Source organism: Crinia signifera, chromosome 4, assembly GCF_055691185.1.
Source record: "Crinia signifera chromosome 4, ASM5569118v1, whole genome shotgun sequence".
In the NCBI taxonomy this organism is placed as follows: Eukaryota; Metazoa; Chordata; class Amphibia; order Anura; family Myobatrachidae; genus Crinia; species Crinia signifera.
This window is the reverse complement of record NC_139220.1, coordinates 86,550,175-86,694,353: the sequence shown is the minus strand read 5'-3', so window position 1 is coordinate 86,694,353 and position 144,179 is coordinate 86,550,175. Positions and strand designations below refer to the sequence as shown.

The 144,179-nt window shown below is 43.1% G+C and overlaps 2 protein-coding genes across 2 annotated transcripts; both read left to right on the top strand.

Moving 5' to 3' along the window:
• Positions 1–8,409: 8,409 nt before the first annotated feature.
• On the top strand, positions 8,410–48,099 carry GNPDA1 (glucosamine-6-phosphate deaminase 1). The gene is made up of 7 exons (XM_083181934.1): positions 8,410–8,538; positions 13,682–13,811; positions 25,872–25,973; positions 30,011–30,193; positions 37,423–37,607; positions 38,667–38,841; positions 47,709–48,099. Exons 2-7 carry the CDS (start codon positions 13,688–13,690, stop codon positions 47,807–47,809), a joined length of 870 nt encoding a protein of 289 aa, XP_083038060.1. The 5' UTR covers positions 8,410–8,538; positions 13,682–13,687; the 3' UTR covers positions 47,810–48,099.
• Positions 48,100–65,476: 17,377 nt separating this feature from the next.
• Positions 65,477–125,385, top strand: NDFIP1 (Nedd4 family interacting protein 1). Its single transcript, XM_083181932.1, has 8 exons — positions 65,477–65,655; positions 99,353–99,440; positions 106,052–106,182; positions 109,589–109,676; positions 112,707–112,831; positions 116,683–116,749; positions 119,615–119,720; positions 122,876–125,385. The coding sequence occupies exons 1-7, from the start codon at positions 65,623–65,625 to the stop codon at positions 119,716–119,718; spliced, it is 636 nt and encodes a 211-aa protein (XP_083038058.1). The 5' UTR covers positions 65,477–65,622; the 3' UTR covers positions 119,719–119,720; positions 122,876–125,385.
• The last annotated feature ends 18,794 nt before the right edge of the window (positions 125,386–144,179 follow it).

Here is a 144,179-nt window from a genome sequence, read left to right as displayed (position 1 = left end):
ACAAAACATTATCTGAAGAAGAAGCCTCTTTGATGTCGGCACTAGTTAGTGAATCAGGAATTGAATTGTTAATAATAAAGTTCACATATTCCTCCACTGGAGTAGATTGCAATGTGTCAAAAGGCAAGGGATGCCTGGACATGTAGTCTGAGGGATTGTCAGCACCAGCTCTATGAATGATGGAGAAATTATATGCCTGCAAACGTAAGCCCCATCGCTGTATCCTAGCTGGTTGTTTGGCATTTGGATTTCCAAAAAGTGTCACTAGAGCTTGATGATCAGTCTGGATGGTAAACTCAATGCCGTATAAATAGAGATGAAAACGTTCACAACCCCAGACTACTGCAAGAGCTTCCCTTTCTGGCTGAGAGTAACGCTTTTCCACCTCTGTTAAACTGCGACTTGCATATGCCACAATATGATGATCCCCATGTGTATTTACTTGAGTCAAGATAGCTCCAAGCCCAACAGGACTGGCATCCACAATAAGTTCTGTTTTCCAGTCAGTGTTGTAATATGACATTGTGACACTATCCTGCAGACATCGTTTTATGTCATCAAATGCTTGTGATTGAGAAGAAGTCCATAGGAACTTAGCATTTTTCTTTGTGAGTTCCCTAAGTGGGGCAGTCAGAGTAGCGTAATTTGGAATGAATTGGGAGCAATAATTAGTCATCCCAAGAAATGACTTGACTTCACCAGCATTGACAGGTTTGGACATGTTTGTGATAGCCTGGACTTTTTGTGGATCAGGACTCACTCCATCTTGAGAAAAGATGTGACCAAAAAACTTGAGTTTCTGTTGAAGAAAAACGCATTTATCTCTGTTCAGCGTTAAATTTTTAGCTTGAAGACACTGCAACACTTGACGCAGAGCTTCATCATGTTCCTGGCGTGTTGTTCCAAAAACCAGGATATCATCACTGTAATTTATGGCATTTGGAACCGTCTGTATGACCTGACGGATAGCGTTTTGAAACAGCTCAGCTGCGGATATGATTCCAAATGACAGTCGTTTGTATCGTCGTAACCCAACATGAGTTGAGAATGTTGTTATTTGACGTGATTCTTCATCAAGTTCTAGTTGATGATAACCTTTATTTAAGTCCAATTTAGAAAAGAAACTTGCACCTGTGAGTCGATGTATGATATCATTCATAGTAGGAGTAATATGACGCTCTCTTTTGATGGCAACATTAGGACGACGCATATCAACACATATTCTCACTGCGTTTGGTTGACCTGGTTTGGGCACTACCACAATAGGGGATACCCATGGTGTTGGGCCAGATACCTTTTCAATTATATCTAAGTCTTCAAGAGTCTGTATTTCTTCTTCCACTTGTTTCCTTATATTTATAGGAATGCGCCGATGTTCTTGTGCAATTGGGATGACTGAGTGGTCAATGTGAAGATGAACTTGATAATCTTTAAGTTTTCCAATGCCATGAAAAAGATGATCATACTCCTGTAGTAAAGCATCCACATCACTCTGTAGTGGTTTTGGGTCATGTATGACAGGAGTGATATTGGGAGTGTCATTTAAGATAGAAGGAGAATCATGAGTATGTGCCACAATTTGTATAAGACCCAACTCTGAAGCAGTATCCAATCCCAAAAGATTACCTCTTGCATACTTGGTGACATAAAATACAGCTTTTGTCTTTTTGTCATTTTTGCGTGCAATGATGTCAAAAGAACCCTTTAGTGGAAGAGGTCGTTTATTACCATACGTGAATATTTTCACAGATGTTGGATTCAAAATTATATTGCCATGCAGCTTCTTGAAACTGGTAGCATCCATTATATTTACAGAAGCACCGGAATCTATTAGAAAGTCAACAGAAGTGTGTTCCAAAGTGATTGTAGTTTTTGGACTGACCTTGTTGTTTCCAACCTGATGAATCATGTAGATAAATCCTTCTGACTTGTCATCACTGTCAGATGATTCTGCAGCGAGATCCATTGTAGAATGCTGATCCACACAACGCACTGTTTTTCGCTTGGCTTTAAATTGCTGTGAAGATTGTCTGTGTGTAGACTTGATTTCTTTAGATTTGCAGACTGAGGAAAAGTGATTCATTTTTCCACATGCAGTGCAAGTTTTTCCAGTTGCAGGACAGTCTCCTGAATGTGGATAGGGGCGCCCACACCTGTAACATGCTTTAGCTTTCCCTGTCTCTAGAATGGAGCTTGTGTCAGTATGTAATTTATTGCACTCTTGCAGCTGGTTCATACCCCTCTCCATGTCTTTAGCATGTGTCTCTGAAAGTTCTAGACTTCTAGCATATTGCTGCAGTTCAGTCAGCGTCATTTCAGATTTAAGAGCACGTCTGCGTAACTTTCCACATTTACCAAATGCAATTAACTGCTGCTTAATTTCATCTTCTACATCATGGAACTGACAAGGTTTGGCAAGAATCCTTAACCTAGTAATATATGCATCAACAGATTCAGTTTGTAGTTGCATAGCTGTCCTGAACAAGTATTTTGAATGTGACAGGCTGCATTTTGGAGCAAAGTAGGCATTCAGAGAGCCCCTGCATTTGTTATAATCCCTGGTGTCTTCCTCTGGCAAAGTATCATACAGTTCATATATCTTGGGGCCAGCACTGATAAGAAGCATGCTTTTCTTTTTGCTGTCAGAAGTTATCCCCATGGCTTCAATAAAGTGTTCAAACTGGGCAAGCCATTTTCTCCATAGTTCTGCTGCATTAGGGGCATCAGTATGCAGAAACTGAGGAATTAATGCTAGCATGTCAGCCATGATTACTAAGAGGAATATATACTGTAGTTGCTGAATGTAAGTAATCAAAAGTTTATCCTCGTCGCCAGTTGTTGTATCTTGACATACCTTTGTTGCTTTCAATTAATCTTGCACACTGAAGATTAGATGTTTTATTTCTTGTGTATAAATCATACTTGCAGGAGTACAGTTAGACATCCCCACATGCTTGCTATCCTTCTCCTTCTTCCATATCCCCTTACTTCCTGGTCACATGTTCTATCCCACTGCAAGATTCTTAAAGAGATACTAACTTATCTAGCTAATGCACATAAACTATCTTTATATATACTACACCAGTTTCACCTGCCAATTTCCTCGGTCAAAGACTTATTGTGCACTGGTAATTAATTTGTTAATATATAGGTTTACTTTATTACTCTGTCTTGGAAATGGAAAGCGATGAATTGACATTATGTGGTACTGTGTTCCAGGCCTTATAAGCATAACCATGGCTCACAAGTATTGGGAAAGAGATGCAGCCTGACATGACAAACCATAATAATAGCCATACTTATTAGCATAAAGCTATATGGTCATTGGGTCACCAGCAAGTTGTTAGACAGTCATTAGGTCGACATGCAAGAAGGTCAACATGGGTTAGGTCGACAGGGTCATTAGGTCGACATGGGGTTATCACTGTTTTTTGAGCCGTCGGGTGGTATTTCCTGCCTTACCATCCACTAGGGTGCAGTGGGAGAATAATATACTGTGCCGAGCATATCAAGGCACCAAGCCTGAAGCATGGCGAGAGCAGCGGTTCACTTTAACCTGTGTCCATGTGGACTGCATCGACATTCTGGTAAAAAAACTGTGAAAAACCCCACGTTGACCTTTTGACTGTCATCCTAACCCATGAAGACCTAATAACCCTGTCGACCTTATGACCCTGTTAACCTAAATGCATGTCAACCTAATGACTATCTAGCAACTTGCTGGTGACCAACTGATCCACACTCCCTGGGCTTTTGGAGAGGAGAATTGAAAAGTAAGTATGTAAAACCAACTCTTTTAAATGATTTGACTACCAATAGAGATTTATTGAAATGTATATTCACCTAATTTTACAGATTGAATAGGTTTTGTAGTTCTATACCATTAGTACCTATGGATTAATGTAATCAAGTTCTTAAGTGTTTATTTTCTAAGCAGATATTACTTTACTACCTCATTGAGGTTTTGCTAAATCATGAGCAGCCTGTTCTAGACTCATCCTCATCACCCTGACTGCCCCAAAGAGGAATGACAAATATTTTTACTGGAGTGCAATTTCCTGCATATGGTGGAAGTGCTGAATTGCAAACTTCACATTTTGTCTTGGGAAGCTGTGCTGTTGACTTCCTGTTCACTGCACATATGTGTATAATGGCTTTATTCTTAATAAACTGTGGGCAATATTATTGTAGTCTGAATTACCTCTTCTATAAAATATAATATAGGGAACATACTTGCCACATATACCTGTAATATTACATTTGTTCCCTCTAAAACAATGAATAGTAAAAAGGTACACTAAAAAAATTGGTAGTCTCCATTATGGCTTTGTATAATTTGTCAGAAATATCTTATTTACTGATGCTTCCCACCATCGCCATAGATGACTATTGAGGATGGCAGAATCGGACGAATTATCAATCCTGAGACGACATATACCCAACAAAGTAGACCAGAGAATGTGGAAAGACGTAGTCATGTATGCGAATTTCACTTTAACCATAACAACAGCACGAGCCTGCTATGCAGGGAAATTCAGGGATACAGGTGGGATCTGAATGTGTGTGGCTTTTCTCACAATAATACATAAATGGTCCAAATCAGCTTCAGTTACTCTTTTGCAACTTCTTTAGTTCGCATGCCAGGGCAATGCCACCCAGCATGAAAAGGTCTGCCATGTACTGCAACTGCAATTAGATTGTGATCACATCTTAGAAATCACTGCAATCACAGCAATTATGGTAGACCCCCTGAGTTTGTTTAGAAGGCAGGCGCAGTGCTGCCATTTTTTCACATCTCAGAAATCAGAGGTGACATCACCCCTTCATTGTCTGGACCGTGGTACATAAACGCCAGTTCGTCACTTTCTCAAGTGAAATATGAATAAAGAAATGAAATGAAGAATGTGACAGCAATAAAGGAAATTATGTAAATAAAGTTTGATTAAAACCAAGTCTGTGTGTTGTCTTAAATGTTGTTTGTGTAAAGGTGGGCATATATCGAGCTGATTTGGACCGATTGCGATCAAACGGCCCGATAAATCGGAACAAATTGGTTCTTCATGACATGGCGTCGGGTCCCATGCGTGGTCCCATGCGTATCGGACCCGGCCCCAGGGGTCGGACCGGCGGGTAATCAGATCAGTGCGGGGGCGGGCGGCGGTGACCATCAGTCTCCACTGTCCAGCGCCGTAGCGGACGGGCACTGCAGCTGCGGCAATTAAAACTTTAAAATAACATGTCAAATGACTGCCCGGCTAATGATTGGCTGAGATAGAGCACTCTCAGCCAATCAGTGACCTCCCTCCTCAGCCGCTGATTGGCTGAGAGTGCTCTATCTCAGCTAATAAAAAGCCGGAGAGTCATTTGACACATTATTTTAAAGATGTAATAGCCGCCGCTGCCCGCCCGCTACGGCGCTGGACAGTGGAGACTGATGGTCACCGCCGCCCGCCCCAGCACTGATCTGATTACGGCTGCTGCCCCACTGCTTCCTCCCAAGCCGGCCACTGATTTGAGAGCCGCCGCCCGCCCCCACTGCTCCTCACCGCCCTGCAGCTCCCTGTTGTAATTTTTTTTACATGTGATAAATCGCATGCGATTTATCACATGTAAAAAATGGCACATCAAGTCCTAAATCGTATGTGAGCCTCCCGGGGAGCTGCCGGGCGGCTCGGAGGAGAATTGGGTCTGACTTGTCCTTGGGGGCCATAAGTCTTCAGCCTGCTAGATGCCATCTGTAGATGGGAGTTGCAGACTATATCATACCTCCCAACTGTCCCGCTTACTGCGGGAATGTCCTGGTGTTTGGGGACATTCCCGTGGCCCACCTATGACCAGCAGGGGGGAGGGGGAGAGTTGGGAGCTCCCCTGCCACCTGCTTGTCAGTGGGGAGAAGATGCTGCCTCCCCGCAGGCAGAAGGGCAGCAGCTGCAAAACATGGGTGTGGCCTCGCCCGAGTGACGCAATTTGAGGGCCATGCCCCCTCATTGCGAGGCCACACCCCCAAAATGTTAAACTTGCTCAAAATACAATCCATTATTTGTGAACAAATGCCTTTGGAGTGCCATTACTTGCTGGACATATATATATATATATATATATATATATATATATATATATATATATATATACAGTATATTGCAAAAGAGGGTGACCCTTAAATGCACTTCGTAGCAGAAGTTCTATAGGTTCCCCTGTTAGTGGAGGACAGTAAAGAGGTGTGGAAATAGAAGTAATAGAGCACGCTATACCAATTCCACCACCTTTAAAGATAATACCTCATATAAATAGAGGGAAAGGATTTTGCTAATTTATTGCACAAAAATAACAATATTTGTAAAAACAATCTTTTATAAAACAATGTAAAATATTATTTTCAATAAAGTTGATGCTTGAAATCCCCCTACACGTTTCGTCTTGATGACTTCATCAGGGAAAGTCTCTAGGTCCTTGATGGCTAACCTTGACACTCCAGCTGTTGTTGAACTACATATCCCAGCATGCTCTGCATCAGATTTAGCATGGGCAAATAGCAAAACTGAAGCAGAGAATGCAGTGTAGTTCAACAACAGCTGGAGTGTCAAGGTTAGCAATCAAGGCTCTAGGTGGTGAAAAATGCAATTTAGTACTGATTTAATCCCTATTATTTTGATATAACTCTAATGCTGTGTACACACGGTGGCGATTTTGTGTAATATCGTGGGAAATATGGTCGCTGAGTGACCATATTGCCCGCGAAGGGAGTATGCACCGGCGATATATTGCCGGGTGCGCTCTCCCGTTTTCTCCCCCGTAGTGATCGCTGGTCGCAGGAACATGCTCCTGCGACCAGCTGATTTCCACTGCCGGGTTCCCCCGGCAGTTTATTTTTCAACAGCGACCATCTCTGGTCGCTGATGCAAACGGGACACTGAGCGATATATCGCTCATCGCGAGCAACATATCGCTCAGCGACATATCCCCCCGTGTGTACGGGGCTTTAGGAATGTATACATACCAAAGCAAATAACTCATTTGGGTACTCTTTACTTAGAACGGCGCCCACGATTTTGATCGTGGGCATCGTTAGTAAAAAATCTCGGGCATTGAATGCACTAAAAAATCGGGTGCGATGCGACCGACGAGATGCCCGCGATTTCCCATAGGGAACAATGTTAAATGTCTCAATTGACCCAATTTTCCTGTTCAATGCCTCAATTGACCCGATTTTTCCATAGGAAACAATGTTAAATGGGCCACAGAGGCCAAATAGGCACCCTGAAGTGTATAATGGCCACCCGAATTGTTAACGCCACCCCACGATCAACGTCAACCCGAAGCGTGGCGAGCGGCGGCGGTACGCGTCCTACGACCTTTTCATACCCCCACTATCCACGTCGGCATGGAGTTGAGAATAGAAAGCGTGGCGAGCGCAGCGAGCCCGAAGCGTGTCGAGCGCAGCGGACAGCTGTGAAGCCCGCGAGGGGACGCGGATATCTGTGAATACCTGTGAATGGGATACCGGTGGCTCGCTGCGCTCGCCACACTTTCTATTCTCAACTCCACGCCGACGTGGATAGTGGGGGTATGAAAAGGTCGTAGGACGCGTACCGCTGCGCTCGCCACGCTTCAGGTTGACGTTGATCGTGGGGTGGCGTTAACAATTCGGGTGGCCATTATACACTTCAGGGTGCCTATTTGGCCTCTGTGGCCCATTTAACATTGTTTCCTATGGAAAAATTGGGTCAATTGAGGCATTGAACAGGAAAATCGGGTCAATTGAGACATTTAACATTGTTCCCTATGGGAAATCTCGGGCATCTCGTCGGTCGCATCGCACCCGATTTTTTAGTGCATTCAATGCCCGAGATGGCCATGATGGGCGCCCTTCTAAGTAAAGAGTACCCTCATTTGACTTAATGAGTCCATTCAAACGGGTTCCTCATTAATATAAAAATCTGTAAAACTCTGAAAATATAATTATATGTACAAAAATAAATGATGTGAAAAGCAACAAAAATGATGATGAGAAGCATTGTCCTTAGCTGGTATAGGTGGACAATAAAGAACAAATTATACATACCCAAAAAATAAGTGAAAAAACTACGAAAAACTCCAGACAGGTTTTTTGTACGCAGGAGATAGCAAGCAACCTTCAAACAGGATGGTACCTAAAAAGTGCATATCACATCAAGGTCAGTAAAAAAAAATGTAACTTCTACTACGAACTGGACAAATTTCTTAACAAGGTAACAAATATCCTATAGTGGAGGTGGGCCATCCATTACACTGTTATGGCCAACATTCCACGTTTTCTGAAGTTCCAGTTTAGTATAAAGTACTGGAGTAAAGTTTAGATGGCCTGAATTCATACAGTATATAATATATATATATATATATATATGTTGTTTTTCACCCTGGAAGGCTGCTGCTGCTGCGTCAGCTGCCTATCCCCGAGGATCACGTGAGCAGTAGTCATATGACTGAGCAGCAGCAGTAGAGGAAGAATAGCAGCAGCGCATATACAGAGGCACTTGTTCCTGCAGACAGAGAGACCGGGTGAGTGTTGCATGCAGACTGCTTTCACTCATGCACTATGTAAGAAGCGTTCTGTATGTAACCTTCCTTGAAAGGCATGCATGACCTATTACGCCATGGCATAATTGTAGAACGCTGTGTATGTACTTGTGCAGTTCATCCTACATGTGTACATGGCACGTTCAGCCCAAGGGGTCAGCTGGGGTTGCTTCGTTTTCATATAGCTCAAGACTTCCAAAACAACTTGTAATAGTGTGTTCCTGGAGACATTTTTAATATTAAGTAGCACATTATACACAGTGTGGGTGATCTGCTGGCAGCTAGTAACATGTCTATGGCTATATCATTAGATGGGGTGTGGGTTGTTAGGTCGACAGGCAGCAAGGTCGACAGGACATTAGGTCGACACAAGCATTAGGTCGACATGGTCAAGGTCAAAAGTCAAAAGGTCACCTGGGGGGTTTTCAATGTTATTTTGACCCGAATGTCGGCACAGTCGACACGGATACAGTTTGAAGTGCACCGCATACCTTCGCATCACTCGCTTCACTAGCAATGCTTCAGGCACGGACGGTGGCTCGCTACGCTCAGCACACTATTTTATTCTCCCACAACGCACTAGCGGATGGTAGGGCATGTAATACCTCCTGTCGGCTAAAAAAACAGTGAAAACCCCCATGTTGACCTAATGCTTGTATCGACCTAGACCCATGTCGACTTTGTGGTGTGTTGACCTAGTTGCTGTAGACCTAATGACCATATCCCCATTAGATGAGCTACTGTGCAGCAGAGTGTGTGCTAGACCGTGGGCAAATCACAAGTGCTCAGCCTCAGAAGTTATTTGAGGTCATATTTTTGTAGGATGCTAAAGCGGTCCTGCTGGTTTAGCCTCTTATGAAAGGTAGATGTAACTGTCCTCACTGTATTAAAATGTTCCTATGATTGGGCAACACAATGTTTGCATAGAGCAGCATATGAGGGGCACTTATTTCCTGTATCTCTGTGTTCTCCAATCACTCATACTCATTGGTCGACCAAATAAAAATGCCGACATGGTTTAAATGTTGAATTGAATGTCAAATGGTCAACATTTTTTCATGAATTCAACTTGTTCATAACTTCATAGACCGGTCTGAACTCCGCAGTAGCTCGCCATCTGATTTGGCACTTAGAGTAAAATATTTACATGCCATAAATCGCAATCGATTTATCGCATGTAATTTAACTCCGGGGGGGACTCAAGAGAAATTGGATGCAGTGCAGCACCTATGATGTGCCACTGATGATCCGATTCTGATAGATCATATGTGCTGCCCATATGATCTACAGCTGGGGTAGCCAACCCTAGTCCTCAAGAGCTACCAACAGTGCATGTTTTCCAGGTCTCCTCACAGAATCACAAGTGAGCTAATTAGCTCCATCTGTGTATCTTTTAAAATGTGTCAGTGATTAATGAGTGCAGCTGTGCAGCAGCTAGGTTGTCTGGAAAATGTGAACTGTTGGTAGCTCTCGAGGGATAGGGTTGGCTACCACTGATCTACAGGATCCGATGTGATGCGCACAAAAATGCGCCTCAGATTGGACATAGGGATGCCAATCCTGGGGCATTTTTTCAATTCTGGGATTTGCACCCCTAGTTAGCAGGCATGCCCCTGTACTCACCCCGGCCGACCCACACATTTACTTACATTGGTGGGCGGGAGTGGAGGAAATATCAGTGAGTTCGGAGGTGCACGGTGCCCGTGGGTGCAAGCACCTCCTCAGCAGCAGGAGAAGAGGTGGGCGGTTGCAGGAGAAGGGGCGGGTGGTGGGCTAAGGGAGAAGTGGTGGGTGAAAGAGCGGGGGGCGGGGGCGAAGGAGAAGGTGTGGGGGGGGGGGGCTGAGACGCTGCCCGGCATGCGCAGTCTAATCTATTGTCTCCATCCATCGCAATCGGATTAAATCGGACCTGTGTATGGGGCCTTTACTTCATGATCCACATGGGCATAGAGTAATAGTCTTCTGAGTGCAGCAAGCCATGCGAGAGGACTCGGTACACTTATACGGTGTCCATGTGAACCTATCGTATATTGACATAGACGCACAAAAAAGTCATGGTGACTTGTTGACATTTTGATTGGGTTTGTATCTCAATATAATGCATGTCGCCATTTTGATGTCGGCCAGCAGTGGTTGGTATTTTGACTGTCGGGAAATCATACTGAACCCCCTCACAGTCACTACTCACTTTCAGGAGGAATTTAATAGTGTGACTTACAGTATGTTTATTTTTGTTTTTATGGAAAATAGAAGCACATGTTGGCTTTCCAGTGGGTTTTTATGTATGCGTGTCATATGGCAAATATACAAACAATAAAAAAACATAAATCTGAGCAGTCTCTTCCACTTGCAGTGTGTGTCTGTCACTGACTGTGCTAGTAGTAGCTTACTGTGAGAGTGCCACTTTTGTAACTGGAAAATCGTAGCACTCAAAGCACCCGTCTAATGGCATCCTAAGGCTGGTTACATACTGATTTTCGGAAAATGCAAGGGATGTCCAGTAAGATGGTTTGTTACTTTGGTTTGCTAAACCGAGGGTTTTTTTTTTATTTATTGTTTTGTAGCATGTGCTTAAAAAAGTATATTACTACCTGTTATACCTTTCTGGATTCAAGACCTTCTGTAATATAATCTAATAAAAGGACAGCTGACTCCTGATTGGAAACTGCTGAGGCTGCCCTATAAGAGTACAGCTTTTAATGAGAGAAAAGGGCACCTAGATGCTCTCCTCTCGCCTAGCCATTTCAGTTCCATTCATGATGGGTAATATAATGATAATAATTTTATTTACATAGCACTCTTTCTCCAATAGGACTCAAGGTGCTTAACAACAGAATATGAATGTAATACAGTACAGGAACACTGAAGTACAGAAAAAGCTTTTCATAAACAATGCTTAAGGGAATTAAGCAGATGCTTGAGTAAACCGGAAAGTCTTGAGTCTGTTTTTGAAGGATTCTCGAGTGGGGGTCTCTCGAACTGTGCGGGGAAGTGAGTTCAATAGAGTCGGAGCCGCATGGCTAAAAACTCGACCACCCCCCCCCCCCCCCCCCCCCAAATGAATTACGGGAGATCTTAGGTGCTGCTAAAAGTCTTTCATCTATAGATTGCAGTAATCGTATGGAAGAGTATGGAATCAGAAGCTGCTTCAGGTACCTTGGGCCTTGGTCATGTAGGGTTTTGAAACTCTGGCAGCTGTGTTTTGTACCAGCTGTAATCAGGGCAGTTCTTTTGTGGGGAGACCAAGGTAGAGGGCATTAGTGTTCATTCTAGCACCCCCTATCTTTGAAAACCCCTGCAGTTCCTGTTCCCTGTCTGGGGTGTCGCTGTCTGCTGTGGTGCTTGTAGCGCAGGTCTGGTTTGCATATCAATGCTGATATACAGACCACACTGTGCTACAAGCACTTCAGCAGACAGCGACACCCCAGGCAGGGAAGGGGAACTGCATGGGTTTTCAAAGATAGGGGGTGCTAGAATGAACACTAGGGCATTGCAGTAATCCAATCGAGATGATCTTCTTAGGGAATTAAGTGTTTGATTCTGGGTATGTTCCTCAAATGAAAAAAATGAGGATTTGATTGTGGCTGATATCTGATGTTTAAGTGTCAAGCCACTATCCAGTACTTGTATATTACAGCTGGCAACATTTAAATAGTAAAATTATGGATTTGTGATCTTCAAGAATGTCCAACTTTTATTTTTTTTCCTGAGTATGTGTGATTTTTTTTTTTTTTTAATTGACTCCAAAATCGCTCCCTGTAATAACAACAAATACAGCCGCTAATCAGACTTACTTCCAGACAGTTTTGACACCCAAATGCAATCACTCCCTAAGGGGTAAATTTACTAAGATGGAAGTTCTATTGAAGATGGAATGTTGCCCGTAGCAACCAGTCAGATTCAACTTTTTTATTTATTATTTAGCACCTTTTAGAAGATAATATAACTTAATTGGTTGTGATGGGCAACATCCCATCTTCAATATAACTCCCATCTTAAGGTACACTACTCCAATTTGGGACAATTTCACCCGATCTCAACAGATTGGGCTGAGAAATCGGCCCAAATTGTAGGTGTTTGATGGCCCCCCTTGGTTCCGATGCATGGTCCCGTGCACATCAGACCTAAGCTGGAGGTTGGACCTCCTGCTCGGCTCCTCTCCCAGTGGTGGGGAGCAGGGTCACATGCAATACATCCCATGTGAATGTAACGCATGCTCAGGGGGCGTTGGATTGGCCATACACCGCTGCAATACATTGCAGTAGTGTATGGCCACCTTAAGACTGTAACACTTAGGGGTAAAATTACGACAGGTTGAGTATCTCTTATCCAAAATGCTCGGGACCACGAGCATTCCAGATAAGGAATTTTTGTCCGGGTTTTGGAGTACATTTTTTTTAAACATACTTACCTGTTCCCTGGTGGTGCCCCGATGGTCCCTCGGCGTCCAAGGTGTCCCCCTGCATCCACGGCATGCCTTCAGCATCGTCTACGGCGTCTATAGCTGTCCCAGGAGTGCATTGCGCAAGTTCCCAGGAGTGCCGGTGACGCCACCACGTAATGCACTCCTGGGACCGCTGGGGATGCCGGAGAGGATGCTGAAATCCTGTTGTGGATGCCAGGGGGACTTGGTAAGTATAAAAAAAAAAAGGGTCGGGCGGACAAATTCAATAAAAAAAAAAATGTAATTATTCAAAAAAAAAAACACGTTTTTTGGAATAATTTGTTATGTTTGTTTTGGAATAATAGTGTATTTGTTCTAGAGCAATTCAAATGCAACTTCGAGCTACGCAGTGTTGTATGCATGATGCATCCTCACTGGCAACTGAATAGACAGACGTAACTTGGCTGTAGTGATACATTATGATGTATGTGGTGCTCAGGGAAGATGTGTCGCGAAAATTGTGGGTAATGCAGAGCTGTGCATAAGCAGAAACGCCAGTTTCCCAACAGCTTTTGCACCACGGATCTGGCTGGTACAGTCACCTGCTGATAATGATCCCCAAACCTGCGGATAGCAGATGCCAGCATTTGATGCATGCACTTATACATATTGGTGGATAAAACAGTTTAGATTTTTCTGATGCTATGTCCAATATATTCATGAAAATTCTTGTTATTGTAGTTAAAAATGAAACTTATCATACTGGATGATTATGACCAGGCTAGTGAGTGGGCTGCAAAATACATCCGAAATCGCATCATCCATTTCAAACCATGTGCTGAAAAATACTTTACCCTGGGACTTCCCACAGGTAAGCTCTATGCAGCCCTTTTGCTATTGTTTTGTTAATAATTGTGGTCTCCTGTACCGTAACAGTGGAAGCATGTCATCAGCAGAGATCCCCATCTGTTACTCACTGTCATTGTGTAGGAGAGAAGCTAAAGGTGGCCCACGCAGAGGGGAGGGAGATGACACGAGGCATGGGACAGGCTGATAAAACTACTCAGACAATAGGGAGAAACCTCCAAGCAGTTTGGTCCTTTTAGTAGATTTTAAACAAAAATTAGGCATAATCTGGATCTAATTTTGAAGTCTGATTATGTTGTCCTTGTATAAAACCAGGTATACACACAACACAATAGGTCTCCGGGTTCTGGTAAAGGTGTCACTAGACTGGCTGATCATATTAAGGTAGGGTTGCCTCAAAGATGAGTTTTGTGGTCACACCTCTGATAATGCTGATAGGTGTGGCCACTTATAGCGAATACACCAAGCTCTGAAACACGATACTTTCTGGAGCTTATACTTTGCAACGCCATCTAAAGTTTACCCAATTGAAGCCTATGGGCTTATTTTGTATTGCCGCTGAAAGGGATCCAGTGAACGTACAATGAATGCGCAGACAGACTCCCAGGTTCTAAATCCGGAAGTCCAGTGATCACAAAGGACAACTCTTTCGGGAGAGCTCTACTCTGCTGAGATATTCATGCATTCAGCAGTGATAACCTCTTGATGCGTCTTGTCCTAAAACTGGTCATAATGATCGTTACTCTAGTAGTTTTGAATTGCATTGTTCCCCCCATACATAGGGGGAAATTTACTAAGATGGGAGTAGTATTTCACATGAGATGTTGCTATGGGCAACCAATCAGATTCTGTCTGTTATCTTCTAGAAGGTGCTAAATAAATAAGTAGTAGATTCTGGGTCTTCAGTATTTATAACCAATAAAGGCTAAATACAACTCCCAAGTAAGGGCAATAAGACTACGGGTAGTGGCAAATGCCGGATTTTTTAGAGGGGCGTTTCCAAATGTAATCCAAAATCTCCCACTCTGCAGCACATTGGCGTAAGTACAGGAGTCTGAGGGAGTGGTAACAGCCCTGAAAATTAACATGCACTAACATTCGCCACATATCGCCAGCTATCGCATCTATAATAATCGCATATGCACTAAGATATGCGATTATCACCACAAAGGGCAGCTCTTGCGTTAAGAGCTGCCCTTTGCGAAGCAGCTGGGTACATGACATCTGGTCCCCCCCTCCTGCTGTGCCCGGCTACTTGCTGGGCTCTCCTCCTCCCTGCACTCGGAAGGGGAAGTATGGTGCTCATGAGAAGGAGGAGGAGGTCACTGGTCCGGGCAGCACAGCAGGAGACTGCCCGGACACAGGTGAGGGGGGAGCGGCCAGTGGGGGGTCGGTGCAGGGCAGCAACAGTTGCATAGAGAAGCCCATAGGTTTCTATGAGGTATCGCCAGCTTTTGATGGCGATACCCCATAGCATAGAACCATTACTGCACTTTTCTCCCACTTCATGGTAAGGCTCCTGTCTTTTCCTCCCGGCAGCTACTCTCAGAATCAGAATCTGCTTTATTGGTCAGGTATACTAGGAATTGGATTTGGATTGCTGTGCAACAGCCGGTTAGGTGACAATTAAACAGTGACCGTACAGAAATACATAACCCATACATGTATACGCTAGATGTACCCTGGGGATTATAGACGCAGGGAACATATATTTGTGCCTAGGCAGCCATCAGCGGCGCCACTGGTCGTTGTAGCAGCTGGGCAGGTAATAATACAAGCAGAGATGGTACAGTTATCTCACAGGGAATATGTACCCGCCAAGCAGCCCAGTGCCTAGGCAGCCATCAGCGGCGCCACTGGTCACTGCTACAGCCAGGCAAGTAACAGTCTATCGGCCATTGAGATGTTTGAGGGCTCAGATCCCCACACATACAGTAAACGTGGTAGAAGAAGCTGGTACACTGGGTATGTGCAGCAGCTCTGCTCTGTCCCTTAAATTGCATGATGTGGTGGCAGCTCTATTGATCATATTATATATCCATGCTATTGTTGTCATAATTTAGGCACTTGCCAATAGGAGGGGGTTCTGGGCAAACAGAAACCCCCTCTTTATGACAAGGGCTGTTCAATGTTCACCAATGCCCCCCCCCCCCCCCCCCCCCCCCCTGTACTTCTATCCAATTAAAATCCCCTTTTTTTGACCGAAATAGCCTTGTTTGTGGACATGAACACTTAGGAACTGGGAAAACTTCTCGGACCAAAGCCTGAGGCATAATCCACAGTAAGTGCTAGGTAAAAGGTCTAATTGAATAGCTCTGAATGAATCCATGAGCTGCAGGTATTTACCACAGCCAACTCTGTATCACCGCATGTGAACTGAGAGGGGAAAAAAAAAAAATATATATATATATATATATATATATATATATATATATATATATATATATATATATATATATATATATATATATATATATATATATATATATATATGAAATAACTGTAGTGCAGGTGGCGCTGATGTTAATTTCAAATCTCAAATGAGTCCAGCAGTGTTAGCCCTTTTTGTAAAGAGGCACATGTGTTCACCAAAGTCCAATAATATAGACTGCAGCTCCCTCAATGGATAATGACCATACATCCAGGGTCAGGACATGTGTTCCTGTGGGTCGGATGCAGAGCCGGCCTTAGGCATAGGCAGACTAGGCAATTGCCTAGGGCATTTGGAATGCCTAGGGGCATCTGCAACTTCTGCTGATTAAAATGATATGCAGCATGCCTATATTCTGTGTGTGAGTGAGGCTGTATCTGCATATGAAATAGTGTATTCATGGAAATCATTGTAACATATGCAGGTACAGCCACATTCGCACACAGAATATGGGCATGCCACATATCATTTTAATCATCAGAAGCTCCTTGTGTGAGCTGGTCATAACAATGCAAATAAGACGAATTTTCAGCATAAAATGCACCCAACTTTAGCAGAACTGGCCAGGAGCTGCATGGCCTATTGAGGCAAGATGTATGAGGAAACATCTGTATCCAAGCAGAGGCAGAGGTCACAGTGTTAGCGGCTGTGCGAGTGCTGTCTGCGGGTGGGTTGGTTGTGCAATAGTGATCGGCATATGTGTAAGGGACATTATGTGTGTCATGTATAAATGCATTAATTATGTGCGACATATGTGTAACAGGCATTATGTGTGTCGTGTATAAGGGTATCAATAATGTGCAACAGGCATTATGTGTGTCATGTGTATAAGGGCATTAATAATGTGCAACATATGTGTAATGGGCATTATGTGTTTCATGTGTATAAGGGCATTAATAATGTGCAACATATGTGTAAGGGGCATTATGTGCGTCATTATGTGTATGAAGGGCATTAATAAAGGTTGGCATTATGTGTAAGGGGCATTATGTTTATAAGGACATTAATAATATGTGTCATGTGTAAGGGGCATTACTGTGTGGTATTATCAGGGGTGCCGAGAGAAAGGGGTAGGGGGTACAAATTACCCAGGCCAAAGTCTGATGGAAGGGCCCAGTGGGGGCCCCGGGCCCCCTCCCCTTAAGTGACAGCAGCAGCTCTTCTCCTCTGCCCAGCACACACTGCTTTGTGCTGGGTTGCAGTGTGGCCATGGAGGTGCTTAAAATACAATATTTTGTCAGGATTTTTTTCTAAGGGTATAATGTGAATAATGTGAGGAGTAATGTACATAAGGTAAAGTGGCACCCCTGATAATACTACACAGTAATGCCCCTTACACATGACACACATTATTAATGTCCTTATAACCATAATGTCCCTTACACATTATGCCAACCTTTATTAATGCCCTTCATACACATAATGACACACACAATGCCCCTTACACATATGTTGCACATTATTAATGCCCTTATACACGACACACATAATGCCCATTACACATATGTTGCACATTATTAACCCCTTCCTGACAGAGCCAGTTTTTGCGTTCCTGACAGAGCCCTTTTTTTCAAATCTGACATGTCTCACTTAAGTGGGGATAACTTTTTTTTGCTTTTACTTATCCCAGTGATTTTGAGATTGTTTTTTCGTGACACATTGTACTTCAAATTAGTGGTAAATTTGGGTCGATACAGTCTGTGTTTTTTTGTGAAAAATACCAAAATGTCGTGAAAAAATGGAAAATTTTGCAATTTGCAAAATGTTACATTTTCTGCTTGTGAGACAAATAATCATACCACTCAAAATAGTTAATAACTAACATAGACCATATGTCTACTTTATGTTTCCATCATTATTTCAACTTCCTTTTAATTTTTTTGGACACTAGGAGGCTTACAATATGAATAGCAAATTCTCAAATTTTCAAGAAAATTTCAAACACTGATTTTTTTAGGGACCAGTTCAGTTCTGATGTGACTTTGAGGGACTTGTATGTGAGACACCCCCATAAATGATACCATTTCAAAAACTGCACCCCTCACAGTATTCAAAACAGCATTTTGGAAGTTTGTTAACCCTTTAGGTGTTTCACAGGAATTAAAACAAAGTGTAGGTGAAATTTCAAAATTTCATTTTTTTTGCAGATTTGCAATTTTAATACATTTTTCTAAGGAACACAGTACATTTTACTAGAGAAATTTGACTAAAAATTGATTCCCCCAATTCTTTTGTTTTCATAAATATCCTATATGTGGCCCTAGTGTGCACGTTGACCAAACCACAGGCTTCATAATAGAAGGAGCACCTACTTGATTTTGGAGCCTCCTTTTTATGAGATTATTTTTTAGGCACCATGTAGGTTTCTAGGCACCATAAGATGCTAAAAGTTAGGAACCCCCCCACAAGTGACCCCATTTTGCAAACTACACCCCTCAGGGAATTCATCTAGGGGTATAGTGTACATTTCAAACCCCCAGGGGTTTCACCAATTGTGGTACAACTGGGCAGTGAAAATGAAAAATTATTTTTTTTACACAAAAATGCAGTTCTGGCTCCAAATTTGTCATTTTCAGAAGGTATGAAGGAGACAAAGCACCCCAAAATCTGTGCCCCAATTTCTCCCGAGTACGGCAATGCCTCACATGTGACCAAAAAATACCATTTGGGTGCATGGCAGGACTCAGAAGGGAAGGAGTGATTTTTGGATTTTGCAGCTCAGATTCTGGTGGAATTTTGGTGGGTGCTATGTCGCATTAGCAAGACCCCCCAAGCACCAATACAGTGGAACCCCCCCACAAGTGACCCCATTTTGCAAACTACACCCCTCAGGGAATTCATCTAGGGGTATAGTGTACATTTCAAACCCCCAGGGGTTTCACCAATTTTGATACAAGTGGGCAGTGAAAATGAAAAATTACATTTTTTTACACAAAAATGCAGTTCTGTCTCAAAATTTTTCATTTTCAGAAGGTATGAAGGAGAAAAAGCACCCCAAAATCTGTGCCCCAATTTCTACCGAGTACGGCAATGCCTCACATGTGACCAAAAAATACCAGTTGGGTGCATGGCAGGACTCAGAAGGGAAGGAGTGATTTTTGGATTTTGCAGCTCAGATTCTGGTGGAATTTTGGTGGGTGCTATGTCGCATTAGCAAGACCCCCCAAGCACCAATACAGTGGAACCCCCCCACAAGTGACCCCATTTTGCAAACTACACCCCTCAGGGAATTCATCTAGGGGTATAGTGTACATTTCAAACCCCCAGGGGTTTCACCAATTTTGATACAAGTGGGCAGTGAAAATGAAAAATTACATTTTTTTACACAAAAATGCAGTTCTGGCTCAAAATTTTTCATTTTCAGAAGGTATGAAGGAGAAAAAGCACCCCAAAATCTGTGCCCCAATTTCTCCCGAGTACGGCAATGCCTCACATGTGACCAAAAAATACCAGTTGGGTGCATGGCAGGACTCAGAAGGGAAGGAGTGATTTTTGGATTTTGCAGCACAGATTTTGGTGGAATGAATGGTGGGTGCTATGTTGCACCAATACAGTGGAACCCCCCCACAAGTCACCCCATTTTGCAAAGTACACCCCTCAGGGAATTCATCTAGGGGTATAGTGTACATTTCAAACCCCCAGGGGTTTCACCAATTTTGATACAAGTGGGCAGTGAAAATGAAAAATTACATTTTTTTACACAAAAATGCAGTTCTGGCTCAAAATTTTTCATTTTCAGAAGGTATGAAGGAGAAAAAGCACCCCAAAATATGTGCCCCAATTTCTCCCGAGTACGGCAATGCCTCACATGTGACCAAAAAATACCAGTTGGGTGCATGGCAGGACTCAGAAGGGAAGGAGTGATTTTTGGATTTTGCAGCTCAGATTCTGGTGGAATTTTGGTGGGTGCTATATCGCATTAGCAAGACCCCCCAAGCACCAATACAGTGGAACCCCCCCACAAGTGACCCCATTTTGCAAACTACACCCCTCAGGGAATTCATCTAGGGGTATAGTGTACATTTCAAACCCCCAGGGGTTTCACCAATTTTGATACAAGTGGGCAGTGAAAATGAAAAATTACATTTTTTACACAAAAATGCAGTTCTGGCTCAAAATTTTTTCATTTTCAGAAGGTATGAAGGAGAAAAAGCACCCCAAAATCTGTGCCCCAATTTCTCCCGAGTACGGCAATGCCTCACATGTGACCAAAAAATACCAGTTGGGTGCATGGCAGGACTCAGAAGGGAAGGAGTGATTTTTGGATTTTGCAGCACAGATTTTGGTGGAATGAATGGTGGGTGCTATGTTGCACCAATACAGTGGAACCCCCCCACAAGTCACCCCATTTTGCAAAGTACACCCCTCAGGGAATTCATCTAGGGGTATAGTGTACATTTCAAACCCCCAGGGGTTTCACCAATTTTGATACAAGTGGGCAGTGAAAATGAAAAATTACATTTTTTTACACAAAAATGCAGTTCTGGCTCAAAATTTTTCATTTTCAGAAGGAATGAAGGAGACAAAGCACCCCAAAATCTGTGCCCCAATTTCTCCCGAGTACGGCAATGCCTCATGTGTGACCAAAAAGTGGCAGGACTCAGAAGGGAAGGAGTGATATTTGGATTTTGCAGCACAAATTCTGGTGGAATGATGGTGGGTGCTATGTCGCATTAGCAAGACCCCCAAAGCACCAATACAGTGGAACCCCCCCACAAGTGACCCCATTTTGCAAACTACACCCCTCAGGGAATTCATCTAGGAGTATAGTGTACATTTCAAACCCCCAGGGGTTTCACCAATTTTGATACAAGTGGGCAGTGAAAATGAAAAATTACATTTTTTTACACAAAAATGCAGTTCTGGCTCAAAATTTTTCATTTTCAGAAGGTATGAAGGAGAAAAAGCACCCCAAAATCTGTGCCCCAATTTCTCCCGAGTACGGCAATGCCTCACATGTGACCAAAAAATACCAGTTGGGTACATGGCAGGACTCAGAAGGGAAGGAGTGATTTTTGGATTTTGCGGCTCAGATTCTGGTGGAATGAATGGTGGGTGCTATGTGGCATTAGCAAGACCCCCGAAGCACGGTGAAATTATGAACCTAATAATCCATAGATGTGTGGTATATTTTAAAACACTCCTTTATACATAGGCCGGGTTTGTCGGGGCAAGTGTCACACTGGAAAATAGTTTGCTTTCTTATTCCCTTTTTATAGCAAACTTTGCACCTTTTTTGTGTCCTGCCCTTTTTTCCAGTGGAGGGGATTTCATCAGGAAAATGCTGCCCTGGTACAATACGGGGGCCAGTACTAGAAGTACTGGGGCCCTCTGCCTGCTGGTTCCCAAATATTAGGCCCTTTATGACTTCCTCTTGAAAGTGCATAAATGTCCCCCTCTGGCCGGTAGAACGGAATAGCACGTAAGCGTTATACAGTGCCATCTGGATGATATACACGGCCAGCTTCTTGTACCAGATTTTTGTTTTCCGCAGGGCACTGTACGGCTTCAGTACCTGATCTGAAAGATCCACTCCGCCCATGTACCTATTGTAATCCAGGATACAATTAGGTTTTGAGGTGTGGGTACTGGTACCTCGTACAGGGACGGAGGTGGTACTGTCTCCGTGAATTGTTGTCAGTATAAGGACATCCCTCTTGTCCTTATATTTGACCAACAACATATTTTCGGTGCATATTCCCCTGCTTTCACCCCTTCTCATTACTTGGGCAATGTGCATTTTTGGGAGGCCTCTTTGGTTCTTGCGCACAGTACCGCAAGCTGCTGTACCTCTTGAACCAAGGGCCTTAAACAGGGGGATGCTGGTGTAAAAGTTATCCACATAGAGGTGATAACCTTTATCCAGGAAGGGGTGCACTAAATCCCAGACAATTTTTCCACTAACACCTACGAGGGAGGGGGGGCATTCTGGCGGTTCAATTCTTGAATCCTTCCCTTCATATACCCTAAACCTGTGGGTGTACCCTGAGGTGCTTTCACACAGCTTATACATTTTTATGCCATACCTTGCCCTCTTACTGGGAAGGTACTGGCGGAATTTAACCCTTCCTTTAAAATGTATAAGGGACTCGTCTATGCAAATGAATTTATCTGGGATGTACATGTCTTCAAATTTGGCACTGAAATGATCAATGACCGGCCTGACTTTGAATAGCCGGTCAAAGGTGGGATCATCTCTGGGTGGGCACTGTGCATTATCGTTGTAATGCAAAAATTTAAGGATCGTCTCAAATCGAGCCCGGGGCATGGCCATACGGTAAAATGGGGTGCTGTACAGAACATCTGTACTCCAATATTGCCTAATTTCTGGCTTTTTTACTATGCCCATATGAAACACCAGACCCCAAAACGTCATCATCTCTACTGCATCTACAGGGGTCCACCTAGCAAATGATGACGTGGGGTTTTGAGCAATAAACTGCTGGGCATATAAATTAGTTTGGTCCACCATTAAATTTATAAAATCATCAGAGAAAAATAATTTGAAAAAGTCAATTTCTCTGAGACCTGTGGAATCAAATTGGATTCCTGGCATGGCCAAAAACTCAGGAACCTGGGGCTCAAAATTGTCTGGTGGTGGGGTCCATACGAGATCAATTATTGGGGGGGGGTCTCAGCTGCTCTACGGGGGCGTCTTTGAGGGGGTCCCTCATCACCAGAGGAGGAAGAGGAGCTTAAGGCGAATCCTTCAAATTCCCCGCTTGCATCACTGGCTGTGTCAGAGTCAGAGGCAAGCATGGCATATGCCTCCTCCGCTGAATACATTCTTCTGGATGACTGGGATGACATTTGGGATGACATTTGGGATGCCATTTTTATTTTTGTGTTACTGGTAGTGAAATGTTTCAACACGTGTATAGTGTAGGGGGGGGTACAAACTTTATTTCAACCCGGGGGGTATGTAGTGTGTAGTGTGTATGTAGTGCAGAAAAAAAAAATACTTTATACAAAAAAAAAAAAATTGAAGGGGTTAAAAAAAAAAAAAAATTGAAGGGGTTAAAAAAAAAAAAAAAAAGGTCCTGCGCCAAAAATTGAGCACAGATGTTGGTCAGTAACGTCCGTCACTGAACAGCGCTCAAAGGCAACAGGAATTTGATCAAAAAAAAAAATAGATCAACCCTGTGCCGAAAAAGATGATCAGTGATGTACGTCACTGATCAGCGCACAGCGGCCACAGGACACCCACAAAATCACAGTGTGTGTAAAAAAAAAATTAAAAAAAGACCCCACAGCACACACAAAAAAAAAAAAGGTGATCAGTGATGCGACACTGATTACCAGTGAGGGGCAGCAGGTGCACAACCTTTGGTGCAACTGACAGTGCAACTGGCAGGTATATATAAAAAAAAAAAAACCTCTGCACCCCCAAAAAGTTGCTGATCACCTCAGATATAGTGATCAGCACAAAAGGCGGGGGCAGCAGACACAAAATTTAGCACTCTCTATCACTCTCTGTCACTATCTCTCTCTTTCTCTCTATCTCTCACTATCTAACACTCTATGACACTGCAGCAGCAGCAGTGACAGGTATATATATATATAAAAAAAACCTGCGCCCCCAAAAAGTTGCTGATCAGTTAATTTATACTGATCAGCACAAAAGGGGGGGCAGCAGTCAGTTATATAAAAAATATATAGCACAATCTGTCACTATCTCTATCTCTCTCTCTCTATCTCTCTCTATCTCTCTATCTATAACTATCACACTGCAGCAGCACAAAATATAGCACTCTCTGTCACTAGGCCTCTCTATCTCTCTCTATCTCTCTCTCTCTATCTCTCTCTATCTCTCTCTCTCTCTATCTCTCTCTATCTCTCTCTATCTCTCTCTCTCTATGTCTCTATCTATAACTATATCACACTGCAGCAGCACAAAATATAGCACTCTCTGACACTATCTCTCTCTATCTCTCTCTATCTAACTAACGCTATTACACTGCAGCAGCACAAGTTCACAACACAGGAAGTCACAAGTAACAGGATCCAGGAAGCATCCAGCACACTACAAGCAGTGATGAAGCAGGCAAGATATTTGCAAGGATCAGGTAAGTATTTGGCAAGGTTCAGGTCAGTATACTGCGGCAGCTAGGCACGGTGACCGCACTGCGCGCAATTCCAGACCGGAATGGCGTCTGCAGTGCAGTCACTGTTAGTTTAAACCCCCCTCCATGGCTGTGATTGGTCCGTCGGTCCGACGGACCAATCACGGCCTTTGGGGGCGGGCGGGGTGAGGTGGGGTGACACCAGTGTCACCCTTACACCCCGCGGTGATTGGTGCTGTACTTTACAGCACCAATCACCTCCGATCGCGTGTCACCGGCGGCATCGCAGCCCCCCCTGGGCATGCACGGACATGTCTGCTGTCAGGGACAGCAGACATGTTGAAACTGTCACCGCGTCTATAGACGCGGTGACAGTTACAAGCCATGACGTACATTTACGCCATGTGTCGGGAAGTACTTCCCGACCATGACGTAAATGTACGTCAATTGTCGGGAAGGGGTTAATGCCCTTATACACATGACACACGTAATGCCCATTACACATATGTTGCACATTATTAATGCCCTTATACACATGACACACATAATGCCCCTTACACATATGTTGCACATTATTAATGCCCTTATACACATGACACACATAATGCCCCTTACACATATGCTGAACACTATTGCACAACCCACCTGCAGACAGCACTTGCACAGCCGCTAACACTGTGACCTCTGCCTCTGCTTGGATACAGATGTTTCCTCATACATCTTGACTCAATAAGCCATGCAGCTCCTGGCCAGTTCTGCTAACTTTGGGTGCCTTTTTTGCTGAAAATTTGTCTTATTTGCATTGTTATGTGACCATGACACAAAAGGAGCTTCCGATGATTAAAATGATATATGGCATGCCTATATTCTGTGTGCGACTGTGGCTGTACCTGCATACAGAACGCTATGTTACAGTGATTTCCATGAATACACTATTTAATATGCAGATACAGCCTCACTCACACACAGAATATAGGCATGCTGCATATCATTTTAATCAGCAGAAGCTGCCGATGCCCCATGACATTTCAAATGCCCTAGGCAATTGCCTAGTTTGCCTATGCCTAAGGCCGGCTCTGGTTGATAGTGTTGATAGTGTTGGGAAAGGGGAGCAGGGTCAGAGGTGGAACTAGTGGCGGTGCTAGGGGGCATCAGTCAAAATCTTGCCTAGGGCATCATTTAGGCTAGGGCCAGCTCTGATCGGATGCCAGTGGAGATGCGGTTGGAGCAGCTTTGCCGTGGTATTGTGACATTTATCATGTGGTAACCAGCCCACACTGTTTTTATCTTGGTACGAGCATTTGCTTTTATCTTTCTTGAAGGAGTGTTTGTTTCTCCGAAATAAATATATCATTTACATGCACCATAGAGCGCCCCTATGTTCTTTTTTTCTTCTAGAGATATATATATATATTATATATATATATATATATATATATATATATATACAACAATCTATTAAATTATGTAATCTATTTTCTCTCCCTCTCCCCCTCTGTCCTGATCTGATATTCACAAAGCTTACCCTTTTGTAATTATAATACTTGTTTATTTTGTTCATACCTTACAGGAAGCACACCACTAGGATGCTACAAAAAGCTCATAGAATATCATAGAAATGGAGACCTTTCCTTTAAGTATGTGAAAACCTTCAATATGGATGAGTATGTGGGTGAGTTCCTAAGAGCAACTGTGTATGAGATTGTATGAGATTGTGTGGCCTATACAGGCTGTAAGCTCTGGGTAGATTTAAAGGTTTATTATTTTTAACATATAAATTCTTGCTTAGTTAAAGAAGAAAATTCCTGTGTGCGATACTGTTTCCGCACAAGTTAATTCTATATACAATTAAACAATCTGCTATTACTTTAATATTTAAATGAGGTGCTGTTCTATTTTTATCTGACGTTGATATTTCATCAACAACTTAGGCATTGAATGGCATCTCTTCAAGGTGATCAGTCTACAAAGGCCAATCAATCTTGTTCTCTGTATACATTACCACACATTTTGTATAATAAAAGTTTGTAAAAATAATGCCAAATGTAGGCCCATCATGAGCAACAAGAACCTAGTCAACTTTCTGTGACAAATATGGTTTTATTTATGTTAACTTGGTACCTGCCACTTTCCAAATGCACTGCTGTCAGTATATGAGGACGCATAGGGTAATTCTCATGAAATACTGCTGTCTTTAGGTTGCTGCATCTTTTGTCCTACCATCGGGATATTCCGAATTGGGGCCTTCACCTCTCGAGGGTCAGATTTTAGCTCTCCATTCATTTTCATGATACAGCATTTGATTCTGGCTGTTGTGGCCATCCCCTCCATTCTAAACTGCTGTGTGCTGCACGGCTTCCTGGCCGTACGGGTTTTCGCCACCCGGCAGGAGCCAGAGTGTGTGAAATAGCCCTAACTGTAGTGCTTGATCTTAATGGCTTTGTGTGTGATCTTAATTAATCTTGAATACTATTTCCTGTATTTTAAAAATTTATAATTTTACGCATGATAAATCTGGTTTAGAAATATCACATTTTATATTTGTACCTATATCCCATTCATAATAAATATATATATATATATATATATATATATATATATATATATATATATATATATATATAATTAGCAACCTAATGATTAAACCCATTACACACCCAGTGGAAGTGACCCTGACCAGATATGCTGGTTAGATCTACCTATGTATTGGTTATATCTAACCAAGGGATAGGACTTTGGATGCAATATACAGTAGGAGTGCCACTGTGATTGTTTTTTGGTGGGGTTTTGTATTTCCAAATTATTAATATAAACAACAATGTTTTGGTGCTGTTAGAAGGTCAGTTTGTTACCCCTTAAAGTCAAATTAAGGGAAAGCTGTATCTGACCAGTTACTTAAGAAATTGTGTGTTTTAATACAATCGTTGGCGGAACCATGTTCTTTAAAAGAATTGCACAAGATTAAGATGAGATTTTATGTATTTTATACAAAAAAGTAGGATTTCAAACCAACGTATCATGCGCTGGAAAGCAGCTGAAGGACAATTCCACAGATTATTGAAGAACCACTTCAATCATGAAAGTATACATACCAAAGGGGGTTCTGGGAAATCCCAAAGCGCTATCGCCGATGATTTTCACTTTCTCTTTAGATATGGTATTACCCAAAAACAAAGAGGGGAAAAAAAAATATATAGTGTGATACCGTTAACACATTTATATTGCACAATAAATTTCCAAGGTATAATGATTTTTCAGACTCGTACCAAGAAATATTGTCTACTGATAATTGTAGACTCAAGCGTTTGATTGAGGGCAATATTGCTCCACCCATCGATTGCTCTCCTTGCTTTCCCTTGCGTTTCCCCAGTGTGGTAGGCCAATTGGCTCCTAACAAATCAACCCTAGTATGTCTGTTTGTGCGTGTACATGTGGTAGGGAACATAGATTGTAGCTCCACTGGGGCAGGGACTGATGTGAATGTTCAGCTATACTCTGTAAAGCGCTGCGTAATATGTATGAGCTATATAAGGAACTGTTAATAAATAAATAATAAATCTACCAGTTAGTTGTACTTAATTCTGGGAGAAGCAATTATGTTGGTCAATATATACAGTTGGTCTTCTGTGTGAATCCTGTGCAGATTCCACCAAACCCTTTGCTTGACATAAAGGTGTCTGTATCATGTCATTGTATCATTGGCACCAAGATTTACGAGAGTGTCCTCATCATAACAGGTGTCAAACTAAGAGTAAGTATAGAGGGAGGGGGCTCTGCACTGTGGATATGAGACAAGATACACATTTATGTCCATGCATGCAATGCTTGAGCCTCTATGGATGACTTGAGGAGGTACTTTGCAGCAGGCCTGAGGTCATACTTGCCTACTTTTGAAAACTAGTTTGAGGGAGATTATAGTTGGTAGGAGAATTTTGCGCAGCGCCTCATTGAGGGGTCGTGTCATGCTCCACCCAAAGGGTGTGTCTAGTTCCAAATATGGAGAGATTGTGAAAAGAGATTGTCAAAGTGGCATCTAGAAGCGTGGGTGTGTACTGCTACATCTGAGAGGAATCTTCTAAAATTACTTCTATCCAAATGTAGATGAGCCCCAGAGCAGTTAGTAAGAGCTGCTGTACTTGGTAAAGTGCTGGGAAATGGTACTGATTATTCAATGTAAATGTATCTGTCTCTCATTCCTTTTCCTCAAAAAAAATGTAACCATGTAATGTGGGCTAGGTGAAATGAGGGAGATTGGTAGACTAATGAGGGAGAGAGGGAGATTGGTGTTATTTCAGGGAATCTCCTGCAGAATGCAGGAGGGTAGGCAACTATGGCCGAGGTGTGACGCAGGACTTGGGTCATTTCTGCATAATTGTGTAAGATATCTGTGTTGCACATATTGTCTAGTGTTAACCATAGCGTACTGCCAAATCATCTGCCATTAATAGCTGTAAATCAAATATTACACCTGAAGCCATAGTTCAAAGCAATAATACTTCATTAAATGGTATTAAAGTTCAACACCAGTTGTGTGCTCTCATTCTATTTAAATCGATCAGATATGAGCTGTCACAGTCTGCTGCAAAACATTGTATTTATTTTGGAGACAATCCGACATCTATCACTGCACATTACAGTAGTAGGCACACCTAAAAGTAGTCATTAAATTCTACAGCATTTCCCCTTATGCACATAAGTTCTGTAAGGTGTGTGTGTGTGTGTGTGTGTGTGTGTGTGTGTGTGTGTGTAAAAGGATAAGGGGCTCATTTATTAATTAATATTTGCGGCTAATTCCCCCAAAACACTTGTTTTTGGTGGCAAGTTGTAAAGGTGCCCATACACTAGTAAGATTTATCTTCAGATCTGGCTGGTTGGAACAAAAACATGGTTATGGATGAGTGACAGTTTGTCAGTTTTCCAGCATTTCCAAGCAAATAGTCAACTGTCATTTGCTCTCATCCATAACCAGGTTTTTGTTCCAACCAGATAGATCTGCAGATAAATCTGCGTGTGTATGGCCACCTTAAATATTAAGTACCTCCCGCATCTAGAGGGACTGCAGCAGGAATCGGTTTTTCATTTCTAAGCAATCTGATCAGATCGCTTAGAAATGGGGATTAAATCTCGCTGTGTGTATGCCCCTTTAGCAAAGCAAAAAACCACACCATGTAAAGCTGTGGACACGGTGCGGTTTGCACTATGGATTTTGTCTATATACTGTAGACCTAATCATATAACACATAGTGCAAATTAGCTATGCAGCACTAGATCTCTATTCCATCCCCATGCACAGCCCCATGGCATCAGAATCGAATGTAAAATAGATTGTGTAGGCTCCCACTCCACTCGCTGTGCCTCCCTCCCTGCCAGCCAATGCCAGGTCCTGGTGGCTGCTGACCTAGATTCGATATTGGTGGCTGGCCAATCGTCGACCGCTTTACTTGTGGAGAGAGATTTAGATTTGGGTGGGGTGGGTTCGAACTGAAATCTAAATTCCAGTGACTACATACAAAAGTAGCTAGTATTTACCTTGCACACAAAAAATCTAATCCACTGAAATCTGAATCTTTCTGCACATGTTAAATCTTCCCTACTGGCAGTGCAGCATAGCTTTGTTCGTTTGCTTGCTTTATTGCTTTCCTTACAAACATGAATAAGGCCCAGGGTGTAGGAACGAGGAACTAATCTATGTAATTTCCTGGATTGCAGGACTCCCAAGAGATCACCCAGAGAGCTATCACTCATTTATGTGGAATAACTTTTTCAAGCACATTGATATCTGTGCAGAGAATGTGCACATACTGGATGGGAACGCTGCAGACCTACAAGCTGAATGTGACTTATTTGAAGAAAAAATTAAGGCTGCTGGTGGGATTGAACTGTTTGTTGGAGGTGAGAACCTGTTTATCATATATTTTTTTTACCACAGTACGCAATTTGTGAATTCTTTGGTGTTCAATGAAAGTAGATAGCCTAAGCCAGGCAAATGCATTCCTCCCCATAATAGTCGCTAGAACAGGCCTGGCCAACCTGTGACTCTCTGGCTGTTGTGAAACTACAAGTTCCAGTATGCCTTGCCACCGTGTTAGCATTTCTTAATAGCATAATTGTTGCAAGGCATGTTGGGAGGGGTAGTTTCACAACAGCTGGAGACAGAGGTTGGCCAGGACTGCAGTAGAGTATGAGGGATGCAGTCACATATATAACTACAAATGTTATATTTTGTTTGTTGATAACAGGGTTCATGAAGGTAACTCATCAGTAAGATGGATTCCCACTGCTAAGTACACTAACAGCACACGTGAAAGTGCATTACATTTCATTATGAGGCTTATGACCTGTAGTCTGAGCTTCTTCACTCCCTCTCATACACACCCACACACACACCCACTATGCACTTGCTGATACTGCCTGATCGTGTGCAGTCACCTATGTTAGGTTAAGTTTTGACCCTTTGGCCAGAGTTACCCTGGTTTATGGTGTTATAATCACCTACTTTGCGAAATCGCTATAGGTTACATTGTATTTGTTACTATAGTGCTTGGCTCCTGCAATCTCTTCCTCCAGACATGATATTCAAAGAACTGGGCACCATTATGGAGCAGATACAATTGTGTGCAGGTAATTTTGGCATATGATTAGGAGACTGAATATGCATAGCAAGTCCAATTTTTTTTTTTTTTTTTTTTACGAGTCCGTTTGGCATCCCCCTGAGGACTATTTAAGCAATTGGAAGTCTCAGATTAGCTTAAATAGTTCGTATTTACTCCCCTTCTGAAGCAGAGTTTTCTCCAGCATCGGAAGCAGCAGCGGTGACTATATGTGAGGTGTGTGTATGAGAGCCAGGAGTTTGTAAGCATGTGTGAACCCTTCCGCAAGCTGGCCACTGGGAGAACTACTTCTCCCAGCAGCCCTAGAACCTGCCCTATGAGGCTTGTGATGTAGTGGGTGGAGGAGGGCACTGGGGATCCAGAGATTACTTAACACAGGGAACCTATATATCTTTATCTGTTGCACTAAAGCTGCAGAGTTTTGGCCTCCCCTCAGAGAAGTCACATCCAATCCCCCTTAAGCCGCCTGGGACCTTCCCGGGCAGCAGGATTGCATCCTATACATCACATGCGTTACTTCTGTTTGTGATGTATCGCATGCGATCCCCATTCCCTGCCACCAGGAGATCTTCCGACCCGGAGATCTTATGTGCAGCACATATGATCTCCAGATGCGATGTGCATCAGATCGGATGTCACACGCTATTTGGGCCGATTTCTCAGCCCGATTTGCCAGAATCGGTTGAAATTGTGCCCAAATCGCATAGTTTATGGGGTGCCTTAACATATACAGTGCTAAAATAATCTGTTCCTCTGTGACTGCAGAGCTGGAACTCTCCAAATTAGGGCTTTCTAGATCCACTACAGCTGGAAAACTGATTGCTTAATTAGGAGTGTACAGATGCATTATGGGTGTATCTATAGTGGGTGCAAGAGGTGTTACTGCTATGGGGCCCAGAGGCCTAAGCAGGGCTGTCTTAAGGGCATTGAATGCCCTGGGCAAAGCAATGCAATGGGGCCCCTACACACCCATTCACAGGGAAATGTATTTATAAAATGTCATAACTTACCACTCCTGTTGTCCTACATCATCTCTCTGATGCTTCCAAAGAGTGAATGGTTGTCAGCAATCTGATTGGTGGATAGCTTCAGTCATCCACCAATCAGCATGCTGACAGCCATTCAGTGTCTCACTGCAGGCTCACTGTGTCTCACTGTAGGCTGGGAGTGCAGATTCCTACAGCCCATCTTGACTCTTCTCAAAGGCCCCTAAAATTAGGGGGCCTTTGGGCAATTGCCCATTATGCCCATGCGTTAAAATGGCCCTTTGCCTAGAGAAGCCTGGACTCAGGTTATACATTTGTATAGCTATTTCCCAGATTTGCTTGCTAAGCATTTTGGGTCTGATACATTGCCCAGCCTGAATTGTGTAATTTGAGAGGGGGTGTGTGTAATCTGTTTTATAATGGTAATGGGGCTCTGTAATGTGACCTATGAATTTGAAGAACTGGGGCATTTTTTTTTTTTTTACTGTGGCACAATATGAACTGGAGCACTATATAACATGACATAATTTGACTTGGATGACGTTAATGTGGCACAGTATGAACAGTCGGCAGTCATGTGGGCACTGTATGTCACAATGTGAATTGGGGTTGCTGGGCGGCATAAAATGTGCTGGAAGCCCTACAATGTGACATCATGTAAACTAGGGAACTGTGATGGTTCATAAAATAAATGATGGCACTACGATGCAGCACATCTTTAACTATGGTTCAGAAAATTAACTAGGGCACTATTGTAGGCCATAACATTTCTAACTGCTGTGGAGAGGTGGTTCTCAAGTAACATTGGGACAGGGGCCCCTTCAATATGTTGCTACAGGCCCACAAATTTCTGGTTACATTACATTATCATGTCCTGTACCACCCCAGGTATTGCTAGCAATATTAGATATTTATTAATTCCTATGTATATATTATTTTCTTTAAAAAGGCAGTGCATTAACCTAACCTATGAAAAGGGAGCACCATTTATATTCCTAAACATACAGATATTCAATTTTTATTTTGATACCTAATAATTGGTGTTTTTCTTAACCCCTTCCCGACATTTGACGTATATATACGTCATGGCCGGGATGTACTTCCCGACACATGACGTATATATACGTCATGACTTTAAACTGTCCCCGCGTCTATAGACGCGGTGACAGTTTAAACATGTCTGCTGTCCCTGACAGCAGACATGTCCCAGCATGTCCAGGGGGGGCGGCGATGCCTCCCCCCCGTCGGCGATCGCTGTGATTGGCTGTTCAATGTGAACAGCCAATCGCAGCGTTTTCCTGTGTTACCGGCGAATATGACGCTCGGTAACACAGGTGTCAATCACCGCCGGGCGTGAGGGGGTCACCGGTGATGACCACACCTCACCCCACCTGCCCCCAAGGCTGTGATTGGTCCGTCGGACCGACGGACCAATCACAGCTATAGCGCGTTATTTAAACTAACGGTGACTGCGCTGCAGACGCCATTCCGGTCTGGAATTGCGTGCAGAGCGGTCACCGGACAATCTGTCGTGATATACATACCTGATCCTTGCCTGATACTTACCTGATCACCGCTGGTAGCGTGCTGCCAGCAGCTGGATGCTTCCTGGATCTTGTCACTTCCTGTGTGCTGCTGTTGCAGTGTCATAGAGTGTCATAGAGTGTCATAGAGTGTCATAGAGTGTCATAGAGTGACAGATAGTGACATATTTTGTGTCTGCTGCACCCCCTTTTGTGCTGATCAGTATATCTGTGCTGATCAGCAACTTTTTGGGGGTGCAGGGGTTATTTTTTTTATATATATATACCTGTCAGTTGCACCAAAGCTTGTGCTGCCTGTGCAACTGACTGCTGCCCCCCCCTTTTGTGCTGATCAGTATAAATTAACTGATCAGCAACTTTTTGGGGGTCCAGGTTTTTTTTTTATATATATACCCTGTCAGGTTGCACCCACAGTTGTGTGCCTGCTGCCCCTCACTGCTAATCAGTGTTGCATCACTGATCTGATCTGCAGTTTTTTTGGAGAGTGCAGTGGGGTTTTGTTTTTACACCCACGTTGCTTTTGTGGGTGTCCTGTGGCCGCTGAGCGCTGATCAGTGACGTACATCACTGAACAGCATTTTTGGCACAGGGTTGATATAATTTTTTTTTTTTTTTTTGGATCAAATTCCTGTTGCCTTTGAGCGCTGTTCAGTGACGGACGTTACTGACCAACATCTGTGCTCAATTTTTGGCGCAGGACCCTTTTTTTTTTTTTTTAATGGGATCAAATTCCTGTATAAAGTATTTTTTTTTCTGCACTACATACACACTACACACTACATACCCCCCGTGTTGAAATAAAGTTTGTACCCCCCCCTACACTATACACGTGTTGAAACATTACACTTACAGAAACACAAAAATAAAAATGGCATCCCAAATGTCATCCCAAATGTCATCCCAGTCATCCAGAAGAATGTATTCAGCGGAGGAGGCATATGCCATGCTTGCCTCTGACTCTGACACAGCCAGTGATGCAAGCGGGGAATTTGAAGGATTCGTCTTAAGCTCCTCTTCCTCCTCTAGTGATGAGGGACCCCCTCAAAGACGCCCCCGTAGAGCAGCTGAGACCCCCCCCCCCAATGATTGATCTCGTATGGACCCCACCACCAGACAATTTTGAGCCCCAGGTTCCTGAGTTTTTGGCCATCCCAGGAATCCAATTTGATTCAACAGGTCTCAGAGAAATTGACTTTTTTTCAAATTATTTTTCTCTGATGATTTTATAAATTTAATGGTGGACCAAAGTAATTTATATGCCCAGCAGTTTATTGCTCAAAACCCCACGTCATCATTTGCTAGGTGGACCCCTGTAGATGCATTTTGGGGTCTGGTGTTACATATGGGCATAGTAAAAAAGCCAGAAATTAGGCAATATTGGAGTACAGATGTTCTGTACAGCACCCCACTTTACCGTATGGCCATGACTCGGACTCGTTTTGAGATAATCCTTAAATTTTTACATTACACCGATAATGCACAGTGCCCACCCAGAGATGATCCCACCTTTGACCAGCTATTCAAAGTCAGGCCGGTCATTGATCATTTCAGTGCCAAATTTGCAGAGATGTACATCCCTGAAAAATGTATTTGTATCGACGAGTCCCCTATACATTTTAAAGGAAGGGTTAAATTCCGCCAGTACCTTCCCAGTAAGAGGGCAAGGTATGGCATAAAAATGTATAAGCTGTGTGAAAGCACCTCAGGGTACACCCACAGGTTTAGGGTATATGAAGGGAAGGACTCAAGAATTGAACCGCCAGAATGCCCCCCCTCCCTCGTAGGTGTTAGTGGAAAAATTGTCTGGGATTTAGTGCACCCCTTCCTGGATAAAGGTTATCACCTCTATGTGGATAACTTTTACACTAGCATCCCCCTGTTTAAGGCCCTTGGTTCAAGAGGTACAGCAGCTTGCGGTACTGTGCGTAAGAACCAAAGAGGCCTCCCAAAAACGCACATTGCCCAAGTACTGAGAAGGGGCGAAAGCAGGGCACAATCCACCGAAAATATGTTGTTGGTCAAATATAAGGACAAGAGGGATGTCCTTATACTGACAACAATTCATGGAGACAGTACCACCTCCGTCCCTGTACGAGGTACCAGTACCCACACCTCAAAACCTAATTGTATCCTAGATTACAATAAGTACATGGGCGGAGTGGATCTTTCAGATCAGGTACTGAAGCCGTACAGTCCCCTGCGGAAAACAAAAATCTGGTACAAGAAGAAGCTGGCCGTGTATATCATCCAGATGGCACTGTATAACGCTTACGTGCTATTCCGTTCTACCAGCCAGAGGGGGAAATTTATGCACTTTCAAGAGGAAGTCATAAAGGGCCTAATATTTGGGAACCAGCAGGCAGAGGGCCCCAGTACTTCTAGTACTGGCCCCTGTATTGTACCAGGGCAGCATTTTCCTAACGAAATCCCCTCCACTGCAAAAAAGGGCAGGACACAAAAAAGGTGCAAAGTTTGCTATAAAAAGGGAATAAGAAAGGATACTATTTTCCACTGTGAAACTTGCCCCGACAAACCCGGCCTATGTATAAAGGAGTGTTTTAAAATATACCACACATCTATGGATTATTAGGTTCATCATTTCACCGTGCTTCGGGGGTCTTGCTAATGCCACATAGCACCCACCATTCATTCCACCAGAATCTGAGCTGCAAAATCCAAAAATCACTCCTTCCCTTCTGAGTCCTGCCATGCACCCAACTGGTATTTTTTGGTCACATATAAGGCATTGCCATACTCGGGAGAAATTGGGGCACAGATTTTGGGGTGCTTTTTCTCCTTCATACCTTTATGAAAATGAAAAATTTTGAGCCAGAACTGCATTTTTGTGTAAAAAAATTTAATTTTTCATTTGCACAGCCCAGTTGTATCAAAATTGGTGAAACCCCTGGGGGTTTGAAATGTACACTATACCCCTAGATGAATTCCCTGAGGGGTGTAGTTTGCAAAATGGGGTCACTTGTGGGGGGGTTCCTAACTTTTAGCATCTTATGGTGCCTAGAAACCTACATGGTGCCTAAAAAATAATCTCATAAAAAGGAGGCTCCAAAATCAAGTAGGTGCTCCTTCTATTATGAAGCCTGTGGTTTGGTCAACGTGCACACTAGGGCCACATATAGGATATTTATGAAAACAAAAGAATTGGGGGAATCAATTTTTAGTCACATTTCTCTAGTAAAATCTACTGTGTTCCTTAGAAAAATGTATTAAAATTGAAAATCTGCAAAAAAAATGAAATTTTGAAATTTCACCTACACTTTGTTTTAATTCCTGTGAAACACCTAAAGGGTTAACAAACTTCCAAAATGCTGTTTTGAATACTGTGAGGGGTGCAGTTTTTGAAATGGCATCATTTATGGGGGTGTCTCACATACAAGTCCCTCAAAGTCACATCAGAACTGAACTGGTCCCTAAAAAAATCAGTGTTTGAAATTTTCTTGAAAATTTGAGAATTTGCTATTCATATTTTAAGCCTCCTAGTGTCCAAAAAAATTAAAAGGAGGTTGAAATAATGATGGAAACATAAAGTAGACATATGGTCTATGTTAGTTATTAACTATTTTGAGTGGTATGATTATTTGTCTCACAAGCAGAAAATTTAACATTTTGAAAATTGCTAAATTTTCCATTTTTTTACGACATTTTGGTATTTTTCACAAAAAAACACAGACTGTATCGACCCAAATTTACCACTAATTTGAAGTACAATGTGTCACGAGAAAACAATCTCAAAATCACTGGGATAAGTAAAAGCAAAAAAAAGTTATCCCCACTTAAGTGATACATGTCAGATTTGAAAAAAAGGGCTCTGTCAGGAAGGCAAAAACAGGCTGCGGCGGGAAGGGGTTAATTGTATGTCTAAAGTAAAATGTGTAGTACTGTAATTCCATTTCACCTGCCCTTTTCACATACATATGTTAAGCTATTTGTACAGACTATGTTCTGGTTTCTTTTCATGATAGGGATTGGGCCTGATGGTCACATAGCCTTTAATGAGCCGGGGTCCAGTCTGGTATCGAGAACCAGAGTGAAGACTCTGGCTATGGACACTATTTTGGCAAATGCCCGCTTCTTTGATGGAAATCTCTCCAAAGTACCCACCATGGCTCTAACTGTGGGTGTGGGAACTGTGATGGACTCAAAAGAGGTAATAATCAGTTGGAACCATTGTGATGGATGCAGAATGCCAGTAGAGGGTGCCACATACAACTGTGACTTACTTGCACGCCACACATTTCTACTGTGTTATTTATAGTACTGTACTGGAAGAGGTTTTATAACATAAATTATTATTATTATTATTTGTAGTTGTTTTAAATCACTGTCTCTGATTTTGTATATTATGTTTTCCTACATACGTATTGTTTTACTTTTAGCTATCCACTTAACTGGCTAATATTTTTATTTAAAAAAAGTCCAAAATTATCAGTTTTTGTTATTTTTATCAGACCATGCAAAGAATAGCTACTGATTACGGATTATTAGGGTTACATAGTGGATATTAAAAAATGTCTTCATAAATTTTTTTTTTTTTATACAAAAGAACTTTATGGAGATCCTTATGACATTTAGGACTACTCCCTTCTGAATCCCGGCTAGTGGGAGGGTTCTGAGGATTAGTTGCTGTGGCAACCTGCAGATCCTAGTAGCTTTTACTGGATGATTAGCTTTCAAAAGCAGTGGTAGGGTGGTGGTCAGGTCAGCCTCCAGAGGCATTGCTACTCATTAGCAATGCTAGTCCAACCATTGACCATGCCTTTGCAAGTAATTTAAAAGAACATATCATACCCTGCAACATGGCCCATTACATTAGGTACAAAATGCTCTGTTTTTGGACTTCCTTACCAGTGGCAGTTGCAGAGTTGGACTCCAGCACAGTCCAATATTCACAAAGGGGAGCCACACCTACTGCCACTCTAAACATCACTGTCCTGGACTCACTGGCAGTTGATGTGGCCCCCCTCTATGAATTTTGAACTGTGCTGGAGTCCAACTGGCAACTGCCACTGGCAGGGAAGTCCAGGAACAGAGCATTTTGTACCTAATGGAACGGGTCATGTTGGAGGGTATGACCTATTTCAGTAAAAACTATTTACATATTAGTAAATTAATGTGTGTGTGTGTGTGTGTGTGTGTGTGTGTATATACAGAATATTATATTGTCCGTGTACTTTTCTGCATTCACCTGTTGTACTGCCTTCTCTAGGTAATGATACTCATTACTGGGGCCCACAAGGCGTTTGCCCTGTACAAGGCCATAGAGGAGGGTGTAAACCACATGTGGACTGTGTCTGCCTTCCAGCAACACCCGAGTACTGTGTTTGTCTGTGATGAGGATGCAACGCTAGAACTCCGTGTGAAGACTGTCAAATATTTTAAAGGTATATCTTTGTCATGTCATCACATTACTGATTTTAACCCCAGATCATGCCGACTGGTAGACAAGCAGCATTACAAAATGTATAGATACCAATATTGGAAACATTTAAGGTGAGGTGTGTGTGTGACCTGTGAACAGAGCAAGGTCTGCTCAGTTGCCTGCCTGCTGGTAGGAAGCATTTGGGTTATCTGCAGCAACTCTGCAGAGCACTTAGAGGAGGAAGCATCCAGTGGAGCAGGCCTGGCCAACCTGTGGCTCTCCAGCTGTTGTAAAGCTACAAGTCCCAGCATACCCTTTCACTGTTTTGATATAATAGAATGCTAAAACTGTGGCAATTCATGCTCGAATTAGGGATGCCAATCCCGGGGCATTTTTTCAATCCCGGATCTCTGGATTTAAAAATGCTAAATCCCGGGACACTGGGAATCTGCGGTTGCTGGAGTGGCATCTGATCAGTGCGGCAGACTGATGGTGTTCATCGGTGCAGATGCGCAGTCTAAGCCCGGCATTGGATCTCCAATCCCACGGTTGAAATCCTGGCTATTTTGGGGCCAGATCCTGGGATCCCGCTGATTCCGATCCTGGGATTGGCCACCCTAGCTGAAATGTGTTATTTTACAACAGCTGGAGAGCCACAGGTTGGCCAGGCTTGCCAAGATGGGTAATGGCTGTTCTGTGCCACACTTAACACCGCAGATCCCCAGATCTAAGCAAAAGCGTAGTGATCTATCTTATTTATAGAATAAAACAAAGTATAATTTCCCTACACTAATCTTACTGTAAATGTGTTTAAAGTATATTTAGTTGACATGCACTAGTTCTGTAGTCTCAATATTATTGGGTGGAGCTGCGTTAACATTAGTGAAGCAGAAGTCCCGATATAGAGAACTTCCATATTTTTCTGCTGTAAAATAACACATTTCACCAATCTATATATAGCTGCATCCGTTATACTTGCTCTTGCAAATTCTTTAAAATGATGAATGTAGCCGGCTGTCTCTTTCACCGAGTGCCGGTGGCGTCTTTTCTTCTAAATGTCAATATATGTATGGGAAGAATCGAAGGAGGGGTAGCAATGTATGTAAAGAAAAGCATAAATGCTACTTTAATACAAAACATTGAAGAAAAAACTGAGGCCCTTTGGGTGACCATAGAAATGGGGGAGAAGGACATTATTCGTATTGGGTTCATCTATAGGCCAGGCGCAGGATTTGGACAGGAGCCTATTGCTTGATGTCACTAAAATGGCTTTAAAGGGAGAAGTCATAATCATGGGAGACTTTAATCTACCTGATGTGAATTGGGAGGAGTCTTTTGCAAGAACATCTACAAGTGGCAAATTTCTAAATCCCCTACAGGGAGCATCTCTCAAGCAATTGGTGGGGGAGCCTACTCGCAAAAACTCAATATTAGATTTAATTCTCACAAATGGTGACAGGATATCAGACATATATGTGAGTGAGAACCTGGGATCCAGTGATCATCAAGCAGTATGGTTTAGTATCAAGGCCGGGTCCAACTCCAGTCACACAAAAACTAAGGTGTTGGATGTTAGGAAGGCTGACTGCAAATATGGGGAGATGTTTAAGCGACTCATTAGCGGATTGGAGGAACTTGAAAGGAGTGCAGGAGAGGTGGAAAAAATTAAAGTGCAATACTAAAGGCAACGGACCTTTTGTATCAAAAGAGTTCAGAAAAGTACCAGGAAAAGGAAGCCAGTGTGGTTTACTAAAGAGGTATCCACTAGTGTAACAGCAAAAAAGATGGCCTTTAGGACATACAAGCAGACTCAAAATAATAATGACAAAGAACTGTATCTTGCCAGACGCAAAGAGGCTAAGAAAGTGATCAGGCGTGCCAAAGCACAAGCAGAGGAGAAAAAGGCTCAGTCAGTAGATAAAGGAAACAAAGCTTTTTTTAAGTATATAAGTGAAAGGAGAAAATCAAATGGAGGAATAATAAGACTGCGGACAGACACTGAGAATTTGGTGGAGGGATTCAAGGCAATTGCAGATCATCTAAATAATTACTTTTGCTCCATATTCACTATAGAAGGAGAAGGGAAGGGACCACCGTTAAGTTGCAAGGACATTCATAAAAATAAGGTAGATGGAAGTACATTTACTAGGGAGGAAGTCCTAACAGAACTTTCAAGACTGAAAGTGGATAAATCAATGGGGCCAGATGGAGTGCATCCAAGGATACTAAAAGATGTGTTGGTAGCGCCATTAACAGATTTATTCAACCAGTCACTAGATACAGGTGCAATTCCAGAGGACTGGTGAAGAGCAAATGTAGCTCCACTACACAAAAATGGAAGCACAGAAGAAGCAAGTAACTACAGACCAGTGAGCCTTACATCAGTAGTAGGGAAATTAATGGAAACACTATTAAAAGAAAGAATAGTGGAATATCTTAAATTAAACAACTTACAGGATCCAAAACAATATAGTTTTACTGCAGGGAGATCATGCCAAACAAGTCTCATTGAATTTTTTCTTTAGTAAGGCATTTGACACTGTCCCACATCGCAGGCTGCTAAATAAACTTGAAAGTGTGGGATTGGATTATAAAACCATTAAATGAATAAGAACCTGGTTGCAGGATAGGAAACAGACAGTTGTAGTAAATGGAGTGCATTCTATGGAGTCACATGTTACCAGTGGAGTACCTCAGGGATCTGTACTTGGACCAGTGCTCTTTAATATCTTTGTTAGTGACATTGCAAATGGTATTGAAGGAAAAGTATGCCTTTTTGCAGATGACCCAAAGATATGCAACAGAGTAGACACACCAGGAGGGGTAAATCAAATGACTGATGATCTAAGTAAACTTGAGAATTGGTCAAGAGCATGGCAATTACAGTTTAATGCTAAAAAATGCAAAATTATGCACTTGCGACTCAAAAACCCAAAGGCTCTATATAGTATCAAGGGTACTTTCTCTTTCAATGGTCCTGGTGACGCAGCTCAACACTGGGATGTAGGAGGGTCCGCAGGAGCCAGGCACCTATCCTAAAGCTTTTGGAGGGTAGGCTCCTCCCTTCTGCATCCCAGACTCCTCAGTTCGTGTTAGGTGCCCACTGGAGTGGGTGCTATTCTAAAGGGCGGTTCGACATGGGGCCACAGCTGAGCAGGTTTGCAGGGCCGCCACTTGGTAATCTGTTCACACTTTTGCCAAATTCTATAGGTTCCATGAGTTCGCGTCGGAGGACGCATCATTCGGGCGAGCAGTGATGAGAGTTGCAGACCTGAGCGTACCCACCCAAAGGACCGGCTCTGGAACGTCCCAGAGTTGAGCGGTGTCACCAGGACCATTGAAAGAGAAAAAGGGATTTTTGTAAGAACTTACCGTTCGAATCCCTTTCTCTGATATGGTCCTGGTGACACAGCGATCCCTCCCTTACGCTCAGTAAGTATGCCAGTGTTCATGATGTTTTCATGTTATATATGGTTGAAAAGTTAATTTTTTAAATTGTGCATATAATATGTGCAGGCGTTTGTACTGAGTTAATGTATTCCAGTGGCTTTGAAAGATTGAACTGAGGAGTCTGGGATGCAGAAGGGAGGAGCCTACCCTCCAAAAGCTTTAGGATAGGTGCCTGGCTCCTGCAGACCCTCCTACATCCCAGTGTTGAGCTGTGTCACCAGGACCATATCAGAGAAAGGGATTCGAACGGTAAGTTCTTACAAAAATCCCTTTATAATAGAAACTACTGAGGAGGAAAGAGATCTAGGAGTCACTATTTCAAGTGACTTAAAGGCAGGAAAGCAATGTACCAAAGCAATGAGGAAGGCTAGTCAGATGCTTGGTTGCATAGGGAGAGGAATCGGTAGCAGGAAAAAAGATGTAATAATGCCACTTTATAGGTCATTGGTACGGCCTCATCTGGAATACTGTGTCCAGTTCTGGAGACCATATCTTCAGAAGGATATAAATACATTGGAGAGTGTACAAAGAAGGTCAACTAAAATGGTTCATGGCCTACATCACAAAACTTACCTGGATAGACTAAAAGATCTTAACATGTATAGTTTGGAGCAGAGAAGGGAAAGGGGGGACATGATAGAAATCTTCAAATATATCAAGGGTTTTAACATAGTACAGGAGGGAAATTTTCTTCAAAGGAAAAGAAGTAATAGAACACGAGGACATGCACTGTGACTGGAGGGAGGTAGGTTAAGGGGAAATGTTAGAAAGAATTACTTCACAGAAAGGGTAGTGGATAAGTGGAATAGCCTCCCATGAGAGGTGGTAGAGGTTAAGACAGTAGAACAATTTAAACCTGCTTGGGATAGGCATATGAATATCCTTACAAAGAAATAAGGATTAAAAAGGGTTGAGATTACCTGAAGGGTAAAAAAAGGGGCAGACTAGATGGACCAAATGGTTCTTATCTGCCGTCAAATTCTATGTTTCTATGTATGGACAGCATGCATCGCCTATCCATCAATGGCCATATTCCTCAGCCTAGAAACTGAGTATTAGTCTAAGTGGCTGCCAGTTTCCCATCCATATTTGACACCCTGGCCTACTTTTGCCAGCTGAGTGCTGCACAGATACCATCCCCACCCCCACTAAATCCCATTCATAGGCGGCACAGTTGACAATATGATAATCAATGCAACCACACACTACCAGTTTGTCTCCTGGTGCACCTGCATACGTAAGTGAAAGTTTTGCTATTGGGGTCATGCATGGTTTGTGTATTGCTCAGCATTGCTGCCGCAGACCACTGAGGTAATAGGTACAGTTGCTAGTCATGGCCATTCTGTCCTTTTTATGTTTGTTTTTCTGTGTACTCCAGTTTCCACCTAGTATCCAAAAACAGATGGTAAGGTAAGTAGCTGCTGGCAAAAAAAGATGACTCTACTTTGTCTGTTTCCATTTGCTAGGGAATATAGGCACGCATCCACTTGAGACCATCGACACAAAGTACCAATTTTTGGTGTACTTTGCACGGGACCCATGCTGCTCATGCCTGATTGGGTGCTGTGGCATAGTACACACTCCGGCATCACACGGTCATTGACAGTCTGATGCCATTTCTGGGGAAGGGGAGGGGCGATGATGGGCTCCATTTCAAAAATGGAGGAGTGTCATCGTTGTTTAGTGGGTGGGAAGAAGTCACTGATGTATGTTGTAGGATGGAGATTTACTGGTCTCTGTGGTCCCATGGCTTTCTTGGCCCCATGCCAGAAGCCATCCATTGGTGGGTGCTTTAATCACTAGAGCAGCAGGAGGTGTCTGCTTGTGACAGACTCCTCCTGCTGCATTACCCTACCACGATATCACTGCTGCTTCCAAGGATGCAGCAGTGAAAGCAACTCCACATCCAAAATAACCCACATACTGTAGATTGTAAGCTCCACTGACACAAGGACTGACGTGAATGACTGACTGACTGACTGACTGACATATTCTCTTTAAAGCACTGCATGTACATTTTAAACCATATACACTGGAAACCTGTGATAATTGGGATATTTATCACAGCTTTAAGGGAAATGAAGTACCGACCAATCGGATCTTGTTCTTTTTCAAACACAGCCTGTAATACAGCAGAAAATGGTTAGTTGATACTTTATCTTTCCCTAAGCTTTGATTAACCTACCCAACAATTTGGCTTGTTCCAATTCATACAGCTGACCATTACGTGTAAACATATACTGTATCCTTAGCTGGCTTGAGTTCCAGCCCACCCACAGTATTACTGCTACATGTGCTAAGAATGCTCCATCTGGTGCTACGATCAGGTTACTCTGCAGCTTGGGGTGAGTGGATGGAGCGCTGCAACATGTCCATATATTCTTGTTGCAGCTTGCTGATTGTTAGTTCTGTGGAAGGATTGTGAATGTGTAGCACGGTCACTTGTAGTATGCACTATGGGGTCCATTTTTCATACTGTAAATCACATATTCAATCAATAGCCATATTCCCCAGCCCAGAAACTGAGTATCATTCTAAGTATCTGCTGGTTTACCATTGAGCTGATGTATTAATTAGTGCCCACAGGGACATGGAACCGGTCTCTGCAATGTGCTGTGAGGGCTGCTGGGGGTGATGCTCATGCGTAGTCAGCCTCGCAACAGAGTCACAGTGGCCACTCCAGAGGACGGTTCCAGGGTACCCTCTGATGGCTAAAAATACCATCCTGGTCTACCACCATTTTCAGATGACCAATATCGGGAACACTCTATTGGTAAATCTGGCAGCATCGCATTCTCGATAGATCCCTATGGTGGATGCGGCGGCCGACGGGAATGGAGAGTTCTCCTGCGGCCCCTCTTATATACATTCAGGTGATAACAATATTTTTGGTTAACCCCTAAAAACACATGTTAAATAAAAAGATACGGTACTTGTTTCCTAGCACGGCCACACCGATTTACATCGGGGTGGTCGTGTCGGAAAAATCGGGTCGATCGCATCGCATGCGATGCGACCGACCGATTTTCGACCCGATTTTTTTTTTGAATGAAATGTAAATCGGGTCCCTGGGACCCGATTTTACATTGGATTCAATGTAAAATATTCCCAACCCCCCCCAAATTTAACGGCGTACACCCCACCCCACGATAGACGCCAACCCGAAGCGTGGCGAGCGGCGGCGGTGCGCGTCCTCCGACCTTTTCATTCCCCTACTATCCACGTCGGCGTGGAGTTGAGAATAGAATAGTGTGGCGAGCGCAGCGAGCCACCGAGCCCGAAGCGTGGCGAGCGGACGCATATACCTGTGATGTTATACGCGTCCCCTTGCGGGGCTTGCTGCGCTCGCCATGCTTCGGGCTCGCTGCGCTCGCCACACTATTCTATTCTCAACTCCACGCCGACGTGGATAGTAGGGGAATGAAAAGGTCGGAGGACGCGCACCGCCGCCCCTCGCAGCCTCGCTGCGCTCGCCACGCTTCGGGTTGGCGTCTATTGTGGGGTGACGACGGGGACATCTATAATGTGAAATGGGTCATATTGGCCCATTTCACATTTTTCACATATTTTTTCACTATTTCAATGTTAAAAAATATTTTAACATTGAAGCCTATGGAAAAATCGGGGGCATCGCGTCGGGACCATTGTTAATGGTCCCGACCGACGCGATGCCCCCGATATTTTACCTTTCCCGACACGATTTCAATGTTAAAATATTTTTTAACATTGAAGCCTATGGGGAAATCGGGGGCATCGCGTCGGTCGCGTCGGGACCATTGTTAATGGTCCCGACCGACGCGATGCCCCCGATATTTTGTCCTAGCCGGCCAAATGGACCTGATTTCTTTTTTTTTTTGTAAAACGATTTTTATTTTGCATAATAAAATAAACAGTATACAGTATTGATGAGCATATGTTACATGTATTGTACTTTTCTTAAACATTGGCGTTGTCTTCATAGGGTACGAGAGATCGATCACTATCTGTGTCTCTATTTCCTCTTTAACAAATATCCAATTAGTATGTCTCTAATTTCTAATCACTATAATATAAACAATTACCAACAAACTATATTTGTATTATAAGGTTAACATGAATTGAAAGATAAAGAGCCTGGTATTATATTCATTACTAGTCTGAGATTCTGTGTTGACTCATCTATTCCTATAAGTCTCGACAGTCTGTATTTGTAGTATACAGGGTGGGGCTCAAAGTTCCACTTTAAAGAGAGTATTCTTCCAGACTTAGGTGTCTCAGTTATTGAGCTCAAACGGCTATACTATTGATATCAGCAACAGCCAACAAATTAACTATTACATTTATACCTACACTCATCTCACTTAGACAACAAAGAGGGGAAAAAAGGGGGGTGGGAAGATATAAGGAGGGGGGGGGCAAATATTCAATATTTGGGTTTCGTTACTCTGTGTCTCATGTCTCTTCACCCACTCCCTTGCAGAGACTCTTCAGTTTTCCCCATCACCCGGCAATTTGCCGTAAGAGGTACCAGGAGGTGGATTCAAAGAGCTTTTGTATGCGCTCTTGTGTAGTCTGGTCAAGACTTTTGATATATAGTTCCCACTTCTTGTAAAATCGTGGGGCTCCCTTTTCCAGATCGGGTATCATGCTCTGTCTTTCATAAAAGAGTATATTGAGAATGGCTTTTTTTAGTTCTAATATGGATGGGGCTCTCCTGTGTATCCAATGTAGAAGTATTAACTTCTTCGCTAGCGTTAAAATGATTGTAAGGATTGGTATTATTTGCGTCTTTTTGGGGCCGAGCTCCCACGTGTGGAATTGTAGGAATAGGCAAGCCAATGGGTTTTTCTGAAGTTTCAGGGTATATGTATGGTTGATATATCCCATCAGCTTGTCCCAGAAACCCCTGACCTTACCGCACTCCCAGAAGTTGTGATAGTATGTAGCTTTTGATTTTTGACATTTATAGCAGGCCCCTGTGTCGTCAGGAACAAAGTGGGCTCTTTGTACTGGGGCAATGTATGCCCTGTTGATAAATTTTATATGTGTTTCCTGTAAGGATATGGATTGGAGATGTTTCATCGTGAATGAGAGTTTGTTAAATAATCTGGGAGGAGCCGGAAGGTCAGGAATGTCTGTCAGCCACTTCTCATGTAATTGACCATGGTATCGTTTCACGTCAGTTGTTATCAGCGAGGAGTATAGATAATGTATCCTATATCCCATTACGCATTCAAATGGACCTGATTTCAAAGGAAATCGGGTCCATCGTATGGATCGTGTACCTTAACTTAAAGGTACACGATCCATACGATTGTGGCCGTGCTAGGAAACAAGTACCAAAGATACAAATATGCAATGATAACTGGACTACTTAAACTTCATTCTCCATTTACTTCTTGTTAGTAACATCAATATAACTTCTATGCTGGAGTAACCATTGTGTCTTACTGTTCACAGGTTTATTGCATGTTCACAACAAACTGGTCGATCCCCTGTACAGCATGAAGGAAAAGGGAACTGCTGCAGGACAGACCCCGAAGAAGCCATACAGTGACTGAGTTACAATCTTTCCCACAATCCAAGACTTAATGCAGGAGAAGGCTTAACAGCACTGTTGCTAACTGGATCTGATCATTCTGGTTCCCCCAAGGTCAGACACACAGGTGGAGGAGGGACGCCTCTCTGTGCTATGTGGGCTAGCTGAAAACACCATACTGTTAACTCAAGGAATGTTTCCTGGTTCTTAATTCCAGCCTTATTACTATTTTCATAGTTGTATTTTTACATGCAAATAATGTTTTTCAACTACTGATTTTGTATTCGCAATAAAAGTACATTTTGTATTTCACCGCAATGGTTTTTGCAATATTTTAATATATAGAAGAATGCTGTAATTTATGCATTAATGGGGTTGTTCATTTTGGACAACAAACCTGCTCTAGTTTTAATGTACAGTACAGGGTGGAGGGACAACGAGATTACATGTATGCACATTGCTTTGTCACACCAACATTTAGCTCTGGCACAGAACACTGGGGTCAGTTTGTCTGATTCCCTTCTACATAAATTGATGGAACCCCACCTCCACAGTTCTCTAGATACATGGCAAGACGAAATGCTAACATTTTAGATATGCTGGTGTTAACTTATTTCGCATCAGCTTCTCTGCTCAAACATGCATTGATTTACTCCCATTTTGAAAAAAAAACAATTCTGACCCTAACTCTCTCTAACTATCGTCCTATCTTTCAGCTCCCATGCCTCTCCAAGCTACTCGAGAGACTGGTCTACTCTTGCCACACACACTTTCTCAACTCTCATGCCCTATTAGACTCACTTCAGTCAGGCTTTCGTTCCCAGCACTCCACCGAGACAGCAATGATCTGGTCACTGCTAAGTCTAAAGGCCATTACTCACTACTTATTCTTCTATCACTTCTGCTGTGTTTGACACTATTGATCACTCTTCTCATACAAACACTGCATGTTTGCATCTCCTGGTTCTCATCTTACTTATCTGATCGCTCTTTCAGTGTTCGCTTCTCTGACTCTACCTCTGTCTGTCAGAGTTCTGTAAGGCTCAGTTTTAGGTCCTCTGCTTTTCTCAATCTATACCTCATCTCTTGGCAAACTAATCAGATTTCGGTATCACTTGTATGCGGATGATACTCAAATCTATCTTATCAACCCCAGAGTTGTCACCAGTGGTTTTGGGCCATGTCTCTGAATGTCTCTCTGCCATCTCATCTTGGATGTCTTCTCGCCACCTCAAACTCAATATTTCCAAAACCGAATTACTTCTATTCCCAACAGCCAAGAACATTTACCATCCTGATATCTCCATAACTGTTGACAACTCTATTTGGTCTCTAATTGGTCATCTCGACAAGTGTGCAAAACGAAACCACAAATCAGACGAGCTCACCTCCAAAAATTGAGAAAGTCAGATTGACTAGACGAGCTCTGAAAAACGGAATTTCCAGTCAAACAAACTAAAAAGCTCGAAAAATTTACATGCTCGACTGGGATTGAGTACCCCCCTAAATGTCATTTTATAGAAAATAATTCTATGCATGAAACAAAGTTTGTGTACATAAACAAAATTAATTTTATATTTTGTGTACATCTTCTAACAGAGCCTTGAGGTAATTTTATACAATATTTGTAATTTTGTTTATGAACCATCAGAGAGTAAAGGTGTGAATCTCAGTTGCTCTAAAAAAATCTGTATTTTCAGAATGTTAGATATGGGGGTCAACCTATATTTATAACTTATTGAATTTCAAACTGAACGTTACTGTGTGCAAGTTTTCCGTTCCCATGGAAACCTGTAAAAATGCTACAGATGGGGCAGGCCTCTTCCTTGCTGGCGAATCGCCAGAACGTCAGTGCTGGCGATACGCCAGCGGCCTGCCTAACCATCGGACTGAGACGCGCATGTGTCTCACGCGCACGTGCATCTCAATCTCCGTCGGCGGGGCAACGGGAACCCTGTCCGTCTCCGCCTCAGGGAGACGGACAGGGTTAGGGGGGGGTGCGGGCAGGCGGCGGGGACCCCGGGTTACCGCCGACACGCCGGCGGTGACCCGGGGGAGCGGCTGGAAGTGCCGTCGGAAGAGGACGCGCGCGCCCCCTTCTCGCTATGCAGATGGTGCTGGCGGGGGATGGCGGCTGGCGTCGCCATCGTCATCCCCTGCCAAGATGGGACCTGCCCCATCTGTATATAAAATAGGCACTTATCCAGAAACATGTTCAAAATCTGTCTGACATAGTTATCCAGAAACATGTTCAAAATCTGTCTGACATAGATAAAACTTTATCATCACACAGCTGAAATTCTGCAGTCTATTTAAAGTTTAGATGAACGCAAACATTTTTGAACTATATAGCAGCCTGGCTCAAAAACCATTGTGAATCCAATGACCTCTACTTCCAGTGAGAAGTTTGGGCCTCCAACAAGGAATTAACAGACCAGAAGCTCTCACATGGTCCATATGATTACAGAGTGCAATACTTAAATTTATACAGCAGCTTATTGTTTCCTAAAATATTTGAGAAGTTTTGTATTGGAGAGTAAGGAGATTGGGGAGAGATGTGCCAGTCGCACAGAAATCACGAACTTATGCGGGTGGACCCTCTTTGTGCACTATTAGTATTCAATATTTCGATATGCGAGGGTGTGCTACCATAGACACAGAATGAATATATTGGGGAGGACTGAGAAAGGGTGTCTTTGGTTGGTGCACCAAAAGAGAATTTAATAATAAAACATGACTTTTATTGGTTTCATTAAAATAGTTGCGAAGATATAAAAAAAACATGAAAAACACATAGGACAACATTGAGTGATTTTAAAAAGGATATAATATATCCTCACCTAGTGGGACCACACTTCACACTGTCCCTGAATAATTTTATAATTATCAGATACAATGTATATATTCCTGGGGCAAGGAATATATGCATTGTATCTGATAATTGTTACATCCTGGATAAGCATACACACTATAAAACTGTCAATACCAGACATTACTTTTCCACTCTTAAATTTCAACCACCGTGCTTTATAAAATTATTCAGGGACAGTGTGAAGTGGGGTCCCACTAGGTGAGGATATATTATATCCTTTTTAAATCACTCAATGTTGTCCTATGTGTTTTTCGTGTTTTTTTATTTCTTCGTAACTATTTTAATGAAACCAATAAAAGTCATGTTTTATTATTAAATTCTCTTTTGGTGCACCAACCAAAGACACCCTTTCTCTGTCCTCCCCAATGTATTGGAGAGTAAGCAACAATTATATTGGAGAGTAGGGACCCTACTAAGGGCCTTATTGAGATCTGCGTGCATTCGCACGCAGATCCGATGTTGGCCATCTGCGCATGCGCAGACGGGTATCTGCGCATGTGCAGGCATATGGTGCGTGCACCCACGGCGACCTTTCGGGTCGCCGGGTGCACGCACCCATGGCAGCAAGGGGGGGCGGAGATGGGGGGGGGACGCCGGGCTCCCCCATTACCATATGGGAACGCCCAGCGTTCCATGGGCGTTTCCAAGAGAACGCTGGGCGTTCTCATGGTAATGAGGCAGTGACGCGGGTGTGTGGGCCGGGTAGCTGACATCACCAGATGTCAGCTGCCCGCCCATATCATGCCAGCGTGCACGCAAATGTAAGTGACTGAAAAGTCACTTATATATGCGTGCACGCTAAACATCATTCGATGGTCGGTGACCATCGAATGATGTGGGCGGACACCCCAGCAAAGCGAATGGATGTTTATGCAAAACATCCATTCGCTGCTGTGCGGCCGAAGCTGCACATTGCTGGGGTGGCGTGCGTTCGCCGGGCGGGGTTTGGTGGACTAGCAAGGCTGCGAATTCGCAGCCTTGCGAATCAACCTGAATAAACCCCTAAATCTCATATTACTTAAATTGATGCAGAACAAAAAAGAATCTTCATGTACAGCTGATCCTATTCCTGGCCAGGTGCATTGCAAGCTATTTTTTCCTTTGCAGTAGGCCAGTGGTTTCCAACCTTGGTCCTCAAGTACCCCCCAACAGTTTCCAGGTCTCACATAATCAGAAGTGAGATAATTAGCTCCACCTGTGGATCTTTTGAAATGTCTGTGACCTGGAGAACATAAACTGTTGGGGGTACTTGAGGACCACTGTTGTAGGCAAAGCTACAGCCTTGCACCCCTTTTAGCCCCATGCCTGCTTGATATATTTTGTCTTTGATAAAATTTCTGTTTTAAAACTAACTGCTGGCTAAAGTATCGAAACTTGCAGAATTTGATAATTTGCTATTTTAGAAGTAGAGTTCTTCAAAGCAAATTTGTATGTCTAACAGAGGCTCCTTCCTGTACATTATTGGGAAACTGCAGATATTGTAAGACCTTTTATTAAGGCTACTTACTATAAATTAAGAGTGTAGCCACTAACAATGGATACAGACTTCACTTCCTTCGTTAGATATGGCGACCTCGCGTTTACTTTTCTTATTCACTATGGACTGGTTGGAGACCTCGCTTCATGAAGAACTCCTAACCCCTAAGTTATTTACTTCCGGGAAAAAATTTATTCAGACCCTTCCCTCTCGTACTAAACAGGCAATCCAATGCTGTTTTCAAAATACGTCATGTACTCCCTTCAACTTCTACAAAATATTTCTCCTATTACCATATGATTGGGCTCCCAAATACCATTCGATCTATACCTCATCCTTCACTTTCTTCCCCTACTCCTCCCCTCATTCCATACTTTCTGTCTTCCTTTTCCTCAATTTCCACATATTGACTGGATCTCTCCGTGGATGGGTTGGAGGTCCAGGTAAACTGTCGGGCAGGTATTTTGGTTCACTACTTGGCCATCTGCTATGCTAATGTAGGGCCAAGCTATTTTATTTTCTTCAAATTTTTTTCTCTTGTTGCTCCTATTCATATATATATCCGTTTATTTTATTATTGTAATCTTTGTTTCTTTATTTTGATCTCTATAATGATTATATGCTCAGGTCAAGTTTAATACCTAGAGAGAGACTCTCATATCTTTTCATCAAACCGAATAGACAGTGATATTTGTATCTTCTCTACTATATTGGGAGATAGCTCTCCATTTTATTCATTTAGTGAATATGTTAAGGAAAATGTTGAAAATTGGTTCTTGAACCTCATAACTACTGCTTGTATGTCATTGTCCATTGTTGGACATGCTGTATTATTATTTTATTTATTGAGGCTCAATAAAAAATATTTTTGAAAAAAAAAAAAGAGTTCCACTACAGCCATCCTGCACATTAATCCTGTAACTGCTCACCTGCTCCTAGCCGCCTGCGCTGGTGGGGGAAGACTCTTGAATCATCCCTGTAGCCCGTGACCTATACTGCGACCACTCGCTGCGGAGATATTAGGCTCACCGCTGGACGGCTCCTACTCAGAGATCTGCACTGGTACTCTACATATAAAGTACCTTACAAGTGCCCTTGCTTCCATATTAACGAGGACATATTTGTACAAGCAGTCTGCACGGGTTCACTGTGCCACCATTCGCCCCGTCGTCGTCGTGTGTAAGCTCCACATCTATAAGCAGCAGCATATACCATCAGAACCACTGCTGCTTTTGACAGTTTACCACATTTAAAATCCATATCTATGTCACCTCTGACACGCTACCCAGCTACGTATTGTTTATTCATACATCCATCAGTGTCCGCTAAGACTCTGCTGTCTTTCTGCTTGCTGCAACATTATGGGGAAGAATCACCGCACTCCAGCTGCTGCCCAGCTGGAAACATTTGCCAGACATCCTCACTCCAATACCGGAGCTTCAGACTCTGATTCTACCTCTCTGCCCCTTCACCTCAAAGTCCCCCTCTCCTCTATCAGGAAGTTACCAATGAGGAGTTACAGAAGGTACTAGATGCAATAACATCTAGCGAAAACAGATTTGCCGAAAAAATAGGGCAGGTTCAGGCTGACCTATCTATTATTCCCCACGATTTACAAAGGGTCCGTGAATGTGTGGGTGAAGTTGAAACTCCATGCTGGAAGACAAAATCTCACCGTTGGGCAATAACAGGGCTGGGAAACACTGTCCCTCCAAAGGTAATGAACTACACATCCCAGGATGCTTTGCATTAGTTTTGCTATGCGGCCATGCTGAAACTGATGCAAGGCATGCTGGGATGTGTAGTTCATCAACATCTGGAGGGCCGGTGTTGCCCAGCCCTGGGCAATAAGGTAACAAACCTAACCTCTCAGGTCTCTGCTATCTAAAGCTGCTAGATATGGAGGGTTCTAGAAAAAAGTAGGATATATATCTGTCTGCGCTAGATTATGCAGCCTGAATGTCAAAAAGAGATTAAGAGGTACCACCACACCTCCAAAAAAAGATACAAATTCACACAAAAAAATCTCAATATCACTGACAATGGCGCTTATAAATAAGGAATCATTTTTGTACTCCCCTGTAAGTGTCTTTGGAGTCCCTTCTCCTCTCGTATAATTTCTCTGCAGTATATATGAAAAATATAAGGGAACAATACGAACATATCCTCGTGCAATACTGAATGATATTTTTTCAAAGCACATAAAATTTCTAAGCATAGAACTCAGATATGCAATCCACCGTTCTGGTGATTTTTTAATACGGAGGGTGCCCTCCTACACAAAATATCAATGTAAAATCAGCATATCTGGGGGATCTTTTCTCCTCTCCACTCCTTTAATCGAGGTCAGCTCTAGACAGGGCTTTTTTTGTGCAGGCTCCAGCAGGAACTGTGGCCCTTATTCTAGTTCACTCTTTCTGACAAAATATATCTTCGATGGACAAAACCATGTGCACTGCAGGTGAGGCAGGTGTTACTTGTGCAGAGATAATTAGATTTGGGTGGGGTTTTACACCTGCCTCACCTGCAGTGCACATGGTTTTGTCCATCTAAGAAATATTTTGTCAGAAAGAGTGAACTAGAATAAGGGCCACAGTTCCTGCTGGAGCCTGCACAAAAATAGCCCTGGCTCTAGAGTATAATACCCATAGAAAGCGGATGCTGTAGTAAGTTTTAAATTGTTCCTTTAATCATGATAAAAATGGTACACATAAGTAAAAGGGTGATAGGAAGAAGAGTTGAAAAAGATCTATAATAGATCGAAACGCGTTGGTGGGGACTCTTCTGTTGCTATTGCAGTGGTGAGAACTGGCTCTCATTGGGACGGGAAGGACTTTGGGGCCCCCAATTTTTCCTTATTTCAACATCTTGGAATTTACCTGACCAACCCTTTGAAGCTAAGTACACCTATCACCCTTTTACTTATGTGTACCATTTTTATCATGATTAACCCCTTCCCGACATTTGACGTACATTTACGTCATGGTCGGGATGTACTTCCCGACGCATGGCATAAATGTACGTCATGCATTTAAAGTGTCACCGCGTCTATAGACGCGGTGACAGAGGGGAGATGGCTGCTGTCTCTGACAGCAGACATCTTCCCTCATTGCCCAGGGGGGGCAGCGATGCCCCCCCCCCCATCGGCGATCGCTGCGATTGGCTGTTCAAATGCGAACAGCCAATTGCAGCGTTTTCTGTGTACCGGCGAATAACGGCGCTCGGTAACACAGGGATCGGTGGTGATTGGTGCTGTTAAGTACAGCACCAATCACCACCGGGTGTAAAGGGGTCACTGGTGGTCACCTCACCCCACCTGCTCCCAAGGCTGTGATTGGTCCGTCGGACCAATCACAGCCATTACACCTCAGAGAAAATAACAGAGACAGCCCTGCAGCCGCCATTCCGGTCAGGAACAGCGTGCAGAGCGGTCTCCGTGCCCATCTGTCCTCTTATACTGACCTGATCAGCGTTGGTGGTGTGGTGGCATCCGTGCTGCCTGCTGCTGGTGCTTCCTGGTTGCTGTGCTGCTGCTGCAGCGTCATTGTGTAATATAATTTTGTGCTGCTGCTGCTGCAGCGTCATTGTGTAATATAATTTTGTCTCTGCTGCCCCCCTTTTGTGCTGATCAGTATAAATTAACTGATCAGCAACTTTTTTGGGGTGCAGGTTTGTTTTAAATAAAGCTCGTGATTCAATAATGTTCACCTTTGAGTTCCTATGTGTGCTGCATGCGCAGTGCCAGTGAACAGCCACGTGTGTACGTGTGTTTTGTTAAACCTGTTCACAGGCCGCCGATGAATCGGCTACCCACGTGTTCTATAGTGTATTTGCAAGGTTGCGCTCGGGTTTCGCTATACGCAGTAATTGCGCATAAATATGGAATAAATCCCTTAACTTCGTCCGCAAGTTACGTATCAAGATGCGAAATGAATCCCGCACTTAATCCGTAAATCACATACACAGATGCGAAAATTTTCCCGATGTGAGCATGTGCGCGCGCACCTTGCGTAATACACAATAGACACTTTACGTTACTGAAAAAGGCCCGGAACTTATCGCCACGTGGCGGAGTCCCTGGCCCTGCAGTAACTAACACTAAAGTTATAGTTTTGCACAGAGGGGATCCTCTATGTACTATAATAAAACACAGGCCTTTGTCTCCACGTGTGCGAACTTTATCGCACGTGGCACATATACTGTAATAAACAAGCAACTCGACACTATACCCCGTTAAACTACTTGTGGCAGGCAGAAGTACAGTTTACTAAACACTTAGATATGCTTTAAAACACGTGGCTTAATGTTTCCTTGGATTTCACTTATTGTACTTCGGGTTCAAACGCTAGCACTTCTCGAACCCCGCACCGCCGCGGACCTGGCCTATCCAGCAATGGATAATAAATACTTCCACCCTTTTGCTGGTATAGGTCAAGCCGCGCGCCTAGTACTGAGCTCTAGAATGTGAAACGGACGGACGAGCCCTCAATTGTTAATGGCGATTAAATATGACCAAAGAAACAATAAGTGAAAAGCGCAGGTTACGTATTATGTCCGTAACCAGCGTACCCTTTATACCTAGCTACGTGCGAACAAAGCGTAGCGCAGAATAGCGTACCTTTATTGTGTATTGTACACCAAAGAACCAATACCTTAATATGAGATCCTTTCGCAGTACTCTGACTCTAATCTGCGAATATACCTTTAAAGACAGTGTCCGTAATATACCTTATCGCTATATGCGAATGAACAGACACAACCACAGTATAGAAGTAAGGAGATAGGAACTCCATAAAAAGATGTATTTAAGTCCCTAACGGACAAAAGGGGGTTACAGGAATACAGGTATAACAAGTTATACAATAGTCTAACAATGAGTATACTAAACAGGCTCTACTAGGGGAAGAAAATACAGATACAGGATACAATCATAATCAGCCACATTACATAAAAGGGGAATACGAATGTTTACCTTCAGGGGAAATAGCGAAGCGCAGTCCGGTCGGAGCTCACTATGTTCAGGTTTGAACATAGTCCGGTCAATGGTCAGGGAAAGGAAGATGTGCCGAAGTGACCAAGGCCGCCCTGGGTCACCTATCTTATAGGGTCAGAAGGGGGAGGTCAAAGGCCATTCCTATTGGTCGGGGGTCGTATGTCAGGTTCTCTGTGATTGGGGGTAAAATGATGCACCTGGTTTGAATGGGTGCAGGGGAGTGGACTTTTGGAGTTCTTTGTTTGTTGGTTTCGTCGTCAGGGGTTGTAAATAGCAGTAGAAACCAGTTACATCTGGATTCCTTTGTTATACCTTTTTCAACAGAAACTGTCCTGGGAATATGGAATATGTCCATAACTATCGGGCCGTGTATATTGCGAAATATTCGCAATGACCGGAATACTGCGCATAAGAAATGGAACGGAACGGTACTAAACACTATACAGACAGATGTATGCAATGCTAACTAAGCTATGTGTGGCGTTCTAAACCTTTAACTATATTTTATTTAGTGTCAGTATGTTCTTATGAATTTATGTGTAATAGTATGGCTACGCTTCTGGTCTACTTTGTCGCACAGACTCGGGTATGGAAACTTTATTTGCGCAACTCTGCGAACCAAAATGGCGGCCATACTATCGTAAAATGACGTGTATGCAACTCGACTTTAACAATATATACCCCACCAAAAGTTTTGCGCCTGCTGCCCCTCACTGCTAATCAGTGTTGCATCACTGATCAGCAGTTTTTTTTTAAAAAAATTTTTGGAGGGTGCTTTGGGGTCTTTTTTTAAAAAAATTTTTACACCCACGGTGATTTTGTGGGTGTCCTGTGGCCACTGAGCGCTGATCAGTGATGTACATCACTGATCAGCATTTTTGGCACAGGGTTGATCTAATTTTTTTTTTGGGATCAAATTCCTGTTGCCTTTGACTGATCAGCAGTTTTTTTTATTTTTTATTTTTTTGAGGGTGCTGTGGGGTCTTTTTTTAATTTTTTTTTACACCCACGGTGATTTTGTGGGTGTCCTGTGGCCGCTGAGCGCTGATCAGTGACGGACGTTACTGACCAACATCTGTGCTCAATTTTTGGCGCAGGAGCTTTTTTTTTTTTTCTTTTAACCCCTTCAAGGTTGTACCAAAAGCTGCCTTGAAGCTGCTGCCCCTTAAGTGCACTTACACGTGTTAAAGCACTACATACACACTACATACCCCCCCCGTGTTGAAATAAAGTTTGTACCCCCCCTACACTATACACGTGTTGAAACACTACACTAACACAAACACAAAAATAATAAAAATGTCCCAATCATCCCAAAGACTGTTTTCAGCGGAGGAGGCATATGCCCTTATTGCCTCTGACACTGACACAGCCAGTGAAGTAAGCAATGAATTTGCATTCGTCTTAAGCTCCTCTTCCTCCTCTAGTGATGAGGGACCCCCTCAAAGACGCCCCCGTAGAGCAGCTGAGACCCCCCCCCCCCCAAATGATTGATCCTGTATGGACCCCACCACCAGACAATTTTGAGCCCCAGGTTCCTGAGTTTTTGGCCAACCCAGGAATCCAATTTGATACTACAGGCCTCAAAGAAATTGACTTTTTCAAAGTCTTTTTCTCTGATGATTTTATAAATTTAATGGTGGACCAAAGTAATTTATATGCCCAGCAGTTTATTGCTCAAAACCCCACGTCATCATTTGCTAGGTGGACCCCTGTAGATGCAGTAGAGATGATGACGTTTTGGGGTCTGGTGTTACATATGGGCATAGTTAAAAAGCCAGAAATTAGACAATATTGGAGTACAGATGTTCTGTACAGCACCCCACTTCATCGTATGGCCATGACCCGGACTCGTTTTGAGACGATCCTTAAATTTTAGCATTACAACGATAATGCACAGTGCCCACCCAGAGATGATCCCACCTTTGACCGGCTATTCAAAGTCAGGCCGGTCATTGATCATTTCAGCGCCAAATTTGCTGAGATGTACATCCCCGAAAAATTCATTTGTGTAGACGAGTCACTTATACATTTTAAAGGAAGGGTTAAATTCCGCCAGTACCTTCCCAATAAGAGGGCAAAGTATGGCATAAAAATGTATAAGCTGTGCGAAAGTACCTCAGGGTACACCCACAGGTTTAGGGTATATGAAGGGAAGGATACAAGAATTGAACCGCCAGAATGCCCCCCCTCCCTCGTAGGTGTTAGTGGAAAGATTATCTGGGATTTAGTGCACCCCTTCCTGGATAAGGGTTATCACCTCTATGTGGATAACTTTTACACCAGCATCCCCCTGTTTAAGGCCCTTGGTTCAAGAGGTACAGCTTGCGGTACTGTGCGCAAGAACCAAAGAGGCCTCCCAAAAACGCACGTTGCCCAATTACTGAGAAAGGGTGAAAGCAGGGCACAATCCACCGAAAATATGTTGTTGGTCAAATATAAGGACAAGAGGGATGTCCTTATACTGACAACAATTCACGGAGACAGTACCACCTCCGTCCCTGTACGAGGTACCAGTACCCACACCTCAAAACCTATTTGTATCCTAGATTACAATAAGTACATGGGCGGAGTGGATCTTTCAGATCAGGTACTGAAGCCGTACAGTGCCCTGCGGAAAACAAAAATATGGTATAAGAAGCTGGCCGTGTATATCATCCAGATGGCACTGTATAACGCTTACGTACTATTCCGTTCTACCAGCCAGATGGGGACATTTATGCACTTTCAAGAGGAAGTCATAAAGGGCCTAATATTTGGGAACCAGCAGGCAGAGGGCCCCAGTACTTCTAGTACTGGCCCCAGTACTTCTAGTACTGGCCCCCGTATTGTATCAGGGCAGCATTTTCCTAACGAAATCCCCTCCACTGGAAAAAAGGGCAGGACACAAAAAAGGTGCAAAGTTTGCTATAAAAAGGGAATAAGAAAGCAAATTATTTTCCACTGTGAAACTTGCCCCGACAAACCCGGCCTATGTATAAAGGAGTGTTTTAAAATATACCACACATCTATGGATTATTAGGTTCATCATTTCACCGTGCTTCGGGGGTCTTGCTAATGTGACATAGCACCCACCATTCATTCCACCAGAATCTGTGCTGCAAAATCCAAATATCACTCCTTCCCTTCTGAGTCCTGCCATGCACCCAAATGGTATTTTTTGGTCACATATGAGGCATTGCCGTACTCGGGAGAAATTGCGGCACAGATTTTGGGGTGCTTTGTCTCCTTCATTCCTTGTGAAAATGAAAAATTTTGAGCCAGAACTGCATTTTTGTGTAAAAAAATGTAATTTTTCATTTTCACAGCCCAGTTGTACCAAAATTGGTGAAACCCCTGGGGGTTTGAAATGTACACTATACCCCTAGATGAATTCCCTGAGGGGTGTAGTTTGCAAAATGGGGTCACTTGTGGGGGGGTTCCTAACTTTTAGCATCTTATGGTGCCTAGAAACCTACATGGTGCCTAAAAAATAATCTCATAAAAAGGAGGCTCCAAAATCAAGTAGGTGCTCCTTCTATTATGAAGCCTGTGGTTTGGTCAACGTGCACACTAGGGCCACATATAGGATATTTATGAAAACAAAAGAATTGAGGGAATCAATTTTTAGTCACATTTCTCTAGTAAAATCTACTGTGTTCCTTAGAAAAATTTATTAAAATTGAAAATCTGCAAAAAAAATGAAATTTTGAAATTTCACCTACACTTTGTTTTAATTCCTGTGAAACACCTAAAGGGTTAACAAACTTCCAAAATGCTGTTTTGAATACTGTGAGGGGTGCAGTTTTTGAAATGGCATCATTTATGGGGGTGTCTCACATACAAGTCCCTCAAAGTCACATCAGAACTGAACTGGTCCCTAAAAAAATCAGTGTTTGAAATTTTCTTGAAAATTTGAGAATTTGCTATTCATATTTTAAGCCTCCTAGTGTCCAAAAAAATTAAAAGGAGGTTGAAATAATGATGGCAACATAAAGTAGACATATGGTCTTTGTTAGTTATTAACTATTTTGAGTGGTATGATTATTTGTCTCACAAGCAGAAAATTTAACATTTTGCAAATTGCAAAATTTTCAATTTTTTTACGACATTTTGGTATTTTTCACAAAAAAACACAGACTGTATCGACCAAAATTTACCACTAACTTAAAGTACAATGTGTCACGAGAAAACAATCTCAAAATCACTGGGATAAGTAAAAGCAATAAAAAGTTATCTCCACATAAAGTGATACATGTCAGATTTGAAAAAAAGGGCTCTGTCAGGAAGGCAAAAACAGGCTGCGGCGGTAAGGGGTTAAAGGAACCATTCAAAACTTACTACAGCATCCGCTTTCTATGGGTATTATACTCTAGAGCTGACCTTGATGAGTGGAGTGGAGTGGTTCCCCCAGATATGCTGATTTTACATTGATATTTTGTGACTAACCTGTGTAGGAGGGCACCCTCCATATTAAAAAAATCACCAGAACGGTGGATTGCATATCTGAGTTCTATGCTTAGAAATTTTATCTGCTTTGAAAAAATATCATTCAGTATTGCACGAGGATATGTGCGTATTGTTCCCTTATATTTTTCATATATACTGCTGAGAAATTAAACGAGAGGAGAAGGGTCTCCAAAGACACTTACAGGGGAGTACAAAAATGATTCCTTATTTATAAGCGCCATTGTCAGTGATATTTAGATATGGAGGGTTGTTTGAGGAGATGTAATATTCGCTTTGTGGGGTTACCAGAGGATCAAATCCTGAAATCTTCTTGAAAATGGCTTCGCAACACTTATGGCGTAGAGGCTTTCGCAATAGCACATTCTGAAAGTGTGATTTTTAGTTGCACCGGAACTCGCATCCAGATGGTTTCCCATTGAAAAGTATACAATTCGCATATTTAATGAGATGCGAATTCTGGAAAATGTGTCTAAAAATCGCCAAACATGTAGACCAGGTTCTGATGTGCAAATTGGTCAGAACCCTGCACAGATCATTGAGATCTGTCATACCATATATATGCTGTAAGGGTTCAGAGCATACTCTATATATGTTATGCGGCAACAGGGGCATACCATATACATGCTGGGAAGGGTAGAGCATATATATATATATATATATTTATTGTGCTGTAACCGGAGCATTCCATATATATATATGCTGTGTGGCAACAGGGGCATAACATATAAATATACTGTACTGTAACAGGGGCATAACATATATATGCTGTACGGCAACAGGGGCATACCATATATATGCTGTACGGCAACAGGGGCATACCATATACATACTGGGAAGGGTAGAGCATACCATATATATGCTGTGCTGTAACAGGAGCATTCCATATATATGCTGTGTTCCAACAGGGGCATAACATATAAATATACTGTACTGTAACAGGGGCATACCATATATACACTGTACAGCAACAGGAGCATACCATATATATGCTGTATGGCAACAGGGGCATACCATATATATGCAGTACGGCAACAGGGGCATACCATATACATGCTGGAAAGGGTATAACATACCATATATATGCTGTGTGGCAACTGGGGCATAACATATATACTGTACGGCACAGCAACAGGGGCATACCATATACATGCTGTGAAGGGTAGAGCATACCATATATATGCTGTGCTGTAACAGGTGCATACCATATATATGCTGTGTGGCAACAGGGGCATAACATTTATATATATATATAATGATCCACGTGAAGCAGCACACCTCAGCAGGTAACGATAGGTGCTCACCATTAGCTTCTTGTCCAGGAGCAGTACATAGGGCCTTATTCTGGTCTGTGCGGACGGAGCCGAATATGCGGGCAGGACCGTGCGTCCTAAACCCCGCCTTTCATACGGATCGCTCACTCCGTCCGAATGCGGTAAGCTGTCCGAACGGACCGCAAGTGTATTTCTCATGAATACACCTCCTCCATCTCAGGGAACCTCCCCCATCATTCGATGGTCGCAGACCATCGAATGCAGGACCGAGTGGTCAGGCAGCTCCCGCAACCTCAGACCACACGGGCATTTCTCCGTGCAAAAGCAGGGATCTGGGCGGGCAGCTGACATCCGGCAATGTCATATGTCCGCCCCCTACACGTGTTTCACGACCGCATTACCATACGTACGCCCAGCGTTTTCATGGGAACGCCCATGAAACGCGGGGTGTAAACATATGGTAATGAGCCCAAACAGCCCTTCACGCCCCTCTCCACCCCCTGTTCGTAGTGTACACATTTCATGCGGAATTTGGACGTGCGTCCCGTTCGCACATGCGCAGAGACGCCTCTGCACATGTGCAGACACTAAACATCGGCGGACCGACCGCACGCGGACATTACCGCACCAACCAGAATAAGGGCCATAGTCGGTGTGTGTGGCAGCACTCAATTAAATAATTTAGTCAGACACATGTCTCATCTGCGTCAACGTTTCGAGGTATATTTATTGCACCTCACAATACATGAAAGTACAAACGGGGTTTAAATACATACCATTACCAACCAGAACGTCACGGCAGCACAGCACATTCCCGCCACTCTGACATCATCACCTCCCGACTAGCACTCACGTCAGCGCAAACTGCTGCCCTGACGCTCCGTGCATATCATGTGATCGACAGTCAGAGATGCTGGTGTGCCGTGGTCGCCATGGCGACAAGTACAACAATAATGAGAGCAAGCATCAGTGATTAGACAACAGTACACATATTACATACAAAATACCAAAAAGCAGTAATCGGTGACATTATACACACGATCAGCACAACATGACATACATTTGTGACAGAGAATATCCTTAAATACCGTACAATTGTTACGTAAAAAAGGACCATAAAAATACAAAAAGAAAGACACAAGGGTAATATTTTCAAATGCAAAAATAGAAACAATATAACTGCGACTCGTCAATCAATAGGAGAGTAATACCACTTCGCAATTACTTAAACAGGTAAGAGTACCATAAATATCTAGAAGGTCACGAGCAGGAGTTGAAAACGGAGAGACCCACACAGGCAAAAGCCAAGACAAGTGACTGGATTATATATACAACTTTTATATAAAGCAGAGCAAACCAGCCGTTCCATTCAAACCCCTCGGCGATAGTGTCTGCAGGCGATGAATCCACTGTGTCTCACAGCGCAGCAGCTTCAGAGCCCTATTCCCATGTCTAATGCTCGCTGGAATGTGATCGAAAATGATGTATTTGAGCATAGGGAGGGTGTGATTAGCCTGTAAGAACTGGCGAGCGACCGGCTGGTCGCTATGCCCTTTCTCAAGTGCCTGCTTGATAGAGGACCGTTTTGCCGACATAGTGTAACCCGCACGGACAAGAAATCATATAAACTATGAACCTTGTCGTGCAGGTTACACTATGTTGGATGGAATAACGTTTACCTGTAAAGGGGTGGAAAAACTAATCACCCTTGGTGAGTGATCTGCAAGTCGTACACCCTAGGCAGCGGTAGCAACCAGGGCGACGAGAAAGAAATTGTTCACTGCTTGAACATTGTAATGTAGCTACATCAGACTTAACTAACAGGTCACGGAGATTCCTCCCTCTTGTGTAGCACGGCATAAGGGCAGTCTCAGTTAGATTTAAAGCAGTATTAGTCTGCACCAATGGCCAATTACGTTTTACCACTTTTTTAATGCCCCTACTGGCCACACTGAAATGGTTGACCCACGGGAGCCTATTCGAAAGAATCTTCTATTCTTTGTACACAAGCAGATCATCACGTGATAGCAACATCGCCTTCTCTTCTCCAAAGAAACTTGAAAAAAGTTTTGTATTGTGGTCACCAAACATGCATTTCCTTGGGCTAACACTGCTCCTCACCTCTTTGGGGGGAATACAAGTGTTTTGCACGCTGCTGGAATCTAGATGGTGCTTGACGGCGTATGACAAGTGTTGCTCGGTTTGGACGCCCACAGCTGTTGGCGCTGACATTACAATTATGTTGTTCCGTCATTCTGCCCAGCTGACAACTAGTTTATAATAATCGTGACAACCTTGGGTGAAGATATTTGAGATTCTGAGGCAATGGGGTAGATTTACAAAGATGGGAGTTCTTTTTCACATGGTATGTTGCTATGGGCAACCATTTATTTAGCACCTTCTGGAAGATAATAGATAGTATCTAATTGGTCTCCCATAGCAACATCCTATGTGAAATAGAACTCCCATTTTAATAAATTCCCCCCAGTATTGTGATGGCTGCTATACAGAGCCCTGTGCTCCTGTGCACACACACATATTAATGTACCCACAGTGCTCAGCAGCCAGTGCATTATTGCTGTGTGCACAGTATCATTTCCTCTTCCAGTCTCCTCCTCGCTGCGCTGCCTCCTCCTCCTCCTACTCCCCCTTCCATAGGGCAGTATTAGCCATCTCTCTGTATCATCATCAGTCCCCGGATTTGAGCCGCCGCCACCTCGCTCTCTCTGTCCCCGGAACCACCGCTCTCCGCTCCGGGCCACCTACTGCAGATATGTCTGAGCAGAGCGGCAGCAGATATCAGCAGGTACGGAGGGGAGCAGGGGGCGGCGGGGCGTTACGCGAGCCTCGGGGATGCGCCGTGCGCACTAGGCCTTAAGTGTTGTGATCCGACCCCTGTGCATCAGTGAGGGGGGGACGACACACGTAGCACCCGGGCCCCCTGGCCTTATATTGTATGGCAGCGGGTGTGTATGCAAGGTTAGCATATGCTCTATAATAAAGGCCGTACATAAGGATCATATGTTAACTTATTTTTGTCATATTCTTGGAATTAGCACCTAAGAAGCTCTGCACACTTCTATCCGAAGTATGTACTAATGCATGCAGCTCACTGTAACAGCCATGTACAAACATGTCATACCATGTAGGGTGTCCCCCCAGGTATCACACACACAGGAGGTGGGGTTATCACATGTAAAGAGAAGCTGGCCTTGGGGCAGTTACATTACCCCTTGTGTGTTTTATAGTTTGCACTGTAACACTTGGGGCCTGATTCTAGTTCACTTGCAAAAGCAAATTCTCTCTCAAACGGACAAAACCATGTGTTGATATCTATTTCCCTATAGATTGTAAGCTTGCGAGCAGGGCCCTCCTACATTTTGACTGTCTGTAAATACCCTGTTTTGTTGTATCACTGTCTCCTATGTAAAGCGCAGCGGAATATGCTGCGCTATATAAGAAACTGTTAATAAATAAATAAATAAATATTGCAGTGTAAAAATAAAACAGCCAGTATTTATTGCACAGAAACAAATAACTCCCAAATCTAAAGATCCATACACACTGAGCAATTATGCCCAAAGCCGCTCAGTGAATATACACACTGGGCGGCTTTCATGCTGAAAGCCACTCAAATGACAAAACTGAGCGTCTTTCATGTGAAAGTCGCCAGTGTGTGTGGGCCTTAACTCTCTGTGCTTGTTAAATCTGCACCCCCCCCCTGCAGTGTACATGGTTTTGTTAGAGTGAATTAGCTTTTGCAAGTGAACCAGTATCAGGCCCTTGGTTTGTTACAACTGTGCCAGAGCACCAGCTTTTTTTTTTTTTTTTGCTTGTTCTAAATAATCCATAAGAATTTATTATATCTGGTGGATGATTGTTGTTGTCTGTCTTCTTTTTGTGTGTGTTAATTTTTTAGAGTATGTTCCTGTTTGGTTGAGGTAAAATAGTTATAGATGGCACCTGTAACTCCATAAAGCAGGGATGGTAAACCTTCGGCCCTCCAGCTGTTGTGAAACTACACATCCCAGCATGCCTCGTTACAGTTTTATGTGGCCATGTTGCAGGGCATGCTGGGTTGTGTAGTGCTACAACAGGTGGAGGACCGAAAGTTCCCCATCCCTGCCATAAAGAAACCATAACCATCAGGTGTGAGTAGCGTTACCATGAGTTAGTAGTAACAGTGTCTTTCCAGTCGGCATGAAGTAGGCCCTGGGAGTGCACTCAGCCAATCTGTTTTTGTGTAAAGTCATGTGGCTTTAATGATTGTGTCACATGACCATAAGCTGCCTGCATGTCAGTCATAGCTTGATGAACCTGAGTCAGAGCTTCTCAAGAGTCCTAATAGCTGAATAATCACATTTTAATATTGCCTGTGGCTGCTAATATTTTTTGTAATGCATCAGTGTGCAGCTTGCTATGTAGCTACTTCCCTTAGTACTTTATCCGTAGCTAGAACCACAGAACACACAGCACTGTGATAGTCTGTGTTATGCAACATGTTGTGTGTAATATTAAGGAGTGGAGAAATCTGTTGAATAAATGGGTGATCTGTTACATAGTGTTATTATATTTTGTTATTACTTTGTTTTTGTACAAATATTTTTATTGTATATTGTAAATAAGTTTGTAGTGTTACCACCTATTTATAGGTCTGTTACATGAAACTATTTGTATAATGAATCAACGCAAATATTTAGTGTCATGTTTTGAATCTATCTTTTAATGTATCATTTTGTGTGTGAAGTGCAGTATGTGATTTGTTCTTGTGAACTCTCCTGTATTCCAGCTGTCTGGTAACTTTCCTGTCTGGTTAGTGCTCTGTTCACTTGTTGCCATTTTATGTTCCACCTTGGCATACCTGATGTTCTTCTGTCAGATTGTATATGCGTACTGTTTGTTGTAATTTGTTACACTTTTTTATGTTGATTGATTGGAGCATGAACAAAAGGTTAATACCCCTTTCATAGTGTTCATTGTAGCACCCACCATCTTTGAAAACCCATGCAGTTCCTGTTCCGTGCCTGGGGTGTCGCTATCTGCTGTAGTGCTTCTAGCACAGTGTGATCTGTATATCAGCACTGATATGCAAACCAGACCTGTGCTAGAAACTCCACAGCAGACAGTGACACCCCAGGCAGGGAACAGGAACTGCATGGGTTTTCAAAGATGGCGGGTGCTAGAATGAACACTACTTTCACATTGCACTTAATTACCGGGTTCATGCCAGTTCAACCCGGTAATTGGTGTGATGTGAAAGGGGTTACCGGTAACAGCTTACTGGTAGCAACACAGCAATACGAACTGGGTAAAAACAAGGATTCTTACCGGTTCGTTGCTGTGCATTGTGAACAGATTAATCGGGTCGAGTGATCCATTTCTCATTCACACTATGGAGGAGGCAGTGCTTGGAGCAATGCCAGCTCTATGCGCTGCCTCCTCCCCCGCCCCCAATGATGCTCTGCCGCATGACATCAGGGAACCGGCAATATTGCCCGTTCGCTGATGCGATCTGAACAGACCGCACATGCAGGTCTGAATTCTATAAAAGTCCTGGTGCAACCCTGCATTTGCAGTCTGAAAACAGTATGACTGTACAACACGTTAATCCGTCACAAATTGTTGTTGCCCTGTGTATACACACAGACATTGCTAGGTGCCTCATTCTTTCTCAGTGTGTTATATGAGAGAGGGTGTGTGCCCATAGCCGCTCAATGGCGTCTAGATTGACTCACTTGTTCAACCACTCTTGGTCCAATGCGTTTTGTTAGATGCCTTAAGATAGTCAACAGCGTCTAGATTGACAGTAACAAAAGTTAGACGCAAGCGTTTGATCGACAATCACAAGGTTGACACAAGTTTTTCATGTTTCTTTGCTTTAGATCGACTTGGTTCATACTTTACCATCAAACGGCATATAGTTAGATTTTAAGGGCAGTATTCAATGACCCAAATCGCACTGTGCAGCGAATTCTGTTGCACAGTCGCCGTGTTCCGGAGGGCTGGAGCCCTCGCTTCCAGCCCTCACTGACACACTATTCAATGAGGCAGGGGCTCGCTGCCCCTGACTGCGAATGTCGCTGCAGGGAGCCTGAGGACGGCGGCAGGCAGGGAGATGGAAGTCTCCCTCCCTGCCCCAGAACGTATGTGGGGGGAAGGTGGGCTCCCCGGGAGCCAGGCAGCACAGGCTGCCCCCCCGGGAGAGCGGGTATTCACTGCTCTCGATCGTGCATATGTAATGATCGGGAGCAGTGAATATATGAATATGTAATGAGCGGCTCTCGGCTCCCGGCCCCCTGCTGGCTGCTATGTGTATATAAATAATAATAATTATATATATATATATATATATATATATATATATATATATATATATATATATATATATATAATTTTTTTATTAAATATATATTCATGTGCTGTGTAAAAATAGCATGCCCCTTCACAGAATAAAATTCCTGATTTTTTTGGTACTTGTTTCCTAGCACGGCCACACCGATTTACATCGGGGTGGTCGTGTCGGAAAAATCGGGTCCATCGCATGCGATTTGGTCGCATGCGATGCGATCAACGCGACCGACCGATTTTCGACCCGATTTTTTGATTGAATGAAATGTAAATCGGGTCCCTGGGACCCGATTTTACATTGGATTCAATGTAAAATATTAGCAACCCCCCCAAATTTAACAGCGTAAACCCCACCCCACGATAGACGCCAACCCGAAGCGTGGCGAGCGCGGCGTGGAGTTGAGAATAGAATAGTGTGGCGAGCGCAGCGAGCCACCGAGCCCGAAGCGTGGCGAGCGGACGCGTATACCTGTGAAGTTATACGCGTCCCCTCGCGGGGCACGCTTCGCTCGCCACGCTTCGGGCTCGGTGGCTCGCTGCGCTCGCCACACTATTCTATTCTCAACTCCACGCCGACGTGGATAGTAGGGGAATGAAAAGGTCGGAGGACGCGCACCGCCGCCCCTTGCGGGCTCGCCACGCTTCGGGTTGGCGTCTATCGTGGGGTGACGACGGGGACATCTATAATGTGAAATGGGTCATATTGGCCCATTTCACATTTTTCACATTTTCTCACAATTTCAATGTTAAAAAATATTTTAACATTGAAGCCTATGGAAAAATCGGGGGCATCACGTCGGGACCAATGTTAATGGTCCCGACCGACGCGATGCCCCCGATATTTTACCTTTCCCGACACGATTTCAATGTTAAAATATTTTTTAACATTGAAGCCTATGGAAAAATCGGGGGCATCGCGTCGGTCGCGTCGGGACCAATGTTAATGGTCCCGACCGACGCGATGCCCCCGATATTGTGTCCTAGCCGGCAAAATGGACCTGATTTCAAAGGAAATCGGGTCCATCGTATGGATCGTGTACCTTAACTTAAAGGTACACGATCCATAAGATTGTGGCCGTGCTAGGAAACAAGTACCATTTTTTTTTTTTTTTTTTACACCAAATTTTGAAGAAAAAAAAACATTAATTTAAAAGTTCACATTCCACTTCACCATGAAAAGATGGCGATTGCTACACGGTGACACACGGTGAAAATCACTTAGAAAGCAATTCGCCATCTTCTCATTGAATACACTCATGGTGAATCACATTGAAAAACCGCAGCGAGTTACAGAGAGTATCAAACGGTGAATTGTCCCTCATTCACTGTTCACCGTCGGCGAAAAGTGCACGTTGAATAGGGTGATTCACTTTCTGACACAAAAAAATCACCTTCCAAAGTGAAAAAAAGCACAAATTCGCCATGAAACATGGCAAATTGGCCTCATTGAATACTGCCCTAATAGTGTGCAGAGCATGGCGGTCCTGGCGAGAGGATGCTATACATTTATTTGGTGTCTATTTTGGTTTATGTTGACATAGGCACCAAAAAGCGTGAAAAACTCCTGTTGATCTAGTAACTGTCGCTCATAGCCCAGTTGATCTAACGCTTGTGTCCAATTTCGTTCCTGTTGATCTTGTTGGCTATCTTTTAGGTGTCCAACTAGAGGCATTAGACCAAGAGTGGCCAGCCACAGGATTGTTGATCTAGAGCAGTGGTTCGCAACCTCGGTCCTCAAGTACCCCAACAGTTCATGTTTTCCAGATTACCCTGCAGGTGCGCTCATTATTCACGGACACATTTTTAAAAGATCCACAGGTGGAGCTAATTATGTCACTTGTGATTCTGTGAGGAGACCTGGAAAATGTGAACTGTTGGGGGTCCTTGAGGACCGAGGTTGAGAACCACTGATCTAGACTCCGTCAATCTGCTGTACAAGAGGTTGTGTGCCAAGGTCATTGTGGGTACAGATAGGGGTAATTGTTTACACATTCTAGAGCAGTAATTCTCAATCAATTTACACCTGGGTATCCCAGTCTTGACTGAACAACTATTTTGATGTGGATTTTCTTGTATTTTTGCAGAATTGAAAGCCCCTCTTTTTGGGAGATACCTGCAAATATTTCCAAGATATTATAGGGAGAGCCTGTCCAATTCTATCAGCTACTGCAGTCCCTGTAGGGTTCTATGGGTGCTGCTGCATTTCCCAAGCCCCGGAATGAGAAGTGGCTTCAGCTGGTGCCTGGCCAGTAGTAAAGCTAAGGGGACAGATGAGGAAGTAATGTGATTACATCACTTCTGAGAGATTGCCAGGTCCCAAAGCCCATGTCCTGGCACCATGTCAGTCGTATATCCTAGCGAGTACAGATTGCTTATATTCGTTTGTATGTGTTGCAGTTTTGCAACGGTTTATAATGAGTAGAGGAGGAGCCATATTCATCCTCTGATTATCTTGTGCGTTGATGTTGGCACTTTGTCATGGCATCTGAACAACAGGGAAGCTGGATGTGTATCCAGAGCAATGCTGATGCAGGCTCTAAAGCCCCCTACACACGGGGGAGATATATTGCTCAGTTTCTCCTTTTCATCAGCGACCAGAGATGGTTGCTGATGAAAGGGATCCTCTGCCGGCGGTGCCACAGAGGTAATCAGCTGGTCGCAGGAGCAAGCTCCTGCGACCAGCGATTAGAAAGGGGCTGAAAACGGGAGCGCGCACCCGGCGATTTATCGCTGGGGCACACTCCCATCACTGGCAATATGGTCGCCTACGACCATTTTTCCAGCGATTTCAGCCCCTATCGCCCCCGTGTGTACACAGCTTTAGGGTTATTGTAAGTGTACACTAATGTGGCTGGGGTTGGGATCATTTGGTCTATTGCATTATGGTAGAAAGTCATTAGGTCGAATCCATAAGGTCGACATGATTCTAGGTCGACATGGGAAAAGTCGACATGATTCTAGGTCGACAGGTCATTAGTTCGACAAGGTCATTAGTTCGACATTGTCTATGTCGACATTCACAAGGTCGACATGGGGGTTTTCACTGTTTTTTTACCTGAATGTCAACACAGTCGACATGGACACAGTTTAAAGTGCACTGCATCCCCTCGCATCGCTCGCTGCGCTCGCTATGCGTCGGGCACGGTGCCTCGCTACGCTCGGCACACTATTTTATTCTCCCACCACGCCCTAGTGGATGGTAGGGCATGAAATACCGCCTGTCGGCACATGTTGGCTCAAAAAACAGTGAAAAACTCCATGTCGACCTTGTGAATGTCGACATAGACAATGTCGAACTAATGACCTTGTCGAACTAATGACCTTGTCGAACTAATGACCTTGTCGAACTAATGACCTGTCGAACTAATGACCTTTCGAACTAGAATCATGTCGACCTTTTCCCATGTCGACCTAGAGTCATGTCGACCTTTTAGCATGTCGACCTAATGGATTCGACCTAATGACTTTCTACCATAATGCAGTAGACCAAATGACCGCATCCCTGTGGCTGCTATGGACATACCACAGGGAGGAAACAAGTGTGAGATGTACCATAGAGCCTGCATGCAGAGTGCTCCTTGTAATTGTGCAAATTCCACTCTCAATAGATATGATCCTAAAGTGCCTTCTGCTTTTATGGTCTGTGTTCCTTCTTTCTGCTATTTCTTGTATTTTTTCAGTATACGCTTTTAGTTTTGGTGGTGAATAATAAATTATTTGTACGTTGTTTCCATTTAGCTTCTTGATGTCAGCATTCCAGACTGTATCAATCAAGGAAACTGTTTGAATCATTGCAGAGATGCTTCTTCATAGGCTATTCTTGCCTGCAATTAGCACATTTGTAAAGCGCAATGAGGCTGACGCTGCCCTGAATACATGACACTTAAGTAATGATAGCTTTTGTTCACATTTTATAATGGTTTAATACGTATGCATAGACACCATCATTAATAACACTTAATTACTGTATTGAATTGTTTTATGTATAAACTATACTTGAAATTATATTAAAGAAATGCGTAATGTATTGGTATTTAAATATAAGATAGTCAGCTACATGTCACATTATGAAATGTCTGTTTGGGGATCTCCTCTTACTAGAGCCTTGTGGTTCACAAACCAATTTTAGCTCTGTTCCCCTTAAGAACTAATTCAAGTCCTTTGTTATATTGGATTGAAAATGCATCCTATGAGATGACTATGAAATGGTGATGTCACTGTCATCATTCACACTCAGTATATTTACTTTATAAAATTTAATTATTCCTTACATTTTTTTATGAAATTTCTGGGGGTGTTGTGATGGAGACACTTTTAAATAGGGCTAGTACTCATTCAATTCTGTTTGCAGGTACAGAGGTGCAAGCAAAATTAAGTGACACTAGCCTATTCCTTAGTGCAGTGGTTCTCACACTCAGTCCCATACAGTTCACGTTTTCCAGGTCACCCAGCAGGTGCACTAATTACTGACTCATTACATTTTAAAAGAGTCACAGGTGGAGCTAATTAAGACCATTAAGACCACGTTGACTGAACAAACATTATTTCTTGCCACATTAACGCACTGTCTGCTCAAAGCCACATACAGTATATATGTATATAAAGGTGGGTTTGTTCCAACTTGGACAGATGTAAACTTGGCTGAAATGACACCGTGAGCCTTAGGGGGGGTACACACCAGAACGATTAGGGCTCAATTCCATCAATCTGGATCCAATTCCGACCGATTGGATGCAGATTGTATGTAGATTGGGCATGTTTAGATCCAATTCCGATCCAATTCCAAATCGATGCGCGTCCCCGCTTTCGTTTGGTCGTTTTACAGATCCTACCTGCTGCTGGCAGGATCTCTAAAAGATCCATTCAACTGGATACAGACTCAGATCGGACTGGGATCAGATTGGATGCAGATCGTTAGCAGATCGTGCAACCATCACACAATCTGCTAACAATCTACTAACAATCAGGATCGTTCTGGTGTGTACCAGGCCTTACTAATGTGAAGTGAATCCAGTCCTTTTATAGAGAAACAAAAGAAAGAATACTCTTTGGAGGTGCACTATTAAATAAAAGAGGAATGGTGTTTCTAGTATATGGATAACATTTAACTTTTATTAAATATAAAGAAAAAACTCTTCTATCATCACCTTTCATGTTAAAAATAAAATTCTGTTACATGCTGACTTGAATCGGGTTGGAATAATTAAGTCGACCATAAAATGGTTGACAGTCATTACGTCGACACAGTTAGGTTGACAGGGGTCTAGGTCGACATATGCTTTAGGTAAACACGGGTTAGGTTGACAGTCAAAATGGCTTTTTTTTACCCGAATGTTGACACAGTCAACATGGACACAATTTTAAGTGCACCGCGTCCCCTCGCATGGCTTGCTGCACTCGCCATGCTTCAGACACGTTGCTGTGCTACACTCGGCACACTATTTTATTCTCCCACCATGCCCTAGTTGATGGTAGGGCATGAAATACCGCCTGTCAGCACATGTCGGCTCAAAAAAAAAAAACATCGACCTTTTGACTGTCGAAATTAACCCCTGTCGACCTTCCAGCATGTTGACCTAATGACTAATGACCCATCGACCATATCCCCTTGAATCACAGGCTATAAAACAATTAGCCTGGCATGCAGACAGTTTTCTTTTATCCATATTTAATAAACTTGAAAATTTTCACCTACATAAAATAAAAAAAACACACAATGAGCACTCAAAGCTTTTCTTTAAGAGCGCGCCTTCAAAGAGTATTCTTTCCTTTCTCTTTATACTGCATATTTATTGACTCTAGGGTACACCACCACACGGCATAATGAGCTGAACTACCCAGGAAGTACTTTGTCATTTTGTTTGTTTGTTACATTTTTTTCGAAAATATTTTTATTGCAATAAAAGGAGAATTACAATAAAGACTAGCATTAAACAATAGTAAAACGTTTGCATTCATTTTCTTATTATTTTCTTATTGTAGTAATAATTGTATTTATAGTTGGTTTGTTACTTATTAGTATGGACTAGTGTGGAACCAAATCTATACTTTAAAAAAATACCGGCTAAGTGAATAGAACGTATAATAAAATTATGAATGAATGCAAGCATCATAAAATAGGATGCAGATATGTGGACACTTGCCACAAAAGACACACATACACACACCCACATATATTTTATAGAATCGAATTGATTGGTTGCTATGGACAACATCCAATCTGCAATAGAACTCACATCTTAGTAAATTTACCCCTAACAATCATTTATAATAATTTAAATTAACAGAACAACTGTAGTTAGGGGATCTAGAGTGCACCCCACCCGAGTTTCTTCTCTCTTTCTTGTTGATAAAATAAATTTACCCCTAACAATAAAGTTATTAGGCTTTGCAATTATTGATTTGAAATCTTTCAATAAAACCAATTTTATACTCAACATAATTAAGTCATTTTCAGAGAAATGCACAAACACAAAAAACGAAGCACTTAAGCATTAGCACTGGATGTGTCCCTGGCATTAAACATTTTGAATAAAAACACTAGTTTAGACGCCTTTTCAGTTCCATGTCTGTTTCAAAGCTCTCGAATGAACTAAACCAAAATAAGAAAAAATATTTCTACACTAGCTGAAGATTTAAAAATATTTTGGGCGAAGCTTAATGCTAGGCAGACTTAAGGCCGCCATACACTATGCGATTTGGCCCCGATTTCACCCGATCCAGATGGATTGGGCAGTGAAATCGGACCAAATCGCAGGTTTTGACACCCGGTCCGACCCGATGCGCGGTCCCGTGCGCATCGGGTCAGAGTCGGGACGTCGGACCGGCTGCACATAAGATAAATCTTATGTGCAGCCGTGGGGGGGGGGGGGGGGGGGGGGGGAGAAAATGCTCTGTCCCTTAACATCCCTGGTAATGTATGATTGCCATCACCTGTGGTGAGCTAGGTAATTGATAAGAAAGGTGTTTCACCACAGGTGATGGCAATCATACATTACCAGGGAAGTCCAGGAGCAGAGCATTTTCTCCCTCATGGAGAGGGTCAGGTAGGCAAGTATGATTATATGCACTGAGCCACCATTTTCCTCATAACTAGCTTCAAGTTTTTTTCTGAGGACGTTCAGCTGTGACACTTTCAGCTATATTAAGCAAATTGGAAGTAATGTTTAAATGATGTCCTTTTATAGGTGTTTGTATTAGGTGTGCAGAAGGCAATGATGATAAAACCTCCTTTTTTTCAGTCTCCTGCCTTAAAAAAGAACCAACAACATTCACTTGTATCCTTCTAGTACTGTTATGCTTAACTTATTTTAGGAAAAAATATTTGGTGTTTAAAAAACCATGGTAGAAGCCCATAGGCTTCTATGGGGCATCACCAGATTATTCTGCCGATGCCCCCCGTCGCTATAAGCCGGCGGGGGATGCTTTAGAGCACGGGTGTCAAACACAAGGCCCGCGGGCCAAATCCGGCCCGCCAGACCTCGTCATGTGGCCCGCGCGAGGAGATAGCACGCAGGGGCAGTGTGTCTAAAACAGGAGTCCTGCGGGCCGCGTCCACGTCCGCGGCCGCCTTACCTGTTCCTCCACTGTCATGTTCCTGTAGGCACATATGTATGCGGCTACAGAAACATGGCCGCCGGCCTCCACGGCTACGTGGAGGAGGGCCCGGCCGCCTGTTCCCTCTGATGCCCGGCAGTGACAGACACCTGGTGGGGACGTCATGACGATGACGCCGCCCGCCCATGCGTCTGTAGAGTAGTAGGAGCAGGCAGGGAAGCTGGACCGGGAGTCGGGGACAGTGTGGCCGCAGCAAGCAGTGAAGAAAAGCTGGAAGCCGCAGCAGCTGCAGGACAGACGGAGAAACAGTAAGTGAGGATGAGGATCACACTCACAATAAGAAAAAATATATATCTGCTGTTTCCTGACGTGTCCCTGTGTATAATAATAATAATAATGCCATGACACCACAGGCTGCTCCTCCTGTATAATCATTTATGTGTCATGGCATTACTTTTATTATATTATACAGGGGGAGCAGTCTGTGGTGTCATGGCATTATTATTATACAGGGGGAGCAGCCTGTGGTGTCATGGCATTCATTTTATATTATACAGGGGGAGCAGCCTGTGGTGTCATGGCATTATAATTATACAGGGGGACCTACAGATACAACCGGCCCTTTGAGGGTGACCAAACTGCTGATGCCGCCCCCAATGAATTTGAGTTTGACACCCCTGCTTTACAGCATTCCAAAATGAGGTAAAAACCCAGATAACGAGGTTTTTACCGCATTTTTAGTTTAGAGAATCTCCCCCTCAGTGTTCATAATGAGGGTAAGCGTCTATTGCCGTTATAATATGAGAGATATGTAAGAGCAGTTGATGAGCTAGTAACCCAGAACAACCTCTAGTTGATCAATACATACTTGCTGCACAAGGCTGTGGTGTCCAATATGCTTTTCTATGCAAGAGAACTTATGCATCCAACATGTTGGGAAAAGAGCTATAAGTGGTGGTAAAAACTACTTAAGGGGATCCCCATTGGCCTACGATATCCCATCGCATTTTCGCACTTGTTGGTGGTGCTGCTGCTGCTGGGGACAGCGATCACAGCACCCTAGATATCTTAGTGGGTCATGGACTGTCTGGAAAGTAGCCGGTCTCTATCTTCTGGAGCCCCTACATGACTTTGAACAAGCAGATGCTCTATTCCCACTTGAGTCCCGCAGTGTAGACACTGGAGGAGTGTCATCCTTTCTTTTGCTTGATCCCTTATTCTACTGTGGCGCACTTCCAGCAGTATACTCTAATTGGCCTACATTGGTGTGATTTTTGTATAATACAGCAAAATTACCAGTGCTTTGGTTTCTCCAGTTTCCTCTTCCATTGGGTCACAATTTAGTCCTTGATGCTTTTGCGTCCTGCCTCATAATGTTGACACCGCTGGAATATGGTGCACCATATAAGACACTGCTCTCCGTACACCGTTTTAATCCTGTCAGTAAATTTCTGAAGTGTGCTCGCCTTCTCCGCAAAGAAATTGGATAACAGCTCTTTTGCACGGTCAGATGAATAATCGAATCCTCCAGATCAGCACAAACAACTTTCTGAGGTAAAGCCATTCACTACATGCGCGCAACTGGGGAAAAATGCCACATTATCTATCGGCAAACACATTAACCCACTGCCATTAGCTACAAGGCCACTACAGCAAAGGTCTCCTTTTCATTTGTACAGTCACCTTTTATACTTCCAAAATTTGAGTATGTTCCTTGGTTTTGTGACTCTCTTGGATTGCCATTCTGTCTATACTCAACTGGTATTAACCCCTTGGAACACCACAATTACTCCACAATGTAAACAAGTGCTGTCAGAGTTGTGGTACTGGTCCTCTGGCATTCCCAAGTACCTCCATCAGCCTTAAGCAGCCCATACACGGTCCGTTTAACGGATCCGTTTGGGACTTAAATAGTACACATCGGATCGCATCCCTAGTGCATGCAGTGTGCATGCACTGCGATCCGATGTGTACCTAGTACAAAAAGTATGTGCAGCACATACTTTTTGTACCGTACTATGTGATGCGCGGGAGCGCGCATCGCATAGTGCAGAACGGAGCCGTACACAACGGACCGTGTATGGGCTCCATAAGAGTGAAGCCAGCACCTTCATTGTTATATTACAGGTGGGTTTTGTGAGACTGCGCACTAAGTGCGTCTGTGCGGTGTTAGCTGCTAGAAATAGACAGGTGATCAGCCTGTGGAAATTGGCAATATATGAGGAAGCTTTCTGCGCTTCACCCCTGAATGAATGAAAGAATGAGAATAGGTGTATGCTTAAATAAACCCTTTTATTTGTTTCACATAAAGTGTTTTAACAAACACGGATCTCATGGATCTTTTATCTTATGGATCTTATACATCTTATGGATGCATAAGATCCATGAGATTCATAAGATGCGATAATGTACATACAAAATCTTTTCAATTGTATTTGATCGCATAAGATTGTATGCCTTAATTAAGGCATACAATCTTATGCGATGGGCGCCGTGCTAGGAAACAAGTACCTTATGCAGCCCACACACGCACCGATTCCAGCGTGCGTTGTGGGCTTAACTAGCACACATCGCATCGTATGCCTTGTGCATACGATGTGCATGCGATGCTGTGCTAGAAAAAGCTAGTACAAAAAGTATGTGCAGCACATACTTTTTGTACTGTACGATGAGGTGCCGCGGGAGCGTGCACCCCATCGTACAGCATCGCACCGCCGGCATCGGCGCGTGTGTGGGCTGCATTACTTTTGTATGTTGTAATTAGGTTTACCGGTAGTCTAAAATTGGTTTTATTGAAAGATTTCAAATAAATCATATGAACACCTAATATATTTTGCTTGTTAGGGGTAAAATTACTAAGATGAGCGTTCTATTGTAGATGCAGGTTCTACTTATTTAGCACCTTCTAGAAGATAATTGTATCTGTTTGGTTGCCCATAGCAACATCCCATGTGAAATAGAGCTGTCATTTTAGTAAATTGTCCCCTTTATGTTTAACATAATGGTAGACTACTATCTGGAGGATAACAAAGCTTGTAGTATAACAAACATTCCCTATCACTATCATTCAGTATAACACAAAAAAGATTGTAGTATAACAAACATTCCCTATCACTACATCTCACTGTGAAGCATAGAAGAGACTGTCGGGACCAGCTGGCCACACCGAGGAATCTCTGTACACTATCCCACCTAAGCTGTCTAGCACAGCTGCTCGCTGGCTGTAGCTCCTTCACTGTAAATTGCCACAGAACAGCGCCGTCCACTTGAGGTATTATTGAGACGACAGAGCTATTTAAATGAATTCTTTCGGGGGCATGAGATGTTTTACTCCACTAGGAGATCCAATTGTATACAGTGTCCTTTTTTATAATGACTCTTATGTATTCAAATGCACAGCACAAAGGGAGGAGAAAGTTGGAGGGCTGAAACATTTTCTCTATACAGTTTTGATGAGCAATCATTTTAGAATACCCATTATCAAAGTAAATGTGCAGTGAGATTATGATCTCTTTATAATATTGTGTTTAATAAATGTTTCTTCTTCATCCCTGCTGTCACCAGTACACATTTTCGGTACTTATGTAGTAACTGGGCTGCCGTTTTTGAAATCGAGTCCATCGCATCGCATCGCACCCGACCATATCGCATGCGATGCGATGGACCCGATTTTTCCATAGGATTCAATGTTAAAATGGACTGAGTTCATTTTAACATGGAATTCAATGGGAAAAAGGGGTCCTTTTCATACCCCTACTATCCAAGTGGGCATGGAGTTGGATATAAACCTGTGGCGAGCGTAGCAAGCCACCGAGCCCGAAGCGTGGCGAGTGGACACAGAATACCGGCCGCTCGCCACGCTTCGGGCTCGGTGGCTCGCTACGCTTGCCACAGGTTTATATCCAACTCCATGCCCACTTGGATAGTAGGGGTATGAAAAGGACCCCTTTTTCCCATTGAATTCCATGTTAAAATGGACTCAGTCCATTTTAACATTGAATCCTATGGAAAAATCGGGTCATCGCATCGCATGCGATATGGTCGTATGCGATGCGATATCGCATCGCATGGCATCTGATTGTATGCCTTAACCTAAGGCATACAATTAAAAAATCGGCAGCCCAGATACTACATAAGTACCATCATTTTCTGTTCTTTATTAAATGCTGCAAGATAGACTACACCCATGAGCACTAGGCCTGGGATTATTTTTTTTTGTCAGGTTTCCGGCACCTGGTGTGGAAATTCTGGAAGTGTTGTGATTCCAGTGTCGAGATCCTGACCTGAGGGATCTCGATTTCCATTTTTTTTTTTACTGCAACCCCCACCCCATTACACTGTCCGTGTTGCGAATGGACATTTATTTAAGGTTTGACACCCTGGAAAGTTTTGAATCTACCACTCACACACACACACGGCAGCCATGGCCCCAGTAGACATAACTTTCTTACTGAATCTAGATTGCTCAGATAATACCAGTGATGTGCACCAGTGATTAAGCATGGGAATTTTAAGTAATTTAAAAATGGAAGATTTAAGTTAAGCAGGTACTTGCAGATCACTGATTGCTATCGCCAACTACACAAAACACGAGAGATGTGCAGTCTCTTGCTAAGCGATCTGACTAGATTAATCCTGGCAGTAGCATTGTGTGGGGACACGCATCGCTATGGGCCCCACACATGCAGCGATGTGTTTTTAATTTCTAAGCTATGTAGTCGAAATAAGTCCTATTGCTTACAAAATAGCTGTTTATTGCTGCGTGTGTAGGCTCCGTTACTCTGCACATGCTTTAAAGTGCACAGCAGTGATTGTTCTTGCTGACCACTAATATCTATTAACTGCAAGTCACTATGGTTACCAGCTCCTTACTAAAGCGGGTAAATATAATGTGCCTGGCAACAGATATTATTTCTCCACACCAGTTATAGGTCTTCTATTTTAATAACTACTGTATTTTGCAAAGTAATACAGGAGGCTAGAAGCATATGTGTTGTAAAATAATAACTGCGATGTGTAGCGGTCTTTGGTCAGTAACAGAATTGTTATTGGTTAGTGACAACAGTATGAATATGTTGCATATCTTTTATACAAGGTGCTATTTTACCATACGATGCACGGTTCCGCGTACATCATTAGGCAAGGTACAAAAAGTATGTGCTGACCGAACTTCTTTTTTTTTTAAACTAGATTGCATCGCATTTAGTTCAAAACGCACACTGCTTTAGCATATCACATGCGTTTTGAACTAATATGTGATGTACTGTAGTCCAAAATGCACGGTGCGCATCGCGCATTAGCATACCTCCCAACTGCCCCGCTTATCGCGGGAGCATCTATTCCTGCAGCCAGAGGGACTGGAGGCATAAGCCACAGCTCATGAAGCTGCTGAGCACGCCCCCACAGAGTACAGGCCACACCCCCTTTCTGCTAGACCATGCCCCCAAAACGTCAGCATGAGCCATAGGTGCGCGTACTGTCCGTTCTCACAGGGATCAAATGTTGGAAGGTATGCATTAGGCTAAAACACACTCCTCCCTACTGTATAGTAAATCTGTCCCATCTGCAGTGTCTTCCCTTTGCCCAGGTGCTTTGTTCACAATTCCGAATCAGCCCTGTGGTGTTTATAGCGCTTACCGCAAAGAGACGATGACTTTTTGCAGAATAACATTTGCACAACAATAAAATTGAATAAACTAGAATACATTTCAATTAGAAGGAGATGGAAATAGATTCTACTGATAAGAATGCTTTCAGCAGAGGAATATAAGCAGATCAGCATCATTAAAAAGCTGGACAGTGTATTTTCTGATGGCGCTCCACCCACAAGAACCACATCTCACTATGACAAAGGGTCTCTCAAGATCCTTAAGAGAGATGCTGAATCACTAGCTGTGCACTTCTGCTAAATCTGCTCACAAACCAATTTTCTTACATCTTTAGTGACCATGTTACACATGGTCGTTCACCTACATCTATTTATTTACAGTTTCTTATATAGCGCAGCAGATCCCGTTGCGCTTACAATAGTAGACCTCTTGCCTCCTTGCGTGTTAAACAGCCCTTCTATATGACTTATTTGCACATTTCTCCTGACCTTCGGAGAGTTGCACAAGGACTTCTGCCTCACTCATGCTCACTCATGCTCACTCATGCTCACTCATGCTCACTCATGCCTCGCTCATCCTGCTGTTGTGAATAACCTATCGAGTCTAGATGTGGGAGGACACCTATGTATTCCACAATATGCATCAATAATCTCTCAGACCTCCAAATAAACAAGTGCTGGGCGACATATAGCGGCCAAGTGGGTCCCGTTCAGCGGTTTTCCATTTACGGCATTTCAGCGACGGGGGACTAGAGATATTGATTGTGTGATTGACCCTTCGTCAAAAAGAATTGTCATTCACACAAGCATGCCCAAAAATTGCCAATGCTCAGTAACTACCCTCTGGCATATTTTCAAATACAACACTACACGAATACAGTGGTTGTTCACTTCTCTGAAATAGACTGGTATAACAATGTAGGTTGTACATTGAGATCTTTAAATGTGGCTAGTAAGGCAATTTCAATACATTATAGATATCTCCAAAAAACTAATTGAACTTTCGAACTAACTGATCTCATCGACAACATTTGGCAGGCGTGCCCTCCTCAGGAGCACGTCCTCGATGTGGTGACCCAGATGCTAGACTATTGCATTGTATCTGGAAGTGCCCTTTAATACGCTGTTTCTGGTTGCATTATTATTGGCTATACATGCAGCCGCAAGCAAAACTATCCTGCAGGGATGGAGCTCCCCAAGGCCGCCGCCTCTTACTCTTTTTAAAAGAGAAACTCCATTACATTTTTCAGATGGATTGGCTAGAGACAACCCTAGATAACTAAAAACACACTCAAATTCTATACTGCTTTCAGACCGCAAATGCAGGGTCCCATCGGGACTTGCAGTCTGCACAGATCATATCAATATTGCCGATTCGCTGACATTATGTGGGGGTGTGATGGTGCATCATTGGGGGCAGGGGTAGGAGGCAGCACTTAGAGCTGGCGCTGATCTAAGCGCTGCCTCCTCCGTTCACAATGCACAACAAACCGGTAAGAACCCTTCTTTTACCCGGTTTGTATTGCCGTGTTACTAACGGTTAGCTGTAACCGGTAACCCCTTTCACATCTCACCAATGAGCGGGTCGAACCAGCATGAACCTGGTAATTTTGTGCGATGTGAAAGGGGTATTATGTTTCCATTCTTTCATTAGATTTCCATAAAAGGATTAGAGACAACCTAAAAAATACAGAATGGTATGAAACCAGAAGACTGCTTGGGGATGCCCCTATAGTACTGGACGCTTAGAATTATGGGTGGGCTGTGGCCTTGTGGGACTAAATAAATTTGACCACTGAGAACATCTTGCTCTTACACTGTCTTTCTGTATTAAACTGCAGGCTTTTATTTTGAATGAGTCTTCATTTATTCTTAATATACTACTGTTTATACAGTATGTAACAACATATTTAACTCCAACTCAAAATGGCTTCAGTCATTATAAATGTAGGGTGACACTGATGACCAGCCAAATGTCGAAAGTTAAAACTACCGGAGTTCGTTTCTGAGGAACCTTCTTTTGTAATTCTATACATTGGCATGGTGTACATCAACAAATTAGTGTCAAATGTGAGTGGAAGCAAAGTTGGAGTAGTTGAGGTAGAAAGCCTGGCTATAAATAGTTGGCCTTGCTAATCTCAGAGCAGCAAGATATCTCCTTCAAAGAACCTAGCAGGGTTTGGCAGCAGTCCACTGTGCTGCAGATGTACTTTGTCTGTTGGCTCAGTTTTGTCTTAAGCTGGGTACACACTAAGTTATATATCACCCATTTAAGCGAACTGCAAAATATTGCTAATGGATCAGTGGTGTATATAAGCAATATGACTGAACGCAGTTCACAGATTGCGTGTTTGCTGTGTAACAGAGCCAATTGAAGATTTTATAGGTACAGGCGCATCTGGCTATTGCACTTGGTGAAGGGTCTGATGTCACTGCTGGGTGGGCAATTTCAAATGCCCAACTGGCTGTGATTCTGGACCAACACATCAGAGGCTAATCGGTAAGTGTACATGCTTATCTGGATTGACCGCCCTGTCTCTGCTTGACAGTCAGTCGTGTTGGTGTGTACCCAGTCATATACTTCACTGAGGCAACTAATTTGATACTAATAGGACAACTCCCTTTTTTTTTTGCACCTAATTGAAAGACCTAACAGCATGTACAGTTCACCCCATCGCTACATGATCTCACTGTATTGTCAGTGTGTCATATTGCTATGTTTATTTTTGGATGTGAGTAAACGGTGTGTAATTGTATTGAGCACATTAATATATCTGTGCAAAAAAAAAAACCCTGCCACCTCAGGAAGATGTATAGATGTACAGTAAGGACCAATCTTAAAAGAGAAAAAATGTTTCCCACAATGGAAAAAAAAAATTAGAAACAGCCACGAGTTTACACCTGCTGGTAACTTTGTGGAAAGCTGGAATATGAAACCGTATGCAGCACTAGGGGGTAGTCAATGTCTGATATTTCCGATAGTCAGAAATATTGGAACGCATCAATTTCATACGACCATGGTCTCCCATGCAGATTCGAGTTTTTGGAAAATGTGTTGAATTTACATTGTCAAAACGGGCGCATAATTATCTGTGGCCATTTTTCGGCCATCCACTGGTTTTCCGGCTGTGTGAAAATGTAAGACCGTTGGAAAGATCAAGTAGGTCAAATGTAAATTCGACCAACTCTTGTCGACAAGTGCTGACATTTCCGACTGTTGGAAACATCTGCACACATTGAATACCCCGGTGTTGCAATCTGCCATTACACAGTATTGAAACCAACGTTCATATATTGTAGAAAGGAGGATTGCAGTAATGTGAGCTTTTGAATTATTAATCATGGATTATGGTTAAGCCATATTCTTTAATGGCACTTCCAAGTGCTGCTGTGACTAATTGTACTGTGGTATCCAGGCATTGTTTGTTGGGCTTGGTTGTCTTGGTTTCATGGTCTCCTCCTACGGATCTTTGCTGATATCACAATTGCTGTGGCAACCTAGTATGAGATATTCCTGAGTGAAACATGGATTGAAGTACTCAATAACAGAACATGGGCAATTTTGCTTGCAAGCAAACCATATACACATTCAGATGTTATCTAGGTTCAAAAATCACTGTTATGATGACAAGTAATGTCGCCTGGTTGTCATATGTGTCCCTGTCATATTCTCTCTAGCTTCCCCTGCTGCTCTAGGATTGGACAGATGTTAGCAGTGTGTTTTTTTTTTTTGCATCAGCTTTTGCAGATTAGACACACAGGATTCTGTAATACTATGTTATTACTGCAGCCTCATTTACAGATTTGCTGTCTATTCCAGTGACACCATTAATTGGGATTATCTGACTTCATTGTATAGTATAGTATAGTAGTGGTCTAATGTCACTACCTGTTGCAGTGGTATGCTGGTAAGCTCAGGCCTGTATATGTGCTGGGCTGGGGGGCTTAGGCTGCTATAAATGGAGGGCTGGGGATTTAGGCTGGTATAAATTGTGTTCTGTGGAGGGGATGCAGTTAGAACCCCGGCAGTCGGAATCCTGACACTTTCTCCTTCTATGGGTGTCCACATCCCCCCCCACCCCCCCCCCCCCCTTTTCGGGATTTTGACCGGTGGGATTTAGTACCAATCCCCCAATCCCTTGTGGAGACTGTTCAGGCAAAGTTTGGTGTAATTATGGATAGGGCTCAAGGTGGTACTGTGTGCTGTCAGGGCCTGCTCTAAGCTTCTGGGGGGGGGGGGGGGGGGGGGGGGGGGGGGAGATGATTGAGAGGCATCCTTGCTTGAACTTAATGCAAACTACAGGTTTTTTAACTTTTAAGATACCACTATCACCTGAGGTACTAGAAATTATAATAATGGTGGTGGTGGGAGCAGATTTGCCTGGGTTGCCCAAAAACCTTGCACCGGCCCTGTACATTACATAATCTACTAACTCAACCAATTCCACCTAATAGTAAGTTCACTGCTCCAGGATTTCACATTTCTCTATACTTTTACACAGCTAGGCTGTATGAATTAATAGCTGAAAGATGCCTACTCTGGGAAATTTGGAAATAGTGAATTGTGTGCAGAGTAGGTAGTTTGGTCAGTTTGTATTGTGTGTTGGGGTACACCGATCTGGTATAACATTCTGGTTATTTTCACGTGATCACCTATAATAATTGGCCTGCTGATCATTTGGAAGAATGAGTTGCTATGTTCACATTCCATGCAGCGGATGTCCGCCAGTGTGCAGCCTTACTCCAATAGGTCTGGGTGGGCCTTGCACACTTTGTTACAGAAGTGCTGTTGAAGGGGGTGTAGATTATTAGATAGACCGTGTATAGATAGTCAATAGGTCAACACATAAAAAGGTAGACATGATTTTTCAACTTTTTTTGGGTCAATGTTGACATGGACTCCCAATTAGTGTAATGTGTACCCTCGCCTGGCTCGTTTCGCATGTCATGCTCTGGGCTCGGTGTTCACTACCCTTTGCACACTGTTCTATTCTCTCTCTCTCTCTCTATGCTGACCTGGATGGTGAAGTAAAAACAAACCGTTTGGGGGAAAAAAAAGAAAAGTAAGACTCATGTCGGCCTTTTGACCCTGTTGACCTATTTCATGTCAACTTTTTGGGGTAGACCTATTGATTGTCTATCTCTATCTATCAGCCGGAACCAGTTTAAGGGTGCTGCATTGGGAAAGAAAATGAACTCCTAACTTTTAGTTGAACTTTTAATAAGGGGGCTCCTTATTTTGCTGGCTACGCCAATTGTGGAGAAAACCTGTATAATACTATCCGTTCCGTACCAATCTATTATCTATGTGCTTTATGGAAAGGTTCAACAATTCCTTGCTTCAGAGAGGAATCCTAATTTGAATTTTGTATCTTAAGGTTCAGTGTTCTAACATGTTATGTACTTGGTGACACAAGACACTAGAAGGAGGTAAAGCTGGGTACACATATATACAATCGTCGGGCCGTTCTTCCAATCTGGGGGCAAACGGCCGTTCGATTGTATAGGTGTGTACGCTGTCCCAATTGCTGCTGTGCGACCGATAAACGGCCAAAAACGCTCTTGGCCGTCCTAGGTCGGTCGGTCGAAGGTTCTTTGCTGCTTAATATTTCATCCGACAGGACGGCTCCATATCGGAACAAAAGTGAAGTGTGTACGCATGTTCGATCGATATGCTTGACAGTTTGACAAAGCACGGTGGTATGCTGCATTATGAGAGACCCTGTAACCCTTTGCCTGCTGTTTTAACTAATGTGTGTATAATGCCTCACTGCCCAACACTTTAGAGGCATCACTTTAAGACATTAATCAATGTTGAAGTTTTAATAGAGTGTGCTGGAAGCTCTTTTCAGGGCACCATGTAACACCTTTGTGTGAGAGATGATTATCACCTTGTTCAGCAGATCAGGTCAGTTCAGCAGATCAGGTCATATGTGACACTAAACTAAAAATACAAATCTGCTTTTTACACAATTTATAGTTACAGAATGGTTTAGTCAAGGAAAGCCATCGTTGGGGGGGCATGGTTGTGTCTTTTACGTCACATGTCGATTCCTTGTATGTTATTATTTTTCTGTGTATGCACTGTTTGGTGTAGATGTGTGCATTTATAAGTGTCACAGGAATATTGTGCAATTTACGGGTAAGTGCTAGTGCTACATAGTAGTTTAAGTTGAAAGAAGACTTATGTGCATCATTTTTTACTTCAATTCCACTTTGGACTAAATAACGTTTATCGGGTATACCCCTGGATGTTTTCTAAGCGATTGCTCAGTGTGTAGGGCAGGGGTGGGGAACCACAGGCCCGGGCGCCGTATGCGGCCCCTGTAGAAGGTCTGAGTGGCCCGCCCACCTGGCGGCTTTGCCAGGAATCAAGTACAGGGGAATTCTCGCGATAGGTCGGTAGTTGCCGTGAGATTCCTCTTAGTCAACAGCAGCCGGAGACAGTCAGTCCTATTCAGCGGCAGCCGCCGGAGCGTGGGACGGCTGCAGCAGGACAATTTGTAAGAGAAATTTTTACATATGGCCCCCGAAGGATTTTTCCCCATACAATGGCCCTTGGCACAAAAAAAGGTTCCCAACCCCTGGTGTAGGGGCATAGCAAGAGTGATGTGTGGCCCCACTCGTCCCTATCACTGGTGAACACTGGCCCTGACAGATCGCTCAGCACACTGAGCTGACACATTACTGTGTGCTGAGCGATCTTGCCGAGCATTCTGAGGGGATATAGCATCCCTCAGAACGCTCCACAAATCTCCCCATGTGTATGCCCCTTTACATTTATCAATTTTAAATTTTTTTTTTCTGCTCACTGATCTAGTTTATTTAAATCCTTCTGTAGCTTGGAGACCTCCTTGTCTGTTTTAATCACCCTGGATAGTTTTTTGTCATCTTCAAAGATGGATATTTTGCTAAGTATTCCCTCCTCTTTATCATTGATCATCTGGTGGTCCACAATGCTGCTTTTGGGGTAAGCATTGAGTAGTATTTTGTTATTGCTCTTACCTACGACCCCATTCCATTGAACTGTTGCAGCTGAATCTATGAAGTGCTGAGCTGTTCAGGAGCCTGCTATGCACTTTGCTAAGGCACCCAGGTCAGCTGCCTGCAGGGTGACCTGTAAGATCAGACAGTGCGCTAAATGCTAAGAATGCACACTATTTAATGTCAACAGAGGGATGATGTCTGTAGTCATTTGAAAAAGTGCTGTATGTGGCAGTTGGAGAAGTGATCGAACACCGCACATTGGAGGAGATTGCAAATTACTGAGAATGTAAAGTTGTGTACTAACTGCAGAGTTTTTCAACACTCATCCGTGAGATTTTAGTAGTTGTACCTGGCATTGTATGACACTGTGACAGTGGGCCTTATTCTAGTTCACTCTTTCTGACAAAATCCTTCTTAGATGGACACAACCATGTACACTGCAGGGGGGCAGATGTAAAATGTGCAGAGAGAATTCGATTTGGGTGAGTTATTTTGTTTCTGTGCAGGGCAAATACTGGCTGCTTTATTTTTACACTGCAATATAGATCTTACTTACTGAAGTAAAACCCCACCCAAATCTAATTCCATACCTCCCAACTTCTTTGCTGATGAAATAGGGACACTTCGCCGCGCGAGCGTCCGAAAAGGGGGTGGGGCGTATGCAAATGAGGGTGAGGCTTATGCTAATTAGCCGCGGCCTCATTTTCATACGAGAATAGATGTTATGCGCACAGCGTGGAAAATGTAGTAGGACTGTCCCCTAGGGGTCAGAACTCGGGGGCGCAGTGTCACAAGTGAGCTTAGCCTGCAGCTGTTCGATGAACGGGGTAGTTAGTCCCGTGAAAAATGGGGAGAATGCAAAGAAGTTGCGCACAGCGTCTATTCTATTAGATTGTGGGGTCTCCCAACTGCCACCCCCCGCAGCGGGACAATGCCTGCCGCGGGTGGGACAGCGGGACAGGACCCGAAGATCGGGGGATATCCCGCTGTAATCGTGACAGTTGGGAGGTATGTAATTCTCTCTGCACAAGTAACATCTGCCCCACTTGCACATGGTTTTGTCCATCTAAGAAGGAATTTGTTAGGAAGAGTGAACCAAAATAACCCCCAGTATGTGTATAGTATGCATGAGACTGACCGTGTTTATTTTAGGATAGTGAAAGTGTGTGTATTATCCATGTGAGTGTAAAGGTGCATACATGTATCAATATACATGGCAATGATATCCTTAATAATGTACTGAATCCCGCTATATTATTTGATTTCCTTCATCATCTGTACATGCAACTTAATGTTGACTATACTGTGAATGATGTTTTGACCAGGGGTCTTGTGATGTTAATGAAGGATATTGTTCAGTGTGTATGCAATATATCTGGAATTCTATAGAAATCGTTAACGGTATCACTCATGGAGTGTAGTGACTAGTGTGTACCCAGCTTTACAGTGTGTGTTGTTGATTTATCATACCCATGAATTATTATTATTAAAATGAGGTGACATGCTGGCATGTAATTCATGATTGTTCCAGTATAAATGGGTAGCATGGTTTTATTTATTATTTATTTTCAGATATTTATATTGGATACGGTCACTAGGTCGACACAAGCATTAGGTCGACATGGGGAAACTCGACAGTCAAAAGGGCAACATGGGGTTTTTCACTTTTATTTTAATGGCGACATGTGCCGACAGGCAGTATTTCATGCCCTACCATCCACTAGGGTGTGGTAGACGAATGAAATAGCATGGTGAGCGGACGCGGTGCACTTTTTTAGTGCCCACGTCGACTGTGTTGACATTCGGGTGAAAAACAATGTTGACCTCTTGACTGTCCACATTCCCCATGTTGACCTAATGCTTGTAGATCTAATGTCTGTCTATCCTTTGATCCATACATATGTATAAAGCACACATATTCCGCAGCGCTTTACAGAGAATATTTGAACAGTCACATCAGTCCCTGCCCCAGTGGAGCTTACAATCACTACCACATGTACACGCACACAGACATTCTGGGGTTAATTTTGTTGCGAGCAAATTAACCTACCAGGACATTTTGGATTGTGGGAGGAAATCCGAGTACCCGGAGGAAAACTTTACAAGCATGGGGAGACCATACAAACTCCACAGAGTTAGGGCCATGGTGAGATTTGACCCCATGACCTCATTATGTATGTAACAACACTGTGTGGCCTCTAATGAAGTTCATACCTAGACAAAAACATAATCCTGGTGAAACTTTACCGCCATGCCAAATTTGGTGGATCTAGGCATAAAACTCTTGCCGTGCATAAAGGACAGACCAACAAAAATGTCTTGTATATAGATGACGTGACTGTATACAGCACACATGTACTGTAGCTGTTATGCAGTGTGTGGGGCTAAGGCTTTATGCTATTTGTTGTTGTATACAAGTAATTTGCTTTTCACACACACTGCAATCTGGCTGGCGTATAACGTGGAAAGTGGTCCTCCATACATGCAGCTGGTACAGCACTGATAGTTACCTTTACACAGGATCCCCCATGCCGCTGTACAAGACAGTGTGGTATCCAAGAGTTAATTAATTGGATCCCCCTCCCACTCCTTCTGCTGCCTTCTTGCTATACGTTTGAAGATTTTTTTTTGGTGGCGGAGATGAAGCTGCTTAGATCATGTAAAAGATGCAGCAAACAAGTGATTGATGCACAGCTTCTGCTTAGTTAGCAGCTAAGTGCTCTCGGTTTAAGTTGCAAGGTTACTAAATTATGGATGAGAGAAAGGAGCTGGGATGAGAAGATTGAGTTAATGGCAAATGTTACTTCACGACCAGCTCCTATAAAAGCATCAGGTTATGAAGAAGTTGTGTGCAGAATAAAGACAAATAAAAAAATGGTTTTCAATGAAGAAACCAGGCTGAAGGAAACAGATACTAGAAACCTCTGTGCAATAGAAAACAGAGGTACAGTATGTGAACAGGAGCAGGTGTGTGCTATTGTCTGGCTCTGTTGGTTTCTATCTGCCTGCCAGCCATATCAGCAACATGTTCATTGCAATCATTCCCAACACGGCTATATTACATGGACTGGTTTACAAAGGTTTCCACTGTTCTAGAAAGTGACATTTCTGGGTAACAGCATATTGTAGATAACATGATCACCTTTGTGAAATCCCTGATCTTAATGTGGATGGGAACAAAAATTGATTGTACAAATAGAATCCCAGTAATGTATAATACACTGTGGCAAAAACCCGGGTTTTCCCCTTGTGGACCCAGGTCAGCGGCAGTGTAAAAGGGGTTAACCCGTGTCCCTTTCCCAGGGACTTCTACCCAGGTCTTGACCAAGGTAGAACACGGCTAGGACCTGGGTAATAGGCAGTGTAAACGGGTATGCCGGGTCATCCGGGGAAGCCCAGCCTCCAACATGGAGGTTGGGCTGGGGGCGCACACAGCCTCTGCTGCTGTCTGCTGTACTACGCTGCTGTACTGTGCAGACAACAGCGGAGGTGAATGGATGCCTGTGTACGGCATCCATTCAAGCCCAGCAGCTTACCTTGCCAGCCAGCAGCTGGCGGATTTCCCAGCGCTCGAAGATGATGTCATCTCCAAGCGCCCGGCTAAGGAACCGCCTCCGCCATGTGGGGGTGGGGGGCAGTGAAGTTGGCTGGGGCAGATTACAGTGTAAAAGGTAACAAACGCCGGTTCGCACCCAGGTTGAAGCTGGGCCCAAATACGGTATTTTGACCGTCGATCAATGGTTGTCGGTATTTTGACCGCATCCCGCTCAGTGATAGCAGCAGTGTCACATGTTACTTTTATTTCTACCATATCCAGCTGGGTCACATTGAAAATTCAGACAATACCTAGAGTAAACATCTGATCACAATGCCTCTCCACTACTTCATCTTGCCTAAATTCTATTATGTACAATATATTTCTCAGATTGGATTTAAAAGCCATTTGGCATCTGAAATAGTTTTCCTTTTCCCCTGAAGTGACATGTAATTTAAGTAAATTGAAGTTACAATATACAGTACAGTAGGAAGAAAAGAGCAAACTCATAAGGAGCATTGTAAATGCTGTATTTAGCCTGTCATTACTGCTACTGGTTTACTGCAAAAGCTGAGCTGTTCTATATACGAAACTGATATATAAGAGTTAAAGTTGTATGACTAGAACTTTATAATTAGACTTTGATCCACAAACCTATCCAGAGACTACCAAAATTTAGAATAACCTGGTTACTGCGATCCGTAGGCTAGAACGCCTTCATCCATTAGAACTCCCCCCCCCCCCCCCCAAAGAAAAAGCCATTCAGAAAATTGTTTCATAACACCTTCATCCACTCACATCTGTAATTACACCTTGGGCCTGATGAAGCATTAGAAGTAACTTGGGAATACAGTGTGCAAAAGAAAACCATTAAAGGTATCCAGTTGGGGCTGGCTGGTTTAAACCACCTTGGTTTTTTAAATACAACTCTGGCTTTTTTAATATGTTGTGACTACAGGCACAACAATGTAGAATCTTAAAAAAAAAAAGCTTATTGTGGAATCTCTGGTGTTGTTCCACATTCATTGTTGCTTGTGGTCTTTATCTAATACCCCTTTTACACCAAGGAATAACCCAGGTTGGACCCAGGTCAGCGTTGGTGTAAAAGGGGTCAACCCAGGTCCAGTAACACTGGTCTCCTACCCAGGTCCTGACCAGGGTTGAACACTGGTTGGACCTGGGTCATGGGCGGTGTAAATGGTCCCAACCCAGGTTGGGACATCTGGGTAGTGCTGAAAGGATACCAGAAGTGCTGGATGCCTTTCCACAGTGCGCTGCAGTGGCAAGACAGCAGCCAGGAAGGATACGGGCAGTGCACACAGAAATCATAATTGGATAATTGGATGCAGTATCGTTTATATTATTATTATTTCTTTTTTTTGGGGGGGGGGGGGGGGGGGAGCACATTCGGTCTGCGGCTGCAGGGGAAGGGGCTGGGGAGAGCACATGGGAGATGCTGCACTTTTATACCGCTATGTGCGCTTGAGCAATGAATAAAACTTTTTGAAAAATATTTTACTAAATAAACAAACCAACATTTTTCAAAGATAACTTGTCATGTCTTTTAATTTTTATTTTAAATCATTGAGGGAAAGTTGGATGGCAGTTTATCCTAAAATAGACATTTTTAATGTCATCCATAGGGAAAAGCAGTGCTGACCCAGGTTCAGTGTAAACGGCGCAGACCTGGGTCACAGTGCTGTGTAATACCCCTTTTACACCAAAACGCCGGGTCGCACCCGGCGTTTTTAGACCCAGGTTCAAGCCGGGTGCGACCCGGCGTTTAGTGCCATTTACACCGGGCGGACAGCCCGACCCGCGCCCGCCCCCCCTGGAGCTTGGAGATGACAGCGCGATGTCATCTCCAAGCGCCAATCACCGCCGCGTGCCGCCGCCGGACCGGAACGCTGCTGGGGGCAGCCCCAGCACTAAGGTAAGCTGCTAGGCTGCCCCCAGTCCCCGCGCACACTCCCCCCGCCGTCGCACAGGAGGTGAATGGATGCCGCACACAGGCATCCGTTCACCTCCCTCCCCCGCTGCTGCTGCGGTCTGCAGGGTATAGCAGACAGCAGCTCCGGCTGTCAGTGACTGTCAGGCTGACAACCCGTCCAACCTGCGGATGCTGCGGTCCACAGGTTGGATGTTCCCCATTCATGTAAATGGGAGCCGTGTCATCCGACCCGGCGTTCCCATTTACACCGCCCTCTACCCAGGTCCTAGCCGTGTTCTACCCAGGTCAGGACCTGGGTAGAAGTCCCGTGTAAAGGGACACGGCGTTAGGGATTTACACCGCCGAAGATCCAGGTCTGACCCGCCGCTGACCCGGATTTTTCGGCGGTGTAAAAGGGGTATTAATGGGGTATGAAGCTGGGTCCAACCCTGGAAACTCCCATGTTAAAAGACCAGGGATTTTGGTGTAAAAGGGGTACAAGTAAGCTGAACCAATGCAATAAAATCACACAAACAGAACAGAGTTAAAGGAAGGTGATTCAGATAAGAGAGGTGCTAAAGGCCCCCAAACATTAGTCTGACTTTTCCTAAGGACAAGTCGGACCTGATTTCCCCCTGCAGCTCCCCGGGAGGGGGACACACGATTTGGCACTTGATGTGCCAAGTTTTGCAAATGATACATCGCATGCGATGTATCATTTGCAACTCCCGGGGAGCTGCAATGTGGAGCGAGCAGGGGGGCCGGGGACATCGAGGTGGCGGGCGGGGGATGCTGCAAAGCGGCTGGGGGGACGGACGCACGCTGCTAGTAGTGCGGACACTGCGGGGAACACAGGCGGCAGTAACATAGAGCCGGGCGGGGGGAGCCGGGAGCTGTCAGTACTGAAAAAAAAAAAAGCCCATACAATGAATGGGCAGCCTGTGATTGGCTGAGCGCTCTCTCAGCCAATTGCTGACAGGCTGAGCGAGCGCTCAGCCAATCACAGGCTGCCCATTCATTGTATGGGCTTTTTTTTTTCAGTGCTGACAGCTCCCGGCTCCCCCCGCCCGGCTCTGTCACTGCCGCCTGTGTCCCCCGCAGCATCCGCACTACTAGCGGCGTGTCCCCCCCCCCACCCGGACGGAGCATGACATCTCCCTGCTCCGGCTCCCCCTGCCGCCCCCCTCCCTCGCCGGCGTCTCCCGCCCCCCTCCCTCGTCGGCATCCTCAGAGTCCCCACGGCTGCACATAAGATTTATCTTATGTGCAGCCGGTCCGACGTCCCGACTCTGACCCGATGCGCACGGGACCGCGCATCGGGTCGGACCGGGTGTCAAAACCTGCGATTTGGTCCGATTTCACTGCCCAATCCATCTGGATCGGGTGAAATCGGGGCCAAATCGCATAGTGTATGGCGGCCTTAAGTCTGCCTAGCATTAAGCTTCGCCCAAAATATTTTTAAATCTTCAGCTAGTGTAGAAATATTTTTTCTTATTTTGGTTTAGTTCATTCGAGAGCTTTGAAACAGACATGGAACTGAAAAGGCGTCTAAACTAGTGTTTTTATTCAAAATGTTTAATGCCAGGGACACATCCAGTGCTAATGCTTAAGTGCTTCGTTTTTTGTGTTTGTGCATTTCTCTGAAAATGACTTAATTATGTTGAGTATAAAATTGGTTTTATTGAAAGATTTCAAATCAATAATTGCAAAGCCTAATAACTTTATTGTTAGGGGTAAATTTATTTTATCAACAAGAAAGAGAGAAGAAACTCGGGTGGGGTGCACTCTAGATCCCCTAACTACAGTTGTTCTGTTAATTTAAATTATTATAAATGATTGTTAGGGGTAAATTTACTAAGATGTGAGTTCTATTGCAGATTGGATGTTGTCCATAGCAACCAATCAATTCGATTCTATAAAATATATGTGGGTGTGTGTATGTGTGTCTTTTGTGGCAAGTGTCCACATATCTGCATCCTATTTTATGATGCTTGCATTCATTCATAATTTTATTATACGTTCTATTCACTTAGCCGGTATTTTTTTTAAAGTATAGATTTGGTTCCACACTAGTCCATACTAATAAGTAACAAACCAACTATAAATACAATTATTACTACAATAAGAAAATAATAAGAAAATGAATGCAAACGTTTTACTATTGTTTAATGCTAGTCTTTATTGTAATTCTCCTTTTATTGCAATAAAAATATTTTCGAAAAAAATGTAACAAACAAACAAAATGACAAAGTACTTCCTGGGTAGTTCAGCTCATTATGCCGTGTGGTGGTGTACCCTAGAGTCAATAAATATGCAGTATAAAGAGAAAGGAAAGAATACTCTTTGAAGGCGCGCTCTTAAAGAAAAGCTTTGAGTGCTCATTGTGTGTTTTTTTTATTTTATGTAGGTGAAAATTTTCAAGTTTATTAAATATGGATAAAAGAAAACTGTCTGCATGCCAGGCTAATTGTTTTATAGCCTGTGATTCAAGGGGATATGGTCGATGGGTCATTAGTCATTAGGTCAACATGCTGGAAGGTCGACAGGGGTTAATTTCGACAGTCAAAAGGTCGATGTTTTTTTTTTTGAGCCGACATGTGCTGACAGGCGGTATTTCATGCCCTACCATCAACTAGGGCATGGTGGGAGAATAAAATAGTGTGCCGAGTGTAGCACAGCAACGTGTCTGAAGCATGGCGAGTGCAGCAAGCCATGCGAGGGGACGCGGTGCACTTAAAATTGTGTCCATGTTGACTGTGTCAACATTCGGGTAAAAAAAAGCCATTTTGACTGTCAACCTAACCCGTGTTTACCTAAAGCATATGTCGACCTAGACCCCTGTCAACCTAACTGTGTCGACGTAATGACTGTCAACCATTTTATGGTCGACTTAATTATTCCAACCCGATTCAAGTCAGCATGTAACAGAATTTTATTTTTAACATGAAAGGTGATGATAGAAGAGTTTTTTCTTTATATTTAATAAAAGTTAAATGTTATCCATATACTAGAAACACCATTCCTCTTTTATTTAATAGTGCACCTCCAAAGAGTATTCTTTCTTTTGTTTCTCTATAAAAGGACTGGATTCACTTCACATTAGTAAGGCCTGGTACACACCAGAACGATCCTGATTGTTAGTAGATTGTTAGCAGATTGTGTGATGGTTGCACGATCTGCTAACGATCTGCATCCAATCTGATCCCAGTCCGATCTGAGTCTGTATCCAGTTGAATGGATCTTTTAGAGATCCTGCCAGCAGCAGGTAGGATCTGTAAAACGACCAAACGAAAGCGGGGACGCGCATCGATTTGGAATTGGATCGGAATTGGATCTAAACATGCCCAATCTACATACAATCTGCATCCAATCGGTCGGAATTGGATCCAGATTGATGGAATTGAGCCCTAATCGTTCTGGTGTGTACCCCCCCTAAGGCTCACGGTGTCATTTCAGCCAAGTTTACATCTGTCCAAGTTGGAACAAACCCACCTTTATATACATATATACTGTATGTGGCTTTGAGCAGACAGTGCGTTAATGTGGCAAGAAATAATGTTTGTTCAGTCAACGTGGTCTTAATAGACTAGAAGAATTCCATACATGTATTCTACTATTGTAAAGCGCAACGGAATCTGCTGCGCTATATAAGAAACTGTAAATAAATAAATACATGTTTGCTCAGTGTATGGCAAGGGCTGTAGGCCTTAATATCAAGGCAGCTTTTCTGCCACTATAGGCGTGATAACGTTTCAACTCCTTGAGATGTTTCCATTCTTTGCAATGTGCCACCTAATGTTTGGTTGCGCACATTGCCATATGGTATAGTGGCCAAACATCAATCTTTTTTATTTTTTCAAATTTTATCGTGTGTGTGGTGGAAAATTAGTGGGATGCAGCCATCGCGTAGAAGTAATTTATGGTCTACCATTGGTTTAAACGGACAAGTTGGAAATGTTATGGACCACTCAGCAAGGAGACTTCATGATTTATGTATTTTGAATTGTTCTGGGATATGTTTCACACTTTATTGATGTCAGAACAGTTTTGTTTTACTCAGTAAAATATCCTGAAGTTGTTTGCAGTTCCATGTGTCTGAATGTCTTTCTTTAAGTCCTTTACTTCAATCAATATAAATGTAACTTTGATAATAGAGAGCCATATAATATATTGGTAAGAAAGCATATTGCTGAAGGTATACTGGCCCATATTGTGTACCGTTACCGGGGCTTTTAACTATGCTGCGTACCATACAGAATTTCTGCCATGTCACCTGTATACCTATACATCTAAAACAAAATGAATCGCACTTCTGTTATCGTACAAATGTCCTTGTTCATACAGTGTTTTTACAGTGTGTGGCTTATTAGTGCAAGGCATTGATGATACTATATTTCCAGACTGTAAAATTTTTAATATTTCATTGAATTTAGTGTCGTCCCCCCCCCCCCCCCAAAGAAACAGATCTTTTTCTCTGATCAATATTCAAAAAACTGCTGTGTTTTGCTATTTCTTTACCTTGTCTTTGTGTTTTGCAGTTACAGAATGAAGAGGAGCCTACTGAAAATCCCCAGGCTGGGTCAGATGCTCCCCCTCCATACAGCAGCATTGCAGGAGAGGATGCTGGTTAGTGACAGTAGTAAAGCTGTGTCATATTTATCTTTATTTACATTAAATCGTTTTGTTCAACTTTATGAAGCAAAAGTACTTCAGCCTTTGTACAGAAGTGGTATAATTTAGTTACTAATGCACACACAAGGGTTTTTGCGGAGAGACCTAGGTTAAGCACAGATTGCTCAGCACACATCGCTGTACCATTGATGTGTGCTGAGAGATTTGTCACTGCATATGTTCTCAATAGAGAGAACACGGCCGAAGACCAGATATTTCAAGCATTCTTGAACAATCTAGCTCAGCAATAAAGACGCGCGTGGTCACGCAACGATATTGCTATTGGGCATACACAGCAATTTGTGCTTCATTTCTGAATGATCTGGTCAGATGGCTTAGAAATGAGGCTTAAATCGTCCCATGTGTATGCCCCATAAGGGGTGTGAAGAACCGGAGTAACAGAGCCTAATCTCAGAGTGTACTCCGGGACTTCTGGGTCAGGTCATGCAGACAGGAGACAGAATAAGATATAAAAATATATTTATTAGCAAATTACTTACTACAAGCTCTCTAAATCAGCTATAAATAAACACATTTGGAACTAGCAATATAACACCAGGTCCCAATAGACATCAGATTACCATCACACTTGCCAGCACTCTCCCTCACTGTCCTGTCCAGATGCAGTATAATTGTCCATGATCACAGGAGATTGGTGAAGTTTCAGTATAACAGAGTCAGCAAGTATGTGAGTCCAGAAGGTTAGCATAAACCAGGCAGAGCAAACAAGTCTGCAACCCCAAGAGAAGCTGGTAATCCAGTAGCCACCATGTTCCCAGGCACAGTCCTAAGCACACTAGCAGGAGCTGAGACTCCAAGGCCAGTAGCTTCTAGAAGCAAAATCACCCCCCAGCTCTCTTGTCTTCTCTTTTTACAAACTGTCCCAATTTCCACCATTAAAGTCCCTCCTGCAGTGGGTGGTCTTAGGAAAAGGTCTCCCTTAATTGGTAGAGCTCAATGTGGATCTGTAACAGAGATGAGTCAAGAAGAGATCCCCCCTGCTGTTACCCTGCCACAGTGTCTGACTCAGTCCTAGGGGAGAACAAAGGGATCTTGATGAACTTAATCCTTAGGTGAGGGGGGATGATGGTCCATCACTCCTTGTCTTAACCCCTTATAGTCATTTGTGACATCAGAGGGGCTCCAGGTGCTCCAAGCTTCTGGTATTTACAGTGAGTGACTGGTCCCAAATAAAACATCACACCTGGCCCTGTTTAAGAACTATAGCACAATATTGTCAGAATGGTCCAGGGACAGTCCATTCTGTCACATACCTCCCCCTTCTTAAATCAAGGGAGCAGGGTTGGGTCCTAGTCCAGGACCAGCCATGTGACCTGGACCAGGTGCGATGTGGAGTGAGGGTGGTGGTCCCCTTTAACACTTTCCCCATGTCCCAATGTTGAGCAGCACTAGGTGTTTTCCTGTGTTGGACTGCCTCCAATCCTAACCCATGGTCCTCCATGGGCGTACAGCATACCACCATTGCTGCTACATTTCTTTCCACATAAGCTTTCAGACGATTAATATGAACGGTCCTGATATGTCGGCCACCCGTATCCAGGACAACCAGGTAATTCATTGGGGTTAACTGGTTCACCACAACGTAAGGGCCGTCCCAGGTAGCCTGCAATCTATCCTTACGTCCTGGGATAAGCACCATTACTTGCTGACCATGGTGTAACTCCCTGGGTCTTGCATTCTGGTTATACCCTTCAGATGCCCGATCTTGTGCCACATGGTGGCTTTCTTGCATTAAGGCCATTAACCTTGTCATCCGTTCCTGTATGTTTGCCATGTATTGCAGGATGGGTTGTTCATGATCAATAAAACTTCCTTCCCAGCTTTCACGTACTAGATCCAGGGATCCTCTGGCCCTGTGGCCATACAACAATTGAAAGGGTGAAAACCCAGAACAGTCTTGTGGCATTTCCCTATAAGTAAACACAAGCTGCTGCAGCGCCTTCTCCCAGTCCCTCCCCTCTGACTGCACATACGTCTGCAACAGGCGTTTGAGAGTTACATTATTTCTATCACCAAGTATGTTAGTCTGCTGATGATAGTGGGTAGTCTTTAAGGGATCCATTCCAAATTTATCCCACAATATCTGTAACAATTCCTTCTCAAATTGGCTCCCTGGGTCTATTACAACCTCTTGGGGATGACCTATCCTTCGAAATATGCCCATCAGGGCCTGAGCGACATGCTCTGCATCTATAGAAGAGAGTGCTACAGCTTCAGGATAACGAGTTGCAAAGTCTACGAGAGTCGGAATATATCTTTTTCCTGTATTACTGGGAAATATAAAGGGTCCAACTATATCTATGGCTACCTGCTGGAAGGGCTCCCTGATTATAGGTAAAGGAGGTAAAGGGTGTCCTCGGGGTACACTTCCCAATCTCTGACAGGTTTTGCACAAGGCTCCATAATGCTTCACATCATGGGATACCTTGGGCCAAAAGAAGTTTCTCAAAACTCAAGCAAGTGTTTTCCTAACCCCAAAATGCCTGACTGTTGGGATCATATGGGCTAAGGTCAACAACTGCTGTCGATATTTCTGAGGAACCACCAATTGCTTTACGACAGTACTGTGGTCCCCGTCATCAGTATGAGGGGAGATTCTGTACAACAACCCATTCACCCACCCTATCTTATACCCCTTTGAATCGGATAAACCACTATCCGCAGCACTGAGAAGTTTGACTAAGGTTGGATCAGTTTTCTGCATCTTTCTGAATTCATGTCTGTCCACCTCCCCCAGGTCAACTGCTGTATTGCCATTCATACCCATATCATTATCAACAATGGGAAGACTCACTGCCTGTGGATTGGGTTCAGATGCAGCAGGGGGGTGGGTCTGAGTAAAAGCAGGTGTCAGGGTGGACGGAAATGTGGAGCTAGACTTGATTGAGGGGGTCATTCTCTGGGCTTTGCTCCTAGTCACCACTTGAACAAAATGTGTGACCAATCCCTGTCCTAGATCATTCCCCAGAATGACTTTTGCAGGCAGTCCACTAAGAACTCCTCCATCCACAAGGCCATGGTCTGCCCCCCAGTCCAAATGCACACGGGCCACTGGGATATCCTGGACTTGATTCCCTGCTGTGGTGATTCGGACCCTTTCATCCTGCAGGATCTTGTCTACAGACACCAGCTCAGGTTCTATGAGAGTAAGAGAGGCTCCTGAATCTCTCAAACCCTGAACCTCCTGGTTATCCACCCAGACAGCCTGTAAATGACCCTTCATGTTTCTGGGAGTTTGGTACCCCTCCCCCACTATAAGATCCACTACATAAACTCCATCCCTCACCTCTGGTGCATCAGGATGGACATATTCTCCTTCAAATTCCCCTGCTGGTTGGTAGAGCACGTTAACTGGGGCAGGTTGAGTTCTAACATAAGGTCCTCGAGACAGGGTGCAATCCTTCTGCATGTGCCCTGGCTGATTACATCGGTAACATCTCCGAGGATAGGCCTGTTGCACTAGTGGGTGTCGAGGTGCTGCATCCCGCTGGTAGTCTAGGGCAGATGACGGTCTGGTTTTCTGGGTCTCCGTTGTTTCTATTCTCTGTACACTGGGTGCCTTCCATCTGACTCGGTTAGCCAGATACTCATCTGCCATTCCAGCTGCTGCCTCTGGATTAGGAGGTTTACGATCAGCCACCCACTCTCGAACCTCTGATGCCATTTTATTTAATAATTGTTCCAGCACCACTTCATTCAGGATTTCTTCAGGGGAATACACGTGTTGTCCATCCCACCACTGCTGGCATGCTCTTTTAAGTTGTCTGGCAAATTCAGTGTGGGAGTCATCCCCCTCAAGATTTAGAGTCCGGAACTTGGCCCTGTAGGATTCAGGAGTCACTTGGAATTTTGCCAGCAGGGCTTTCTTTATAAGCTGGTAGTTTCCCACATCCTCATTGGCTAGGGATTGATAGGCTTGCTGAGCTTTGCCCGTTAAGCTGGGTCCCACATAACAAGCCCACTCTTCCTCATCAATCTGGTGCACAGTCATTAGTTTCTCAAAAACCTGCAGATGAGTATCAATGTCCGTCTCTCCTTCCTTAAATCTGGGCACATCTCCATATCCTAGCCGTGGCTTTCTTCTCCATTCTTCTTGCACCACCTGCCTTGCTGGTTTCTATGAGTAGATATTCACCCCCAGAACAGTTTGTATAACTCCTGCCCTCTCCCTAGAGGAAGCTCGGTCACCTAGGGCTTTTAATAACCGTTCCAATGTTTTAGAAGTTGTCTCTGGTCTCTGCATTCTCCCTCTCCTTGCACCCACTTCTGGGATTTGCTCTTCCTCCTCATCACTTAGTGCAATCTCCTCTGGGTGAGCTCTGTCATACTCCAATAGGCGAGTGACTAACTCACCCTTTTGCTCAGTTCCATTACAGGGTATTTTCTTTATCTTGCAGAATTCCAACAACTGCTGTTTACTAGTCCTCCTGTAAAATTTCTCTGCTTCCCTCAAATCATCTATTGCAGCTTCACTCGCCATTCTTCCTGGGATATTTCCTGCGTTATCTAACAGGACTGTTTGTTTCTTGGCTATTTTACTTAACCTGTTCCTGTAGAGCATTGGTGTATCAGTATACCACCCCTTGTGCTCTTCCCACTGTGCGGGACTGCATGACCCCACTGCTTGCCACCAATTGTGAAGAACCGGAGTAACAGAGCCTAATCTCAGAGTGTACTCCGGGACTTCTGGGTCAGGTCATGCAGACAGGAGACAGAATAAGATATAAAAATATATTTATTAGCAAATTACTTACTACAAGCTCTCTAAATCAGCTATAAATAAACACATTTGGAACTAGCAATATAACACCAGGTCCCAATAGACATCAGATTACCATCACACTTGCCAGCACTCTCCCTCACTGTCCTGTCCAGATGCAGTATAATTGTCCATGATCACAGGAGATTGGTGAAGTTTCAGTATAACAGAGTCAGCAAGTCTGTGAGTCCAGAAGGTTAGCATAAACCAGGCAGAGCAAACAAGTCTGCAACCCCAAGAGAAGCTGGTAATCCAGTAGCCACCATGTTCCCCGGCACAGTCCTAAGCACACTAGCAGGAGCTGAGACTCCAAGGCCAGTAGCTTCTAGAAACAAAATCACCCCCCAGCTCTCTTGTCTTCTCTTTTTACAAACTGTCCCAATTTCCACCATTAAAGTCCCTCCTGCAGTGGGTGGTCTTAGGAAAAGGTCTCCCTTAATTGGTAGAGCTCAATGTGGATCTGTAACAGAGATGAGTCAAGAAGAGATCCCCCCTGCTGTTACCCTGCCACAGTGTCTGACTCAGTCCTAGGGGAGAACAAAGGGATCTTGATGAATTTAATCCTTAGGTGAGGGGGGATGATGGTCCATCACTCCTTGTCTTAACCCCTTATAGTCATTTGTGACATCAGAGGGGCTCCAGGTGCTCCAAGCTTCTGGTATTTACAGTGAGTGACTGGTCCCAAATAAAACATCACACCTGGCCCTGTTTAAGAACTATAGCACAATATTGTCAGAATGGTCCAGGGACAGTCCATTCTGTCACAAGGGGGATATCCAATTGGGTGTGTTAAATGGATCTCCTGGGGGCTAGCCAGTTAGGCCGGATAGCCAGAAAATAACTGATAAATACACGTTAAGTAAGTTTCTGGATAACCAGTCCTTAGAGACCCTTTTTCTGGGATAACACATGGGTCTGGAAACTTCTACCAGATCTCATGTGTTATGACCCAAACGTGGCTCTTTTTTAAGTTGACAATCGGCCTAAATTGCCGCACTAGCCCGTTTTTTCTTTCAGTCCAAAAATAGCACTACTAATTGTATGAGCCCCGAAAGCCTCGTCAACAACATTTTCGAGCGTTGCAAAGGTGGTGTTTTTTTTTTTGTAAATGTTGCAAACATAATTGCAAAAAGATGCAGATATGGGTGTTTTGTTACATCTAGTCATGTGTTAGAGATTTAATCTGACTAACAAGGGAAGCAGATAACTGTGGCAGTTTATCTATAGATTACTCAACGAACATTTCACAGCAATTGTTTTATTATAGATAACTAATGAGACCTACTACACGGGGAGATTGGCTGAGCATTCTGCGTGATGCTAGATTGCTCTGCACACAGGGGTGAGAAAACTGGCCCTGCCCGGCGATTAACGGGCGATAGCAATGCGCGGGACAGCTATCGATAGCAATGCGCGGGACAGCTATCGATATGACCCCTACACAAGGAGCAATATAGGGGCATTTTCTAAGAGATCTTGATCTAAGCGATCCCCAGAGCAACATAGTTTATCTGGATAAAAGCAGACCACTTATGTTGCGCAAAACTCAAATAGACTACAGTGAAGGTTCTCAGAAGTGGCTCAACATTTCACCCCATCTCAAATTTATTTCAGAATGCTCCGTTTCAGGGTAGACCTGTCTTTTTCAATCCATTTGTTCTTAGTACATTGCTCATTAGGAATAAACATTAAATGATTGCTTGTTCTGGATAAATACTTATTTTATCGCATATTTGCTTTCCTGTGACATTCAAAGTGCTCTCTTGTTTTCCCTTTTATAACACAGCATTTTTCGACTACAAAGATGAGCCTGGCTTTCCGAAACCCCCGTCTTACAATGTGGCGACATCACTCCCAAGTTATGATGAAGCAGAGCGGACCAAGGTAGAGGCCACAATCCCTCTGGTTCCTGGAAGGGTAAGTTTCCTGAACTGTTGTCCTGTGTCTCATTATCCGCAGACTTCTACAACATGACCATAGTTTTACAATAAACATGTTTATTGAATATTAATCTTTAAAGTAATCATTTTACCATTACAAAGTAAGTTGCTGAAGAGTGCACAAACTTTGCCATAGATAGAATGAAGTGGACTTGTACATACTGCTGCATTGCTTTTGGAGCATGTTCAACTGTATTCGAATCCATTTTTTTTTTTGCAGAGGTTCATTATCAACCCAGAGCATGATTAATATAAGCCTTATTTTGAATGATAGATATATATAATATATAACTTTTTACCTGATAATATCCTAATTAGCATTGCACCAGGTACTGGAGAGAGTATTTTGCTTTCCAGGGTATTACAAAAACGATCCTACTGTGGTTGGTACATTTAATAGTGGAATGTTTTAACAACCTTTTTAAACTGAGGAAACTGATAAGTTTTCTACATTAGCCAATCTGCATCAGACAGCAGTTTCTTTGGACCACAAAAGAATGGCTCGGCAAAATTTTCCCTCTGAGGAAAGCATTCTGATAATATGCGATCTGCCCGGCAGTGTACACAGCCAGGGCCTGCCGACTGCCCAGCAGTGTACGCACACAGCCACGGCGTGCCGACTGCCCGGCAGTACACACAGGCACATTGTGCAGAGCATGTTAAATATGTATGTTATATTTTTCTTTTTTGGATTCATCTGCACTCATTCAGAACCGAGAAAGATTGGATTCTTTTGATGATTTCTTCCCCCTATCACTGGAGGTATGGCAGCTGCTTGTGCCCATCCCTAGAAAATGCAGTCTTCTTGTGCTTACCTGGCTTTTTGTCTATTCTTCTGTAGTTCTTTAATATATCTAGCTATAGAGACATTTGTATAACGTAAGTGGCGTTTAGACTGAGACAGTGCTGTCTGTTTTTAGCTTTTTTTTTTTATCTTGCTTGTGATAATTATACTAAATGTATTATCTACTTGTTAATATACCACACGTCCACTTTATTATGCAGAACTCCCTTAGCAACATGTGTATTCTCAGAACAGCAGTGTACTGTTCGGTGCATCCTCTTTATTACACAACCCTTCCTATGCTGTCAGTCCAAAGCCAGGCTCTGCGGCCGAAGAACAGTGCTCAGATTTCTGCTGGTTGCACGTGATCCGGTTCTTCATCTTTGGACACAGCAGCAGAACACAAAAGTATGCAATGAGCATATTTTAGCTCACGACGCCTCCTGCGGCTTTTGTACACAGCTGCTGTTCTACAAAATGCAAAGACACAGCAGTTGTGCTAAGAACATCACATGGTTTTTGTTACAGTAACTTCAACTCCTACCACGTCTAACATAAACATGGACATAAAGTACTAGACCAGTGCTTCTCAAACTCTGCTCTCAAGATACATGAACAGTCCAATTTGAAAAGATACCCATGCTTAAGCATAGATTGTTACATGAAAATGCTGGAGGTACTTCTTAAGTCACCTGTGCACAAGCATGTGTCATGAGTTTTGTATGCTGCAATAAGGCCTTTATACAAAGTCCTACAACTAATGTTCTACATGTTACTGTAGTAGTTGCTGCTGAACCCTAGCCCAGTTGAATGCAGGATTCTGATTGTATACTATAGTCTACGAGTAGATAACCCAAGTGTAACAAATAGCGTGTTTTTAGATAATGATAGTTACATAGTAGTTATGGCCGAATAAAGACATGCGTCCATCAAGTTCAACCTTGGTTAGTGTATATGATCTATTTGCTTCATCCCTTATTGTACATAACTGCCCTGACCTTAAAAAATGTTTTCCTTCTACAAAATCTTTCCACTTTCTGCACTGGCATTGTAACCCTCACATTTGTATATGTGAAATAACATATGTGGGGTCAGTTCCATTTGCCTTTAGTCTCATGCAGAAAGTTCATGATTATAAAATATTACTTTCCTGCCCGTAAATATCATGGAACAACATAAGTGTAATGTCAGCGCTGGCGACTGTGTGCCCAAACAGAGCAACACTTTAATTACGGTACTTATGTATTATCTGGGCTCCCATGTTAAATGCACCCCATTTTTTCATACCCCTACTAACCAACTACGCATGGAGTTGATTTTATATAGTGTGGCGAGCGCACGCGGTCTCATAAGAAAAGCGGGAGCCCAGATATTACATAAGTACCTTTAATTATTCCATTGGGCCCATCTAGTGGTCGCCAGTGTGCTAAAAACTTGACACCCCCATAAAGGTGAGGAGCAACATTAGCTTTATCTTTTTTTAATTTTTATTAGATAGTACAGGTACGGTATCCCGTATCCATACATCCTGTATCCGAATTATTATTCCAAAAAACGTGTTTTTTTGTAACACTTCAATTTTTTTTTTTTCCTAACCCTTTTTTTATACTTGCCAAGTCCCCCGGCGTCCATAGCAGGCCTTCAGCATCCTCTCCGGCGGTCCCAGGAGTGCATTGCACAAGTGCCTGGGAACTCGCGCAATGCACTCCTGGGACCGCTGGAGATGCCGGAGATGGTGCTGAAGACCTGCCGGGGGACAACGTGGGAGCCGAGGGACCATTGGGGACAGGTAAGTATGCCTAAAAAAAATATTCCAAAAACCAGGAAAATCCCTTATCTGGAATGCTCGTGGTCCCGAGCATTTTGGATAAGGGATACTTAACCTGTAGTGTTTTATTTGAGAAGGTTTTTTGAAGAACAACTACTCAATTCAGCTGTTGAACAAGATCAACATAAAAGTGACTATTCTTTTTAATATATAGGTGATTGGTTGATTCAGAAAAGTCCAATCTGATTGCTTCATTTTGGGTTTTGTTGCCCTTTACTCTCCCAGCTGAGGAGAAGCCTATGGACGTACACACTAGGGATACTTTTCTTGCTTACATTTTGGGGGTGATTCTGCTTATTTTGCAAAAGCAAACTCCTTCTTTATTGGACAAAAACATGTACACTACAGGTGGGGCAGAGAGAGTTACATTTGGGTGGGGGGGTGTTCCAACTGAAATCTAAATTGCATTGTAAAAATAAAGAAGCCAGTATTTACTCTGCACAGAAACAAAATAACTCACCCAAATGTAACTCTTCCTACACATGTTACATCTGCCCCACCTGCAGTGCACATGGTTTTGTCCATTAAAGAACTAGTTTGCTTCTGCAAACCAACCTGAATCACCCCCTTTGTGTGCCCTGAAAAGGAAACCACATGATAGCCACTATTGATACTGGCCGTTTTCCTAGGCTCTCTGTTAATTAAACACAAGGTTTCATCATGTACTCTTATGTTGTTCTTCCTTTCTTGGCAGTAAAGAGCAGACTTCTTTATTGTTTTACCATGCTCAGCTGTAACCATAACACTATTATGACCTTTTCTCTGTGACAGGATGATGAATTTGTGGCACGGGATGATTTTGACGATGCAGACCAGCTGAGGATAGGGAACGATGGCATCTTTATGCTGACATTTTTTAGTAAGTACCGCATGGTGTAGAGCAGGCATGTCCAACGTTGGCCCTCCAGATGTTTTGAAACTACACATCCCAGCATGCTTTGCCACAGTTTTGCTATTAGAGAATGCTAAAACTATTGCAAAGCATGCTGGGATGTGTAGTTTCAAAACATCTGGAGGGCCAACGTTGGACATGCCTGGTGTAGAGCACCTCTTGCATGCAAATCAAATTGTCTTTAAAAGTCAGAACTTAAACAAAAATGTGCCCTGGTCATTAGGACAACACCCAGTCTTCCTGGCAGTGGATATAAAGGTAAAACAAAGACCTGTTGATAATCTCATAGAGTGGTGCCAGGTTCTTTTTGATAGCCATATGTAGGGCAGTATATAGTAAAATACCCACATATCCATATAGCTAGCTGATTAGCAGTTTGTCAAGTTAAATGGACCCTTTATTTTATGACCACAAAACAAAAAGTATATAGATTAATTGTGATTGTGCTAGTTATTTTCTTCTAAATCACAAATCGGTATTAAACTTGGTACGCACCTTGTCGATTGTCCCAGCAGCCAATGCAGACAAGCATACATACAATTGAATGTACCCACCAGTTGGGATGTCTGTCCCTGCAGCAAGTGTACGGGCAGTTGGTGGACTGCCTATACACAGTTAGATGTCCCGATATACTTTGAGCCATCGGCTGTGCTACACTGTGAACGTCATTCTGACGTACAATATGGTTTACATTTCATTTAACCAGCACTAAACTCATACATTTCGCAAGCAGAGTGAAGATTATAGATAACAGTCCTTACAAGAACTGTTACAGACCAGTTTGGGGGAAATGTGGTTTAACCATAAGCTCAAAAGTTATGAGCTGTGCTGCCCTTATATATACAGTTTCTGCACACACGATGGAGGGAGAGTAATCCAGCCATGGACCAGAAAGTCTGTTGCTTCTTAAGGTGCGTACACACAGGGGCGATTTTGTGCAAAATCGCGGGAAATATGGTCGCTGAGCGACCATATTGCCCGCAATGGGAGTGTGCACCGGCGATATATCGCCGGGTGCGCGCTCCCGTTTTTGCCCCTGTGGTGATCGCTGATGTAAAGTAGAAACTGAGCAATATATGGCTCAGCCATATATTGCTCAGCAATATATGGCTGAGCAATATATCTCCCCCGTGTTTACACAGCATTACAGCAGTATCGGGCACACAGAGCCAATAGCACTTTATACAATGTTATATATTCCTGTACGTGTGCTAGCCACCAGTAGGAAATGAAGATGGCACATATCTGTTTTCTCAGGGGTCCTGCTATAGTTGCACTGAAAGTCCCCACCCGCTCATTAAATATTCACTGCACCGCTCATTAGATATGCACAGAGCAGGACTACTATTGGCTGGGTCCTAAATACCGTTTCAGATCCGCTCAGACTGCAAAAAAACCGGGCCTGAAACGGGTAGGACCCTGCTTTTTTACCGTTTCCAAATACCGGTTTTTTTTTTTGGAAACTGTAAAATCACTCTGGACCTTTCAGACTGCACACATTACCGCTTTGAAACGGTGCAGTCTGAAAGGGGCATAAGTGTGTTAAAGTAATCACTTTTTCCCTGAACTTTTTATAAGAAGAATTAGTTACATTTATTGTATTATGTTCCAAGAAAGTGAGTAATAGTATATACTTAGTCCAGATTACTATTATCTGAGCTGTATTGCTCTTCAGTGCAGTTTTCTGTATCTTAAATTAATCAGAGCATTATGTGCTTCCACCTGAGTGACTAATGGCCCTGTTATATACTGTCATATGTGAATGTGTTGGTGCGACCTGTGTCCGGATATTTATTGCAGGGTTTGTATTTTTCTGATTAAATATTTTTCGGATTTCTTTTTTTTCACTAGATTTTAAGAGATTTTCTTATTCCTTTTATTAATAATTTATAGTTCACTGTCTGGCATTCACACACATGGAAAAATATATGCATACTGGTTTCACAGATGCATTTGCACATTTTCACATATGGTTATTCTGACAGTAATAGTTGTTATAGTGATGTTTCTATTTTCTGTTCTTTATTTCTATCTACTATACTTTAATATTTCACCATTTTTACCAAAAATGATTAAGTTATATTTTAGGAGTCATCATTAGACTTTCAGTACACCTACATGATACTTACCTTTTCTTGTTGTGGTGTTTGTCTATAATTAAGTAGTGGGTAGCACCTCTATATTGAAACCTTGGGACACTATCCCCTAAGAACATTCATATAAGTGGAGATAAGAGAGTCCTCTAATACAAATTTGAAGACTGGTCCGGGAATCCTCTATGTTGGTGTGTCCTGCTATAGTTACATGTTATTTTTCTTCCGTTATGATTTATTTATTTATTATTTATTAACAGTTTCTTATATAGTGCATACATATTCCGCAGCGCTTTACAGAGCATAGTTATTAGCAAAAACACATAACGAATTACAGCACAAGACAGTTTAGGACAAGTACATTGTTAATATGGATAGTTGCATCAGTGGACAGGACACTGAAGCAATCTTCAGGGTGGCAGAGGTTTATATATTCTAGGAAAGGCACATGAGGAGAGAGGGCCCTGCTCGTGAGAGCTTACATTCTAAAGGGGAGGGTTAGACAGACTGGGGTGACACAGAAGGGAAAGAGGTGAGCATAAACAGTAGGTAAGGATGAGAGATGGTCAGGTATTATGCAGGAGGGTGGGAAGAGGTCAGCTTAGTCCTTGATATTTTAAGTCTAAAAAAGAGCTGGGTCATCCAAGAGTAGACAGCAGAGAGACAGTTGGAGATATGAGTGAGGATAGAGGGAGAGAGATCAGAAGAGGAGCGGTAGATTTTAGTGTTATCAGCATAGATGTGATAGTGGAAGTCGAGTGAGCAAATGAGCTCACCCAGAGAGGACGTATAGAGACAGAGAAGAAGAGGGCCAAGAAATGATGCATTTTATTTGTGGTCCTGTAGAGTGAAGCAACAACACCTTTGTTCTTTTAGTAAATATTGTATATTTTCTCTTTGACAGTGGCATTCCTGTTTAACTGGATTGGATTTTTCCTATCGTTCTGCCTGACCACTTCAGCCGCTGGTAGATATGGAGCCATTTCTGGATTTGGTCTCTCCTTGATTAAATGGATCCTAATTGTCAGAGTAAGTTGTTCACTTTCTGATTTCTTTCTCATTGTACCAAAAGAAAACAAAATAAATGGATGCCAATATCAAATATAGTATATACAGTATTTGCCTGAAGCTGACAGGAGTCCCATATAGGAGAGTAACCAATGTTGTTCTGCTCCACAAAACAGGAATAGAGATTAGTTTTACTTACCGCAGACTGTTGTCTCTCACATGTGTGGGAAACCCTTTACAGCACAAAGTCCAGTAGCATAAAGGATCCAAGAGAACATAGATTTTCCCGCTTCGAAAACCTATCAAACCACTGATCTTTATAAAGTAGTAACTAAGAGGCTGTTGTAAAGTTGCAAATTGTGCTTCTTTTTTTGTCTTATTGCCCTGAGCATGTACACAAATCATTCTTTGGTATCCATCCGTATGTACTGTAGATTCTGTTGGGTTTTGCCTTATGCTTAGATCTCTCCCAATGATACTGTTATTATCCACTCAATATTTGTACTATCCAAAAATACTTTCTTCAAACACTTTTTCAATCCATTTGTACAGTTTTCTCCTTTAATCAATATTGTGCATATCAATCTTGCGCAGTGTGTGCCCATGGTCCATAAACTGCTATTCTTTCCTGGGGTCAACCTTGTCCCTTTTAACTCTGTTCCTCTCCTGGGTAAACCTGCTGCATGGGTGCCGGATGGCCTCCCTACAGTCGGGATCCTGACTTTATTTTCCCTTGTGGGAGAGAATAGAACCTGTGGTGAGCCACTGAGCACGCATGGGGCTTCGATGCACTCACCCCCCTTTCAGAGCCCGGCAGTCTAATGACCATCGGCATCCTGTCTATCGGGAAGTCCTACCACACCCTGCTGCATATACCTCTCCTGGAGTAAGCCTGCAGCATACTGTACATTACTGTTCTCTCCTGAAGTAAAACCTGCAGCACATATATTATGCCCCGTACACACAGGGTGACGAGAGGTTTATGCTGAGTGATCTAGTTAATTACAGTGCTGCACCAGCGATGTGTGCCGAGTGATCTGTCACTGCCCGTGTTCTCAATAGACAGAACATGGCTGATGACAAACCTTTGATTGCATGCAGTAAAAATCTAGTAAGACTATAGAGATGCGTGGTCCCCTCTCCGGGGTCATACACACAGAGTGATCCGTGCACCATTTCTAAGCGATCTAGTTTGTTGCATATAATATTATTCACTCCTGGCATATAACTGGAGCATATACAACTACTATTCTCTCCTGGATTAATAATGCTGCATATTGTAATGTACTCTCCTTGTATTAACCTGGTGCATATGTTACTGTTCTCTCCTGCAGTAAAATGTTGTTGTATATATCACTGTTCTCTCCTGTAGTAAAATGTTGTATATATCATACCGTGTTCTCACTGCGAGTGAGAAATACACAGCTATTACCCGGCATTTAAATGCCGGGGACTGCAAGGCAAATTCCCGGGTGAAGAAGTTCTACCCGGTAATTTTCCTTTTAACACTGGTTTTTATGCAGTGAGAACAGGTCAACCCGTGTATGCATACCTGGATCTCAAACACGGGTAAAAAGAAGGTTTTTACCCATGTATGTGACCCGTTCACACTGCAAAAAAACCTGTGTTAAAAGGCAAATTTCCGGGTCAACATGCTAGACCGGGGAATTTGCCTGCAGTGAAAACGGGGTATTACTGTTCTCTCCTGACATAAAACTGGTGGGAACACTACAGTAGCAGTGCTGCTGAAAGCTGTGTAAATTACATGAAACATTATTTCAGCCATCAAATTAGGAAATCCATATTGTTCAGTGACTAAAGCTTCATACATTTTTAACTTATATTACAATAAATACATAGGCATAGCCGGTGTTTGGTGACCCACTGCAAACAACGTATTTGCACACTACCACATACGTGATAAAGGCACATTGCGCACTGCAATAGCGGTGTGTTCCCAGAAGGAAGGGACGTAGTCACACACTAGTACCCCCAATTCAAATGATGCCACACAGTAGCAAAATCTTATAAGCATTACACCACAAGTAGGGGCCCGTGATTCATATTGCATCATATAGTAGTGTACTCTATTCACGTAAGAGACACACAAAAGTAACCCTTATACAAAATACCCACAATTGTGTCCCATATACACATAATGTCCACAGTAGTAGTGCCCTTTATAGTTATGTTTATGGGAGTGGACTGGGGAGTGCAATTTACAGCAGAGACTGAAGAGTCAGGGCCGCCACTTCAAGCTGCTGGCACCACTGCCAAAGGTCAGTGGCGCACGCAGGGGGGGGGGGGTTCTGAGTACCCAGAAACCCCCCAGGAGTCTAAGGGCCCTAGCTGAGGGTCCCCTCTTTCCATGAGTACAAGAATTAAAAAATTTGGCCCTTGGAAACCGGAGATATCTGACTTCAAAGCAGTGGTCCCCATCCAAGCCTGTTAATTGCTATTCCCAGTCAGATATTTCAGGTTCTATCTGACTTAGAGTTTTTCTCAGGGTATATTCCAAAAGTTGGGTCTCTCCCCCTTTGATGGACACTAGAAGCTTGTCTCTACTGTTCCCAGAACCAGAGATATCAGCCTTCCAGCAGCTGGTTACTGCTCCAGCTCCACACACCTGGTATGTAGTTGGCAGATTGCTCTGCCTCCTGAACTCTGATCCCCTAGTCCCCAATACCATTTGGTAGGTGGGATTCTCTAGTTTTTAATTCCATTAAAAGCTAATAAATCTAGTTCAGGGAACTGGAGAGATCTGCAGTCAAGCAAGCTGTCCTCCCACCAGAAAATTAGGAATAATAAGCCCACTCCACTATACACCCCTTAAACATCCTCTACCACCCTGGAAATTATGTATCAGGACCCCTTCATTCAGCCCAATGCCCCCTTCTCCCACCATCTGTGTAGTAAAGGGGTAATTAGTGGAAATTACTGATCCAGGCCCTACATGCTGAGCGGTTTATATAATACCCCCTACCACCCGCGGGACATCACAGCTACCCCTACCGCTGCGTTTGCCCCAGAAGGTGCATCGGGGATTAGAAAGGAGGGGGAGCTGGAGGAACCTGATACGGGAGACTTATCTTCTCACAAGCCCGCAGCAACAGCGGAGTAGAAGACTGGGGAGGGCACCCCCCGTACTTTGCAGGATCTGCATCGGTTCTGTTGAGTCTGTAAATTTTTCAGAATTTAACACTGAGCTGATGAGGCAGAGTATAAATGTACCAGTTTAGCAAATTCCGGCCTTGTTGCAGTTTCATTTTCAGGACTTAAGTGGTTGTTTTACCCTCATATTCTATTCTGTTTGTATAGGAGAAAACTCATGTTGACCTTTTGACCTAATACTTGTGTTGACCTTCCGACCCTATCAACCTTAGCCATGTTGATCTATTTCATGCATGGACCTAAGCCTTTAGTGGTGGATCTAATGAATGTTGACCCTATGACCCATACCCAGTAAATAAAGACAGTTGCATCAGGGAACAGGACACGGAAAGTTCTAATGGCGCAACAGTTAAATTGCTCTGTCGAGCACCATCTAGTGGCAGCTGCAGGTAACAAAAACCAAATAGAATCACCCATTAATAAATATTAGACGAGCTTTCCTTCAGAAGCAATCACATGGTCATGTCTGCTCTCTAGTGGTGACAATGTAGATGGCACGAATTCCTGTTCAATTTTCTGTGTTTTGTAACGTTATGTCTCAGTCCAAGGACCATGCTGTAATAGGTACATAGTAAAGTGTGTATGATATCACTTGTATCTACCAATAATGTAGAAGTACACTTGCAGTTTTACATCAATATTGCGTGTATTGCTTTACATTACATGAATGTGGTGATAAGTTACTTTTCTGCTATTTTCAGTTTTCTACCTACTTCCCCGGATACTTTGATGGGCAGTATTGGCTCTGGTGGGTGTTCCTGGTATTGGGTAAGTACAAATCACTTAAAGTGAATTATGAAGATTTTTTTTAAATCTGACTGAAGCTGGCAACTCACAGAAATATTTATCTATCCGATCTCTCTGGTGGGAACAAAAGTCTGGTAATGTATGGGAGCAAATGACCATTAACCATTTGCTCCCAAGTGCTGGAAACACTCAAACTGATTGATCGGGTAAATATGTGGAATCGCATGTTTTAATCTAATATCTCTGAACGACCATTGTCTACATTCCAGTGTTTGGGAGCAAATGGACGATTGTTGTTCTCAGCAGACAGATAAATGAAATGGTTTCTACACTTCACAGACTGGCAGTACAAGCACATGACAAGTAGAGACAGCATCTTAGTGTCAGTCATGTTCTTGGGGAGTTGCATGGTGGGAGTAGTAGCAATTCCAGGCAAAATTACTGTCATAGGCCAGGAAGCAATACATATAATAATTGTGTAAGATCTGTCCCGTCTCTTCAATAAGCTCACAGTTGAGGCCTATGGGGTGCCTGGGCCACTTAAAATAGGAGAGCCCTGGTGGAGGTGGGGAATATATCTCCCAACATGACCCATTCCAGGAGGGACATGAGCTCTCCACCTGGACTTCACTCTTCATATATAATTGGTGTCACCGGTAAACTATATAATTGATAAGAAAGGTTTCAACATCGGTGAATGCAATCATAATGTAAGAAGAAATATCAGGTAGAGCGCATTTGGTGCCTCCTGGAATGGGTCATGTTTGGATGTTTGGATGTATAGATTGTGTAGGCTCTATTAATGATGTATATTAGATGTAAGGGGGGTAGGCAATCTACTGCTGCTATTTCCGATGGGGGAAATAGCGGCGGCTCAAGAACTGGCCCGACTTTAGAAGCTGTCGAGCCCGTTCTGCTGATAACGGCTGTGGATTGTCGCGATCCTGGCTGCAGGTCGCCAATCCACGGCTGTTTTCGCGGCCACGCCCCATTTGCGGCGATCGGAAGTTGGGACATTGAATCGTTCTGCAGTTGATCAGACCGCAAATGGACCAGGATCACGACAGCCGTGATCCCGGATTGCATACCCCCCTTAAACTAATAGGGAAAACTTTGAACCCTGCATCACTTAAAGCCGCTGCGCCCCCCCCCCCCCCCAATCTCTCCTCTGGTCTGGTAACTCCATCGGTAGCTCATAAACCTGATACTCCTGTGTTTCTGCCTGCACTGCATACTGTCAGCTAGGGTCAGCCAGTGATGTTGGTGCCCTCCAGCACAGGCACAGTATGCCCTGCACGCTATCTTAATCCGGCTATGCTCGCAGTGGAATGCCCGATAGCACATCCAAAAAACTGACATTGCCAGGAAGAGGTGGACTGGCCCATGGTTATGTATGAAAGCTGGAAGGCATTATACTAGTAGGAATAAATGTGGCCACCATACTCATGGTCTATGGCGGACCCTTCACTATACCTGTGAAGATACATAGAGTAACCAAACTGAAAATAAATCCTACCAATTGGAGCCTGGTCCACCACTATCTGCTATCGTTGGGTGCATGTTATCTGGCATTTAGTCACATGATATGGATATGCACCACTTGAGGATTAATGGTCTATATACATCTTCTTCTAAACCTGTAGAGAAGTTTTCTAGTAAAAAATGAAATAAAATAATGTTTCTTACAGTGTACTTTTGTTGTCCAATATCCTGACACCCAAGATTTTTTTTTTTACTGGAATAACCAATCTAATTCCGGCATGAAATTTAAACAATAACTTCCCACACTGTGATTGCCTTGCACAGCTTAATATGGAGTACAATATGGCATAGTTCTCTATTAACCAATTTAGTTCATGAACCTGTTTTTATGTGTAATGTTTGTTCTACACGCTACGTTTCTGTATGTGGTAGTCTTTGATAACACACAAGAACACTACTTCTGTTAATCCCTATTATTGGTCTGGCCAATCTGTGGCTCTCCAGCTATTGTAAAACTACCCATCCCAGCATGCCCTGCCACAATTTAGCATTCCCTAATAGCAAAACTGTAGCAGGGATGCTATCACAACAGCAGAAGAACCACAGGTTGGTCAGGCATGCGCGTCCCCACTCACCAGGTATACAGATATGATGAGTGTATCCATCTGTATGTCTATAAAGTGTGTGAATAGGGGCAATGCTTCTGTTCCTATCAACAAGCTGTCAGTCACTGTATTGATTGGGAGGCGGAGCCTCCACATTCCAAGAAGAAACTGTCCCACCTGGCCATCGGCCCCTCGGGCATTTGTCAGAAGTGCCAGCTGGCAAGTCCGTCCCTGCAATAGAGTTCTCCTCACCACCACGGTAGTAATACGGCTGATGACCAGATATTTAATTACATTTGCTTTTCCCCATTTTATGACCCAACTAGAATAAAAATATATTTAAATGACGAATCAGTATGGTGAGCTGAAGATTGGGTTGCCTTCTAACCCCAACATTGCATACATGTGATGACCGGCCTGGTCATATAAATGTGACCACATTCTGCTGCACAGGGAAGGGTAAAGCACTCTATGCTGTGCACAGTGGGGCTGATTCACATTTGGTAAAAAGGAGCAACTTGCCTATCTTGGTGGCAACATTGCATCACAGAGAGCTCTAGATTTGGGAACGGTCTATCCTAGCTGAACTGAAAATGGCGGAGTAAAAATAAAACTGTTGGAATGTATCATGCAGACCACCAGATAAATGTATTTGCACCTCTTGTTTGTCCAGAAAGTTAATCTAGTTTTTACCTTTCTCAGCTTTGAATCCGTCCCAGCGTGACCATATTAAATATTAAATACCGATGTGCTCCGAGACATTTTGTAGTAATCTCTTCTACCTGTTGATTTCTTCCAGGATTCCTTCTGTTTCTTAGAGGATTCATTAATTATGCAAAGGTTCGGAAGATGCCAGAAAACTTTTCCACTCTCCCCAGAACTCGGGTTCTCTTTATTTATTAAAGGTAAGTAGGCGATTGAGGTTTGTTACTGTATCCTGTGTTGCAGTATTACCACTCTAACCAACCAAGTTGTACCCAGGTTTTACACGGCAAGATCATTTTTTCCACATTAAGAAAGGAATTTAATGGTTTCTGGGTGCCCAACGGTAATATTCAATTGTTTTACTGGTTTGTATGAGCACCACCCAAATGCTGCACCCAGAAGCCCGATTTTGGGAGGATGACTTCTCCGCCACCCCATGTGCGTGTGGGCAGAACTAATACACATCTGAAGTATATTGCTTGTCAGGTGCCCATTACATATGGATGCCCAAAAGCTATTCAAATCCCTCCTAAGCCTTCACAAATATTCTCCCACTCTGTGCCATTAGAACATACAAAGGTGACTTCTTCCCTTGATTTAAAATAAATTAGGTCCTTTTGTTTGCAACAGACTTAATTAAAAGTATATATTGTATTTTTAAATTTTGCCAGGATGTTTTTAATTCAAAATGACTAATGTACCATCAATGTGCATAGATACAACACAGCTATATGTCACCAGTCTACCTCAATGTACATGTGAGCCCTGCTTATGGCAAAGATTGGTGGAGGTACAAAACGGGATGAGGGCATCATTTACATAGTATAACCTATATGACGAAATCTCGTACATTTAAAAACACCAACAAAAAAGTGTTAATTTCTGTTAAATTGATATCACTTCAGAGCTGGTAGTGCAATTTAGCAGGTAATAGAAGTAGATGGGACAGTGTCCTGACCATTAACTGGATCTTTCCTAAATAAGAGCTAAAATGTCTTATACTACTGCCACATTCTACCTGACAGACCACAAGGAAAGCCATGTTGGTAGCTCCAAGTCCATCCAGTGTCCTGCTGATGGGAATTATGACCCGTCTCTCCCCATTGGGATATGACCATTTGGTCTACAGCATGATGGTCGACAGTCATTAGGTCGACATGGGAAAAGGTTGACATGGGTCTAGGTTGACATAGGAAACGGTTGACATGGTTCTAGTTCAACAGGTCGTTAGTTCGACAGGTCATTAGTTCGCCAATGTCTAGGTCGACAGTCAAAAGGTCGACATGGGGTTTTCCACTGTTTTTTGAGCCGACATGTGCCGACAGGCGGTATTTCATGCCCTACCATCCACTAGGGCGTGATGGGAGAATACAATAGTGTGCCGAGCGATGCGAGGGGATGCGGTGCACTTGAAACTGTGTCCATGTCAACTGTATTGACATTCAGGTAAAAAAAACTATGAAAAACCCCATGTCGACCTTTTGACGGTCGACCTACACATTGTCGAACTAATGACCTTTCCGCCTAGAAACATGTCGACCTTTTCCCATGTCGACCTAATGACTGTCTACCATCATGCTGTAGACCAAATTATCCCAACCCTCCCCATTAGCCCTCCTACAGATAATGTAAGTCCAACATTTTCTATCTAATGCCACCATTCACTACTAGTATTCTAGCCTAGAACCTCCCAGTTACTAATAACACTGAAAAATTATCAGGCTTTAAAAGTATGTAATGGCACAGTTATATTGCACTCACTTGCATCTACATATATAGACTTAGGGGGGTATTCAATGGGAGGGAGGAATTATGGCTGCAGGTGAATGTGGGGATTTGGGCTGCTGTCCTGATCCTGACAGATGGCAAGTCTTGTGAGATGTTGATGCAGTATCCTACTAGACCTCTCTAAAGGCCCCCATACATTAGGCCGACTTGTCCTAGGGACAAGTCGGACCCAATTTACCTGCGAGCCGCCCGGCAGCTCCCCGGGAGGCTCACATACAATTTGGCACTTGATGTGCCATTTTTTACATGGGATAAATCGCATGCGATTTATCCCATGTAAAAAAAAACCTGGGGAGCTGCAGGGCGGTGAGGAGTAGTGGGGGCGGGCAGCGGCGGCGGTGGTGGGGGCGGGCAGCGGTGGTCGGTGGGGGCGGGCAGCGGGTGCGGTGAGCGCTGCTGACCTGGCCGGGCAGTGTACTTACACATAGCAGCAGCGGGGACGGGACGCGTAGTGGCGGCTATTAGATTTTTAAAATACTTGTCAAATGACCGGCCGCTCTCTGATTGGCCGGAGAGCTCTCAGCCAATCAGAGAGCGGCCGGTCATTTGACAAGTATTTTAAAAATCTAATAGCCACCACTACGCGTCCCGTCCCCGCTGCTGCTATGTGTAAGTACACTGCCCGGCCAGGTCAGTCAGCAGCACTCGCCGGCGCTCAGGGACCCGCTGCCCGCCCCACTGCTCCCCCGGTGTCTGCATGCATATGCCTGTCAGGTGGCGGGCATATGCATACAGGGAGGTCGGACGTGATCGTATGTACAGACCGTCCGACCTCCCTGATCCGGTCCGATGCGCACGGGACCGCGTATCGGATCGGATCAGATATCACACACCTACGATTTTGGGCCGATTTCACCCGATTATCGGCACAAAGTGCCGAAATCGGATGAAATCGTCCCAAAATCGCATAGTGTATGGGGGCCTTTAGCTACATTCCGCACCACCACTTGAACAGCCCATGGGCAGGCCTTGACCTGTGTCCACCAGCTAGTGGTGAGGTGGTTTGGAGACATTGTTTTTTCACTGTATACTTACTAAAGCCTGAGAAAACATTGCTGATTATCTATTCTGCGCTTATGTACTAAGGACTGTGTATGCATGTATCGAAGGTATACTTCTGGGGGTTCTAGCACCAGCATTCATTATGCTTATAAAATTTACTTTGAGAAACATATAAAACCTTTTGCTCAGCAAAATATTTACTCATTTACCTTCATTTGAAATAAGTTGCAAAATCAATAAATGATATTGAATTTAAGTTATGTGCAGCTTCAATGTACAGAAAGCAACCTTTAGTGCTCAACAATCTGTTTTTGGAAGAATTGATTGTGTTTGGCTGAGCTTATGTTGCCGGCTATCATGTCGCACACAACCCAAGCCATGCTTCTTATTACTTTTGGTTTCACTATAAATAGACTGTCTCCGGAACATGGTGTGCTGTCACATTCTATGACATCAGTGCCGTGTACCTTAGCAGAAAATGAGGCGCATCCTGGAGAACTTACGCAACATGCAGGAAATCTGTACTATTCTGGTTGTGACTTTCCATATCCTTCTTTCCTTACAGTGTTTGTGTCGGTCTTCCTGCCTCCACACAAATCCTGTACATATATGGACAGACAGCAAGGATACCTGCAGGAAGAGACTCCGTGATTCAACACCATGGGAGAAAAAAAAATAAAGAATGAATTTAGGAATGAAATAAAAGTCCTGAAAAACAACAAATACAATTACCCTTTGAAGATGAAAATAAGCATTTTTGTTTGTTTTTAGGTGTAAAATTTGAATAGTTCTTGAAGAATTCTGTTATTATTATCCTGGAATCATTAGTGGCTACTGTTTAAATCAAAGCTATCGCAATCAAGTTTGTGAAGTACTAATTAAGCCTTATATATTGTTTGTAAAACAAAACCTAAAAAGAACATTGATCTGCACTTCTTCTGCCAGAAGAGAGCAGTCATGCTTCACCTTGTTTTTCCATGCTCCGACTGCCGCACAGATGTTTTTGTGTATTGTGTTGTGTACTGCTTCTGGGAAAAATATGTAAATGTAAATGCTTCAGACGTTGCTATGTACTCCTTTTCTCTTATTCTTGCTATATATTTTTCTTAATGTCCTCTCAGAAAGGAAGGAAGTTTGGTATTCAGGAATCTAAAAAAATAGAAAACCGTTTTATGTTTCAGTCTATTGTACAAGTACACTGAAACTTATTATGTTACTTTTATTTCATTTTACCTGTCTGCCGCACCGTTTATGAGAATGCAGCCTATCAACTATGGCCTAGTTCCTAGTGTATTATTGATAGATATGTTTCAGATGCCTTCTCTGTGTACATGGCACAGGATCACCGTACAACATGCTACATGAATAGGTTGGGAAATGCTGGATGTGTTGTGTGTAGAGCAGGGGTCCTTAAACTATTTTTCTCTGGGACCCCATCATACAATAGAAATAATGACAGGACCCCAGCAAGTTACTGCAGAAGGTAATCACATCACATGTGTAGGCAGCAGACAGCACATACATGGCAGCATTGTGGAGGCACAAACTGATGTGAGGAGTCTAAAATAACAGACAATTCAACAGGTTTTTCAGACTTCTTGAATCAGTAACTGAGATTAGAAAAGTCATCAGCCTGATGGTCAGCAACATGGAGTCGCAACCCAATGCTGAGAAGGCCGGGACCCACTTTGGGGTCAGGACTCACAGTTTGAGAACCACTGGTGTATAGATTTGGGATTGTCCGATGAAGTGTTGCCACTTCTACATGTCTCAGCAAGCTCATTGATGAATTATAGGTTCTTCTCGTCTATTAGACAATGCCAGGGAGCTAATGTGTTACAGCGGTTTACTGAACAACACAATACTAGACCAAATATGATAGTTATATTTTGTTTAGTGTTTCAGCTGGATTTAATTTCCCCTGGCTAAATAAACCTAGCCCCTTAACTCCGCTTTATAATGTTTTTACAATTCTAGTGGAGGACGGCAGTTCCCTTACTATCTACAGTACTTACCTCCTGGGCATGTTTATGGTAAGTACCTCCTGCGAGATATAAGGGGTGCGGTCTGATGAAAGGATGTTTCCCTGGCAGTTGTAGCAGCATCTGTTTCCGATGAAGAGAAGATCACATGATGGTCACTATACATTTGGTTCTGCACTGTGAATACTATTCCTGAGTTTGCACTTTTGTTGTTAAGCTGTACTGATACACATATCTGATCTAACAGGCTAGTTAAGAAGTGGCCATTATCTGTCAGGTTATTGTGCAAAAGATTAGTTTCCATCTTGAACACAACTCATCCAAATCCCCATGCAACACCTACATCACCTCTGACTGCCATAATAATCTATAAGCTTAGTTATTTATATTTTCCCATCATATCCTGTAAAGTGAGAGGTTGAACTTGTCCCAGTGTGCACGTGTGATTTATATGCAGTGTACACAGCCATTATATCCATTGTATGGGCTGAGCCCATTATTCGTGGATTCACAGGTGTGTTTGTAGCGTATAAAATTCACTGGGAACAGGTACCCTTTATTTATTAATGTTTTATTTTTAATACAGTGACTACATATTGCACAGCTTTACAGTGAATATTTCACGTTTAGTCCCTGCCCCAGTGGAGCTGACAATCTGTATTTCAGACAACTCAACCATAGTAGGGTAAATTCATCTTTCATGTGTGAAGTGTGGGAGGAAACTCACGCCAGCGTGGGTAGAACGAACCAACTCCACATTTGTTGGAATCGATCCCATGACCCCAGCATTGTGAGAAAGCAATGCTATCCACTGTGACACTGCGCCACCCCATAAGATAGGAGCCATCAGGTTTTCTAATATATTTTGATAAGCTGCATTCTCATAACCATTGATTTGGTCCACAAAGCTGTTGTCTCTGCTGTATATATAGAGATAAATATTACATTATGATTCATGTTAAGATGGGCTCTTCTTTAGCATCATTTTCATTGAACTTAATTCTTAAAAAACTTTCAGCAATGATTTCTTAGCATCTTAGTCAGGAATACTAAATAAATGGTTCCCATCCAAGCAATGGGCAGTAGTAACTTATTTGTGTATGTGTCTCTTTGTGTAATAATATAAGTGATTCCATTGTGTACCAGGGAAATGACTGGCATTGTACAGGTGATCACTTCTCCCTCCAGAATGTCTTCAGCCTGCACTGTGACTTGGTGCGGGCCAGTCACCTAATAACTAGTAGCTGGATGTATTTTTCTTTCTTTTAATATGGGTTAGGCTGTCTGTTGTGGACTGGGTGGGGGCTAATACATAGCATACTCAAACTTTCTTGTGCTTTTAAAGTGTATAAGCAAAACATGCATTTTGTGTAGACTGATATGCACCTTTATTTGCCAACTGGCAATTCACAAAATTTTACTATGTTAAAAGTGTAAATCGTTGTACGCGGATGACCTATTGGTCGGGTTGGCGAACCCTCAGGAAAAACTCCCGGTTATTGCCGAGATAATAAGTGTGTTCGGGGAATACTCGGGACTAAGAATGAACTGGACTAAATCCCATCTTCTGCAGTTGAGCAATAATAACCTAGGTGAATCGCGGATTGACACTCGGCTGCAAATAGTTGATAGGTTTAAGTACTTGGGGATTTGGGTAGCAAGGGCTCCATGGGATTTTATTCAGGATAATATTGTGCCGTTTATGGAAGAATTGAGGATTAAATGTAGATGTTGGGCTAGGCTTCGAATTTCCCAAATGGGTCGAGTGAACCTAGTAAAAATGGTCATATTGCCTAAATATACATATATAATTCAGCAATCACCAGTATTTATCAGGGACGAATATTTCAGGAAAATAAATAACTTGGTGTCATCACTAATATGGCGGGATAAGAGGCCAAGAGTCAGATTGGAGATCCTTTGCAGGGATGCGGGTAAAGGGGGCCTTGCCCTGCCAGATTTTAAGACCTATTATATGGCTGCACAAACGGTCCATCTTTGCACGTGGATCCGACATGCGGAAGCCTCAAAGGAATTGTTACACCTTATTGAAACTGTGGACCCAGGTTTCACACCCCTGCAGAGATTAATGGTGAAGGGGCTTCCCCGCAAAACTCCTCCAATAATTATACAGGCCATTAAAGTCTGGAAGTGGGTGGGTAAAATAAGTAAGGCGGAAGGATTTGATCCTGATACGCCAGTGTTATCTATACAGACAGTTAAGGCCATACAAGAACAACAAGGAAGAAGGGTATGGAGTGAATATGGGATAGAAAATTTGGGACAGCTCTATTCTGAGGGAACTTTGAAGTCTTTTGCTCAGCTACAAACTGAATATGAGATCCCTAGAGAAATGTTTTTTAGGTTTTTACAACTTAGGAGTGCCCTGAACCAATTTAGTAGTGGCATAAGGGTGTATATTGCGGAGTCGCCAGGTAAAAAATTTATTAAACTACTAGGACCCGGTAAGCGACTATCCAAACTGTACAAGTTTTTACATTCATTTGCCCAAATGGAAGAATTGGAGGGGGTACGGGATAAATGGATTGGGGATATGCCACGGTTGGAGGAGCAAAGTTGGAAAGGGGCTCTTTCTGCCATTAATTCAGCTACTAATTCTATAAGGGTACGGCAGGTACAGTTTAACATAATCCATCGGATATATATTACCCCTGTGAAATTAAAAAGATTTAATGGGACAAAAACCGATAACTGCCCCAAATGTGGGGAGGGTGAGGCGGCTTTCTGGCACCTACTATGGAGGTGTCAAAGGGTCGCCAGCTTTTGGGACAAGGTAATTCAAATTATGGTTCAGTTAGGCATCCCTAGAAGCCAACTTAATGAAGTGAACCTACTCCTAGGGGTCTGGAGGGAGGGCGCAATGTCACGAGATATGACGCAAATGGTCAGGAATTTAGCCGCCTTAGCTAAAGTTATTGTAGCCAGACATTGGATGGCAGTTAACGGTCCAGAGGTGGTTGAATGGGTGAATTTGGTAAACTCCACTCATGATCATGAAAAATTTATATATGCATCGCGTGGGATTTGTCAGAAATTTCAAAAAGTATGGGGACACTGGCAAAGTTCAATACACTATAAAGTAACAAAAGGCAATTAACAAGGGGAAGAGAAAGGAGAAAGAGGGGGGAAAAGAAAAGAAAAAAAAAAAATAGGAGTTAGGGGCAGAATACGTCAGAGTGGAGAGGGACAGAAGGGAGAGAGTAAGGAGAAATGTATAAAATAACAATATAGTGTGAATCACGATGTGTGTAATAATATATTGAAGGAGCAATCAAGCGGATAGAATTATTATTTGTTTAGGTATTACATGTGTTTAAAATATGGGAGTTATACAGTTTGGAAGTTCACTAAAGAGCAAGGTATAGTAGGAGAATAAAAATAAGGGAAAAAAAGGGGGAAGGGAAAAAATTGATTGTTATTCTCTTTGGTTATTTGTATTTTTTTAGTGGGTGTGTGGGAATGGTTGGAGGGGAGAGGGTGGGATGGGGTTCTTTGGGGGGAGGGGGGAATGGGTTGGGCCCACAATGTTACGTGATATGGTCTATATATTATAATGACACAAGTGGAGATATACTGCACAGATTGATATGGCACACAAATGTGGGACGATATATGTCTCACTCTTAGCTTAGTGTTTTTTTTTTTTTTTTTTTTTTTTTTTTTTTTTTTTTTTTCTCTTTTCTTTCTCTTTTTCTCTTTTTTTTGGTCTCCCTTCATTCTCTCTTCCGATTCATTAAAATAAAATAAAAGGCTTATCTCTGTATATAAGCATAGGGTGCAGAAAGAGTGCTAGCATTTGGGCAACAGGTAGTTTTACTAATGTGGGGCGACGGAGCGGGGGTGGGGGGGCGGGGGGGGTAAACGCAGGAACGTGTTTGTTATGTATTGTTGTGTTTTGTAATGTTATAAATATGTATATGAAAAATCCAATGAAAATATATGTATTCTTTTTGTATATATGTCGTATGATGGAAAATATAAATAAAGACTTAATTAAAAAAAAAAAGTGTAAATATAGCAGAACATTAATAAATGTCACTTATGTAGCAATTCTGAGTGTATACTTATTAATGTGTGTAACGTCTGCAAGACTGGATTGGACTTAAATCTCCCATCTTTTATGGATCCAAATGACCAACCCCCTTTCTTTCCTAATTGCCAATCTTTCCAGTAAGTGTGTGTGTGTGTGTGTGTGTGTGTGTGTGTGTGTGTGTGTGTGTGTGTGTGTGTGTGTGTGTGTGTGTGAGAGTGTGTGATTGACCTATCTATTACTCACAGAATGTAGGGGTTTATGACCTCTTTGGTCCATGTAGAATCTTGGCAAAATAAGACAATTCTACATCTTCCTCCATTATGGATGAGCATTCACTTGGGGATTTATTCCATGAGAATCAATAGGAGCACACTGATTGGTCAGTTCACAGCAATTCACTTGCTCTGACCAAGCATAAATGGCTTCTGTCTGGTGGGATTCAACCTTTGATTCATGGAGTCATTGTTCTATGTATAAAGTGGTTTATCTAATACAGCAACCTTATTATGGCATAACATTGATCTTACATTGTGGCAAAACTTCCAAGATCTGTCTTGCCCATGTGTTTCTGGCAGTTGTAGTGGATTGTAACATGCTAATACCAGTGATGGCTCCTACTTGCATTTTTCAGGGGGGCTGCCGTTAGCTTCTGCTGCTCGGTCCTACAGGACGCTTCATCTGTTGTGCCGCCAGTGCACCGAATCCATTGACATGCATGCGCGCTAGCCGCAATATCGAGAAAAAAATTCTCACATGTGCACATGGATGTGCATGGACTTCTATGGGCTGTATCCTGCACAGCCCATAGAGGATAACGGCTGGTGGGGGTGAAACTGTGCACAATCACGCCCATGTCCCTTCCCTGCAACTTCTAAGGACTGTCATCTGTAGCCCTAGAAGCAGAGCTGAGCTGGCAGAAAGGCTTCCCATTGGCAGTTCTATCACCACCTAGTATGTGATTAGCAGATAATTCTTCCAATAAGAAGCCTCTGTGCAATCTCTAGGCTAGTTGGTGGTGGTGCAGCTCCCTTGGTAAAAACCACCATTGGCTACTACTAGTAATTTCATGTGCCATTTTAATACAGTATATTATAGTGAAGTTGGAACCAGGGTAATGCAATGCTGTAAGTCAGTGAGATGATTGGCTGCTGATCATTTTTATAGAGCTTCAATTGTCTTACTCCAATGAAAGTAGCTGATTTTCCTCTGATCTGTAATTTATAACACATGTCAGTGGAAAAATCTATTAGGTATACCATTTTACAGCCTTGACCCAGGATCAGCACTAAACTAAGGTCAAAAGTTACTTAAGGGCATGGTCTCAGAGGGTTGATATTGAAATCCCAGCACTCACTATCCCGACCGTCTCAACAGTCAAAATCCTGATAGATCCCAGGATTTTAACACCACGCCCCCCCTCCCTAAGCCTAGTCATAACCCCCCCCCCCCCCTTTCCCATGCTGAATAGCGCTAACTTCATACCCCCTGCTCCCAGGTGACCTTTCCATATAAAAGTCAGCATTGCATTCAATTTTCACAATCCATACAGTTTTGAACCTTCCAGTCCAATGGGTGACCTCAAACTGGCGAAGCCACTTTAGCTGCCACGGTCCCTTCTGCCATCCACACCTATGTCATGCCATTTGGGGCTTCTACCTGCTATTCCTTTGTTGTGCAACACTGTCAGAACTGGGATGACAGACATGATCAACAGCCTGAGGCTCAAAGGCCCTTCGAAAAAGCTGCATATGCAGTAAAACACGTTAGTGCCACCACCAATTCTGGACCACCATATTTGTTCCAGTGACTAGTCCGAACCAGTCCTGGACCTTTTCCTCTTAGCCTCTCTGTTGATATTTCTCTTCTTACATGTGACCTCTGACACTGTGATTGCAAGCCTTAAGAAGGAGGGTACGCCAGCCCAATTGCCCGGTATTCCATCACAAAGGAGTCTTTTTCTTTCTCCCACTGCATGGTGTCCCATTGGAGGATGGGCCTATTACTTGCAAACTCACTATTCTACCATCCAGAGGACAACTGTGAAAGTATATTGATTCTGAGGAATACAAATTTGGTCAATTCCCATCAGGACACTATCTAGGAATGGACATTGGCAAACTTCAACTCGACTCAGTCTTGGACGGGTGACTATTGCACACTGCTATTTTTTGAATTGATCATATTTAAAATGTATTTGTGCTTTAATTGCATTCACATTATTTATTAAATGTTTTATTGCTTCACTTGGCACCTGGTCATTTAGCGCAGTTACACTTTTTATGTATTTTTTCTTGCTTTTTTACAGAGGCCTGATGTTCCCTTTTTAGTAACCGCTAAATTGGCTGGCTGAGAGAGCTTTCTCAGCCAATCCGCAGTCGCCCAGACATTTGAATAGGATTTTTCAATTCTCCCGCCTCTCTCCCCGGCCACCACACCAGTATATTTTTGGATTGTAGGAGGAAACAAGAGTAAACCCACGCAAGCACTGGGAGAATATACAAACTCCGCACAGTTACGGCCATGGCAATTCATATATTGTTAGGGGCTGCTATTGAAATGTGCAGTTTTAATATTCGGACTGTTTGATGGGAAGGGATGCCGGCAGTCAGAATATGACATCGGTATCCTGAGTGGTGGACACAAGCCTGGCACCAGAATCCTGAGTGGTGGCACCCCGAACAGAAGTATGGTAGGGTTAGCATTAGGCTGAGGTGGGTTGGGGTTTTAGGGTTTGGCTGTGGGGGGTTAGACTGCGGTTGGGAGGTATGTATACTTATCCAGATTCTTGTCCGTATTCCCTCCTTAGAGATCTAATTAGTAAGCATGGGGTAGTCGATCATATTTGCAGGAGGTGAACTGTGTATTTGGGAGACCTTCCAAATAATTCACTAACATACACGGAAAAGCTGAGCTTAAGGCACCGGTGGCAACACAGAACTATTGTTATTGAGCCTATTGGAATGGTGGCCACAATAGCGCAGTGGATGTGAACGTATCTAACCAGGATGCTGGGTTTATTGGTGCTGCAGGTAAAGGTTAATAGCAGTGGTATCAAACCTAGGGATTGCATTTAATAGGTGTAAGTAGCTTATTAGGTCACTCCCTGCAGACACTGGGTCCATGGGCCTTATTCTGGTTCACTCCTTCTGGCAAATTCCTTCTTAGATGGACAAAACCATGTCTACTGCAGGTGGGGCAGAAGTTACTTGTGCAGAGAGAATTCGATTTGGGTGGGGTTTTACTTCAAAGTGAGATCTATATTGCAGTGTAAAAATAAAGCAGCCAGTATTTACCCTGCACAGAAACAAAATAACTCACCCAAATCTATTTCTCTCTGCACATTTTACATCTGCCCCCCTGCAGTGCACATGGTTTTATCCATCTAAGAAGGAATTTTCCAGAAGGAGTGAACCAGAATAAGGCCCCTAGTTTGTAATAGAGACCACACAGAGTGAGTACCTGTCCTTCTTACTCTCCTAACACACCAGCCCGTCAGCTCCTACCTGTCCTTTTTCAAATCCAAAAAAAACAAAATAATCAGGCGCAAGTTTAACTGATCATTTAGACAATATATTGTCGACCTTCCCCTTGTCGACCTAGTGACCGTATTCCTTGGTTTAGGCAACTTCCTTTTCCATAGATGTCCAGTTTGTCCTTTCACAATGAACACTACACGTAGGTAACTTTACATTTCCTGGACTTGATCAAAGTACATTATAGCTGCACTGAATTGTCACTGTTCATCTCTGATCTTTAGGAACTTGCACAGCATACAGCCGAATAGTTCACTCTATCCAGAACAACATTAACATACATGGTTCAGGGGCCAGAACACCGCTTCAAAGCAACAATGGTCCATCAATCTTGGGCTGAATACTGAGCGCCCATTGCATGTATGGTACTCACACACACACACACACACACACACACACACCCACAAACACACCCTCCTCTGTGCTGTCCAAGTATGCTTGTATAATGCTTACAACGGTTACATAGGCAAGGCTTGTTATTGTGAGATATGAACCCTGGAACACACCTCTACTTCTCGGCTTTTTGTTCTTCACCAGTACAAAATGAATAACAATTTGATCTCTTTGCAGCTCCCCGGATGTCTCCTGCGCCCCGCCTAGTGAGAATGTGTTGTTTTGGTTTGCACAGGCAGGGTATCTTTTACACCTGCAGGCTGTGTTTGCTCAGAGAAGCCGCTAAAGTTCACACAGGTTGTCGTACAACAAAATTCTTATGGGAATCAATTGAGCAATTTGAATCCTATGTTTTATTAATTGTATTTGTCTTCCTGCTCGGTTTGTGTCTTGTGTATTTTTGGTATCTCAATTGAAAGAGTTCAGGAAACTGCACCTACTTATGATTACTATGGCTGAGCAGATGATGTCATGTATGACACCTTCTCCAGACTGGCTAGTGGAACATTTCTCTGTAGCTGCTTGTATTATGACTCTGAATTATAGACACCACAGGATTCATTTAGAGTTGGGTTCAAATCCAGCAAATGTTAATTATTACAGCTTTCGCTGAAGTACACAAAGGGGAAATTAATTAAAATCAGGGGTAGCCATCTCCAGTCCTTGATCGGTACCAACATTTTAATGTTTTCCAGGTCTCCTCATAGAATCACAAATTAAGTAATTAGCTCCACCTGTGGATAATTTAAAACGTGTCAGTGAGTAATGAGTACACCTGTGCACCTGCCGGGTGACCTGGAAAATGTGAACTGTTGATAGCTCTCAAAGACTGGAGTTTGCTACCACTGATTTAACCCTTTGAGAGCCAACACCTATGAGGAGATGTTCAAATGATCTGCTAAAAATGCCAGCGTCCCTCTTATTTGTTATATAAATTCAAATAAAAAATGTGTAAAAATATAAAGATTGTTACCTATATAAGGTAAACATTACTGGTCATTATGATGAATACAAATGTATGCTTGGCAATTTTCACACCAATTTTGACAAATTAATTTGACTCCCAAAGTGTTAAATAGTGCAATTTAAGATCTTCCCATTTAGAAATGTACCCCTTTAGCATGATAAGGTCTTGCCAAGGTTTAACATTCCACCTTCTATTTGGCTGAATGTCCTCATACTTGCATGGTCTCCTGGATGATTCGGGAGACTCCCTGTTCCCCTTGATGCACTCTTTTGTGGGGTGTGGTATGGGACCCCATCAGTCGGGATCCCGACAGTCATTATCCCGACTGGCCAGAGTCAGACAGCATGGTGAGTGCAAAAAAGCCCCTTGCGGGCTCGCCACGCTGCGGGCACGGTGGCTCGCTATGCGAGCCACCTATTCTATTCTCCCTCTATGGGGGTCGTGGACCCCCACGAGGGAAAATAGCGAGTGGCCGTCGGGCACCCGACTGTCGGCGTTTTGACAGTCGGGATCCCGACATCGGGTAAATGATTGTCGTTATCCCGACTGTCGGGAACCCGTCTGGCACCCCTTTTGTGTCCCCTCAGTTCATAGTGAAGTGGGCAAGATGGGGAGCTTAACCAGGAATCATGGGTCTCTATAGCGGGGGTTGGGACTAAAATAACATGATACCAATCATTTTATGCCTGCTTCTTCACCATGGACTCTTGATTCATAGTATTGTGCGGTGACAGGGGTGGGATCTTACGATGCCAAGAGAAGCCACTAAAAGTATGTATACTTAAAGCCCCATACATACTATATGAGATAGTAAAATATATCTCACAGAGGGGCCATTCTGAGCAAAATCTTTTACTATTTAGTCTCGTGTGTATACACAATATTGTTAACAACATGCATCATAAGGAGGTCCTTGTTAACCACAGCCCTGCTGTTACTCCCCTCCCCACTGGCATCGGCAAGTGTGTATGCATTTGTCAAGGCCTGGACCCCGCCGAAGCCAATATTGGCATTGGCGGGGATTTTCAGGTGTGTATGGGGCTTAACTCTAAGTGATTCCCCATAAGTGTAATAATATAAATAATAATTATCATCATCATTTATATAGTACTTTTTCACCAATAGTAAGGCACTTTAAAGACATCAAGTACAATTCACATAATATATAGATTTTTAGTAATATAGCAATAGATAAGCCACACAGGCATAATAACAAAAGACGACTATTTAGAAGACTATTTATATTGTAGTAAGTGTGCCAATAGATGATGAAAGACATTCCAGATTGGTGGTGCTAGACACACCCCTTTGACGACGCACCCCCTAATAAAATGTGCTGTACACGCCTATGAACATATAATATGACGGAAGATAAGAAATATTTGGCCAATCGGTTAAAGTATCAGGGGTAGGGTTAAGATATTAGGGTTAGTTTAGGGTTTGGGTTGGGGTATTTTGGATGGGTGTGGTGTAACTGATCCCAACATTCAATATTCCGACATCGACTGTTGGCCAGTCATCCGGCCCCCGTTATGGACCAGGTATAAAGTAGGTTTAGTGTTTTTGGTTAGGGTATGGCTTTAACACTGAATTTATACTTTTAGATTTTTAAGTGCATGTCTTTGCCTTTTATGACTTTGCTCTGTAGCTGCCATACTCTCTTGACTACTTCTATTGAGCATTAACACTAAGCAATGTTACAAATGATATACAGTAGCTCATTCTGGCCCGTCTATGTAATATTGTTTGTAATATCGCTTAGTGTGTATGCTTAATATAGTAAAGGATGCGTGCTCCGCAGGTCATTAACTATGTTCTCCGTCATCTGTACGTGCAACTTAATTTGACTGAATCAACGACTGCATGTTCCGAGCGGGGATGCAGTGATGTCACTGCATGATATCATTAACAATATTGTTCAGTGTGTATGCACTGTATCGTTCACCGGGAGTTCAAGGGGATATAGTTGACGATATCGCTCATGGAGTGAGTGAGTACCCAGCTTTAGAGCATAAATAACCCTTCCCTCTGGTGCATCTACATTGTTTGTTATCTTTGTGTCTAAAAAGTCCTGCTCTTCCTTCCTACTGTATTTGTACTGATTTCACCTGCGACTTACTCAACCATTTTTTATTTACACAAAAAGTATATTGCCCAGCGCTAGCTATTCAGCAAAAGTTGGCAATTAAACAATTATATAACTTTAACTGACTGCTGCTGTTTTGTGGGGGGTTGCTCACACTCCCCAAAGACAGATACTAAACAAAAAACACAACAAAAACTGTGCAAAAGTTAAAGTAAGTAGATCAATAAAACATTTAATATGAAAAATAATAAAATAAATGCATACATATACACTCACGCTGTCAAAAATTGGCCTTATTGAACAACTGGATAAGCTACCGTTATAGTAAACATAAACTAAAATCAGAATTAATAATAAACCAATTGGTTCCTGGTGACTTTTTGCGTAGCAACAGTTAAGGTGTTATTTGCTGTTAGTACTTAGTAGTGGCATGAGCATTCATTTGCTTAATTTTAGCAGGTCTGTGTTAGTATGTCAAGCAAAAGACATGTCCTGCATTTTAGCTGTCATATGTTGGTAATAAATGTCCGCTCTTTGAACCAAAGCAAAGCAGATGTCCCATATGCAGGGTCTAGTGATGGATGAGGAATTCTCAAATATTTAGCAAGTGAACTGTGATGCCAGTTGGGGGCAAATTGAAGAAGCTCAACGCATTTCCCCGGCTATAGAACTCTGGCTTCCTCAAGAACAAATGAATGTTTCTATGGGCGCGCCTACTATTTTTGTGGGCACGCCCATGAAACGCCAGGGGTCCAACCCGGCATGCTTTCCATCCGTCAATCAGGCTGTGAGCGCCATGTCAAGGACTCAATTGGCCAAAGGCACTTGCAGCGGGGCCATACACGTGCACATTACCAACAATGCACATGCGCAGTGGCCAGACCATTGTCCAGTGTCCGTATTCGGACCTGGCTGAATAGGTCTGAATTGGCCCCAAAGTGCCTGCTGTAATCGCAGGGTAGCATCTAATGGTGGACTATAAACTAGTTTTCTAGTTGTATTTTGTGTGGCATAAAAATATAGGTATAATCTTACATAACATGACCTGGCTGAGGTCCATCCCATAGACTACAAGCAGCACCACTGGTAGCCACATGAACCTTTGATGTCTGTGGCTAAATGACGAAGAACCACCCCAGCTATTTTTTCCCTTTGCAATGCAAATAGGATTTGGATTTTCAGTAGTGTATAAATTGGTTGCACACCAAGGATCTAGACTCATTGTAAGGAATGTCAAAGCACTGCTCATGTAGGTGCAAGATAAAATTGCTTTTAACAACTTCACTACTTTCATCCTTGTGTTGAAACAGCTCTGTTTCTTTGAAATGCTTAAGTCAAGCATGCCATCCTTGGAGTAATAGGTTTAAGGAGGACTTCACAGGAGTGTTGTTGCTACAGTCCCCATGAGGTATCTTGGTTTACTCGCCAGCAAAAGGATGTATGGTATAACCTGATGGTGTTCTCTAGAGAACCCTGATTGAATATTTGTCACTTCCCTGTGCTACATTCATGACTTCTGTACTCGTTACCAGGCAAAGTCACTGCAAATTAGACACGTGATTTAATCCAAGCAGACCTGAAATACATTGCTGGGGAATGTGGTGCTGCAGCGCTCATTAAAAGTAGATTGTAAAAAATTACATTTTCAATAAAAATGATTGATGAAAAAAAAAGTAGATTGTAAGCTCTTTATCTCAGATGCAAGGTAAAACAGTGAAGTGCGATCAATTTATAAATACTGACAACTTTCTGGATATTTGTCACAAGAATTAAGACAAATATATATATAAGAAAGGATCGGTGTAGAATGGTATAAAATCGGAGCTGGGTTTTGCTCCACGAGTAACTGTCATTTGATTCTTTGTTCTTAGTCCATGGTATGTTATGTAAGTGTAAAAGAAAATATATATCACAGCCTAGTACTTACATATAACACACATATAGCTTGGGGATATAGTGGATTATCTAGATCCCAAACATCTATTTACTTCAGTGAGAACTGTGATGTATTGCTCCTGTATCACACGTGATATTCCAATTGGGCGTGGTATATTAGGTATACAATGTCTAGGCCAGTGGTAGCCAACCCTAGCCCTCGAGAGCTACCAACATTTCACATTTTCCAGACAACCTAGCTGCTGCACAGCTGCACTTATTAATCACTGACACATTTTAAAAGATACACAGATAGAGCTAATTAGCTCACTTGTGATTCTGTGAGGAGACCTGCAAAACATGCACTGTTGGTAGCTCTCGAGGACTAGGGTTGGCTACCCCAGGTCTAGGCTAACACCAAAAGGCCAACAGTGACAAATGTTGACATGAGCAAAAGGTATAAACTGCAAAAACTCACAACTTGATAAAATGACATCAAATCGACAACAATTGAAGAATTTAAACTAACAATCACAGAAGGAAATAAGCTATCCAGCAATCCACTAGTATGGCATCCAATACACCTAAAACACTTTCCAGAGGACAACAGAGAGAAAAGAGAATGACTCTGTGGCTATGATCAGCAATGGGGCCCATCTCCCAAGTTTGGATAGACAGGGTTGCCTATCTTCCCGGAATGGCCGGAAGGCACCCGAAAATCAGGTCCCCCTCCTGGCCCCCTGGAAAGGTGGGTAACCCTCCTGCATACTGCTGAAACCGACAAATCTCCATTGTCGCCTCGGTAAAATTTTGGGGGGATGGGCTAAAGATGCAAATGATGTCATTGATGGCTTGATGATGTCTACATCAGGCTCCACACCTGAAGTGCTGCTTCTCCTGGAGAGGAGACTTTAAAAGTAGTCTGGATTTCTGGTCTCCCATGATCATCGCTGTGACCATGCAGACATGGCTGTCTGCTGAGCAGATATCACTCCTTGCCACCTGCCACTTTTCTGAGAAGGCTCCTCTGTTGTTGTGGGTCTGCCTGTGGAGGTTGGTATTTATCCTGCAGATAAACAATATAAATGTATTTGCTCTCCTCAGCCCTGTGTTTTGCCAACTGAAGCTTGCATTATTATCACAGGGCTCACTGTTTCTTTTTTAAAAGAGGTTTGGAGCAGTTTTTTTATTAACAAAAACTGCTCCAATAGACCTTTAATATATTCCTGTAAAATTATTTTAGTAAAGATAATGTTAATAAATGGACCCCTTAATCATAAAACTACTGAAAAAGGATGCACAGCATACAAAGCACAATTGTTTGTCAAGGAGCCTATCAGTGTTCAAACAGAGCTGGCGGGAAGTATGGGCCTCCATATCGCAACCTTATCTGTTCCCATGTTTATTCACACACATTCATCAATCACATGAGTTTGTCTAACCACATCCACAGCAGCTTTAGAAGAGAAAACACTATACTACCGTGAAACCAGCATTGTGTTCCTAGCTAGTGACAACATCCGATTTGCAATTATGAGACCTCTCCGCTTATGTGCTGAAAGGGTGTGGTATTCAGGTGGTTGTGTACATACACAGCACACATGGGAAATGTGCAGAGATTACGTCGCTCAAAACCCATGAGAAATTCATACCTCTTTGATTATTCTTATTACAGTGTATTCACCTGGAGGGACAGAATATAAATCTGGGTCTTTTCAGAGAAACAAATTATTTTTTTAAATATGACATCTGGATTGTCACAGTGATGGATATTAGGCCAAGTGTAGTTAAACATTTTTTGGCCAGTGGAAGTTGGGATAATAGCATATTGTAAAAGAACTGACAAAGTACTATTGCAGAAATGTTGATCCAAGCAAGCCCTTGTAGCTACTGAATGCTGTGACACACTGGCACCAGCTTATGAATGCCAGAGTGTACAGGAGCTTGTGGAACTGCATGTGCCAGCATGCCCTGGCATCTGCTCAAGTGTTCTGCCATAAAAGTGTTTAGTGTTTAAATTAATATAAATAATCCCCCAAATACCTAAATTGACTCTTTGTTGGTTGCATAAACATAGGCGTGCTCAGCACATTTTATTGGGGGGTGCACCATGAAAGGGGCGTGTCTAGCACTACCAATTGGGCGTGTCTAACATAGCCAATCAGGTGTGTCTACTATCATCTATTAGCACTCGCTACAATACTGTATATAATGTCTCTCAGCCACAACATAATCTCCTTCCTATATCATTTTTAATCTTCTAATTATTCTGTGTAACAGTACATGCAAATAAAGTCAAAAACCTATTTGGATGATACATTTCACATAGGGGAGTGATGTTTAGCTAATGCGCTTGCGCATAAACTTTACGCACATGTACAGCTGCTGTGTGCGAGTGTGCGCAGTGATTTCATTATTCAACAGCCCATTCGCACGTAGCACAAAGCTGCAAATTTCACAGCTTTACAGGTCAATCAGAATAAGGGCCAATGTGGGCACGCCTATGTGCATAAATAAATAGGAAATACTCCTCAGACCTGAAATAGCTCAACAGGGTAAATTTACTTAGATGTGAGTTTTATTGAAGATGGGATGTTGCCCATAGCAACCAAACAGATTAGTTCAGAGGGCATCCCTGAAAATGCCTGTGCACGCCTGCGCTTCCCCAAATGTTCGCCTGTCAATCAAAAAAGCAGGATTTTACCACAGAAAGGCCCTTGCGCATGTGTGCTATAATCCATGCGCAATCAATTGATAATCGGATGGCCCATGAATTTATAGGCATCCGTTCAGGTCTGAATAACCCCCATAGTGAATTAGAATGTAAGCTTGCTTGAGCAGGGCCCTCCTTCCTCTTGTGCATTGTCAGCTCTTACTTAAAGACTTCAAGACAATGCAGGACAAGTACAGGGTATAACACCATAGCTACATTAGCAAACAACACTAAGATCTACTTCATACTCCCTATTGTTTTTTTTTGCTTTTTTGCCACCTTGATACTTATATCAGTGTTGTTTGCTAATATAGCTATGGTGTTATACCCTGTACTTGTCCTTCATTGTCTTGAAGTGTACAGGCCCACACACAGGGGGCAACTTCAGCCCCGTGCTGAGCTATGTAGTTTAGCACAGATCGCTCAGCACACATTTCTGTCACACCGTGCTTAATCTCTAAGCGATCAAGACTGATAGTTAAGAAAAAGGGCTGCAATTTCCCTGTGTGTATGGGCCTTAAGTTGCTTTGTTCTTGTTCGACCTTTTAATATGACAATTTTATTGAGAATGAAAAATTGAAAGTGATGTACATGTCATACATTTGTTACAATAAAAGATAACAATAAAATACATCATCTTGACAATATAGTTGTAAGTTTTTACGGAATTTTGTGAAAGGTAAAGGTCAAATAAAATAAACAGGGGGTTATAAAGGGTAAGGGAAGGGGAAATGGAAGGGGGAGGGTGACACGTACTTAAGACATTAATAATAATGATGAAGACAATAGAGGTAGTGTACCATTAATGTATTTGCAGCATAACCAACAGTTATTTAGAGAGACTTTTTATAAATGACCAGTTGGTGTTTTCAAATATTTTCATAACAGATCTAGAGGTTTCCTCTGGTAAATAGGCTAAAGGCCCCCATACACTATGCGATTTTGAGCCGATTTCACCCGATTTCGGCACTTTGGGCCGATAAATCGGGTGAAATTGGCTCAAAATCGGTAGTTTGTGACATCTGATCCAATCTGATGCGCGTTCCCGCGCGCATCGGATCGGATCAGGGCGTCGGACCTGCTGAACATAAGATGTATCGGATCTGACCCATCATGGGCACATCGTGGGTACTTTTTAGCACCCACGATGTTTCAGATCCGATAGATCTATGGGTACCTTGAGGACAGGTTCGGGGGAGCTGTAGACGGGGACCGCAGATGCAGAGTAAAGCCGGGGGCGCGGCGGGAGAATAGGAAGAAATCCTACTCAAAAGACCGGGCAGCCGCGGCGCTGATTGGCTGAGCTCTCAGCCAATCAGCGGCCGCCCGGTCTTTTGAATAGGATTTCTTCCTATTCTCCCGCCGCGCCTCCGGTCTCTGTTCTCCATCTGTGGTCCCCATCTGCCGCTACATCTCCTGACGCTCCCCCGGACCACTCCCCGCTTCCAGCCTGCTCCTGCCGCTTCCCCTGACTGGTCCCCGCTGCCGAAGGAGTCGGGTAGGGGAACTGTAAATGCTCCGGGCAGGTAGAGGGAGCTGGGGGCGGGGGACACTGCTAGTTGTGCAGTCAGCGGACGCTGCGGGCCGGGGGACACATAGGCGGCAGTAACATAGAGGCAGGCAGGGGGGAGCCGGGAGCTGTCAGCGCTGGAATAAAAAAAAACATACATTGAATGGGCAGCCTGTGATTGGCTGAGCGCTCTCTCAGCCAGTCAGCAATTGGCTGAGAGAGCACTCAGCCAATCACAGGCTTCCCATTCATTGTATGGGCTTTTTTTTTCCAGCATTGACAGCTCCCGCCTCCCCCTGCCCGGCTCTCCGTCGCTGTCACTGTCCCCCGCAGCGTCCCCTGCACGCTGCCTCTGCCCTTCCAGCAGCGCGCCGCAACCCACCGTTTTAAATAGGATTTACTCTCGCCGCTCGCCGCTACACCAGACCTTGCGGCGAGCGGGAGAATAGAAAAAATCCTATTCAAAACCTGTGCGGCCGCTGATTGGCTGAGAGCTCAGCCAATCAGCGGCCGCCCAGATTTTGAATAGGATTTTTTTTTACTATGCTCCCGGCCTCCCGCCGCAACCCGCTGCTGACTCTCCGGTCCCCGCGGCGCCCCCTGCCACGGACCCTCTCCCCCCCCTGCTACTCCCCGGGTTTACATGTGATAAATCGCATCCGATTTATCACATGTAAAAAATGGCACATCAAGTGCCAAATCTTATCAAGCTCCCCGGGGAGCTGCCGGGGGAAGCTCAGGGGAAATCGGGGCTGACTTGTCTTTACGACAAGTCGCCCAAGTGTATGGGGGCCTTAAGTATTGTTCCCACTTATCATTAAATTTTTTCACCCCTTTTTCGATATCATAGCATGCAGTACGTCTATCATAGTGCAAATACAACATGATTTCAGTTTTCAGCATCTCAATAGCTGGAGTCCCTTTTTCTAGCCATTGTCTCAGTACCAATGATCTGGCCAAGGTAGTGAGTGTAGTTAGGAAGGGCAGTGACTTGACATGAATCATTACAAAGTGAACAAAAGATTAAAGAGAACATAGGGCCTTATTTTGGTTCACTCTTTCTGACAAAATCCTTCTTAGATGGACAAAACCATGTGCACTGCAGGGGGGGCAGATGTAACATGTGCAGAGAGAATTAGATTTGGGTGAGTTATTTTGTTTCTGTGAAGGGAAAATACTGGCTGCTTTATTTTTACACTGCAATATAGATCTCACTTTGAAGTAAAACCCCACCCAAATCTAATTATATCTGCACAAGTTACATCTGCCCCACCTGCAGTGCACATGGTTTTGCCCATCTAAGAAGGATTTTGTCAGAAAGAGTGAACTAAAATAAGGCCCATAGTCCTGGGCGCTTTTTCCTAATGTTCTGCTGCCTTCGCTTACCCGAAAGGGGCTATTCCTTTGAGTCCCAATTGTATAGTGTAAAAAGAGATTTTTTGGTAGGGAATGTGGCGCTACACAAGGTTAATCATAGATATTTTTATATATGAATACTTAAGTTGGGGATGTTATGTTCCTTTTTGATTTTCTCTCTATTTTAACGGGAGGGAATTCTCGCAAAGGTCCCTGGAAGTGAAGATTTGTCCCAGTATTTTAATATTCCTACCTCACTTATATAACGATGTAGCAAGGAGCATATCTGGGTTTCTTTAATTGATGGATGTAAGATTTCCATGGAGGCGTACCTTACACGTAGCAATTCGAATGCTTTCACATCAAGGTATCTTTTTCAAGTTGCGTACCGGTACGCACGATTGTGTGTGCAGAATCACGATAAAAAAAATCTCTTTTCCTTGTATAATGTTTTTATTCAATATTAAAAATGCATCAAATATGCTTCAAGTAAAAAAAGTATAAAAATGGCTGTCTACTGATGGGGGGCAGGGCACTAATACGGGGCTGCTGACCGGTATCATAGACTCCGTATAGTAAAAAAACACTTCTGTCCTACCTTACTCCTTGGAGGGCAGTATACTACCAAGAATCCTCAGCAGAGAGTGTCATCAATATGAATAGCAAGTCCTCCTGCCGCCACGTTTCGAGATGTGCATCTCTTTATCAAGGCATGGAGGACTTGCACGCTGGCTTGCTATTTATGATGTGTGGCATCCAAGATGGTGTCACTTCCACTTCCTGTCTTTTAGTATCTTAACTCTTATGAGTAGGGTCCTCTTCCTCACGTACTCACCCTACCTCTTTACCTCACCTGTGCTCCTGTCCTGTTCTTCCCTTCCTCTACTTCATCTTCAGTCTCCTCGACAATTTCGACACCTACTTCTGAACTGATGCTGATTTTAGTTCTACCAGCTATACCCCTATTCATACTGTATTTTTCAACACACCCTGTACATTACCTTGTAATTTGTTTTTTTGTTTGCTATGTACGGCGCTGCGGACACTTTGCGGCTCCTTATAAATAAACGTACTACTACTACTGTCTGCAGTCTGTTCATTTGTGCATTTAAATATCTCGCTTGCATAATATGAATACAGTGTATAAAAACATCTGATTCTAAACATTATATTTACATCGCATGCCGGCACTTGATGATCGTGATTCTGCACGCACAATCGTGAGTACCAGTATGCAACTTGAAAAAGATACCTTGATGTGAAAGCAATAGAATTGCCACCTGTGAGGTACGCCTCCACGGAAATCTTATATCCTTCAATTAAAGAAACCCAGATATGCTTACCCTCACTACATCGTTATGATAGGTAGGAATATTGAAATACTCAGACAAATCTTCTCT

Excerpts from the sequence above, each read along its gene's own strand:
- NDFIP1 (XM_083181932.1), top strand. The coding sequence starts at position 65,623 with ATGTCTGAGCAGAGCGGCAGCAGATATCAGCAG. Across the intron at positions 109,677-112,706 it reads CTTTATGCTGACATTTTTTA|TGGCATTCCTGTTTAACTGG; the intron begins GTAAGTACCGCA and ends TCTCTTTGACAG. Across the intron at positions 112,832-116,682 it reads AATGGATCCTAATTGTCAGA|TTTTCTACCTACTTCCCCGG; the intron begins GTAAGTTGTTCA and ends TGCTATTTTCAG.
- GNPDA1 (XM_083181934.1), top strand. The coding sequence starts at position 13,688 with ATGAAACTTATCATACTGGATGATTATGACCAGGCTAGTGAGTGGGCT. Across the intron at positions 13,812-25,871 it reads TACCCTGGGACTTCCCACAG|GAAGCACACCACTAGGATGC; the intron begins GTAAGCTCTATG and ends CATACCTTACAG. Across the intron at positions 37,608-38,666 it reads CTGTGATGGACTCAAAAGAG|GTAATGATACTCATTACTGG; the intron begins GTAATAATCAGT and ends TGCCTTCTCTAG.